The 135,459-nt window shown below is 50.5% G+C and overlaps 1 protein-coding gene and 2 long non-coding RNA genes across 16 annotated transcripts in view; 2 read left to right on the forward strand and 1 right to left on the reverse strand.

The window, feature by feature from the left end:
• Positions 1–3,374, reverse strand: part of LOC133047319 (uncharacterized) — a 15,033-nt gene extending 11,659 nt beyond the window's left edge. Inside the window, exon 1 of the long non-coding RNA XR_009690716.1 lies at positions 3,295–3,374. This is a non-coding gene — a long non-coding RNA (uncharacterized LOC133047319). The remainder of the gene's footprint in view (positions 1–3,294) is intronic.
• A 2,125-nt stretch (positions 3,375–5,499) lies between these two features.
• On the forward strand, positions 5,500–115,768 carry AFDN (afadin, adherens junction formation factor). 14 transcript variants are annotated; one of them, XM_061130507.1, is made up of 34 exons: positions 5,500–5,647; positions 35,526–35,721; positions 39,020–39,135; positions 40,822–40,985; positions 42,977–43,137; positions 47,559–47,716; positions 53,297–53,408; positions 54,745–54,912; positions 57,459–57,503; positions 61,963–62,057; positions 62,819–63,081; positions 67,706–67,775; positions 69,132–69,250; positions 71,753–71,814; positions 71,917–72,122; positions 74,262–74,282; positions 75,009–75,154; positions 77,727–77,821; positions 78,195–78,460; positions 80,292–80,435; positions 81,776–81,974; positions 83,311–83,414; positions 85,891–85,977; positions 95,703–95,768; positions 95,916–95,989; positions 96,343–96,461; positions 97,843–98,037; positions 98,635–98,726; positions 99,026–99,211; positions 100,307–101,206; positions 108,811–108,945; positions 111,079–111,343; positions 113,047–113,131; positions 113,906–115,768. In XM_061130507.1, exons 1-34 carry the CDS (start codon positions 5,543–5,545, stop codon positions 114,057–114,059), a joined length of 5,373 nt encoding a protein of 1,790 aa, XP_060986490.1. In that variant the 5' UTR covers positions 5,500–5,542; the 3' UTR covers positions 114,060–115,768. The 14 variants fall into 14 exon arrangements, with proteins under 14 accessions (XP_060986490.1, XP_060986493.1, XP_060986492.1 ...); XM_061130510.1 differs by having other exon boundaries at positions 108,817–108,945; XM_061130509.1 differs by having other exon boundaries at positions 40,825–40,985.
• On the forward strand, positions 10,846–16,520 carry LOC133047320 (uncharacterized). The gene is made up of 3 exons (XR_009690717.1): positions 10,846–11,371; positions 11,964–12,698; positions 13,599–16,520. It is a non-coding gene; the product is annotated as an uncharacterized LOC133047320 (long non-coding RNA).
• Positions 115,769–135,459: the final 19,691 nt, after the last annotated feature.

Consider the following 135,459-nt stretch of genomic DNA (forward strand, 5'->3'; position numbering starts at 1 on the left):
CGTTGACCCTATGTTCACAGCAGCACTGTCCACAACAGCCAAGACATGGAAACAATATAAATGCCCATCGACACACGGATGGATAAAAACGGGGCAGTACATACATACAACGGACTACTACTCAGACGTGAAAAGAATGAAGCGATGCCATTTGCAGCAACTTGGATGCAACTAGAGACGTCAGACCAAGAGAAGTGAGAAAGAGAAAGAGGAATACCACGCGATCCCACTTACACACAACATCATATCTCGGTGCTTAGTCGCTCAGTCATGTCAGACTCTGTGGACTGCATGGACTGTAGCCCGCCAGGCTCCTCTGTCCATGGGATTCTCCAGGCAAGAATACTGGAGTGGGTCGCCATGCCCTCCTCCAGGAGATCTTCCCCGCTCAAGGATCGAACCTGCATCTCCTGTGCCTCCTCAGTGCAGGCGGATTCTTTACTGCTAAGCCCCTGGGGAAGCCCAGGGAAGCATATCTAGGGATACTTCAATAAAGAATAACAAACAAAATCATGTTTTCCAGCAAAATCATACATATTCCATACCTCAGCATATATTATAAAATTATATATAACATGTAAAAGTTTATATATTTATATCTGTAAGTATTATATGTGTGTGTGTATATATATATATATATGCAATATGCAAATACCCGTTTTCTAGCAGAACATGGTATGAGACACAGAATAACAGTTAACATGTCTGTACCATCTGCCTTCTTAGGTCTATTAAGTCACTGATCTTTTTCCTGACACTATTTTCTGGAGCCTGTGAAAACTGCTGCAGGAGTCAGGTTTATTCCATTTAGCTCATCGTAGAACCTAGTTTCCGTAAGGTCTCCTACATTTTCTTTTGCTTTGTTGTATCAATGACAGTCGGGAGATGGACTCCTACAGAAGCTGCTCAGGAACTCAAGACCTCAGTTTTAGGAATGAGGCACTCTCCTCACCCAGCTCCATTCACGAGAATAGGAAAACGCTGATGGAAAACTCCAGGGATGGAGACCTCCAGGCTGAGGACACTGCCTGCTGCAGACCCCTTGCTCGAGCGCCGGCCCGGGGGCGCTGGCCGGCCGCTGCGGATGCTGTGAGCCGGCGGCCCACCAGGTGCCAGGCTCAGCAGTCGGCGTGAGGGTCCGACACCCACTGCACGCAGACCTCTGTGCTGCCTCGGCGCTGGGAGCGGGGGCGGACTCAGGAACTGCAAGACAGGCCTGGTCACCAGGGGGTGACCGTGTGGCCTCACTCTATGAGCGGTGCTCATGGGGTGAATTCTCCATCTACCACCACACACAGACACACACACACGGACACACAGACACACCCACACACGGACACATACACACACACACACACACAGACACAATCTCACACACACACACACACACAGACACTCACACACACACAGACACACACACACGGACACAATCTAACACACACTCACACACAGACACACACACGGGCCATTTTCTTTACACGCAGTGTAAATACCTTATTTATCTGTTTTAGATAAATCTGTTTTTTTCAGCATTATCTTTAGTTTACAAAATGCTAGAGAACACACACCATGGAAGTTTGAGTTAGTAATATATATATATGCATGTATACATATTTTTAAATAAGTAAGATTAAATTCTCATTTTAAGGGCTTTTTATGGCTCTACTCTTTGAAATCTACATAATCTAAAATTTAACTAAATATCAGGAACATTGGAATATAATGAAGAGAGTATAAAGTATATTTCTTTCAAGTGTAAGTATACATTTCTCCATTTACCCAGTAAAGTAACACATACCCTACTTTTATTTCTTGAGACCTAATCCTCTGGAATTTTTTTTCTTTTTTAAACTGAATTAACCACACTGACCTTCCTAGCCATGGGTTAGGCAAAGGAAGAGTCTGGTTATTTAACTTTTAGATTAGCAAATTAAATTATCTTTTACTTGCTTTAGGCTACTAAGGAAGGTGGTCTACCCTAGAAATTCTCCTATTTGAACCTTTATTATACCCCTTTACTTTTTGCTTAAAGATGATCCTCTGAATTGATATATCCAAGAGAAAGCTTGTATGATGCTTAATATAATTACAGGATGAAATATTTTCAATTTGGTTAATTTACTGAAATATGAAATTTATTGGTGGCTAGAAAATGACCCATAGGTCACTAAATATAGTTGATATAGTTATATATAGTTAATATATTTGTATCATATTTTCCTTCTGACATGGATTAAGCTCCTGATCTTCTCCCTGTCATTTTCTCTTTTCCAGAGCCTGTGAAAACTGGGGCAGGAACAGGTTCATTTCATTTGGTTGGTCTCAGAACATGGTTTTCATGTTTCAAAAAATATTTGTAAATGTTCAGAGCTTAACCAGAATTTTAAAATTATCATTATGTATTAGTCCTTATATATTTATAAGATATGAAACTGCAAGGCTTTATATAGATTTGCTTTACAGATATTTAGAATTATCGGTAGGTCAGTGCTGACTTAAACAGAAGCTCTTAATTTTCTTAAAATGTAGCTAAAAATAATACTTAAAAAGGAAACCAAAAGGTAAATATATAAATTGGAAATTTAATTTTAAAAAAATAGACTCAGATTAAAAAATCTTTTCACCCTCATCCAGTGCAGAGTTGTTTAGCTTCAGTCTGGTCTCTCATTCCATACCTCAGTTCTTATCTACATGGCAGGATTAATCATAAACCCCACACAACTTAATTTTCATATAGCATCTCTTGAATAGCACTTACATATGATTTCCAAAATGTATCAGAACTCAGTAGTGCAATAACAGAAGATGGATGGCATGTCTACTTATTATTCTTATAATGTGGTATCAAAATTAACATATGGCTCAGCACATTTTCTTGGGCCTTGAACAATAACAACTAGTAGAATATGTTATCTTTAAATTTTCACGGCCTAAATAGATAGGCATCTTCATGATTTAAGAACTTCCCTGTAGCTCAAACAGTAAAGAATCTGCCTGCAATGCAGGAGACCAGGGTTCGATCCCTGGTTCAGGAAGATCCTCTGGAGAAGGAAATGACAACCCACTCCAGTATTCTTGCCTGTAAAATCCCAGGGACAGAGGAGACTGACAGGCTATAGTCCATGGGGTTGCAAAGAGTCGGACACGACTGAGCAACTCACACACACACACACACACACACACACACACACACAATTTAAGAATCATAGGTATTCTAAGGGTTTCACCTCGCTTTTAAACCTTTGTCAACAAACTAACATTGGTTGGGACCTTCTGTGAACTGTATGGGCTTACCTGGTGGCTCAGACAGTAAAGAATCCTCCTGCCAAAGCAGAAAACACGGGTTTGATCCCTGGGTCAGGAAGATCCCCTAGAGAAGGAAATGGCAACTCAGTCCAGTATCCTTGCCTGGAGAATCCCATGGACAGAGGAGTTATATGCTCATACACTCATAACACCAATGGGGATTTTTAATGAGTCAAAAAAATAATAATGAGCTTTTGGAGCCTTCTCTGCATCAAACTGTAGGCATTTCATGTATGCTTTATATTTTTATTACAAAAACAACACTACAGGGAGCCCATTTTTATTTTCCAGCAATACTAAATTTTCCACGTGTACTTGTTTCAGACACCAGCAACCTAGCTGCCAGCTTTGCAAACTTTTTTTTTTTTTTTGCTCTAACAGCCAAGTGATCCTTGCTAACAGCATCGTCAGGAATAAAGCTCTTACTGTTAGGATTCAGCTGACAATATAGCTGATGACCCACATGGCAAGCGTGCAACCTAGCTGGACAGTTTTGAGCTGTATGGACACTGTGATGTTCACCACAACAAACAAAAAAACAAAATCTCAAAACAGAAAACGACTTGAGTCTATAAAGAAGCACAGGAACTAACAGGCATAAAGGAACAGAATGTCGGAACAGGGATGTGCTGTTTATACACATATGTTTTTCTGCAAGTCACCACATTTTAATTTTGAGAAAGGAGGCCAGAGATCTATTGAAGAATTCATCCCCCCGTGGCACTGGTTCAACACCGCAGGCTTCTCTGCTGAAAAGCCTCCTTATGAAGCTGAACTATACCAGTGCTGCAGAAAAGAGAGCTGAAGACAAAACCCAGCAGGGATGGTAGAATTCTCCTCTTTCCCAGAAAAGAAGAAATCCAATTGGTGGAGAGGAAAATCGTCTCCACGCTGCAAAAGACAAAGTAATGACACAAATAAAGAGGCTCTGTCAAACGCAGCTCGCTGTTTTCATCACTTGGCGTGGTATTTCAGACAGGAGGGCTTTTTGTTCCCACACATCACAGATAAGGCAGGAGGCTGGTTTTACCTGGCCGAGCGCTGCACGGAGATCTGTCTGCTGGAAGGTGTTCTGCGGCCAATTTTTTTTTTTTTTTTAAAGGGGACGGGGAGGGGGGCACGCGGGAGAGGCAATTAAAAACCCCTAATGAAATAAACATTCCTAAAATGGACAAAACTTGCTACTGAAATGAATGTGGGGTCTGCACGGACACCGGGAGCCTGAGAGGCGCCCGCGCAGTGGACAGGCAGCATCTCCCCGCGGGGGCACCTCGGGGACCCCCCTCCCCCGTGGCTGGAAGCCTGTGCTGGGAGAGGAGGGGTTTCCCGGTCCACACGTGGAGGACACCGCGGGACAAACACGGGCGAGGGGGCCCAGCCCCGGGCGGGGCGGACAGGGTCACCCCGGAGCTGGCCCGGTCGGGCGCTGCGGAGCCCGTGTGGTCAACGCGCACAGGGGCTCCGCGCGTCCTAGCCCTGGGGCCTCGACAGCGCAGCGCGCCAGGCCGAACCCGGCACCGCCTCTCCAGGTGCCATGGACCTGGCACCGTCCATCCGAACTCCACCCACTAGCCCGACCCAAGGCCGGCCGACCCAACACATCAGCATACGGACCCAGCCAGCCCGTCTGAACCCAATACCGTCCGAACCCGGCCTCCCAAGCGGACCTGGTACTGTCCCTCCGAAACCCACCCACCCATCCCCCGGTAGGACCTGCTACCGCCGGTCCAAACCCGGTACCGTCCGAACCCGGTCCGCTCATCTGACGCGGGACCGTCGGTCCGAAGCCGGTACCACCTAAACCCGGCCCGGCCGTCTGAACCCGGTACCCGCCTCCGCATCCAGCACGGTCCGCGCCCGGCGCGGCGGTCGGACCCAGCCGCCCGCCGGGACCAGCCCCGCCCGGCGCGCGCGCAGCAGCAGCACCTCGCGGAGGCCGGCGGCGCGGGCGGGCGGGGCGGCGCGGGCGGGGGCGCGCACGGCGGGCGGGGCGGCGCGGGGCGGGCGCTCGGGGCGCACTCACACCGGCCGGCGGCGGACGCGGGGCCGGCGGACGCGGCCGAGCAGCCCGCGGAGCAGAGAGCCGAGGCGGCCGGGCCGGGGCGCAGGGCGCGCGGGGGGCGCGGAGCCGGGAGCACGGGGCGCCGGCCGGCGGGGCCGAGGCGGACAGGCGGCGAGCCGGGCCCGCCGACCCCGGCGCGCGGCCCCTCGGCCGGGCCGACCCCGCGGCCAGAGGATGTCGGCGGGCGGCCGCGACGAGGAGCGGCGGAAGCTGGCCGACATCATCCAGCACTGGAACGCCAACCGGCTGGACCTGTTCGAGATCAGCCAGCCCACCGAGGTGCGGGCCGCGGGCGCGGGCGGGGCGCGCTCACCTGCGCGGGGCGGGGGGCGCCCGGACCGGGGGACGTGGGGCGCGGGGCGGGGGCGGGGGGCGCGGCGGGGACGCGGTTGGCGGGGTCTCCGCCCGAAGGACCTTTGTCCCCGGGGCGCGCGGGCGTGTGGCCGGCCGCGGGGCTCGGCGCCGGGCTCGGCGGCCGGGCGCGCACAGCGAATGTCGGGGAAGTTGTTCCGACCGTTCGGCCCCGCTGATAACGCGGCCCGGAATTGAACTCCGCGGAGAGGCGGTCCCTCCCATTCGCTGCCGGCGCTCAGGTGGACGGGCGGGCGCCCCTCCCCGCGCCGGCCGTGCGCGCGGCCGCGGGCCGGGTCTGGGGGAGGGGGGGCTGGGCCGGGAGAGGGGCGGGGGGAGGGGGAGGGCGAGGGTCGGGAGGGGGAGGGGAGGGGGGTCGGGGCGATCGGGTGGGGGCGGGGTGGGGGGCTTTAGGGAGGGAGGGGAGGGGCGGGGGGCGCAGGGCGGGGCGCGCACGGTGGCTCCGGGCCTGGCTGGGGGTAGCCCGCCCTGGGCGTGCTCCTGGAAAAGGAGGAAATCTCGCTCGCCTTCGGCCTGGGACAATGGTAGTTGTTTGTGGCAAAGAGGCTGAAAGAATTCCCAGCAGTTTTCTGTTTTTTAAACAGGTCTCCTCCCCGTGCGTTGGTCTGGGAGCGGTGTGGGAGGGCCGTGGAGGGGAGGGCTCACGGAGGGACCCTGAGAGCCCATCCTCCAGCCGCGGGAGAGACACCTTACCCGGGACTCCTGTCCTCTTAGGAAATGGTTTTAGTAGCATCTATTTCTGATTTGTCCCCGTAGGTAATTACAAGTTAATACTGTTTACTGAAATGCCGTCTTTGGCGCCCCAGTCCTGTTGGACGAATTTGAACATTCTCATGAAATTGAATCCCTTATCATTACATCCCAGTTAATAGTTTTGAGCAAACTTGACTTTTAGCGTCTCAGCCTCTTGATTTTGCCCGTGGTGGGGGGGAAGATCCATTTCTTCCGTCTGCACTGGCAGAGCCATTCGTCTTAATCCGTAGTTGAATGCCAGTATGAATTATTAGGTTCAGGTTGCCAATTTGAACACTGATGATAAGTTACTCCTGGTTCACAACTTATCTTCTCTAATGATTTTACGAGTTAGGTGCTAGTAAACAAATTAATAATGCGTAGTTGTGTTCATTCATAGGTTTATTAGCAGGTCTTTGAAAGGTGACGTGCAGTCATTTAGCCTTCAGGATTATGCTGCTTTTCAGAATAATGAGTTCATTCTTCTTTATTCTGATTTTAAAAATTCAGGTGTAAAATATTATTTTGGTACATAGTTGTTTTGTTTTTCTGTTTGAATGCACCTATTTATAATTATTTTTTTCAGAAATTTCCCAAGTCTAGTTGAGAAAAGGAATTTTTTTTCAGTTTAGTGATAGATAATACAGTTTACTCTTTGGGATTCTGAATTGCATTGCCATTTTTAAAAATCCTGACTCAGAAACACAGTTGATTTTATTAAATTCTGTTTTTAAGCACTTGGTTGAGACTTTTTCTCTCCTTTCTAAGATACACTATGTGAGTAGTTTTTAAAGTAGTAACTGGTCTGTCATTCAGAGAACTATGTTTTTTCTGGTTGTTCTGCGGGTGAAAAGTTGCTGTGCAGATGTTGAAGCAAAGCAAAAGTTGAAGGACATTTCAGGCAAATGGTTCTATATTTCATTTAGAAGTGGCAACCCACTCCAGTGTTCTTGCCTGGAGAATCCCATGTAAAGAGGAGCCTGATGGGCTACAAGCTATGGGGTTGCGAAAGTGTCAGGCATGACTTAGCAACTGAACAACAACCTCCCCACTTATGACTGAACATTTCTAGAAATGATCCTCCAGGATTATGTTAGAAGGTGTTTCTTGATGAAATAAATTGGCTTTTTAAAATACTTTTTTGTTAGCTCTTACATTATCTAGTACCTAGTTTCCACTTTCATTTTTTGTTTTCTGGAGAACCTTTGCATACTGTTATGTTTATGTTTATTCTGGTCTTTAGAAGTTTAAGCATCACATTTAGCATGTATTTTTCATTATCATGAAGGTAAACTAAAGTTAATAATTCCCTAAATCAATATTTTAAAGCCAGTGGATTCGAGTTGCTTTATCTAAACTTTTTTGTCTGAACTTTTTTTAATATCTGGGGAATGATGAATTTTCACTCTATTTGTCCATCACAAATCATTTTTCTTGCAAGAATGTAACATCATTCTGGCCTTTATTATGGTCAATAAATGCTGAGCAACTTTATTTCAGAATTTGATTTGTAAAAATAAGATGTAAGCCATGTATTTACATATTTGGAGAATCTTTTTTATGTACATATACAAGTGTAGTTGTTGGTGTGTTTTCTTTTGACAGCGGTTTTGGAGGGGTTACAGTGATCAGGATCTGTTACCAAATTACGTAACTATTGACCGTCTGTAACTGGTGGTTTCAGACAGCATTGCTGACTGCTGATCTGGGATGTTTATGTTTAGGGAGACGATAAGCTTGGCTTTTTGGATTACTCTCACTTTTAAAGAAAATTAGAATATGTTTTAACATCAGCTTCGTTAAGTTTGCTTCATACTCACCTTTGTATGTAGAAGGGCTTCCAAAGAAGAAACAGATTATATTTTATCATTGTGTGTTTTTCATCTCCAATTATATTTAAAATGAAAGTTGATGATCTAAACTTAGAGTCGGTGCTTTATCACCAAGAAATTCATATTAAGCTGAATTAATATCTTGATTACCATGGAGAGCTATAGTGCATGATAATGCTTATAAGAGCTTCTTAGTCCTGCCTTTCCTTGTCTTATTTTTAATGTTAAGCCTTCATTTCTTTTAGGGGTTTCTGATTATTTATCGTGGCAGAGTTCTTGTTGCTAATCTCTGTACTTCCTCAGAAGAGGGCTTCTCTGGCTACCCAAAAGTCTGCGTGTTGTTTTGGGTGTTCCGTTGTTTATCTTATCCTAACTTTGTCCTTATAGCCTTTGGTTTTGTCTGAATCCTTCTCTGATTGCATGAAGGCAAGAGCTTAGAGTTTTATTGTTTGAAATATCACTTTTATGTCTATCACATGGTATGTGCTCAGTAAACACTTTGTGAAAAGAATGCTGAATATGGCTTCCTTTTTGTGAACCTTTATTCTTGACTAAACAGAGATATGTGCGTTTTAAAAACAGTGAAATCGTCTGTTCGGCTGTTAAATATTTGTCGTTTCATGTCTTATTCTTTTGCGTAAACTTTACACCTGAATGCAGAAACCTTGCTAGGTAGCTAGTTGACCACTTCACTTTTGTGAGATATTTGTTTTGTGTATTACTTATTCAGTTCATTGCCTTTTTTTGGCATCCATGGGGAAAAGGTAACCTAGAATTTTTGTGGACACCCCTGTATTCTTTATTGAAGGTAAATGTGTTACACTTTAATACTCTGATTAGTCTGGAGAAGGAATGTGGTGCTTCATACTACCCAGACTACCCAAAGGTGCGTGTGAAAAATAACTTGTGGTTTGTCAGTAGAGGTAGAGTAGGAAGTCTTCAGATGAGGTCGTAGTAATCGCATAATTTGGAACTGAATCTGGGCTTCTCTGGTGGCTCAGATGGTGAAGAATCCGCCTGCAATGTGGGAGACCTGGGTTTGATCCCTGGGTTGGGAAGATCCTCTGGAGGAGGGCATAGCAACCCACTGCAGTGTTCTTTCCTGGAGAATCCCGTGGACAGAGGAGCCTGGCGGGTTATAGTCCCTGGGGTCTCTAAGAGTTGGACATGACTGAGCAAATAAGCACAGAGTTTAATCTATACTTTGGACTAATGCTTAGGTTTTAACTATGCTTTATCATTACAACTTAACTATATTTGAGACTATTTTGGAAATAGCAGTTGTATTATTAAACTTCGGTACTTTGGAAGATCTGGTGACTAGTGTGTAATGAGCTAGGCAGTTGCCAGTGATGTGTTCTTAGTATTTATAGGTATCTCTATTCCTTTAAAAAAGATTTTTTTTCCTTCGGTAGTAATTGGTTGTGGTTTGTGTTTGTGGGTGTGAGGTCAGGGCACCATTGTCTCCTTACCTTGAATTGGAGCTGCATCTCAACCAGCTTCACTTTGCTGTGTTCCTGCCAACGAAGCAGTAATTTTGCTTTATGCGGTTTATGGACTTAATGGAATGTAAATGTTGTAAATACAGGCATTTCTAGAATTGTCAGATTTTGATTGCGGTTAATAGTAGAATACTGAGCTCCAACACTTTGGCCACCTCGTGCGAAGAGCCGATTCACTGGAAAAGACCCTGATGCTGGGAAAGATAGAGGGCAGGAGAAAAAGGGGGTGACAGGGTGAGATGGTTGGATGGCGTCACCAGCTCAGTGGCCATGAGTTTAAGCAAATTCTGGGAGATGGTGAAGGAAAGGGAAGCGTGGCGTGCTGCAGTCCATGGAGTTGCAAAGAGACACCATTTAACAACCGAACAACAGCAATAGTTGAATAGCAGAAGTGGTTCTTTCATATTCATGAAAAAATTTGATTCACAGAATACCAGGATATGATACCAAGTTGGTGGGATGTTTAAGAGAAAAAGGTTTAGGGTTATGTCAATAGGGATTTGATTGAGTAATTGTAGTATATAAAGCATTATTATTAGTGGTTGGTTATTATTCTGGTGGCATAGATTAATTTGTTTATAAACAGTTTTGCCAGACTTTAACTTGAGTGTAATATCAGAAAACACTAATAGATAATCCAGCAGTTATTTTGGTAGAACCTTGCTTTCCTCTTTTATACATAAAATAGATGGGAACAATATTTATGTAACTTAAAACTGAACTGACCTCTTCAGTGAAAATGATTTCCAGGTTAGGTAGAGTCTGTTGGTTTTTGTTCACAATGTTCCTGTTGCCTTTAGTTTCCCGGCTGGTTTTGCTTCAGGCGCACTCAGTTACCCTGATGATGCCTGGGACAGTGGTGGAAATGTGTGTGGCCCGCAGCCCCACATGCTGGGGGAGGACGCGTCACCGTCGAGCCTGTCTCTGCTCCCGACGGTGGTGCAAGCAGCAGGACAGGGGCTTCCACACGGGCTCGGGTCTCTCCTGGCTCCCTGGAAGCCCCCACCCCACCCCAGCCCACCCTGAGAGTGGCGTGGAGGGCCTGGCCGACTACTCACCGCTCAGCCTCACTGTTGTCTGCTCACGAGCAGTCTGGGGAGTTTGCCGTATTCTGAGTCACGGCTTGGTGGTTCTCTTTTGCTCCATTCCACACACGTTCTGTTCAAGGAAAGTCAGGCTCCGGCTCTCCACTAGTTTAAACCATTTGCTCCTTTAAAGAACATACTTTCTCTGTACCCTTGTCGGCTAATAGTGGTACTTTCCATGGTGACTTACTATTGTTTTTATTTCCTGCGTCTTGCAGGAGACCCAGCACAATTTCTAACTTGTCATTTCTTTTCGTGCTGCTGTTACCAGCTTTTAATATGGAGGCTGGAGGTTGCCAGTTTCCCCATTTTGCTTTGAGTTTGGTCTAGTTCTACATGGTTGGTAGAGAAGATGGGCTGGGGGCAACAGTACAATCAAATATTTAAAAACCACCGTGTTCTTAAAAGCGCATGCCTCTTTCCATATACATACTTCATTCTGGACCTTGGGAAGATGTCTTGCAGAGACATTATTTTTAGGTAGGTGTTGATATTATTTTCTGAATAAATTTCTGAGTGCTCCAGATTTACAGAAAAAAGCTTGTAAAATCTACCGTGGTTTTATATAAGTTTATAGTGTACCGTTATTATCCATGAGCTTCTTAATGAGTTCTTAGGTTATCTTACATTTTTCACTGTAATGTGTTTTTGTGTTGGCAAATACTTGAGGGGATTATTGGGGTGATTATTTCTAAGAGACATGGGAAATAAAAGTAAGAGTCAGTTTTATGAAGATTTCTAGTTTGAGCCTAAGTGTTTCCATTTCTGGCACTAATTCTCCTTTGGAAGATTGTCTTAAATCTTTTTCCATATTCTGTTAGGTTAACATCCATTTGTCTGTTTGGCACTTTGAATGGGTCTTGTACCCACGTGTGATTTTGTGCCATCAAGCATTGACCACATGGAAAATACTGGTTCTCTGAGTTATGTGAATTTTTTCCATATGTTGATAAATTTCTTTAAACCATATAAAAATAGCCCATTTGTTAATGTCAGCACTGACTAGAAAAATCTTAAGTATTGGGAAACTTCCCTCGAAGCTCAGTTGGTAAAGAATCTGCCTGCACTGCAGGAGACCCAGGTTCCATCCCTGGGCAGGGAAGATTCCCTGGAGAAGGAACCGGCAACCCCTTCCAGTGTTCTTGCCTGGAGAATCTCATGGACAGGAGTCTGGCGGCCTGCAGTCAACAGGGTGGCAAGAGTTGGACATGACTTAGCCGCTAAACCCCCACCAGCAAGCGCGGCTGTGGAGACCCGTTTTCGGAACACGGAGTCCCTGTCAAAACTCAGGTGTCGTGTTCGCTGGCGGCCCTTCCACAGGCGGCCCTTGAAGGAAGAGGCTCGCTTCCCTGGTTTCTAAGAAAAGGCCCGAGAAGCCGGGGTGCGCCCGCAGCTCTCCGAGGTGGATGTGGTTTTCCGTGAGAAAATGGCTTGTTCGGTCCACAGCGGCGTTCACGCAGCTTTCCGTCAGACGTTCGCTGGACTCCGAGTCCTTCACGCGCGCTTCCTATTTTAGCAAGTAGGGTGCCGGACAGAGGTACTTGAGTCCACGTCTGATAAGATTGATCGTCCCTCCTGTTTCATCAGAGACAGTCTTGGCCGAGATGGGCCCTCTTTAGGCGTGACTGCCGCAGGGACGGGACTGTTGTCAGCGCGGTGTTCCCGCGGGAAGCTCGAACTGCCTGCGTGCCGGCCGCCGCTGCGAGGCTCCAGCGCCTGCGGATCCAGGAGAGCGTCCGACCTCATCGCGGACCTGAGAGGGGCCAGGGCCTCCTGGGTTAGTGTGAGCGGCTGCCTGGAACACTTGGTGATTGCTTTTAAGAGTTTTGGTTTCAGTCATTTTTGTATTCTAAGGCAGATATTAAAGTCTATATTCATGGTTTTTTCGAACTAGGGCTATACAGTTAACAGATATGTATCATTTAAAGTCGAACGTAATACTCCTTCTGATAGAAAGATAGGATTTAACATATATTCACTTATTTTGCATATATTTACTTATTTTTTATAAATACCTGTTTTCATCTGTTGTTGTTCAGTCACTAAGTCGTGTCTGATACTCTTTGTGACCCCATGGACTTCAGCACGCCAGGCTTCCCTGTCCTTCACCATCTCCCAAAGCTTACTCAAACTCATGTCCATCGAGACGGTGAAGCCATCCAACCATCTCATCCTCTGTTGTCCCCTTCTCCTGCCTTCAATCTTTCCCAGCATCAGGGTTTTTTCCAGTGTGTTAATTCCTCGCATCAGGTGGCCAAATTATTGGAGTTTCAGCTTCAGAATCAGTCTATCTAATTCAGGACTGATTTCCTTTAGGATGGACTGGTTGGATCTCCTTGCAGTCCAAGGGACTCTCAAGAGTCTCTCCAACACCCCAGTTCAAAAGCATCAGTTCTTCGCAGTCAGCGTTCTTTATGGTCCAACTCTCATATCCATACATGATTCGTGGAAAAGACAAAGTTTGAGTTTGTAGTTATCAATAATAAGATGTAAGCATGTACATTTTTGCTGTTGAGAGATACTGGCTACAGCCTAACCGAAGGGTGACTGGAGGTTCATTGCTCTGATTCACTCTGGCTGTGGCCTGGCCCACTTCCTCCTGGTCAGTGTCTAGTTCTGAGCGTTGGTGTCTGATATCCCGGGTCACCTGGTTGTAGGTGTGTTGCTGATGTGGGCTCTGTCTTCTGGCGCTTGTCTGTCCTTCCAGGCCTCCCCTTCCAAGAGTGAGCTCGGCATGGGGCCAGCGACTGATCCTCAGAGGGCTTTCTCCTGCTGTTTGGCTGTGCTCCCCCTTAGCGTCACTGTCTCTCCTGAGAGAGACAGACCGCACAGATTAGTGTTTGCATTCTAAGATCCGCCATGCACAACGTGGGATTTTAATACTTACAAATAGTATGTGAGCATACTACTTTTAAAATTGCATATGGCAAAAACAAAATATGAGGATATTGAATATATGTTAAAGATTACCAACACTTAGGATTAATTTATCTACTCAGTGGCAACTTTTTGTAGCAGATATGTTGTGTGGTTCTTTCATGGTGATGTGTAAGTTCATTTGAAGCTTTGGTGACCATTTTCTTTTTATAGGTAGTACTACTAAATTATTTTGATGGAGCACTGTTTTTAACCACATAATGAGACATATTTATTAATAGACATGTTGTTTTAATTTGCCAGAGTAATACAATACAGATTTGAAACCTGAGTTGCTGAATAAGTGAGCCTGTGAACGGTTCCTTTGTAGAGGAGCTGGGCTTGTCTTACTCAGAGGCGGGTTCTGCCCAGAGCACCGTGGACAGTGTCTTCACCATGGTTCATGTTGAGGACCTCAAGTGTTTTGAAATATGTTTTTAATTCTGTTTTGGCAAAGGTGGCCTTGTAGACTTCATAGAATAATTCATGTGCTTTTATGCCAAACTTGACTTCAGTTTTTAAAGATAATTTTTTATAACCTTCATTAAATTGTTATTTTGGAAATGTCAAGAATGGCAAAATTAAGGCCAGTGAATCTGGAAAGGCACTAAAGAAATTTGTGATGTTTTATGGTTTATTTTTGAAGTATATTCTTGAAAATGTTATTAGACATGAAGGAGTTAAGGCATTTGCTTTCTTTGTATTATGAAAATTATATGTTTCTTTTGAATATTTGGGAAGTGTTTGAAGTATACGTACTTAGTTATTAATTACTTGCATTTTTAACCCAGTACTGGATCATTTGTTATTAATCATGTTATTAAGTTAACAGTTTTTGTCAGGAATCCAGTCTTTAAAAGCTTTGTAGGTTATCCTGATGATAGCTGTGATCCTTAGCATTCTGTGGGTGTGTAGTGTCTACACTTGACATGAGTGTGAGTCCATTGCCTGTGTCATCTTCCTTAGTTTTCAGAGCAGTCCCGTAGGTGGGTCGACAGCTGGTAAGCTGGGGGCAGTGATCTGCCCAGGTCGCGTGGTTCTGGAACAGAGCCTTCCTGTAACACAGCACTGTGGACTCTGAAGGTTTAAGATCACTGCAACAAAAACAGTGTTTGCAGGTTTTATAGAAAAATAATTTATAAATAGAACAACTTAGAGCATAATTTTAAGGAATAACCAGAGGCATGATATAATGAAACGTTACATGTATATGTATATATATCTTCTATTAGGTTGGTACAAAAGTAATTGCAATTTTGCATTGAGTTTTAAGTGATTATGATTAGGCTCAAATGCATCTTTATTAACCAAAATAGGAACCATTACAATCAACACATTTTTGCCAGTGAGAAATAAATTTGTTCCTGTAGCATAAAAATCCATGCTTCGGGATTTGCTGAACTCTTGGAAAGCATTTTCTGCCTCCTGCTGGTTGTGGAAGCATTTTCCCTGCAAAACTTTGTTGGGACGCTTGAGGAAGTGGCAGCCGGTTGGTGAGAGGTCAGATGAACGTGGCAGATGGGGCAACACTCGGCAGCCCAGTTTGTTCAGCTCTTGAAGTGTTGGTTGTGCAGCGTATGGTCGAGCGTCGCCCCACGTGGAGGAGAACTGGGCCCTTCTGATGACCAGTGCTGCCTGCAGGCGTTGGCGGTTTTCGCTGCATCTCATCGATTTGCTGAGCATACTTCTCAGATGTAGTGGTTTCGCCAGCGTTCAGAAGGCTGTAGTGGGTCAGACCCTCAAACATGACCATGACTTTTTTGGTAACGTTAGGCTTTGGGAAGTGCTTTGGAGTTTGTTGTCAGTCCAGCCACTGAGCTGGTCGTCGCCAGCTTTTCGTCACATGTCACAATGCGGTCAAGAACCGGTTCATTGTTGTTGCACAGAAGAGAAGACAGCACTTTAAAATGACAGGTTTTTTTGGTCCACTCCCGAGGCACCCACTTATCAAGCTTTTCCACTTTTCCAGTTTGCCTCAAATGCTGAGTGACTGTAGAGTGGTCGACCTTGAGTTCTCCGGCAGCTTCCCTTGTAGTCGTAAGAGGATCCGCTTCGATGGTTGCGGTTAATTAGTCGTTGTCAACTTCCGATGGCTGGCCACTATGCCCCTCGTCTTCAGGGCCCTTGTCGCCTTTGCAAACCTTGAACCCCCACTGCACTGCATGTTCGTTAGCGGTTCCTGCCCAAAAGTGTGGATGCTGCGAGTCGTCTCCGTTGCTTTGCGACTCATTTTGAACTTGAATAAAAAAATCGCTTGAATTTGATTTTTGTCTAACATCATTTCTGTAGTCTAAAATAAATATAAAATAAACAGCAGGTAATAAGTCATTGGCAAAAAAAAAAAAATGTGCGTTGAGATGATGTATAACATAACCACACTTAAGAATGTATTCCAGTCTCAGAAAAGTTCAACAGCGCAACTCCACAGCTCACTTTTGCACCAACCTGAACATAAACATGAGTATATAGACTGGAAGGCCTTGCTGTGTCTTATCTTCAGACGGGTGAGTGTGCTGTGTGGTCAGCGTGGAGTGGCCGCCCTTCTCTTCTCGCTGTCTGCAGATGTGGACAGCTTGTGTCTCGCACGGTCACCAGCAGCTGGAGTGTGAAGCGTGTCCGAGATGGAGCACAGGTGGCCTGCCCTCCCCGAGGCCGGGGTCCTGCCGCGTGGAGACCCTGCTCCGGCCGCAGGGCTCGGCCGGGGTCCAGCGTCTGCTCACCTGGCCCCTTTCCTCCTGCGGGGCCTCCCGCCGCTGGGTCTGGGTGTGGCCCGGCCTGTCCCTGGTCTGAGCCTGAAATGGAGTGACAGGCGAAACCTGTTTGCTCCCGTCACCGCCAGGGCTCCTTCCTCTGCCTTCCCGGGTGCGGTTTACATATTAACCAGCAGTTTCCCCAGGTGACACTGCGGTTTCACCAGAGTCCTCGGGAGCCGTGCCCTGGTTGTTGCTGACAATTCTAACTAACATCTCCTGAGTAAATAGTTGCCCTTCCCGATCTGGAAGGGAGGATTTCAGACCAAACAGCCAGTTCAGGGGGCCTCCCAGATGATCACACTCTTCCTTCTCTGCTCAGGAGCCCGTTTGCTCCCCTGAAGGAGACAGTGAAGCGTGGAGGAGCTTCCTCGGTGGGAGCTGGGTGTGCATTTCTTTTACGAGTCCGGGACTGAAGACTTGGCTTGGGGAGCTGCACGTCCGCGTGCCCGGGTTTGCGAGGACAGCAGCCTCCATGTGCTCCCTGAGCTGGTCTCCCAGGATGGCTGGACGCAGAGCACTTCAGGTTGTCACCCACCGCGGTTGCATTTGCCTCTCGATTCTTGTGGTTCATATTCCAGTGCAAAATGTAATTTAACCTTAAGGTTATTAGTGTTTTTTTACCGAGTGACTCCCAAACTACTGAATACTACGTTTGTGGTTTGTACAACTTCTAAGCAAGTTTCCAGTGCTCAGGAATGTTCCATGGATTAGTCTGATGACATTTTTAGACATCTTGTATGTGTAGTGACAAATGTGCATGATTGGTACCAACAGCTTGATTCTTGAGAAACTATACAGATTTTGCATTAAATAGAGTGATAGTTGCTGTTTGCTTCTATGAACTTCTGAGCAAAAAATTCAGAAATGGTTATGCACTTAGCTGAGGGCCTGAGTGTTGTGAGAAATTGCTTCTGTGGCATATATGTGTTTATTTCTTTTTTTAGTGGCTCAGTGCTGTTAAAATGATGACATTTAAGCCCTTCTCTGTCATCGGCCGGTGCGGTGTTCGTTCATTAAGAGGAATATTTTCCAAGTGCCCCCTGTGCTTTAGGTGCTGTGGGCAGGGCCTGGGCCTTGCGCGCGGCCTGCTCTGCCGTCCGGGGCGAGCGTGAGGGGGCTGCCCGGCGTCACGTGCAGCTCCCTTGGCGCCCACCCCGACGGGCCGGTCCCTGCGAATGCGGGCGCGGAGCCCCATGGACCTCTGGGCTTTCCGCAGCGGCTCCCGTCTGAGCGTGCAAGAACACTGGGAAGCGTGTCTGGAGTGCGGCGCGCGCCCCGTCTGGGTCCCGAGGAGCAGGCGCCCTGTGCAGCCTTTGCCGTGGATCTTCGGATGACAGGGAACCTTCTCTGTGGTTCCGGGGAGGGCGTTCCTGGCCAAGAGCGTGACTCACTCAGCAAGTATGTGCTTACCTGATGCCCGTGGGGCCGGGGTGAGCCGGGAGACGCCTCCAGGGGCGCAGCCTGGTAGGGCGGCGGTGCGCCCAGGTCCGCAAGCCGCGCTGCCTGCCGTGCGGGGCAGGGAAGCGCCTGGGGTGTAGGCACAGCTTCCCACAGTTCACCTCAGGAAATGTTCGCTCTGAATCCTGAGGAGTTTGTAGAAAAGGTGGAAAGCTGACTTAGAACCTGGTGAGTCCGTCTGTGGGCCCGTGCGCACGCAGGCACGCCGTTCCTCGGGACTCTGCGCGCCTCCCTGAACGCGGGCCCCGGGGGCGCGCCTTCTTCACCAGGCCTGACTGCGTGCCTTGCTCTGGCCGGTGAGCGGCCCCCCCCTGAGCAACAGCTCTAGGCCCCAAATCCACGTTCTGTTTCTGCTCGAACCTCTCCCGTGAAGCCGTGTCCCAGGCGGGGCTGGTGTGGAAGCCTGGAACAGAGAGGTGTGTCTTGAGAGAGCAGTGAAACTGGAGCGGGGCGCATGAGCTCTTGGGTTCGTTTGTCTTTGCAGCGCGGCCTAGTGACTGAAAATCGTGTGTGTCTGTGTGTGTCTGGACGTACAATCGTGCAGCTTACTCATTTGAAAAGACCCTGATGCTGGGAAGGATTGAGGGTGGGAGAAGGGGACGACAAGAGGATGAGATGGTTGGATGGCATCACTGACTCAGTGGACATGAGTTTGAGCAAACTCCAGGAGTTGGTGAGGGCAGGGAGGCCTGGCGTGCTGCAGTCCATGGGGTTGCAAAGAGTCAGACATGACTGAGCGACTGGACTGAACTGAACAAGTGTGCCTGCTGGCCCGTCTGGGCCAAGGCGCTGGCTGCTGGCTGGGGAGCTGCACGTGTTAACAGGTGGGTTTCTTACGGGCCTTGTAAGCCAAGGTAAGAACGTTGTAGGTGAAAGAGGGTGATGACGTTTGCAGTTGAGCTCTCCCGCCCTCCTGGGGAAGCAGAGGCCACAGGGCGAAGGGGGAGCAGCCTGGCGGCAGGAGGCTGATCGGGTGCAGGGCCTTCGTCTTGTGAAATGAAGGCCACAGCTCATATGCAAGCAGAGGACGAAATAGAGCCGTTCGGGGTCATCCCAGGTTTGCACTTGGCTATGAGGTAGGTGGTGGTACCCTTGAGTACATGCGTGCGTGCTAACTCACTTCAGTCATGTCAGATTCTTTGCGACCCCATGTACTGTAGGCCACCAGGTTCCTCTGTTCATGGGATTCTCCAGGCATGATACTGGAGTGGGTTGCCTTGCCGTCCTCCAAGGGATCTTCCCCACCCAGGGATCAAACCTGTGTTTCTTTTGTCTACCTACACTGGTAGGAGGGTTCTTTGCCACTAGCACCAACCTGGGAAGCCCTCTTGGTACCCTTCAGTTCAGTTCAGTTGCTCAGTCACGTCCTGAATCTTTGTGACCCCATGGACTGCAGCACGCCAGGCCCCCATGTCCATCACCAACTCCTGGAGCTTGCTCCAACTCATGTCCATCGAGTTGGCGACTCCATCCAAGCATCTCATCCTCTGTTGTCCCCTTCTCCTCCCACCTTCAATCATTCCCAGCATCAGGGTCAGCTCTTTGCATCAGGTAGCTAATGGAGTGGGTAGCCATTCCCTCCTTCAGAGGATCTTCCTGACCCAGGGATTGAGCCCACATCTCCTGCGTTGCAGGAGGATTCTTTACCATCTGAGCCCCCAGGGAAGCCTTGATGTGCTCATCGCCAAACCAGGCGCCCTCACTGGCCTCCCAACTCTTGTGAGGGTGTCTGTGTGTTCCCACCCTTCCCTGGTGTCACGGGTGACTCCATCTGGCTCCTCTTTCTTGGCGCTGTAAGTATTTTCACATTGGAGTCTGTTCTCTGTTTATTTTTTCAATAAAGGCCTGTAATTAAGCGTGGCACCATTATCCTGAGATCAGGGAGGCACATGGGTCAGGGCTGTGCCTGACGGAGCGTGCACACTCAGAACTCGGTGACTGTAAGGTCTGCCTGAGCCCCTCTTGGTGCCGGAGCTCCGTCTCTAGCTGAAACCTCGGTGGATGCTTCTGTGTTAATGTCTGTGTCTGGCTTTAGGAGCAGAACCCCCTGGGGGCAGTGGCTCTTGAAGAATTAACAGTAAGCTTTTTTATGTGAGTGGTACCTAGGTTATTTTTACTTAGAAGGAAGCTATGGAGACTTTTGTAACACATAAAATGCTCTTATTTTTTAATGGCTATGTAATATTCCTTGTACGAGTCATATTATTCACACCTTGTCTCTACAATACAGTGTTTTAGTAATGTTTCTGTGAACATTTTGCATAATTATCTCCCTGTAGTTGTATTTCTATAAAATAGAAATGGATTTCCAAAAGCAATTAGCATTGGAGGGGTGGACACATTGAACATTTTGATAGACTTTGCTGGAGTTCTCATCTTAGAAGGCTCTTCCAGTTCACACCCTGCTGCAGTGGGTGTAACCCTTCACCTAACACTGATGCTGGGAGTTCATCTTTTTTCAGCCTGACAGAAAGTCCTTGGTTTCAAACTTCACATTTCCTCATTCACTGTTGAGGAGCGGCGTCTTTCACAAATTCATTGACCATTATACTTTCTATGTGATGTGTCTTTTTTTCTGTTGGGATGTTTGTTTTAATCTCTTCAATTTGTGCAAATGGTGTTTATAAAACATATTGATGTTTTATCTTGTATTAAAACATAAAATTTTTTTTTCTATTTAGTCATTTTGGTCTTTTAATTTTATATCCATCAGTGGGTGTATTTTACTAGTCATTTGTTTCTTCATTGTTATGTACTTGAAAAGTAAGTAAAAAATCAAGGGAGCACCTATTTTAAAATCGTAACTGTCTTAGCTTGAGTTACGGCTGACAGCATATATTCTTTTGTGTTTAGTAATCGCCCTATTTTTTAAAAGTGTAGGCTGTCTTTTTTTCCTTAAATCAGGCTCAATTCTATTAGACTCTCCACCACCAGAATTTATAGTTATCAGGAGGAGACTCACACAGATAGGTTTGTGTCTTAAGGATTTTCACTGTGGAACTACTTTGGATATGAGGAGTATATTTTTCATTTTTAGCAGTAATTAATGAGCTTCCCTGGTGGCTCAGACGATGAAGAACCTGCCTGCAATGTGGGAGACCTGGGTTCACTCCCTGGGTGGTGAAGATCCCCTGGAGAAGGGAAAGGCTACCCACCCCAGTATTCTTGCCTAGAGAAACCCGGGGACTGAGGAGCCTGGTGGGCTGCACTTCATGGGGTCACAGAGAGTCGGACACGGCTGAGTGACTTAAGCATGTACAGCACATAAATGAACTTAAAACCTTTTCAAAAACCAGAGTATGAGCTTCAGAAGTTCGGAGTTAAGCCATGAGCTTTGGAAAAATCAGCCTTATTGGTAGTTGTGAATAGTTAAGGTTATCTGACTATTTAAAACTTCCTTCTAATTTGTTTGATTTGTTTTAGTGATATGCATTTTTTTTTTTCAACTTATGTCTGCAAACATCCCAGTAGAGAAAAATTAATGGGTTAAAAAATGATTCAGTTCAGTTCAATCTCTCAGTTGTGTCCGACTCTCTGCTACCCCATGGACTGCAGCACGCCAGGCTTCCCTGTCCGTCACCAACTCCCGGAGTTGACTGAAACGCATGCCCATTGAATGGGTGATGCCATCCAACCATCTCATCCTCTGTCGCCCCCTTCTCCCGACTTCAATCTTTCCCAGCATCAGGGTCTTTTCTAATGAGATAAACGTTAAAAAAAAAAAAAGAGGCGGTTTTGTTTCCTGGAGTTATTTTTAGAGTCTTCTCTGTGGTGTGTGGGAGAGCTGGTGTATTGGTTGTGGAGTATGTGGCGTCTTCAGGGCAGTCCTCGTTGTGAATGAGCCCCGTCATTAGAGCTCCGAGGTTGCCTGTGTAGATACCGGAGTTGCTTACCTCTGCTAACCCCTGCAGCTGTGAAGACAGTCCGTGATCATGTGGCTGTTTTGCCAGTTTGGTTATTTGTGGATATGACCAGTGGGGTGCAGCTGCACTCTGCTATCGATGTAAGTTGTCTAATTTTAAAGATGAAAATGAAATTTTAGAACTTTTTCTTTGCTCCTTACCCTAAGGGCCCAACCCTCGAGTTCGCCCAGACGGCTCTTGTCTGAGTCACTAGCACCCTTCGGGCTGCCGGGACCCGGTCATCACCTCGGGCCCTCTGATCCGATCCCCTGGCCTCGTCTCCACTTGGCCCCTGGGTCCGGTCGGTTCTCCTGTACCGAGTGGAGGAGCCCCAGTTTGCGGCCTCCTCTCTGCTCCTCCTTGGGGCACCCAGCGCTGACGACGCCCTGAGCGGACTGTGCCTGCACCCGGCGCGGACACCGCCCCGGATGGACCGTGCCCGCACCCGGCGCCCGCACCGCCCCGGATGGAACGTGCCCGCATCTGGCCCCACACCGCCTCGGATGGACCGCGCCCGCACCCGGCGCCCGCACCGCCCTGGACGGACCACATCCGCATCCAGCGCCGACACCGCCCCGAGCGGACCGCCTCCTCACCCGCGCTCCGCTCAGCGACTCCTGCAGCCTCCCGTCCAGAGGACGGCCTGGCCGCCCCTCGTCTGGGTTGCTGGCGCCCCTTTGCCCCCGTTCCTGACTCCCCGCTTCTCCCGGGCCTCAGCCCTCCCCAGTCCGGCGGCTCTGCCTCCAAAGCGTCGTCGGCATCTTTGGCGTCTCAGCACGTCTTGCTGCTGCCCAGGCCGGGCTGTGCGCGTCTCAGCCTTCAGTTCAGTGATGCGGTTTTCCGTTCAGCCCCTCGGGCGGCTGAGCTGCCACCCGGAGCGCCGCGTGGCCGACGGAGCCGGTTTGGCGCTCTGGCCTGAGAAGCCCCGGTGCCGCCCGCCCCGTCTCCTTCCTCCCGGACCGTCGCGGTCCTGCTGCTTCCAGACGCGCTGCCCGGCGGCCCTCGGGTTTTGTTCAGGTCCCCTCCCTCCGGACCCTGGGACTCTTCAGGCTTCACGGTGTCCGCCTGTCCCTGAGGGCCTCCTGAGAACAGGCTGTTTGCGGCTCTTCCCCTTCGGAGTGAAGATGATTTAGCTGCAGAGAGAAGCAGCTTATCCCCTGGGCTTGTTGTCTGTTCTGAGTCTTTTTTCGTTTCTAAATTACAGTTTTTATTTCTTTTTAAAACATTTATTATAGATTGCTGTTCCATTTTACTGAATGTTTGCATTTAATGCGGCTTAAAAATGTTACACTATGCAGTGAGTGGGCTTTGTCTTTGAGCTGATTTGTGTCCCAGCTTTGGAAATCTGACCCTGGGTGTTGGTTTTTATTGTTTCCTTCCTTCCAGACAATTCTTCCCCTCCTTCCCTGTTTCTTCCTCTCCACCCCGTGAGAATTATTATTGGACAACGCAGGGAGCCTTTGTCCTGCGGCGCCCCGGCCGGGCCCCAACAGACTCGTGGCCCCAGCACGGTCTGCGTCCTGGGGCCTCTGCTGCTATGGGGGCGCACTTGGGGGGCCAGGCCCTCCTGGCCACCTCCTCCGAAAGCCACTGTGGAGCTCACACCCCCGAAGTGTCGCCAGCTGAGCAGTGGTTTAGACGCACAGCCGGCCCCTTGCTCCGTTTAATTCCCAAATCAACAAGGGAGGTGTAGTTGTTATCATCTAGGTATCTTTCAGCTGAAGGAGGCCCGGGAAGCCTCAGGATGTAGAGTTAATAGGTGCAGCCATCCCTCCTGCCTGTCTTCCCCGCTTTCTGCCTCCAGAGAGCACGGCTGCCTGAGGCTGGCAGGTTAGCGCCTCGGGTGTTGCAGCAGGTGCGTGGTCGTCCTCTGTCCCGAATCTCTGCTCCTGCCTCGGGCCGGCCAGGCTGTCCGGCGTCGTCCCTGTTACAGAGCAGGCTTTCCAGGGCCCCCTTGTCTGTGTCCTTCTGTGCCGGGGCGGTGTTAGGAGGACGACTAGATGTGTGCAGATGCAGATTCTGCCACATTGATCTTGAGATGGGTTTGCCAGTTTACATTCCAAACCTCAGAAGTGCCTGCATCCTCAGTATATTCAGATTTTTTTTTTTTTGGTAAGCAAGAATACATGAAATAATAATCATGACTAATACTAACCTGTTTTCAGTGAGTGAACGTGTTTTCTTACATTTATGGTCATTCTGGTTTTCTCTTTGAGTTACCTATTTATACATGTTGTCCATGTTTTTTTCAGTGAGCTGTTTGTCTTTTTCTGCTTGATTTGTAGGAAATCTTTATAAACTCTGAATTCTAATCTTTTACCTGTATGTTGCAAGTGTGTTTCCGTTCGTCTTTTTCTTAAGTCTCTTACAGTATTTTGTCACACAGATTTAAAGACTTAAAATGTAGTGGGGTCCCTCGGTCTTCTCCTTAGACTTTTGCTTTTACACATTTTCTCTCTCATTTGGGGAATATGCTCAGTGCTCCGTTCTGGAGGGTTTACAGTGTGACTTTTCACGCGCCCGTGTTCACTCTACCTGGGGTGCCTTGGCCTGTGGGACCCCCCACCCCCTTTCATGGCCTCGGTGCTGGTTTTCCGGGCCTGCCCTTCTATAAACACCGTGTATGTCAGAGCTCTGACTGTGTTTCCTGTCCAGTCATGGGATGCTGACTGGCTGTGCCGTCTGAGTGTGACTGAGCGTGGGGAGGGTACAGCCTTTCTTCACAACAGGGTAACAGGCCAGCTTCTTGTCTCGGATCCGCCTTCTGACTCGAGGGTGCTACTGTGTGGTCCTGTTGAGGCAGCTTACCGGTCCTGGGCTCGGCTGAGGGTCTGCAGACAGAGGTGCCCGCCCCGTAGGGCCGTGGCTGGAAGTGCCGTGGTCCTGGGCTCAGCTGAGGGTCTGCAGACAGAGGTGCCCGCCCCGTAGGGCCGTGGCTGGAAGTGCCATGGTCCTGGGCTCAGCTGAGGGTCTGCAGACAGGCCTGTGTCTGGAAGCACAGCAGACGGCCTGAGGAACGCGCTCGGCTCCAGGTGGTGCTTCCCTTCTGCACTGGTGATGCTTCTTGAGGATGGGTACCTGCTGCCGTTCCGGTTGTTTTATTGTCCTTGTTAGCTGTGCTTTTTCTCCTTTCCCGTGTTTTGCTTCGCCTGCTCCAGCAGAAGGTCTTCCTTGTCCGTCGCAGGACAGAAGCTCAGATCTGTTTGCTCAGCCTGGTGTCAGATGAGGTCCTTTGTCAGGGAGCACCACGTTCTGGGTTAGTATTGCAAGTTTTAGGTTGATTCTGCTTTGCATATCTTAAGCTGAAAAAAAGTCTTATTTGTTGCTGTTTCTGATTTTGTCTAGAAATGGTAATATCTTCTTTAAAAGATATAGTGTAACTTTACATATAAAAACAAATCAGTGATTTTTGAGGTTTTCATTTTATGGAACCTAACACTTTTTTCTTTCATCATCCTATTTCTGTTTCTTTGTGTTTGAGTTCATGCCTATGACATATTCCATTAGTTATCTAAAGAATTTATTCCAGAATGTACTTTTTTTTTAGCTTATACATGAATGCATTATAGTTAAACACCCCACATATTTGTAATACTTTCTTCAGTATGGAAAATTCTGGAATAGAAGTGTTATTTTGGTGAGCAGAATGACAGTCCACTTCGGTGGCTGCTGCGTTTCCTGAACGTTCTCTCGTGCAGTTACGCTAAGAAAGCTCAGCAGAACAGTGAGTTGTTCTCAGCCGTGTCGCTCTGCCCTCCTGGGTTCCTTTCTGCATCAGTGCTGTTAAACATCCTCCTAAACACTGTGGGCCTTTCCGAAGTCTCTGCTGATGAGAGCAGCTCACCTTTTTGCCTCGCTCTTGCCTGCTACCAGGCGGCATTCTGTCTGCCGTGGTCAGCTGATACCCAGAGTGAGGCAGGAAGTGCAGTCCGCAGGTCCCGCTTAGCACCAGGTACGCGGCCCGGGGGCCCCCATCAAACCAGGCCGAGAACGTCAGGCCCGGTGCCGATTTCTCTGTGAAACCCCAGCCAGAGGCGGTGGTGCTCACCTCACCGCTCATGCAGCCTCTGCCCCTACGGGCGCCGCCCCCAACCCCCTTTCAGGTGTCTCACAGAGGATGTGAAAGGCCTCGAGATATGGAAGAGGGCTCAAAAACCATTTCAAACTGTATTTGGTTACTAATGCAGTGTATACGACGGTGAAGATTTGAAGATAATTTTTTCATTTACATAAATTTGAGTGTTTTTTTTTTTAATAGAACAGGTTGAGTACTGTGAATTCAATTTTTAGTATATTACAGAGATTCAGATGGTAGCATTTCAGCTTTACGAAGCTTCTTTGAATCAGTTGTTGCAGCTGAGTATTTACCTGGAAGTTATATAAATACAGTAAATGATAGCCTACCAACTTCTGTATATAGTTGTATGGTGCATTACCCTTGTTCAGATTTAGAAACTTTTTAATATTTCACATACTTCAGACTCAGTGCAAATACAGGAAACAGGTTTTAAAACAAAATTTCCTCATTTTATTATTGAAGCTGAGTTTAGGGACATGGTTGTCTGAGAGAAGACATTTCATCACTTTCCATCTAAAAATTCTCAAGTTGCTCATACACTTAAACATGAGAAAATAGTTGGAAAAGTATATAATCTTATCTCTAGCAAAAAAAAAAAAAAAGGCAAAACCAACCGAGCATATTAATAGTCTATATGCATGCATATGAAAAGAGCAAAATATAAAGATTCGCAGAATAAAACACTGTGCATTCATGGTCCTATTTCTGAAGTTCACTGTCCAAAACTCCCAATCATTTCCATTGGCGGTGGGGAGTGAGTGTTTCTGCAGCTTCAGAGCCGTGATGGAGCCGAGGTCCACACACACGTCCAGCAGGGCCTCAGGGGTGGCCCCAAGCTGGGGGCGGAGGAGGCGGCCCGGCAGCCCGCCCGCCGCACCGGCAGGGCCAGGCCGAGCGGCCTCTGCCTCCTGGCTGGGGCGGTACCAGTCCTCGCCCGAATCGAGGAAGCGTTAAAAAATATCCTGATTTCCCAGTTCTGTCATTTCTTTCATGCTTACTGGCTGGAATTCTTTAAAAGCCTGGCTTCCTTGTCTGAACTGCAGTAAGACTGTGAATTCCGCGTTCTCTGACTTGAATTGCTTATTTCCCCACCGAGGAGTCGGTGCCCTAGTAGCCTGCGGCGGTGACAGTGACCTTGGCTTTGGCCTTCTCCCTGCTCTTCACTGACGCTCTGCAGTTGGAATTTTTCACGGCTTCTAGGTCTCGTCACTTGCAGTCATTACTGCTGCTGGTAACCACATTGTCCAGATTTGGCCAGGTGCCCCTTTTGGTGGCTAGACGGTTTTTCTTAACTTTTTTTTTTTTTTGAAAACTTATTTGTCGTCTGGTGTAATAAGGTGTCCCAGACTCATCTTGTCCATTTTCTGACCATACCTGGATTAGACCATTTCTCCACGGATCCTTGGTTCCTTTTAGTGGAGAAAAGGATTGAGAGTCAGCAGTCTAGGTGCTAGAGATGCTTAATTTTACATCTTGTCTTTTGCTTTAAGACTTCTTAAGTGACAAGAGCTGTTGTTAGTGAGTTGCTGATTTCTGACTCTTTGCGACCCTTCGGACTGTAGCCCACCAGGCTCCTCTGTCCATGGGATTTCCCAGGCTAGAATACTGGGGTGGGTTGCCATTCCCTTCTCCAGGGGATCTTCCCTATTCAGGAAGCGCTTTAGGGAAGAGCTGTCACGTAAAAGGCGCTGACTGTAATTCACACACTGTTGTGTTCCTGCGGACCTGTGTTCTGTTCCACGTCAGAGTGTGATGGCAGTGTTTCATTCCATCATGTGAAGGGACCAGAGTTTATTCAACCAGCGTACCTCGCCTCATCATTTCCAGACGTTTGCTGTTATCGCCGGTGCTGCAGTGAACGACTCTGCCGGCATGTCTTGGGACAAGAAGGAGGCTCTGCCAGTGTGTCCCAGGACAGGCCCGCGGAAGGGGGATCTGCCGGCACATCCCAGGACAAGAAGGGGCTCTGCCAGCGCGTCCCGGGACAGGCCTGCAGAAGGGGCTGTCTGTGCCAGATGCACAGGGGCGTCCGTTTTGCCCAGCGTCACCCCAGGTCTGCTCCGTGAATGTGCATCTTGTACCCGCCCCACAAATAGAGCGGTTGTTAGACTTTAAGATTTTTACCGCTTTGATTGAGAAATGTGATCTTATTTGGCAGTTTTACAGTTATTTTGTCATTAACGAGGTGGATCGTCCTTTTTCCTATTTGAGTCATACTCACTTTGTGAACATGAGGTTTTTTTAATCCATTTTAAAGTGGGGTTTTTTTTTCTTCTTATATTTTAGGGACTCTTTATATATCTTATATTTCTTTCTTTTACATAAGTTGGGAATGTTTTTCCCCCAGTGTGTCACTTGTCTTTGGACTTTACTTATTGCGTGCTTTTTTTCCCCCCCAAATGAAAGTTTATTTTTATGTAGACAAATTTATTTACATTTCTTAAATTGCCTTATGATGACATCTATAATTTTTAAAGTGTGGGTTTCCGTGAAGATGTTTATTACAGGATGCAGGTTTCGAAAGCAGTGTGTGAACTGACTGTCCATACTAACGCTGTGACGATGAACTCAAACTGATCCTAGAAGTGCTCTCTGGTTATGGAGAGCCTGAAAGGAAGCCCGGCGCGGGGCTGGGAAGGCTGTGCAGTCCCACTCACAGGAATCAGCCCGGCTCAGCGGACGCAGTCACGTCACTGTGTGTGTGCCCGAGAGAGGGGGCTGCCAGCTTCGTAGATGAAGGAAGTGGGTAAGTCACGATGTGTCTGGACGTTATCAAGGGATTCAACCATGTCTTTCATCTGGCTCTTCTGTTTACGGGCTGGATATAAGTACAGTGAGATGAATTAGGAAGAGGTGATTGTGCTGTGCCAAGTCGAATCTTTGTGACCCCCAAGGACCATAGCCCGCCAGGCTCCTCTGTCCACGGGATTTCCCAGGCAAGAATACTGAGTGGGTAGCCATGCTCTCCTCCAGGGCATCTTCCCCACCCAGGGACCGACCTGTGTTTCCTGCTTTACAGGCAGATTCTTTGCCCGTGACTCGTGGGGGAAGCCGGGGAACAGGTGATTAGTTGTACTCAGAGTCTGTGGTTTAACAGGTTAGTGCGAGCTGGAGAAAGGCTGCAGGTGGACTAAGGTGGCAGTGACTCAAGAATTGTCATTTTACTGACACCTGTGGATCAACAATCTTAGGTGGTCACCGTCAAGCGGTGTCACTTTAAATCGTGTTAATTACAGGTGTGGTATTAGATTTAGCAGTTCATTTGCAGCTGGTTAGATGCACGGAGCTCACTGGCCACTTCTGGACACTTCGGCTCGGAGGCTGGAGCAGGAATCTGTTCAGGAGAGAAGTGGGATCACGCCACAGGAAGGAGGGCGCTTGGAGGGCGGGAGCTAGAGCGCCGTGCTGCTGAGGGCCCGGCTCGTCACTGGGAACCCTGGGCAGGTGTCTGGGGACACCCTGGTCTCCCGGCTGGCGGGTGCTGCTGGCCTCCGGTAGGTGGAGGCCAGGGGTGTTCCAGGCACCACACGGCTGTCCCCGGGGAGCCCAGGGGCCCGGCAGTGCACGGTGCCTGGGACGTCAGCGCCGCCCCTCCACCTCACCGGTGGTGTAGGAGGTTGTGCTTAGGCCTTGGTTTGAGCATCAGGCTCAGGGATGCCAGCGGGCAAAGTTCAGCCCGGTTGGCAGAGCGACGTGAGATGAGCTTTGCTTTTGTAAACGGCAGTATTTTGTAGCTGTCAAGCATGTTTGTCGTCTCTGGAGCCGCTCCAGGGATGCCGTCTTACTTGAGGGCTATAGATACTTTCCATGGATGAGAAAATAATGACATCTTAATTTCAGTAAATACATTTTTATTAGCCTGTAATTGAAATTTAGCATTTTCTTCACTTACAAGTTTATACTCGTATCTCCTCCAGATTTGAAGTTGTAAAATTTTAAATGCACAAAAACAAGGTCTAGACCTTATTTAATATGTTAATAAAGATCACTCATGTTACTCTGTCACAGGTTTTAAAAATATTTTAAATATTGTACTTTTTAAAACATTTCTCTATTTATTGGCTGCATCGGGTCTGCATTGCTGCCTGGGCTTTTCTCTGGTTGTGATGAGTGGAGGGTGCTCTGGCTGCGGTTTGCAGGCCTCTCGTCATGGAGGCTTCTCTTAGGATGGAACATGGGCTCCCGGGGCGAGGGCTCAGGAGTGCGGCTCCCGGGCTCCGGAGTGCGGCCTCAGGAGTTGCTGCCCAGGATCTTCCTGGACCAGTGATCTGTCTGGTGTCTTCTGCATTACAAGGCGGGTTCCTCATCACTGCACCACCAGGGAGGCCCTAATAATTGCATTTTGCTGTGATTGTTCACTTTGCAATCCTCTGTGCTTTATGCAGTTAACATTTTTATTCTGAGAGCAGTGGCATAGGCCTCACCAGTCTGCTGAAGGATCCCGGACAAAGTTGGGTAGAACCCCCGGACTAGACAGGTGGCTTTTTGAAGAGTGTTTCCTTTACTTGCCTTGTGGCTCAGCTGGTAAAGAATCCGCCCACAGTGTGGGAGACCTGGGTTCCATCCCTGGGTTGGGAAGATCCCCTGAAGAAGAGAAAGGCTACCCACTCCAGTGTTCTGGCCTGGAGAAGTCCATGGACTATATAGTCCACGGGGTCGCAGAGAGTCGGACATGACTGAGCGACTTTCACTTTTACTTCACCTCTTTACTTCTGTACATTTGCACTTCACTTCTGTACAAGTGCAGTACTTACGAGTCACAGTAGAAATGAAGACGTCATCTTTAACCACAAGTGCGACTTTGCTCTTTTGTTAATTGGGTTTAATTAGTGCCTCCTTTGTTACCGTCTTTCACATCCCCAGTGCATGTAGTGTGGTAGCTACTCAAATATAGAGATTAAAGATTTTCAGAGGACTGTGGGGAGAGCTTCACTGTTCCATCCCCTTGTGATGCTAAAGGTTTCCATAGGTTTCCGCTTCCACTGGCGTCTCCCAGCGAAGCGCACTGGGAACCTGCCTCAGAAGCTGACAGTTGTAAGTAGACTGTGCTGGCGGCCATAACAGGCCTTTGAAAACCATGTTTGTGACTTGTTTTCACAGCAGGCTGTTTTCTGGCATAGAATTGTCTTACTTATAACGCTTACGTGGTCGGATACAGGGTGGTTTGTTTGAGTTCATAAAGCAGTTACCTGCGGCGTGCGTTCTCTGTGGGGTGTGTGTGATGGGGTTGGTTTTTTAGACCAGAGGACCAGAGAACTTGTATGAACTCTGAGATCTTCCCCTGAAAGGTGACTTTTCCCGAGTTCAGTGAGCTTGCTCCAGCTCGGCTCTGGTGATGTCGGGAGAACAGTAGCTGGCTCACACTGAGAAGGCGTGCACTGGGATGTGTTAGAGATGGTGCCTTTGCTTTCAGACAAGGAGCCGTACCAGAATCACTGGAACACGCAGACCCACGTGCAGTGGATCATGCTCCCGGGTGAGGACGCTGGGTCGGAGGTCAGCGCTCAGGACGGCCCAGGCTCGCCCCAGGTGAGCGGATTCGGTCCAAAGCGCCACCGTGAGGCCAGGCTCACCACTTTGTTTGGTTTCTGGTTGCAAATAACAGTCACGTTCACTTAGTCCTATAGTCTGTTAAGTGTGCAGTAGCATTATGTCTGAAAAAAGAGTGTACCTGCCTCCATTGCAAAACACTTCAGTGCTGAGAAATGCCAGCTGTCCGTTGTGTGACCCTCCTGGGGAGCCTCACCCCTTCCATTTTTACAAATCCAGTGCCCGCGGAGCGCTGCACGGCGTGGCGAGGTGCCCTGGGGCAGGTTGTGCCACAGGGAGCCGGGGAGGGGGCGCGAGCCCCGGGAGGGGTGGGCAAAGGTCCGCTCCAGACGGTGCTGAGCCTTCGGGAGTATCTGTCGTACAGAAGTTACAGGTAATGAAACGCATATAGTTTTAAAAAGTATTCTTCAGTACTGGTTTAAAAAATAGTTCAAGAAGTAGTTTATACAAGTTCAAAAAATAGTATTTATATAAGTACGATTCCAAAAAAATCCCATAATCAGGTATTTCGTCCATTCTCTACCCAAATGTTACTGCTGTTTTTAACAGCGTGAGTCAAACGGCCATCATCTGCTGATGGCTTTATGCGCGGTCATGTTTGTGCTTTGGAGGCAGCAGCCTTGGGACTAAGGGGTGTGTATGAGATAAGTCGTGGCCCTGTGAACGAGGGGGTTGGAAAGGTGACTACCTGTTGGCAGGTAGCCTTGACGGGCTGCAGGCTGAGCCCTGGTTTTCCTAGAAATGCTGGAAGTGGTGAGAAGAACATGAACAGAGCCTGGTTCTTAGTCTGTGCAAGCTCTAGAGCAGGTGGTTCTCGGTAGCTTGAACAGAAGGAGATTTGGGGTTGTCTGGGTGAGTTTCTGCTGGTTCGGATAAGAAGGCCAATTGATTATCAATTTCAGAGGTACTGGTAAAATATTGAGACGCAAACCTCCATCTGTACGTCTTTGCTCCTTGTTTTGACTCTGTGTGTGTAATTTGATAACGAGCCTTCTCTCTCTCTCTTTTCATCTTCTTGTATTCGTTCTGGTAAACACAAGAACACTTCTGTTTCAAGAGTGGTAACACAACCCCGCGTGGTATTCATTTCCGTTGTGACCGTCGGTGATGTTTCTCAGGGAAGAATTTATGTGAAGGTGAGGATATACCTTTAGGCAAAAAGAAGGCGGTTTTCCTGTCAGGAGAAGTGACTGTTGAGGAAAGGAACCCAGTACCCACTCTGTTAGGTGGTCCCGCCTTTCTGCGCATTGAGCTGCAGCGCTGGCTGCGTGGCACAGGTGGGGGGTCGCGCCGCTGGCCCCGGACGGGCTGGCGACGAGGAGGCAGCTCTGGGGGGGACGGGGCTCTGCTCTGGGGGGGCGGGGGCAGGGGTGCTGGCCGCCTGGCGGCTGTGTGCTGGCTGCTCACACTTGGCCTCCCTGGACCTGCTTTCTCCCCCTTGCGCAGTGGGTGTGACGGTAGCACCTGCTTCCTGTTTTGGGGAATTAAATGCTGAAGACCGTCCGTATCTGGCACATGGTGGCCGGTCACATATGTTAGTTACAGTTATTATTGTGTGTGAGCTTGGTCACTGCCTACCCAAGTTAATGTTCAGGAACTGGATTTTTTTGTCTTCTCAGTTTTGATAAAATTCTGTAGACTTACACACACCGGCCGAAACTGGCTGAATAATTGAGCAGAAAGCTAATGTGTTCCTTTATCAGGGGACTCGCCCAGTAACGGCTCTGCTCAGGTGTTCCCGTGTGATGTTAAGGAGACCTGGCAAACTGAACTGCTAGGTATTTATTAATGCTTATTTAGTGCAAATCAGATGAAAGGTAGTTTTTAATCGTCTACGTTACTTAGGCTTGATCGAGCCTGGAGAATCGTTTCTTTAAAAGCATCAATAGAGAGGTTTCTTTTAAAATGATTATCAGCCTGATTTTTGGCCCAGGCCAGACACGGACGACTCCTGACTTGCTTTCTCAGCTGCCACCCTGCGCCCGTGCCCGGCTTCCCTGGCGTCTGTGGTTCGGGTAGTCCTACCCACACATCCCTGCGTTCCTACCCCGGGTCGGGGAACACAGCGGGAGCGGCCCACAGCAGAGTCGGGTGGACACAGTAGGAACCCGGGGGTGGAAATGTGCCTGATGGTGTCTTTGTCCCATTTAATTTTCAAATAGACCGTTAAGCCCATGCTAATCCTCCACGTCCCTTACTTTCCTTCAGGTGAAGACTCGTTAGGTGGTGCCTTTCCGTGAGGGCAGGCTGGTGGGTTGGGATGCGGATAGAACTGGCTGTGATGGTCTCCGAGGCCGCAGGGACCTCTGCGAGGAGGAGGGCGAGGGGGGCTCCGCTGCCTGCTCTTAGGGTGGGGGCGGGCTCTGGATGCTCTCGGCGGTGGGAAGACCTGACGCGTCGGGGGGGGAGGGGGGCCTTAAGGACTCCCGCCGAGGCGCTCTTGGTGCCAGGGACTGTGCGGGGAGCCTTGGGGCTGGAAGAGTCCGAGGAGTCTGCGGGGCCGCGCGTTGCCCAGGGAGCCCCGGGGTGCACAGCGTCATCCGGCAAAGTGTGCCCCACCAGGCAGACACGCGTGCTCTGTGATGCAGCAGGCCTCCGCCCTTGGGTGTGAACCCCTGAGTCTTCTTATTGTGGTGCTAGCTAGAGTGTTGCCTAAGAGTGTTGCTATAATTGATTGAAAAAGCAAAGGAGCCCTGGGAAGGAGCCTCCCAAGGTCCTGTGTGTGGGCTTCACCCTCCCGCGAAGTAGTCTTTGGTTGGTATCCGTTGTACTTTTCTCTGGAAGTAAGATTATTTTAAAAAATCAAAAAGATTTTAAGAAAATCTACATTGTGCCTGTTGATCTGGGGCAAGTAGTTCATACTGAAATACTCACAGTTACATTCCGCCAAAGTGGCTTTCCATTCATTCACATTCATGCTGGAGTTGGGGTTAGCGTTTCCCCTTTGAAATCTCGGGACAGATGGGCCCTCAGGGTCGGGACAGACGGGCCCTCAGGGTCGGGACAGACGGGCCTCAGGGTCGGGACAGACGGGCCCTCAGGGTTGGGACAGACGGGCCTCAGGGTCGGGACAGGTGGGCCCTCAGGGTCGGACAGATGGGCCTCAGGGTCGGGACAGATGGGCCCTCAGGGTCGGACAGATGGGCCTCAGGGTCGGGACAGATGGGCCCTCAGGGTCGGGACAGGTGGGCCCTCAGGGTCGGACAGATGGGCCTCAGGGTCGGGACAGGTGGGCCCTCAGGGTCGGGACAGATGGGCCCTCAGGGACGGACAGGTGGGCCCTCAGGGTCGGGACAGGCGGGCCCTCAGGGTCGGGACAGATGGGCCTCAGGGTCAGACAGGTGTGGACCTTGAAGTTCAGTGCTGCTGCTGCTGCTGCTGAGTCACTTCAGTCGTGTCCGACCCTGTGCGGCCCCACAGACGGCAGCCCCCCAGCTCCCCCGTCCCTGGGATTCTCCAGGCAGCAACACTGGAGTGGGCTGCCGTTTCCTTCTCCAGTGCATGAAAGTGAAAAGTGGAAGTGAAGTCGCTCAGTCATGTCCGACTCTTAGCGGCCCCATGCACTGCAGCCTACCAGGCTCCTTCGTCCATGGGATTTTCCAGGCAAGAGTACTGGAGTGCAAAGTTCAGTGCATCCGGGCTTAATTCTGGACTTGGCTTTGATCCTGCTTGAACGGGATACTCAGACTTTGTGAGTTTTAGTGGCCAGATCTTGAGGCTGGGCTTTGATCATAGCGTCTGCTTCACTGGCTGGTTATAAAGACTTGAGCAAGTGGTGCCCGGCCCTAACTGAGGGCCCTGGTCCTAGTGGGCAGCTGCTGACACGGGTGCTCTGCAGCCGGACCTGACGCTTGAGCCACGCAGGGGAGGCAGACTGTAAATAGCTCGTCCCAAGTCACTTGACTAAATTTGAAGACACCTTTTCTTTTATAGGGTATCGTTTTTTTCAAAGATGTATCATTTCATTTTCCTTTCAGGATTTGGAGTTCCACGGAGTGATGAGATTTTATTTTCAAGATAAAGCCGCTGGGAACTTCGCCACAAAATGCATCCGGGTGTCCAGCACCGCCACCACCCAGGACGTGCTGGAGACGCTGGCCGAGAAGTTCCGCCCCGACATGCGGATGTTGTCGTCACCCAAGTACTCACTGTATGAAGTGCACGTCAGCGGAGGTCAGTGCGCAGGAGGGGCCGCGGGCCGTGGTCCTCGCCGTGAGACGCTCACTTTCCTGGGGCCCAGCTTTCCTGCTGCCTCATCCCATTCTGAGGGAGCAGTGAGATAGATGGCAAAGCTCCAGTCTGTCTGCGAGGTCCCAGCCCGGGTCTGTCTGTGAGGTCCCAGCTCGAGTCTGTCTGTGAGGTCCCAGCAGGTGGAGTTTTGGGAGTTGCTTTCTTCTCTAGAGATAAGGAGCGCAGTGTTTCATACTTGAATTCTCCAGGTCTGGCACATACTTTGATGATACATGGGGCTGCTTGATTTTGGAGAAATACATCGTGTAACTATTTGTAGATTACCATGCTACAGCTAGAAGTAGCCCATTGTTTTGTGAGTATGGCCCATAAGTCTTGCTGAAGTATCTTTGTCCTGTGGAACAGGAACCGTGTTCTTGGGAAGAACAGGCATCGTGAGGAAATTCTTTATGTGGTCACTAATTTCTCCTTGTTTTAAGGTTTGAAGTTTCTGAAAATATCCTGTATATCGCGTGGCAATTTAGATTGAGCTGATTAGGAATGTAAAAATGTTTAAAAATTTTTATGAGTGCTTTGGAAATACTGAGTCACCTGCAAAAAAAAAAAAAAAAGCGAAATCCAGTTAATGTTGTAAATAAAGAATTGCAGATAGCACAAACCTTATTTTAATACCTATTTAAGTTGTCACAAAACCTGTTTGAACATTACTTATTTAGTTAGTTTTCTTCCTGAAGTATAGCTTTCTCTGTCTGAAATTGGGCTAAGATTTTTGTAGTGTGTGGAATTCAGGTATCACCACATACTACCAGCCTTGTGTTAGGTGGGCCATATTTGTTCATCATTCTCTCAAGTTCACTGAGGTATCACCTGCATACATCGTACCCAGAGTAAATTTGACAGGAGAGGATGGTCCCAGTTTTGGATGTTTTCTCTGAGGTTGAGTTCTCCTTTCACCTCAGAATCTCTGTACATAGCTTACAAAGAGGAGGGTAATATTTCTCATCTTTAGCACTCTTCTTTCTGCACTGTTGGTCATTTGAACACCACCACGTGAGGTCTTTGGATGACATCTATGGTTGGGATTTGAGATCTAAAAATGGAATGGGCTTAATTTTTTTTTTAAGAATATTTTTTCCTTAAACTTTCTTTGCCAGATTTGGTTTTAATTAAAAAGATATGTTACTTGTACGGGGTGAAGACACCAGGAATGTGTGTAAGGAAGCAAGTGTCCGTTCCCTACCTCCACCCGTGTCCCCTTGTTGACGCTCAGCCAGGCTGGCCCGCCTGTGTCCCGCACCTTCGTGTGGTTCCAGCAGGGCCTCAGAGAGGAGGAGGCCGTGGATGCAAGTCTGCAGAGGAGCGGGCCCTGGTGCAGGGCCTCAGTCTTTTTCGGGTTACAGAGCCCGTAATGTGTCAGGAACTTTTTGTGGCATCCCCAGGCCAAAGGAAATACTTAACACTTTCTTTTATTGCGTAGATCCAGACAAGTTCATAAAGATTTATGTTCTTAACAGCTTGCTGGTTATTTGGGAAAATAGTAGACATAAAAGGAAAACTGGTGATTTCATTCCGTTCCCAGTCACAGTTGCTCCCTGATGGGGGGCATGTCTCCTGGGCGCCCCCTGCCCCAGTCCTGGGTGGAGGCAGCACCCCCATCTCCTGGTTTCCACAGTGCTGTGGCAAACCCACCTGACGCGGATGGGACGCCCACAGGAGAGACAGTGCTCAGCCTTGCAGGCACCAGTGGTTCCTGCTGTGTCTGGCAGGTACAGCTCGTGTTCCCTGGACGGGTGACATGTGTCTAGTGAGCCCCTGGCACCTCAGCTGGTGGGGGGAAAGAGCCATGGAAATGCTACTTGGAGCCCTTTTCCACATTAGAATTTCTTGTGTGAAGTCAGTTGGAAAACTAAAGACTTCGCTGTTTTAACTTGAGCAGAAGATACTGTAGATTGTAGCAGGGCCCTGACTATCTGCATGCAGTTGTCAGGCACACGTGATGTTGACTGTAGACAGTAGTAGGTACCTGATTATTTCTGCATGTGGCATCAGGCACACATGTTGACTATAGACTGTAGCACGGCCCTGACTGTATCCATGTGAAGTTGTCAGGCGCACGTGATGTAGACTGTAGACTGTAGCACAGGGCCCTGACTTACCTTCATGCAGTTGTCTGGCCCATGGGTCTCAGGGCAGCTCCCTCTTTGCTGTTTTACAATTGAGACTTAATTGTCCTGAATATTAGTTCTCTAAAAATGTGCTGTGAGGGATTTCAACCCAGTGCAAATTTTGCCACTTGAGCAACTTGGTAATTTTGGTTTGAAGCAGGAATTTCAAACTTCTTGGCCCAGTCTCTGATGTATCACTCTGTTCTCATATCTTCTGCTGATACAATGATACTTGAGAGTTTGTTTGTCCCGTGTTCTGGGAGTTAACAGCGCTGCTGACCTGTGACGTTTCCTGAGAGCCTCTGTAAATCTTTGGGTCCATCTGGTTGATCCCGCCTGCTTTGCCACAGTGATTGCCCATCTTTGCTGCCCTCCTACCAGCGTAATCTTTGCCAGCTCTCACCTCCTGGTGGTCAGGTGTGGGGGCCCTCAGGGGGCTGCCAGGAGCGTTTCAGATTTCAAATCAGGAAGGACGTAGACTTTTAACTTAGCCCTTTACCTCCACGTGGAGAACAGTGGTGCTTGCTGGTGGGAGGAGCGTGAGGGTGGAGGATGGAGCGTTTGGAGCAGGAGTCAGGACACAGTGGGAGGAGGAGCGCAGGGGTCGCACCAGGAGGAGTGCCAGGAGACCCCCTGGCAGGGGTCACGCCAGGACGGATGCCGGCGGGGCAGGGCCGCGTCTCGTCGGCACTTGACGCTGATGTGAGACGAGTCTCATCTATCAGTGGAACGTCTCGTTTTCCAGTTGTATGTCAGAGAATGTGATTTATAGAAATAAACATATAGCAAGGCCCTACATGTATTTTTTCCTAGCCCATGTGTATTTGTCATATCTTCCTGGTTAGATTCTAAATGTCAGGAAGTTGTGCCTGGTCATCTCTGGCACTGGACCCATGGTAGGTATAGACATAGAGTAGCACCAAAATCCTGAATTAGTCACTGAAATGCTCACTCCACAGTTTGAATTACACTCAGCCTATCAGAAAGTAATGAAGGTTACAAGACATTTTTTTGTCTCTAAAATTTACTGTATATCAGAATGTTGTAATGTTGTATTGATTAGTGCCATTAAATAACCATGGTTTTTTGTTCTTTTTTCTTTTCATGTTGTGAAGAAGAAAGAAGACTGGATATAGATGAGAAACCCCTGGTGGTGCAGCTGAACTGGAATAAAGATGACCGAGAGGGGAGGTTCGTCCTTAAGAACGAGAACGATGCCATTCCTGCGAAGGTGAGAGCCGGGGGCCTCGCTGATGCTGTTCCAGGGCTGCCTCTGATCGGGGGTCACGATCATTCGCTTCTTTGATTCTCTCCCTAAACTGCGCTTTCACCTTCCTCCTGGGAAGTACTGTAAGAGTAGCCCAGCTTCATCCTCTATTTCACGGAATAATCCCAAGTATTATTCTCTCCTTTTCAAAGGATTACGTAAACTGTTGTCACTCAGAGACTTCATGATCAAGGAAGCAGCTTCAGGTTTTTTCCCCTCAAATTATAAAGTCGAAATATGTTTTAATAAGAATCAGAAGGGAAAATAAAACTTGAAAAACCTATTTATATGAACTTTCAGATACAACTTAATAGTAAGGCATGTTTAAGACCTTTTTCTTATTATTATGTGGAAAGTTAAAACTTGGTAAAGTTCCTTGAGTTTCTTTAGGTGCTGTAACAGAGTGAGTCTAAAACTTTCTCGGCCAGTAGGACATCTGGAATTCCTGTGCTGCTGTTCTTTTCATGTGGAATACTGTGAAATACAGATATAGCTTTAAAATGATTATAATTCTATTTCAAGTCAGGTGGCCTCTTACAGACTAGAATTCAGTGTTGACAGGTGACAGCAAAGGCAGAGGTTAAGGGTATTTTGAGAAAAATCTTGCATTTAGTTTTCCCCAGTAGATCTGGGGAAAGGGCCGATGTTTGCCTCTGGCAGCAGTTTTCACGGTGTCTGTGTGACGTCAGCCTCCCACGTGGACGATCCAGACACACAGCTGTGCTCCCGGGGCTTGTCGCCTTTGCAATGAACACGTACGAAATAAGAACAGAGGAGCCTGGCGGGCTATAGTCCATGGGGTCGAAAAGAGTCAGACATGGCTGAGCGACTAAGCACGTGATTTCGGCTGGTGTGCCTCTTGGTGGGGCCCCAGGTCCCACGCGGTGGGTGGTGGAGCCCTTCTTAGGGTCGGGACGACTGGACGGGGCCCAGGCAGCTTGCACAGAGACGGAGGTGCTTGCTGGCACAGCTGAAGGCAGTTTTCTTTCCCCATAAAATAATCTTTTATTTTTTTGATTTTTTTACCAGCCAGCCTGTTAAGTCATATAAAAAATAATTTGTTTCTGTGTCTTCTGCAGGCAGGTCATGTTATAAATTAAGAATAAGCAAAATAAATAAATAAATAAAATCTGGAAAAGAAATTAGAAGTTTTTGTATAAACACAATACAACTTTGCTTCATAAAAGCCAATTTTTTAGAGCTATTCTTGACATTTCTTCTGACTTAAAGCAAACATCTATAAAGTAGATAATGTTTCAAATGGTTATTTCAGTATTTCCATTAGGTTCCATTTATTTGTTACTAATTATTTGGATTTTTATTTATTAAAAATGATAAATAAGCTGGTGTGATTCCCATCCCAGTTTTCTTACTGGGTTTGGGTTTTCTTATGTGCTTGCTTCCTTGGTTATTGGTTTGAATTTAGATGAAATTTTCACTCGGTGAAATGAGATCTTGAGTATGTAAGTGTGCATCAGTACACTCACATACCTGTCGGCACAGTCAGGACAAAGACCATCTCTCATCCCAGGCCTTCCCTGCCCCGGTGGCTGTTTTCGGCTGTAGCGTGTGAGATGTGGTTAGATCTCCATAGATGGCTCTGTGTGATTCTGTGTCATAGCAGTGGAGTGATAATGTTGCTTTTATCAGAAGGCTCAAAGTAACGGACCTGAAAAGCAGGAAAAAGAAGGTGTTATCCAGAACTTCAAGAGAACTCTCTCAAAGAAGGAAAAGAAGGAAAAAAAGAAGAGAGAAAAAGAGGCAGTGAGACAGGCGTCTGATAAAGATGATAGACCTTTCCCTGGGGATGACATGTAAGTTAATCTCAGAAATATTCCTGTTTCTTTGTGTTCTAAGCCAAATGTTTTTAATGCAGCAGGCCTCCTTAAACTCCCAGATAAACGGGGCAGGGGTGACTTCAGCTCAGTGACCGGCGTGCCGAGGGGAGCCGGGCGTCTGCTGAGCAGCACGTGTTGCTGACGCTGCCCGTCTGCGGTGCTTGCTTATCTTAGATTGGGGAACCCGCGAACGGGGCTGCCTTTCCCGGCGAACCACAGGGTCAGATTCTCACCATCCCTGCCTGCCTTCCCTTCCCTTGCTGCTGTTTTGGTCGTTAAGGCAGCAGTGGTTTCTCAGACACCTCGGATACGCTTAACACCCGAACGGAGGTTGGCAAGACTGGTGAGAAAAGCTGGTGTCCCCGGCTCAGGTCAGAGGCACCATCGGGCCCACCCAGCCCCGCTCCTTCCTTAACCGTACGCCGGCCCCAGCACAGGTGTGCTCACCTGTCTGAAGGGAGTTGCGCCTCTGGCCTCGGAGCCGAGGGGGTAACAGAAAGGTGTGAGGAGAACCCGGCCTCTTCTCTTCACGGAGTCTCCTGGCCTTGACGTAGCCTCATCGGTTTTCAGCCCAGTTAGTTCATTCCATCATCAGGTGCTTTTTCCAAGGCCGCCTCCTTGTCTTGGAGCTGACTGCATCCACTCCAGCGAATGTCCTTGTTTCTACAACTTTGAGGACTCGTTTCAATGTTTCCCGAGGAAATAATCCAGAAGAATGGCTCAGAGACACTGTGGCATGCTTGTGTTGCCAGACAAGGGTCTCCAGCCCACGGGCCCCTCATGCCTCCCTCAGAACCGCCGAGTGTAACAGAGCAGTGTCTGATCCCTGCAGTGTGTGTGAGCATCAGTGAATGCAGCTTGCTTTACCATTAACAAGGCCGTTGTCTCTGCATGCTTGTTAACCGTTTATGTGCTTCTGTTGCAGTGACCTCTTCAAGTCTTTTACCATATTTTGATTGATTCTAAGTGTTCCATGTGTCTTGAGGATGTTAACCATTTGTCAGTGAAGGATGTTTACTTTAGAGTGGAGTTGGAGCCTGTTGTGGATTGCATCAGAGTGGATTTAGATCTTATCTGTTAGGCAGAGATGCCTGTGTGATGAGCATGAACTTGAGTATAGTATGTTACATTGTAAGGCTCTCTCAGTGTATTTATCCGAGAGGAAGAACTTGTATACATAGGTTGCCCACATATGAAAAATATCAAGGAAGAGGAGAGTTTAAAACTTAGGCTGTAGTCATTCTGTTAATTTAGTGTAGAGGATGATCAATTACTTGTGTTAAGAAAGTAAGCTACTTAAAATGAGTTAAGTTCAACTTGATTCAGAGCTTGACTGATTTAATGAAATTATTTTATGATTTTTATGACATCTTTAAAGTATATTTATCAAAATTTAGTCAAGTATATTAGTCTTAGCTAAATATTTAGTTATCAACTCATTCTATACAGTTGACTCATTGTAGGAACTTTGGGAGCTATTTCCTTTTTCAGTCTTTTAGTTGTTAAAGAATCATGCCGTGTGAGTTCTTCAAGACTTACTGGGTCACAAAGAGTTGGACATGATTGAGCGACTGAGCATGCATACATAATTTGAAGACAGATTTTTGCTAAAGTATATTCAGTTCTTTATTTCTTGTGGTTGCAATGCTGCATCACTTATTTAATCTCTTTGAGATAGAGAAACCTTGTAGAAATAACTGAAATGTATTTTCTTTTAGTGTTATTAATGAATACTCAATTAAGTTCTGTAAACTCAACTATACAGTTTTAATTAGGAGTTTCTGCCTAGTTCAGCGGTTTAGTTTGTACCGAGAGAAACTTTATCTGTCGTAACTAGACCAGGGCAGGGCAGAGCTGCTCAGGTTCAGGAGCGGCTGGAGGCCGCGCGCCGCGCGAGTCCGGTGGGCGGCGTGCCTGTCTCTAATGTCATACCTGCTGTGTGTTGTTACTCCCCCCTCTCCCCACAGTGAGAATTCTCGCCTCGCCGCCGAGGTCTACAAAGACATGCCTGAGACCAGCTTTACGCGAACCATCTCCAACCCCGAGGTGGTCATGAAGCGGCGGCGGCAGCAGAAGCTGGAGAGGAGGATGCAGGAGTTCCGGAGCTCGGACGGGCGGCCGGACTCGGGTACGGGGCCCGCGCCGCGCCCGCTTATCCCTGACGCGAGTGCTGCCGTCTAGTGACGCGCCTGACGTGCGCCGTCATCTAGTGACGCGCCTGACGTGCGCCGTATTCTAGTGACGCGCCTGACGTGCGCCGTCTTCTAGTGATCTGCCTGATGCGCGCCGTCATCTAGTAAAGCGCCTGATGTGTGCTGTGCCCGCTACTGCGCTTGACGCGAGTGCTGCCGTCTAGTGACGCGCCTGACGTGCGCCGTCATCTAGTGACGCGCCTGACGTGCGCTGTCTTCTAGTGACGCGCCTGACGTGCGCCGTCATCTAGTGATCCGCCTGACGTGCGCTGTCTTCTAGTGATCCGCCTGACGCGCGCTGTCATCTAGTAAAGCGCCTGATGTGTGCTGTGCCCGCTACTGCGCTTGACGCGAGTGCTGCCGTCTAGTGACGCGCCTGACGTGCGCCGTCATCTAGTGACGCGCCTGACGTGCGCTGTCTTCTAGTGACGCGCCTGACGTGCGCCGTCATCTAGTGATCCGCCTGACGTGCGCTGTCTTCTAGTGATCCGCCTGACGCGCGCTGTCATCTAGTAAAGCGCCTGATGTGTGCTGTGCCCGCTACTGCGCTTGACGCGAGTGCTGCCGTCTAGTGACGCGCCTGACGTGCGCCGTCATCTAGTGACGCGCCTGACGTGCGCCGTCATCTAGTGATCCGCCTGACGCGCGCCGTGCCCGCTGCTGTGCTTGACGCTAGTGCTGCCGTCTGGGGACGCGCCTGACCTGGGCCGCTCCCTCTGCTGTGCTTGACTGGCCCCGCGCCGCGCCCGCTTAACCCTGACGCAAGTGCTGCCGTCTAGTGATGTGTCTGACGCGAGTGCTGCCGTCTAGGGACAAGCCTTACCTGCATCGTCGTCTAGGGACGCGCCTGACGCTGCTCATGACGCGAGTGTTGTCTAGTGATGTGCCTGATGTGTTCGAATAAGTGTGGTAAAGTCACAAGTTATTGAGTAGTTTCACTTGTTAGGAAATAGTAGATGATCGTTTGTTTCAGAAAGTCTGTATTAGAAGGCTGTGTCACTGATGCGGCATTTGCTGAAAATGTCCGACCTGGTATGTCGTCACCTCTGGTTCTACAGGGTCACGTTGAGGTGCTTCAGAGTCAGGCGTTGTCAGCCTTTCCTGTGACGATTAGGGCCCTTACGAACTGAGTCTTCATTATGTGTTTTGTGGGAGTTGTAGTGTCGGTGACTCAGAAAACTAGGGACTGAGAGGCTTACTATTCTATGAATAATTTAATAGGTGGCTTTTGAGACCTATCCTGTCTTGTTCCAGCAGGGATTTGAAATGACTTTAAAATTATATGCATTGCAAAAGGAGAAAGAAGAGAGGAACAAAGATGAGGAAGGAAAAATGTAAAAGTTTTAGGAAAAACGTGGGAAAAGTGCAAGCTAGGGGCTTATCAGTAGAAAGCTTCCAGTCTAGCCCAGGCCTCAAATCGGGGCCTTTTCTGTCCCCTGTTGCTCTGAGAGCGGAGTAGAGGGTCCACGTGAGGGGGCTGCGGTTGGAAGCGGGCGCCCGCGTCAGACGCCAGTGCAGTCCTGGAAGGGCTGACTGACTAAGCAGTCATGGACGGCGGCCGTAAGGAGAGAAGGGAGGTGTAAGCGCCAGCAGAGGGAAGGAGGGAGCCAGCACCTGGCGGGCTTTTCTGAGGAGGGGAGCCCTTCAGGATGATACCCTGTTTTCAGCTGGGTGGCTGTGGGTCTGCAGGGTGAAGGGACGTCTGGAGGGGAAGCCGGATTCACTTGTGTGTCTTGGGGGGAGCTGCCAGCTTGGTGACTGAGAACCAGTCAGCGGTGTCACTGGGCATGCAAGAGACTTGGTGCAGGTAATACAGACCTGGAAGGAAGGCCGTTGCTGAGGGGTAGACAGAGGAAACAGGACAGACCTCTGGAGGATGAGAAGGAGAAACAGCAGACATCCAGGAGAAGAGAGCTTGTCTGCTCAAGGGATGGTTGGGGTCCAAGGAACCTGTGCAAACTTCCAGGAAACCCTGAGAAACCAGAGATTGTTGGTAGAACAGCTGTTTGTGTTAATACTAAGATAGACAAATAGAGTAAGTTGAAGTGTTCTGTCAGTCTGTTTCTAATAAGTAACTTAGAGAAACGTATCTCTATAATCTCCGTGTCTGCTGGGTTGGTGTGGTGATGTCATGGCGGGAAGGTCCCTGAGAGGAACGCAGAATCTGTCATTCTCCTGTCTCTTAGCCTCAGGGTGCTCCCTCAGGCTCTCATGAGGAGCTCACACACACTGTCTGACTCCCTTCACAGCAGGTCAGAAGTCATCACTTGTAGCAGGCTCGGGCTCTGCACCTTGGAGAGTATTTTTAGCACTCAGATGTATTTACTCTCTGATGCCTCCCAGGTGTGAGTGACCTCACAATGCCCGTTGGGTTAGCCCTTCCACCTCAGCTTCCTGTGAACAGCCTTGGGAGCCGCATGTGCTACCCTGGATCCTTCCGCTCTGTGGGCCATGCTTTGTACGTCTTCCCAGTGGGGGAATGATCCTTCCTTAGCTTTAGAACTGAAACATGTGTTTACACAGACGGGTTATAGTTGCCAGCAGGAGTTTTAAAATGTTAGCTTCTCTCCTGTCTCTCCCTCCTCAGGGATTAAGGAGGTGTGTGTTTCTGTTGTGCTGATTCTGTGGTATTATGCTTTTACAGTGAAAACCTCTTAAATCAGACTGTACCCCTTTGTCTGTCTGTTGACCTGTCCCTGGATGAGTTGAGTGTTAGGCTCCCTGCTGCTGTTGTGTTCCCGTCAGGCCCCTTCCCTACGCCTGCTCAGATCAGTCAGGGGCTCATGTTCAGGCACGTGCATGTGAATGAGTGCATTAGCATCTTGTATTTGTATCCCTTTATCATTATTGCTGCCCCCACTTTGTTGTCGTTTGTTTGCATGAATTGTCTTTTTCTGTCCCCTCATTTTCTGTCGGTTTGTGTCTTTAGCTCTGAAGGAAGTTTCTTATAAGCAGCATGTGGATGGTTCTTGTTTTTTCCCTAATCAGCCGTCCTGTGTTTTTTTATTGTAACATTTAGTTCATTGCCATTCGAAGTAATTACTGATAGGCATGTACTTACTGCCATGTTATTACTCGGTTTCTGCTCGTGCACGTAGTTTTCCTCTGTTCATTTCTTTGTTTCTTCCCTTGTGTTCTGTGGATTTTCTTTAGTGGTGTTCTTGTGTTTCCTTCTTTGTAGTGTTTGTGTTTATTGTAGGTTTTTGTGGACACATACATCCATATACATTGGTCTGTATCTTCTTGTGTTAAACTAGCAGTCGTTTAAGTTCAGACACATTCTAAAAGATCGACATTTTTTCCTTCCCCTTCTTGTTAGTTTTCCCCCCTTAATTTCTACCCTTTACAACCTGTTGAAAGCCTGTGACAGTGACCGGTCCATGCTGTGTCGTCATTGTTGAGCTGGGCGGGCAGGGTGAGGGGTGGGGGGGGGGGCGGCACGCGGTGCTTCGTCCCTGTGTGTCTGTAGATAGCTTGCCTCCTGGCCCTGTCAGCAGGTCTGCATTCTAATGCTGGCCTGGACTTGCTGATTATCTTAGGAGACCAGCATTGTTTTATTGTTGTCAGGTTGTCATGATGCAGTGTGTGCCAGACTTGTGTGCAAAGGGCATGAGAAGCATTCAGTAGCCAGAATAACTGCGTTAGAATTCAGCAGGTTCAGGGAGTCACAGAAGTTTAGAGTTTGTGTCGAAGTGCACAGATCTTTATTCTCACTCTGTGACTCAGAGGTGGGACAAGAAGCCCAAGGAATCATGCCCCCACCTCCAGGTCCCCTGGCATGGGGGCATGGTGCCTTGCCTGACTTGCACACCTGCCTCAGGAGTCTTTCATCTAGACTAAAATTGTAGGGCTTAAAAATCTTGTAAGTAGAAAGCAATAATACAACATGTAAAAGAGTCCATTAAAGAGAAACATACAAAGAAGAAAACCTCAGGGTATCCAAATTGCTCTGCTCTAGTTCACTATTTTTCCTCCCAAATGAGTTCACAGGTAGAAGGGACAGGTTTCCGATTGTTGGTCAGGAGGTCGAGGAACTGGGAAAGGTCGGTGTCTGACTCGGTGCCAGTGAGGAAGTGGGAGAGCAGGTGAAGAAGGTGTAGCGCTGAGGACGCTCCAGGGTCTCCTCCTTTCCGTCCTTTACTGAGAGCGGGTATGAAAGCCACGTGGGCTCGAGGGGAGGCCACACGCAGCCTTGCCACACAGAATTATTTCTTAGTCACTCTGGCCGAGGGCCCCTGGGCCAGCATGACCCTGCCAGGAGTGTCGTTTAACAGGAAGTGGGGCTGCAATTTGTGTACAGCTTTCTGTTGTGGGAGTAAAATAAAAGTTGTGCTCAAAGATAAACTTTTTTTTTCAGGTGGAACATTGAGAATTTACGCAGATAGTTTAAAACCAAATATTCCCTACAAGACGATCCTGCTGTCCACTACAGACCCTGCGGACTTCGCCGTGGCAGAAGCCTTGGAGAAGTATGGCCTGGAGAAGGAGAACCCCAGGGACTACTGCATCGCCCGTGTGAGTGCTCCCAGGTCACGCGGGCCCAGATTTGGCACTCCTGTGGACAGATGTGCTTTAGATGGAGTTGAATGTAGGCTGACTTTCTCTCTGCTGTATCATTAGAATCTGGTAAACTGAGACTTTGCGTGCATATGTATAAAAGACAACATTTTCCCTCCATTACAAAAGTAGTTTGTGTTTCTGTTTGTTATAAACTAAGTGTAAAAAGACAAATTGAAGAAGGTAAAAATTCTCTGTAGTTCTAGTACCAAAGGATAAGCGCTATTTACATTTTCATACATCCCTTTCCGATTTTTATTTAGCATATATACTAATATACAGGTAACAATTTTAGTAAAATCTGCTTTAGTGATTTTTTTCTTATCGTAACGACTCAACATTTAAATAAATTTTGGTTTGCTGTTTGTTACTAACCAACATTTGGTTGATAGACTTGGTTGCCATCCATAATTTCTTGGAGATAAAGATTGTGTCTTTGACCCTCATTCTCAAGAAATAACAGTGAAATTTTATACCTCAGAATTGATTTGCTCACACTAAGTAAAATCAAGCAGATTTTTTTCTTGTAAAACAAACTTTCTGATAAATCCTTCACCTTTAAGTCAGTCCCAAGTAGGTATTAACTTCTTTGTAACCATTATTTCTGTCAGAATCTCATTGAAAGTAGATTTTAAAAGGTATCCTCCTTTCTTTCCTCTTAGCGATTGTTAAATAATCAAAGGGTGGTAGTCTTAGTTCGTCCTCCCACAGGATTATTTAGGAATAATTAAAGTGCAATATGTTACATGTATTAAAGTTCATAGCACTGTCAGCTTTGGCAAGTCAGCACAGTGACCCCCTCAGAAGCTTCCTTGTGCCTCTATTTCTACTGTGTGTTTCATTATGTGGGTGTGTCATAGTTTGTTCATCCATCACCTGTTGATGGAATTTGCGTTGTTTTCAGTTTTCATTTTTTAACTCCTACAGTAAAACTGCTGTGAGCATCCATTGCAGGTCTTCTCGTAGAAGTACTTCTCTTCTTGAGTAAAGACTCACGAGAGGGCTCAGTCCCACAGGAGGCACATGTATGCTTGTCCAGCATGGTTGTACCACTTAACACCTCCACACACGTAGACGAGAGGTCCCGTTGACGTGTCCAGTGTGGATATACCACTTACACCTCCACACACGTAGACAAGAGATCCCGTTGATGTGTTCAGCATGGTTATACCACTTACACCTCCACACACACATGGACGAGAGACCCCGTTGACGTGTTCAGCATGGATATACCACTTACACCTCCACACACGTAGACAAGAGGTCCTGTTGACGTGTCCAATGTGGATATACCACTTACATCTCCACACACGTAGACGAGAGATCCCATTGACATGTTCAGCATGGATATACCACTTACACCTCCACACACACATAGACGAGAGGTCCCGTTGACGTGTTCAGCATGGCTATACCACTTACACCTACACACACGTAGATGAGAGAGCCCCTTGACGTGTCCAGCATGGGTATACCACTTAAACCTACAGACACATAGACGAGAGATCCTGTTGCCGTCTCTGTACCCATCTTTCATTTGGTTGATCATCTTACCTGTTAGCCATTCTGATGGGTGTGTTTGTATCTCACTGTGGAAAAATCTTACATTTCCCTGATGATCTAAATAGTCCTACATATGATACATAGGCTGTGAATGTTTTTTCCCAGTCTGTGGCTTGGCTTGCCTTTTCATTTTTAAAGTGGTATCTTTCAATGATTAAAATTGTTAAATGCTAATGTTTTAGCATTTATACTTTTTTATTCTATGTGAGAATTTGCTTCCTCCAAGGTTGTGAACACTTTTACCTGTGTTTTATTTTAGGAGTGTCATAGCTTTAGGTCTTACATTGGGGCTGAATGTTCCGTTTCAAGGTAATGTCTGTGTATGGTATGAGGTTAGAGTCGCTTCTGTGCAGACACCCAGATGACCCAGTGCTTTGGCACATGGAAAATCAAAGTATATGTATTTGGCTGTATATATATTTGGTTCTAATTCTGGAATCTGATGTTTTGTTTATATATCTTGTATCTTTTTGCCAATATCAAACTATATTGATTACTGTAGATTATGGTAAGTCTTTTAAAATCATATAAAGTCCCTATTGCACTTTTTCCTTTTGCTTTAATAGATTGCTTTGGTAATTCTAGCTTATTTGCATTTACACATAAGTTTTAGAATCAGCCTACCAATTTCTACATAAAACCAGCTGGAATTGTGGGTGGGTTTGCACTGACTGTAGACGACTCAGAACCCCAGCAGTGTTCAGTCTTTCGAGCTGAGTGCTGTCTGCTCTGAGCTCGCAGCAGTGCTGGTAGTGTTGCTACAGAGGGAGTTAAATAAGAGGCCTTGCTTGAGTTTTATGGCTTTTTTCTTTTTGTTGTAAAGCTGAGAATCTATATTCTGTTGGAAAAATCATTTGCTAGATCTATAACTTTATGAATAAAGCCCAATTTTCAGCTGAAAATAGGCAAGAAGACAGATGTTTTTATCCCATTGAGATGACAGTAAAGGGATAAAAACCCTGTGTAAATGCTGAAGAACAAAGGGAGCGAGAAAAGAGATGGCAGGAGTTGTGAGCGCAGTCCTCCGTCCAACTGCTCACCAGGTCCGACCCTGCTTAGCTTCCGAGACCAGGCGCGTTCAGGGTGGTGTGGCCGTAGACACAAATGCAGTTCTGAAGACCTGAAGGAGGCGTGTCTAACTTGCTGGGCCAGCAGGCACCTGCAGAGGGGCCTGCGTCCCAGCCCAGGGAGACCCAGGAGCGCGGGGCTCCAGCACTTCCCCAGGCAGCATTGAAAACCGTCTGAAGACAGGTTGTCCTGGAAGTTGTTTCAGGGAGTAGCCTCCACCAGCCTGCACCCCCCGTTCTGACTGCCCTGTCAGCTCCCCTTCTGAAGGCCACGATCACACTGCGGGATTAGGGGTCCTGGCACAGCAAGGTCTTCACCACAAGCTGGGGGATGGAGGGAGGCTGTGTCCCGAGTACCGGCAGCCAGAAGATGAGCAATTCCTTCCAGACGGTGCCGGCTCTCAGGGAAGAGCCGGCTGTTTGTACTCTGACCTTTGGACATCCTGGTCACTAGTGGCCACCCTCCCCAGAACCACCCGCTCTCCCTGGACTCACCGTCAGTGTGAGAGGACGACCCAGACTCAACAGATGTTGGAAAATGCCTTTAAAGTGAAAGACAGACCAACCCAAGCAGATGAGAGAACCTGAGATAAAAGAGACAAAGTAGATGGAACAAAGCTGAGGCTTGAGACAGAAGGGCTGGCTGGTGCTTGGGGGATGGACCAGAGTGCTGTGGGAGGAACCTGCAGAGAGGGGCCGGGGGTGAAGTGTTAGCAGGAGGGGCAAGAGGTGGCGTGAAGGACGTCTGCAGAGGACAGAGAGACAGGAGATAGGGAAATTTAGGATCTCCTGACAGAGGGTCAGGTACAAAGAGCAATAGGAAGTGGAGCGAGAGAAACCCAGACCTGAAAGAGTTGGGTTTTTTTTGGTCCTTTTTCCTCATACTTCCAGTTAATAGCTGCTGTGGAAAGTGCCTGAGGATAAAAGCAGTAAAGCAGTTCTGTGAATAGAGTCTACACTGCTGAACAGTGGCCTGACTCTTTTCCACCTGGGCCTGTCAGGCTGTGACCCCGAAGGCTGGAGCTAGCCACCACTGTCTGACTCTTGGGGCTGAGGCTCAGGTGTCTGCCAGGGGAGCGTTTCTAGTGTGTGTAAGTCTGATAAGTGATTCTCAGTTCCATGAAGCTGCATTTGAGAGACTGTGTGGTAGTAGACTTCATGAGGTGTTTTTTCCTTTCCTTAATTTCCGCCTGATTTGATTGATGAAAATGAGAAAATGAAAGAGCACCTTAGTCAGAGTCATGAAGTTATAAAATACTTTCTTTGGGTTTTTTCTGACAGTCTCTTTGAAATCATTTGATGATTTCTTTTGAGGGCCGCATAGTTTGGGGTTTTTGTTCTAAATAGTATGTTCTTGAGCAGCTTTTTCTTTTTTCCCCTGCTAGTTTAGGCAGAATGAGTTAGGGGTTGATGATTGCTTTTAGCCTTGAGTTAGAAATCCTTTGCTCTCTTGCCGTCTCACTGGTCGTGTGATATGAGGCTCTTTCATATTCATTCAGTCATCTGTTGTGTCTCTTCAGTGAGTTACTCAGTGCATATGTAGGTTCCTCTTCCTTGTTAGATGCTGTGCTAACTGTGTTAGAGTCTGTGTCAGGTCAAAGCTAAGACCTGCCTTCAATGAGTTCGTAGTAAAGGGAGACAGGCAGAGAATGAGAAATGTAGGCGATGTGCGCGAGCACGGTGGTCAGGGAAGGCTCCCTGGAGGAGTTGTCCCCGAGCCGAGGGGTAAGAGGGGGGCACTCACTGGACCCCAGAGCTGGGGGGCGCCTTGCAGGTGCAGTGCAGCGTGGGGTCTCATGGCCTGGCGGAGAATCCGGAGAGGTTCCGAGGGACTTGCTCTCTGAGGCCACGTGGCAGAGTGTGAGACCGAAGAGACAAGTGCGAATCAGACCCTGGAAGCAGCGTGCGTTCCAAGCCCGGGATGGTACATCTAGTACAAGACACTATGAAGAAATATCAGTTACCTTAGTGTAAGGGTGTGTTGTATCAGTAATAAACTTGTCTTTTTAGGGTAATTTGTAGCAGTGTAGAGAGAAGTTTTACAGTTCTGTAGACATCCAAGTCACTTGGTATATGCACATATGATGTAAATGGGCATAATGTCTCTTACAACATTATTGAATTAACTTGAGGTTGAAAATAATCTCCAGGTGCCAGTGACTGGCTTTGTTTTCTGTAGTCATGTGTTGGTTGGTGTTGAGAGATGGGCTGGAACTCAGCAGGGCATTGGAGACTGAGCCCTGATCACTGGCTCTTTTCTCTCTGTTATGGGTGGTTTTCTCTAATGATTAAGAAAATTGCTTGCTGTTAAAACAGAATAAAAAGTAATACAGTGCTACAGACGTGTGAGTATCGTGCATGCAGTACCTTAAAGCCCTTGTTGAATGAATGACTGTGTACTGCATCTAAACTATCTGATTATAATTTAATCATAATATGAATTTTGTATAAGAAAAGGAAAGCTGGTCTCTTCTGTGGCTGCTCTGTGATGGTTCTCCTACAGAGGACGTGTTAGATGAAACTGCCTTGTTAACACCAGTGTGATAGTGGAAGGTAGGCTGTGGACCAGCGGGTCTGCGATGATGCAGTCATCTTTGTTTAAGAACCTCCTACAGGTTGAGCTTTGCAGGCAGTCCTGCTGACAGAGCGTGTCAGGGAGCAGACCTGACTAGCGTTTGGGGCGGGACCGAGGGGCAGGCCAGTAACAGCAGTCTGGTCAGCTGGCTGAGGTTTTTATTGGAAACTTTTCCCTCACTTTTGTCCATGTTTTTCAGGATTGTTTATAGTGTTTGAAAAATTCAGTTCTACAGTGATTTTTCTTTTTATTTCCTCAAAAACAAAAAATTCTTCTAAATACCCGCTGATTCACTTTTGGGTGTAGTCACAGTTAATTGTTGTTCCCTCTTAGGTCATGCTTCCTCCTGGAGCCCAGCATTCTGATGAAAAAGGTGCTAAAGAAGTTATCCTTGACGATGATGAGTGTCCTTTACAGATCTTCAGGGAATGGCCAAGTGACAGAGGTAAAGAGAGATTATATTTGTTAAGGAATTAGCTCTGGGATACGTGATAGGTTAGGGTCTAACCTGGCGGAAGAGGCAGGAGGTGTGCGTGGCCATGTCTCTTGAGGACTGTGCGCTGGGCCGTCTTCCACCTCCTCCGGGACTTGCTGGGGGCTCCTAGCTGGGGCCTCCTAGCTGGTCCCCTCTTCCTGAGGCCGCTCTGTGCCAGGTGGGTCTGGCAGGGGCCCGGCACAGACCGTCACGCAGCAGCAGGGCCACTGTGTCCAGCAGAAGCTGGACCAGAGCGCCTTGTCAGGTCGTGAGGGGCTGTCACCTGTTGGCACCTGGCTCCTTCCCTGCTGACCAGACGGACTGGTGATGTGTGGACAGGCTCGTCGTAAAAGGGAAGATAACTTCAACCCTAAATGCTGTCTAATCCTTTAGTCATTTTGTATAAGGAATCCAGACCTTTCCACCACTCAGACAATTTCTCCTGATTATATCGGAGCGGTGAGAGCATAAAGGTGCGTTTTTGATGAGAGAACAGTTTTCTTGCTTTCAGATATGCTTCTTAAGCTGACTGTTGCTCAGTGGAGGGCCTGCGCATTGATGAAGACATGAAAACTTACTGCCAGTTAATCCTGACATATTTGAATGTAGATTGATACTTTTAAACTACACTTGCTTAGTACTTTTTCTTGACAGTATGAAGTTAAACTTTATTAAAGTCAAATTGCTCTTAATTGTGAGTTAATTCAGTTGAATTAAGAATATGTGTATATATATTAATGTTACTACATGAATTAAGAATATGTGTATATATATTAATGTTACTACATGTGTGTATGGATGTATTGATCATAGGGTCGTTTGCCAATAGAAGCATTTATTCTGAAATAGGTTGTTTTTGAAGCATATAACATGTTTGCATAATTGTTAATTTAAAAAGCTTTGGGGAAATTGCTTACTAGAGTTTTCAAGAACACAAAGTTAAATTGTGTGAGCTTTTCTTAATTATGCCTCGGGCAATGGTGTGCAATGCTAAGTCGCTTCAGTTGTGTCCGACTCTTTGCACCCCCATGGACTGTAGTCCTCCAGGCTCCTTTGTCCATGGGATTCTCCAGGCAAGAATACTGGAGTGGGTTGCTGTTTCCTCCTCCAGGGGATCTTCCCAGCCCAGGGATCAAACCAAGCCTCCTGCCTCTCCCGTATCGGCAGGTGGATTCCTCACCGCTAGAGCCACCTTGGGAGATGTGAAATTGCATTTTCTTGATGAACCTTGGGCAGTTGATGGTCGATCAGCTGTCCATCAACATTCACTTGACTTGGTTGATAACTTACAATGTTTCTGTTCTAGGGATTTTAGTCTTTCAGTTGAAGAGGAGGCCGCCAGACCACATCCCAAAGAAAAGTAAGAAGCACGCAGACGGGAAGCCCGTGCAGGGGAAGGAGAGAGCCGACGGGTCGGCCTATGGCTCCGCACTGCCCCCCGAGAAGCTGCCCTACCTCGTGGAGCTGAGCCCGGGTGAGCGGCCACGCTGGGCGTGCTGCGCTTGTGGTGAACGTTGCTCGAATAGCCTGTCTTTTGCTTGACATCCTTTTTTTTTTTTCAGATCGTTTATTTTTTTATGTAGCATCATAAGACGGTATTTATTAAAAAACAAAAACCCTTAAGATCATAGGATATGTATATTCATGCATAAGAATAAACTTCACATGCACAAAAATGGATATTGAAAAACAAAATCTTACATAGTGAATATAGAGAGTTTTTGAGTCGTTTAAATGATCTACTCCCTTAAAAAAATTTTTTTTCCCAAAACAACCTTGTAAAATACTTAAGCTACTAAAAATCAGGAAACTCAGGACATACTCTTCTCAGGACAGATTTTCTCGAGGCAGGTGTGTGTGTATGTGTCACACTTGCTCAGTGTATGAACGTCCTAAAGAATATGTCTGTGAACTTAGCTGTGTTTCTAAGAAGCCCATGTGTAAGAGGAAGGGTATGTGCTTAGTTTTAAATGATAATAGACTAAGTTTATACACGGGTCAGCCTTATAAATGGTGTGTTTGTTGAGCTCTCTCACAAAGTTAAAGCTGTTGTTACAAGTTAGCCACCAGGTAGAGAAATGCATTGACTTTCTTAAAATGTCTTACACACACACGTCGTTATATAATGTACTTAATCTGCTTACATACCTGATACGTGTGTGACACATGTATCATTCAGCTAAACTGCGTCATTTCTATTTATTTGCTTAAAATGGTGCCGTGTGACCTGTACCGTAAAATGCTGTCAAGAACAGAGTTGACCCTCCCACCCAGAGCTTCTTTTAAATGAAGCCTAGTAAGTAATCCTAGAAAAAGTTAGCTAAAAGCAAACTGTTACGTAGATAGCCTGTGGATCCTTGGGCAGGAAGTATGTTTTGCTCTTTGATTCCTGAGTATTTATTTTTGCTTACAAAATTATGGCTCACTAATGATGGGCCGTGGTCCCTGTGGTGTCCGCTGGGTTGTGTGGTGTTGATACAGGGAAAATGGCAGCTATTTTGACTGACAGTGTAGTTTATAGTCTGTGGCCCTGTGCTGCAGGCCGTAGCGTCTACGTCTGAAGGTTTTTAAAAATTGATTAGCTGTTTGTGGGGAAATGTGAGTATTGCTCTGTCTCTGAGTTCTCTGGCTGAAAAGTTCATGGACACTTTGGTTTGGAAACCTGGCATGTCTGGCGTCCAGGTGTGAGGATTGGTTCTCAGATGTGTGCAGCAGTGCACGGGGGCTGGGAGACGGCCATTGGTTTTGGAACTTAGTCTTCAGGGTCTTTGGGCGTTGGGTCTGTCCTTTAAAATTTTGCATTACGTGCTGGAAATTAATGATTATTTTCTCCCAAACCAAAATGTTTGATAATAGTATTAGCCCAGAGAGACTTGATGCACAGCAGCTGACATAGAATGGTTTTGAAATGAAGAACAGCAAGTTGACTTGGGTGTTAGCAGAGGCAGGATGACGAGTGCTTCCCGAGGGCTTCTTAGGTGTCAGACGCTGCTCTGGGCCTCGGAGGTGGAGCAGCAGCAAGTCAGATTAAACCCCTGACCTTGGGACTCACGTTTTGGCGAGAAGTGCTGTTCTGACTGCTTATGTCACGCTTACTGTCTCCCGGGTCATAAAACGCTAGAACTGTTCTGTGGGTGCAGAGGGATGGGCGGTAGGTCCTGCACAGATGGCCGCTGTGTCCCGCTTGCCACCAGACGCTGGCAGCGTGCATCATGCACTTGTTAGTGCCCCGGCCTCTGCCACTTCCAGTTAGGGTCACGGGGCTGCCACCAGTGCCTGGGCAGCGGGCACAGAGGGGCCAGAGGTCTCGCTGCCCTTGTGCAATTCGCTGTCTCAGTCTGAGCGGGTGGGCATCGTGCACCCGGGGGTCTGCCGCCCTGCTAGGCCCAGGGCCACGGGGGAGCCTCTCTGCTCACGGAGGCCACGCTCGGCGGCGGGGGGCCTTCTCACCCCAGAGCCGGTCTCCCCAGAGCTCCCTGACCTGACGCCGCCGCGCACTGACACGGTCTGCGTGTGGAGTGAGAGGGCGTTTGCCACCTGCCGGTGAATGCTGGCAGGTCGGGGGTGAGGACCGCGTCGCCATGTGTCAGCCAGCACGTGTCCTTGGCGGGGGGTCGGGGGCGGGGGAGCTGAGGCCCGCAGGTGTTGTCCAGGCTCCTGAGATGTGGGTGGACGCTTCCACTGTCTTCTGGAGGGACGGGGGTAATGAGTCATGTTCCTCTCTGGGCGGAAGCACCGGCTGCTCCGGGCAGGGTGGGGGCCTCTGTGCTGGACTAACTGCTGCCCGCCTCGGGCACTCACCTGTTGTCTCAGTGTCTCCCTAACAGCGGGCCTCAGTCGCTCACACCCGGCCGCGTGGAGCACGGCCGTCGTGTCCGCGCCCCGGGCTCGGGTGATGTGCTTTTCCCACGGACAGTCGCCCCTGCAGCTCACCCTCTCCTCTCTCTCCCCCATGCCTCCTGCATGGCCTCTGTGCTGCTGCGGCCTTCACCTGGGTGCCGTGCATGTCTCCGACCCCAGGGAGAAGGAACCACTTTGCCTGCTACGGCTATCACACTTCTGAAGGTAACGCTATGCTTCCTACTACTTTCTTAACTAGAGCACTAACCGCCTCACAGGCAGAATAATGTGAACTGACCACATGCGTGATGTGTTCATTTTTCAGTTAATATAAATAACGTTTCCTAAGAGTTTAATGTCCTTTCATTTTATATGTATCTAGTAATTGTTCCATATCCAGAATTCATTTAAAGGAAGCTTGTTTTGCAGAAATTTCCAGTTCCTTTGTTCAGGATAAGTTTTAAGTGAGAATTGGAGTGAGGAAGGGAGAGAGCTGTTTTCTTGACCTTCGACTCCCCTCTCCCCCAAGACAATCAAGAAGAAGGGGCGAGGCGGGGGAGGAGGAGACGGTCGGGGAATAGACAGCCTGAGAACCGGGGCCAGAGAGAAGGGGCCTAGGCAGAGAGGTGGGGCATGGTCCGTGGGGAGGGCTACGTGTGTGATGCCCCAGGAGGCTGCAGAGGAGGAGCCCGCTGGCCAGCGAGTGCCACTCACACCTGGGCCTTGGTGGGGCCCTCAGCGGCGGCCACTCACGCCTGGGCCTTGGAGGGGCCCTCAGTGGGGGCCGGGCCGGATGCAGGGCGTCCTCAGGGCTGTCCTCGTTCTCCCAATTGAAACTCATCTCTTGTCAGCAGAGCTGTGCTTCCTTACTTGGGGTTTGTGTCTCAAATTTTGTGCAGTAGAGTTTATCTTAAATAGAACGTGGAATTATTTTTTTGGTCTGTTTATATATTTTAAATGTCATTTTTTGCATGTCGAATGTAACAGTCAAATACATTCTCATATATAAAGCTTATTCACCTTTTAGCATCTTTGTCACTTTGTCATTGCTTCACTTTGTTCAAACTGTACATACAGGTTTTCATCAGATACCAGCCAAACTTGGAGTTTGGGGGTTTTGTTCTTTTCTTAAAGAAAAACAGAAACAAGCGGTGTTTATTACCTGTGCTGTGTGCTGTGTTTCGTTGTTCAGTCGTGTCCAACTCTGTGGGACCCCGTGGACGGCGCCCTCCCGGCTGCTCTGTCCATGGGCTTCTCCAGGCAAGAACACTGGAGTGGGTTGCCGTGCCCTCCTCCAGAGGATCTTCCCCACCCAGGGATCAAACCCAGTGTTTATCACCTGATTTGATATAATACATAAATAGAGTCTTAGACATGTTTCAGTTGTTATTTTATTCCTGAAAAGGACTCTTTAATATTTTCCTGTGTTTTTTAAGTTCATAATGTAAAATAATGAAACAATGGAGAGACAAATACATTTTTTTTTTTTTAACCTGGCATGTACCAAAAATATGTATGATATAGTCATCAACTTTACTAAAGTGTTCTTAGTTTTTATGCCAATTCTATTTGAGGAGACTTAGTTTTTTGAATTTTTTTTTTTCCAGTAGAGTTAGTGAAAATATTCTCAATAGTCATGTTTCAGTAAGGTTCACATTTCTTTTTTGACGGTTTCTTAACTGTTGTCTTGGTTTGTTGAAGTGTGAGCTCTCTGAGCACATGAACATCATTCGCTTCCTCACGGGGTGTCTCCGGTGTCCAGCACGGCGCCTGGGCTGTGGTCCCGGTCAGCCCACCTCACGTGCACGAGTCCCCCTCCCTCCATCCGCGCGGGGTGGCCGACAGGACCCCAGCCCTTTGTCCAGCCGGCGCCCAGAGGAGGTGGTCGGGGCAGAGGCAGAGCTGGCTCTGTGGGCGTGCCATCAGTGAGAGTGCAGGCGCCCTGGACTGGCCCTCAGGCCGTGTCAGAGTGGGCTCTGCTGGTCGCGCTTACAGCTGGGAATGGCGACGAAAGCTGCAGCAGACCAGCGTGCAGGGCGGAGTGCGCAGTAGCAGAGCTGTGGTGGCAGAGTTGGCAAATGCAGTTCAGGGTGAATTTCAGAGGAAACGCTGGTTAGTCAGGTGCTGGACGTCTGGCCGGGTTTTATGCATCTCGTTGGTAGCCCTGAGTGGGTCTCTAACAGGTGTGTGAGCACCAGAAAAGGAAGAATCTGGGTATCAGGTTGTTCCATCTGCTAAAGGTAGACGCTGCAGGTTTGCTTCTGGGTGGAGGCGAGGATGTTTCACCTGGACTTGTGCCTTTTGAATTTTGAACCATATGATTGTGTTACATACCTATTTGACTCGATGGACATGAGTTTGAGCAAGGCTCCGGGAGATGGTGAAGGACAAGGAAGCCTGGCGTGCCACAGTCCATGGGGTCGCAAAGAGTCAAGCGGGACTGAACAACAACAAAAGTGCAAAATGTAAAAAAAAAAACTGAAAGCTCTGGGAGAAGCACTGGTGTGTGTGGTCAGGTTCCTCAGGAGGACTTACCTCCGCCTTCGGGCCATGCCAGAGCTGCTGTCCTTGAAGGGAGAAGGGTGCTCCCGCCCTCCAGGCAGAAGCAGTGTTTACAGAATCCCTGTTTACAGAAAAACGACAGTTGTAGTGTGTGTCTGGCCCTTGAGATGACTGCTTTTGCCGAGGAGGGGGGCACGGACCAAGGAGGAGAAGTTGGCTCCTTGCACATTCCTTGCCTCCATTTCTGATTCTCCCCATGGCCCCCGGGCTCCATTCTGTCTCCGGCATCTGTGGCCCCTGTTTGGGGTACTCAGGACGCACCTGTGAAGGTGTCTCTCTCGTGTTATTCCTGGGGAGTGGTGAGAAAGGAGGGACTCGGAAAGGTGGCTTCTGCTTGTCTGCTGGCCGGTTTCTGCTACAGGGAAGTGGTGAGAAAGGAGAGGATGGGGAAGTCTGCAGCGCTCGCTTTCTTTCTATGTTTCTAAATTCGTGACTGGAATGTCCGTGTAAAAAAGTTTGTATCGTCAGTTTATTAGCTCACAAGATGCCCTTCAGAAGCATTCAGAATTTAAGAAGAAAGCAACTGTGCATTTTTCTTTCACCGCTAAACACATTTTTCTTGTTCTTCTGTTTTTTTTTTTTTAAGCATTGTAATTGAGACAGTTGTTCTTGATCACTAATTTGCTGCTTTTGCTTTCTTTATGATTCATTAGTGTAATTCTGTGTGGCCATATTGCATTATTCTGTTCTCTTCATTTTTAGTTAGTAGTTACTCAGAGTTAACGCATCCTGTCTTTACGGGATGCTCGCTGTGGCCCATGCTCCGCGCTGAGTGCCAGATGTGAAGAGACTGTTTCAGAGGCTGTCCTTGCGGGAGCTCGGGGGTGGGGGGTCAGGAAGCGGCCGCAGCGGCGGGCAGCGGGGCCGACGGCGCCTCTCAGCCGGGACTGACCCCAGGGCTGCCCGAGGTGTTGAAAGCCAGCAGAGTAACACACCCCTGGCAGGTCTGACGGAACCGGCCGGTCCAGGAAGGCCCCACACACTGGTTGCTTCCTTCTGGGTCAGCACTTGGAGGTGAGACAGAATGGCTCAGAAGAGGCCGCCGCTGCGGGACGCCCTGTGCGGGGTCTGTTTGTGGCGGAGTCTGTGGACCTGGCTTGGTCTCCTCTTCGCCTGATCTCAGGATTGCTGCAGGAGCTCGCAGACAGGAAACCTGTCATCAGCCTGCTACTGTGTGCACTCACAAGTCAGCGACCGTCCTGACGGCTTGTGTGTCCGTGTTCCCGCTGTTGTGGTCTGTGGGAGCTGGGATCATCCTGTGTGTGCTCTGGTGTGGGTCTGAAGTCAGCGAGCCTCTGGTGTGGCGGGGACCCGTGAGGCTGCTGTCCGGCCCAGGACCGCATCCTGGCGCAGCCGTGTCGGGCCTGAGGCCCGTCCCGCCAGTGCGCCGGGGCTGGAGTCAGTGACCTGCGCTAGCCGGGATGTGGGGGCGAGCGGCCTGGCCTCAGTGGGCAGGGGTCTCAGCATGTGTGGTCCCCCTCCCCCTCCTCCCTGCCCCTCAGGCCACCCCATCAGAGAAGTTCATGCACAGCCAGGGGGAACGTCTCCGCGGTTCCGGGAAGTTTAAAATGACACAGAAAGCTCCAGTCTCCATTTGTACTTCTCCCCACTTGCGCTCCACGGAGGTGAGCGCCTCACCGCCGTTCCTACAGGACTCAGCGCGGTGGCGGCCGGGTGGCGTGGGACTGCCTCCCTGAGTCTGCCCCTGGATCCAGGAGAGCCCAGGGCTCGCGTTTCCCCCTTGGGCGGTGTGCTGGGCTCGTGGGGAGATGGCCCAGTCGGGAGGCGCCTGTCTCCTCCCTGGTCTTCATTCAGCACCAGATGGGTCTGGGACCATGTGGCCGGGAAGCATTTTTTACGCAATAAGAAAACTTAGTGGGAACGTTGGTGTTAGTACCTTGTAGTGTAATAAACAGAAACTGCAACATTCATATCTTCATTTGTATTTTGTGTATCCAGTTAGTTAAATTGCATGATGTAAACCTGGGGAGTTCTTTGAAAAGAAACCCTGAGAACTGAGAGCAGGTGTGTCTTTTCAAAGATCGCCTGTTGTTTGCTTGCTTGTTTCAAATCACATGGCGAGAGCCCTCAGCTCGCAGTGAAGCCTATTCTCCTCCCGTAGATGGTTCTGACTCCAGAGACAAGCCAAAGCTCTACCGCCTTCAGCTCAGCGTCACGGAGGTGGGGACCGAGAAGTTCGACGACAGCTCCATCCAGGTGTGCGGGCGGCGGGCGGTCCCGGGGCGGGACTGTGAGAGCGGCTTGACGGTCGGTGTGGATGGCGTGCGTGCTGGACGGCGTGCATGCTCTCGGCTGCGGTGTGAGCGGCCTTCCTCCAGCCGTTCCCGGGCCCTGGCCTGTTTGCTTTTCTCCGGGACACGGGGCTGCTCTTATAGGGTGCTTCAGGATTAAGAAGAGAATACAAGCAAGAGCGCCTCGGGTCCCACACGCAGTGGGAGGCGCCGGGAGGTGGCAGGTGTCACGCCCGCTCAGCGCTGTGCTCGGGCTGGACTGGGCCAGGCCCCGAGTGTCTGTGAGTGAGGACGTTTGGCCCTCGCCTCCTGGGGCCAAGCTCGGCAGGCCGCGCACTCTCTGTGCCCTCATTGCTCAGCTGTGGAGCCACGGGGCTGAGGACCCGTGTCATTTTCCTTCTCCGTCCTTCCCACAGCAGAGCGATCAAGCGATCCATCCGGACGGATCCATTATCATCTCATAAGCACTCGAGATGACCGTATGCTTTCTAATGCAGTTATGGTACACCTTGCATCAGGCTCTTGGAAGCTAAAAATAAAATAGTTCTTCTGACAGTATTTAATTACTGTTTTACTATTTACTCTTGGGGGCAGTTCCCTGAAACCACCAAGAATCCAGAGTTTGTTAGGTTGTGTTTATCATGAAAGGGGGACTCAGAGTCTTAAAATTAAGTTTTAAATGCTCTATGCTTGACGGAAGCTCCTTGGCTTTTCCTTCCTTCCCAGTTGTTTGGTTCAGGCATTCAGCCCCATCACTGTGACCTCACGAACATGGACGGGGTGGTCACGGTCACGCCAAGAAGCATGGACGCTGAGACCTACGTGGATGGGCAGCGCATCTCGGAGACCACGATGCTGCAGAGCGGGATGAAGGTGCAGTTCGGGGCATCCCACGTGTTTAAGTTCGTGGACCCCAGCCAGGACCACACGCTCCCCAAGAGAACCGTGGACGGGGGCCTGACCGTGAAGGGCCCCAGACATAAGTCTGGGTAAGAGCACACGTGCCTTTGAGAACTCTGGAGGGCGTGATCATGCCGGAACAGATGCGAATTAGCCATGGACTGTGTGTTTTGTCATTTAATTTCTAAAAATTCAAAGTTTGTGGTCTGTGGTTCAGGTTCGTGTTGGTTTGGGTTGATTTCAGAGAAGAAAGAAAGGTTTTGACCTCGTCTTGAAATTGGAAGTTGTGGCTGGTTTTTTAAATTCTTTTTAAATTTTGTCTTTTAGCTGATACTCTAAAGCCATACTTTGTTACAATGTTCTGAATCTAGACAACTAAGGGTTTTGTTGAGGCGTATGTACCTTTTCTGTTACTAGCAATAAAAGAAAGGAAAGAAAAGAAAGTGAAGTCGCTTAGTCACGTCCAACTCTTTGTAGCCTACCAGGCTTCTCTGTCCATGGGATTTTCCAGGCAAGAATACTGGAGTGGGTTGCCATTTCCTTCTCCAGTGATAAAAGTCTTTTTAAAGGAATTTAAAGTGTTGTGGCTCCACCTAGTGCCTCTCTGAGGACCTGCGACCCAGGCCTGTGGCAGGAAAGGAAATGCTCATTGTCTGCGGGGCTGGGAGGAAGATGTCCTCTCTGATAGTAACTGTGTGCTGGCCCGTGGCTCTGCTGCTGGCGTTCAGGCCAGCAGCTGCGTAGCCTGCCCCCTGGTGTCGCATGCCCAGGCAACACAGGTCCGCCCTGGTCCCCGCCCGCCCTGGAGCCTCCCGGGGCGCGTGCTTCAAGCCCTGCCTGGGCTTTCAGTCTCCTCCTGTTGCCTCCTACCGGCTCCTCGGCGCGGGGCGTCCGCCTCTGCCTGCCCTCTCTCCTTCCTGCTGGCTCCTCGGCGCGGGGCGTCCGGCCTCTGCCTGCCCTCACTTGTCGCCACGCCTCTTGTCCAGCGGGGCTGGCTACTAGGCTTTGTGCTGTCTCTCTTCCGACGGTGTTCATTGTGGCATCTCTGTCACAAACGCAGTTCTGTAAGCTGCCTGTGTCCCCTGTTACAGTCAGTCTTGCAGTCTTGCTGGGATGTGTGTCTGTCTGGGAACTCGGCCTCCTGCTGCAGAGGGTCCTGCTTCACGGGGCTGCAGTGTCTAGTCTAGTCACGTCTCCAGATGAGCCGAGATTGTGTCAAGGTGGTGCTGCCGTGAAACTCAATCTCTAGTATCTTTTTCCTGCAAAACTAGTGGAAACTGCTTAGTAGTTGATTATACCAGTACTTATATGTACATCCATAAATAGAACAGACTTCTCATTTTTATAAAATTAGTATTACTGTTCTAATGTTAAACCATTACATAAACTTCAAGGTAAGCAACTCATGTAGTCTTTTTTACACATATCTATGTACACTTTTTAAATGAGATATAATTTACATGCTAGTTCAGGTGTGGGATGTACTGATTCAGTATTTGCACATACATGAAATGGTCACAATAAATGTAGGCGCTGTCCCTCGCCGTCAGAGTTACAGGAGTTTATTTCTTATATGAGAACACTCGGCATTGCTCTCTTAATGGCCGCTGAACTCTGGTCACTGCCCTGCACGATGCCCCCTTCCCTCTACTCACAAGCCCTCTGCCTCTGGTAACCACCAGTATGTTTGTGTCTATCACCTTGGTTTTTTGGTTATTATTTTTGATTGAAGGATAATTGCTTTGCAATGCTGTGTTGGTTTCCGCCACACGTCAGCGTGAGTCCGCCGTGGGTGTACATGTCCGCTCCCTCGGAGCCTCCCTCCCCTGTCCAGGTTGTCACAGAGCCGGGTTTGAGCTCCTGTGTCACACGGCAGGTTCCCAGTGGCTGTCTGTCTCTCCTTGGGTGATGTGCATGTTTCTGCGCTGCTCTCAGCGCGCCCCCCCTCTGCTTCCCCTGCTGTGTCCACAGATCTGTCCTCTGCGTCTCCACTGCCGCCCTGCACGTGGGTCCCTCAGCACCATCTTTCTAGATTCGAGATATATGTGTTTTAATACACTGTTTTTCTGCCTTGCACTTCACTCTGTGTAATAGCTTCATCCACCCCGTTAGCACTGACTCAGAATGCACCCCGTTATGGCTGAGTGATGCCCCGCTGTGTGTGTGCCCCAGCTGCTCTGCTCGTCTGTCCGGGACAGCTAGGTTGTCTCCGTGTCCCAGCTGCTGTAGACTGCAGCGATGCACGTTGGGGCACGCGTGTCTTTTTCAGTTTTAATTTCCTCAGGGTAATATGCTCAGTAGTGGGATTGTTGGGTCATATGGTAGTTTTATTCCTAGTTTTTTTTTTTTTTAAGGACTCTCCATCAGTTTACATTCCCACCAACGGGGCAAAGGGTTCTGTTTCCGCCACCCCCTCTCCAGCATTTATTGTTTGTAGATTTTTTGAAGATGGCCATTCTAACCATGTGAGATGATACCTCTTTATAGTTTTGATTTGCATTTCTCTAATAATGAATGAGGTTGAGCATCTTTTCATGTCTCTAATAGCCATCTGTATGTCTTCGTTGGAGAAATGTCTCTCCATCCACTTTTTGATTGGGTGGTTTTTTTTTTTTTCTGGTATAGAGCGGCATGAACAGCTTGTATATTTTGGAGATTAATCCTTGGTCAGCTGTTTGATTTGCTGTTATTTTCTCCCATTCTGAGGGTTATCTTTCCACTTTGTTTATAGTTTCCTTTGCTGTGCAAAAAGCTTTTAAGTTTAATTAGGTCCCACTTGTTTATTTTTGTTTTTATTTCCATTCCTCTAGGACATGGGTCACAGAGGATCTTGCTGTGATTTATGTCAAAGAGTGTCCTGCCTGTGTTTTCCTCTCAGTTTTATAGTTTCTGGCCTCACGTTGGGTAGAATGGACATTTTAGCTATATTAATTCTTCCAGTCCATGAACACAAATATCTAGTATCTTCCATTTATTTGTGTCGTCTTCCATTTCTGTGATGAATGTCTTAAAATTTTCAGTGTGTTTGTTTTTTACTTCCTTGATTAACTTTAGGTGCTTTATTCTTTTTGATGCCATTGTAAATTGGAACTGTTTTCCTGGCCATGCTGGCACCGTTGCCAGTTTGTGGAAGCAGCCTCTGTCTGGCCCTGCGGTCCCGCTGCGGCACTCGGGTTTTCCTGGCTGCGGAGCACGGGCCTCTCTAGTTGGGGCACACGGCTCAGTTGCCCCAAGGCATGTGGGGGTCAGTCTTTCTTCCCCGACCAGGAATTGAACCCATGCCGCGTGCATTGGAAGGCAGCCTCTTCACCACTGGGCCACCACGGGGGTCCCATGCATGGATGTTGAGTTTTAGTGGAATTTTGTTCTGTGTGTGTTGAGATGATCATGATTTTTACCCTTCCTTTTTGTTAACGTGGTGTACCACGTGGATTGACTTGTGAGTGTTGAACCATCTGGCCTTGCTGGGATCTGTCACCGTTATCTTCGTGAATGAGCGTCTCACTGCACTGTTATATTGGGCTGCTGGTGTTCTGTTGAAACGTCCGCGTCTGTGCTCAGCGGGACTGTTGGCCTCAAAGTCTCTTTCCTTGTGGTGTCCCTGCCTTGTTTTTGGCATCAGGGTGATGATGGCTCACAGAGTGAGTGTGAAAGTGTCGCCCCACCCTCTTCTATGTTTTGAAATAGTTTGAGCATTTGTGTTAACTCTTCTTTAAATGTTTGGTAGAACTCACCGGTGAAGCCATCTGGTCCTGGACTTTAGTCTGTTGGGAGGCCTTTGATTACTGATTCACTCTCCTTTCCAGTGATTAATGTGTTCAGATTTTCTATTTCTTCATGCTTTAGTCTTGCAAGATTTTGTTTCTAGAAATTTATCCATTTCTTCCGGGTTGTCCAGTCGGTGCATTGTTGTTCATAGTGGTGTGTTCTGCTGTGTCTCTGTGGTGTTGACTGTAGTGTCTTTTCTCTCATTCCCAGTTGACTTGAGTCCTCTCTGTTCCTCTCAGTCGGTCTAGCTGCAGGTTTGTTTTGCTCACCTTTTAGAAGAGCCGTCTCTTAGGGGCTTTTCCGTTGTCTTTTTAGTCCCTGTCTCATTTATTTACACTCAGTCTTCGTTTGCTGTTCTTACTCTGGTTCTTCAAAGGATGCATGATGTGTGTGTGTTCTTAGCTGCAGACTTGGGGTCTCTGTCTTCAAAGCCTTGGTGGTGGGGTATCCCCAGGACATCACAGTTGGTGTTGATGATCAGTGGGGGGTGATCGGTCTGGTGCTGTGTCAATGGACCCGCGTGTTCATCTCGTCCACATCCCTGAACACCATGTCATCATGAGCTCTGCCATCAAAGTCACGATAGAGTCACTTTGTAATTTTTCACATACCCAGAATGCAGTGCACATGGGTCCATGTTATACTGGAAAATTAAGAAACTCGCACAGTGGAAGAGCTTTTTTCTTTTTTTTTATGCTTCTTTTCAATTTTGTGTTCCTAGTTTTAAAAACTCTGATCTTGAGAGCATTCAGTATATGTTGGAAAAAACAGTTTATAAAGTTAGTATAGTTTTTTTTATTCGTTCGATTCATATTCTGACAGTAAAGTGATTTCTTGAAGATCTTTGAACACTGGGATATTTAACAATTTGTACTATGAAGAAGAGACTGCCTCTGATCATTTGAGAGCTGTTAATTCTGTGCCTTTCTTTTTTTATCTCAACAGAATTGTTCAGGAGACAACTTTTGATTTAGGAGGAGACGTTCACAGTGGAACGGCCTTACCTCCAAGCAAGGTGGGTGCTTGTCCGTCGCCGATGGGACTGTGTGAGCGTAGCAGGCGGCAGTGGCGAACCGCTGACCACCCCGCAGGGAAGCGTGGTGCAGGCCTTGCGGGGCCTGCCTGTGGGCGTTCTGCCTGCTCTTGTCTCTGGTGGTCCGCGGGAACGGCTGCAGAGTCCGGGATCTTCCGCTTCCTCTCCGGGCCGTGCGTCCCAGCCTTGTCCTCTGGGACCAGACTCCTCGCTCAGATCAGGTCACCCCAGAGGTCACGGCTGCTGCTCTTGTGACCTCAGCTTGGTCCCAGCTCCCGGCCGTCCCCTCCTCTCCGCAGTCACCGCGCTTGCCCGGGACCCTCCTCGCCTGCACTGTGCTTGCTGTGGGTAGCAGCCTGCCGCCAGGGAGAGGCCCCCCCCCCAACCTGGGGCCTGAGATAGCAGGTGTTTTCCTTCTCTAGGTATTGGCCCACCGCTGGGGAGAGGGCTCCCCTGCCCCGACCTGGGGCCTGAGACAGCAGGCATTTTGCTTCTCTGTAGTTGCTGTCTTGCTGCTGGTTCCTGGCGTGGGTTGGTTGGTGGCTGGGATATGGGGTAACTGAGTCTTTCCACTTCCCTGTCACTGTTTTGTAATATAAAAATCATACTACACGCTGTTTACAACATGCAGAAAAGTATCTTTTCAAAGCAGGCTGTGTAGCCTCATTTGGGGGTGATGTGAGGAGTAGGGAGATGGGTTCCGCACAGTGTAAATCTCTGCTTGGCGGGCTCAGTGCCTGCGCTCAGCTTCTACAGGGGTGTGGTGAGAAGTCTTGCAGAGATTTTTGCTGTGGTGAACTTTGACCCTAAATGTACTGGTCTGTTCTGATGGTCCTCCGAGCATCGGTTGCCTTCCCCACCGGCTGCAGGCTGCAGGCCACAGGCACTGCTCGGAGGGGCGTCCGTGCCCCCTGTGGGTGGCTGTGTGGGTGTCCTTCCTGTGTCGATGAAGGGCAGCAAGTGAGCTGGTTTCTGCACTCAGCTCTTCACTGGGTTTTGCGCTGTCATGAGTGAGCTTGCACATCCTTTCTTAAAACTCACAAGTGAAACAGACACCTGCATCTTCACACCGTGTGTGTGCCCTCTCCGCTGCATCCTGACCCAGGAAGCGCGTGGGGTCCAGACGCCGCAGGGGCCCTCTCTGCCCACGCCCCAGCAGCGGGTTCCGAGCCGCCGCCTTGCTCTCTGCCCGGGACGTGGGCTCTGTGCTTGGGTGCACGGCTGTGGCCCCTCCCGGTCTGTGCTGTCCCCCGGCCCCGCCCGTGTCCCCTGCGACACCAGGTGTCACGCGCGGTTGGCCGCGTGCTCTGTTTACACGCCTATGTCTCCTCGGCTCAGAGCACCGCCAGGCTGGACAGCGACAGGACGCCGTCCGCCTCCAGCACTGCTGAGCGAGGGATGGTGAAGCCCATGGTCCGCGTGGAGCAGCAGCTGGACTACCGCCGGCAGGACAGCAGGTGGGGCCGAGCCCTGGGTGCCTGAGGGCGGGGGAGAGGGGGGCACGGAGGGGGATGGGTCAGGAGTCCGCTCTCGAGGTCCAGCTGACACCTCTGGGATGTTGGCAGAACCTTACGGTTATTTCCTTTTCATGTCATCAAATTAAAAAAGAAAATGCTTCATCAACAATCGTATCTTTCCCTTTATACCTCGGCCATGTCTAGGTGAAATAGGAAGCAGTCTGAATTAAAATGTTTCTATGTTAAATGTGGTAGCTACTCTGTACAAAGGGAATTTTTAGAGGATTTTAATAATTTGGTAATTTTTATATTTAGATGAGCCTAGTCATTTTACCCATTTCTAGAAGTGCTCAGGCTTAAAATGACATTGAAGTCATGTGTTTGGGAGTCACGGAGTGCCCACCCGCCCTGTCTCCTGCTCCAGTGACTGACAAACGGGATGTCATTTCTTCTGCTGGTGGTGTTTTCGCGTAAATCCTTTGAACAGAGAGCTTGGAGCTTTTGTTACTTTCTTTTCTTAGGATTTTTAAGTATGTGTCACCTTAGTCAGTCGGAGTTCTGTTTCCCTGTGACTCATGGATGTTTTGGTGTGGGAGGGCAGATGGTTCAGTTCCGTGCTGAGATGGAAGCGGCACCATCAGCGGTGGCCCTGAGATTGTTGGCGGAGCCCTTCGGGCCCTCCCAGTACAGATCCTGCAACCAGGGCCTTAGTCAGGGCTCTCGGACCAGTTGAGTGACAAGCGGCCTCTGCAGTTGTGAAGTCTTGGCAGCAGAGGGCACTGTGCCTCCTAAGATTTTAATAGCATTCACCCCAGTAATTAAATATCTAGACTCCAATGGGAGCCTCATGTTTTTACTTCGATTTTATTGTGTGCTTTTGGTTATTATTCAGTATTTTTGGTGAATTTTCTATAATTAAGTATGAATTACATTGCAGTTTTTTAGCTGTAATAACGGGTGGTCTACTTTCTGTGTCCGTGCTTGCTTTTGGTAGCGTGTTCTAGAGTGAGATGTTCAGGATGGTGAGTTGGTGTCCTGTGCCGAGCACCTCCGTCTGGGTATAAGGTGATCGAGATGTATGTATCGTGGTTCTTAGCCCACAGGTATTTAAAGAAGCAAATAACCGAGATGGGGCAGGGGTAGGTTGATTGACATAAAGTCTTCAGGATATGAAAAATTAATAAATATACGCAGTTAATAAGAAAACGTAGTATGATAATATGGCATCAGAATAGCCATGTGATGATTAATTGTATGTCAGAAATTACTTTTTCTGTGAGCATATATTTTAATTAAATTTCTTGCAAGGTCATTTGTTTTGCCAAGACTTACTAAAATTTTACTTGAACTATAAATCTGTGTTACTTTGTTGATATGAAGACAGTAATGGAAATGTGGCTCTTCCTGGTTTCAATCTCTGTTTTTCGCATCTCTAGTTCTCTTCACTGGTTTAGTCATAAAATCTGAGAGGCTTCGGTGAATGATTAAATACTAATTTTAGTCAAGGAAGAAATCTTTCTGAATGATGGGGATAACTTTTAAAGTATCAGTGACACATTTTTTTAAAGTTTTCAGTGAGAATTTAAGTTCCTTATTTTTATTAGATTTGTTGAAGTGTTAAAACATTAAAAAAAATTGGTAAACTTTATCCAGGTTCATGTTGTGGGTATTAAGTTGAAAAATAAGTCCTTTGTCTGCAGTTATAGATGTTTACAAACATGGCAGTGTAAGAAAGATGTATTAAAAATAATTGAGCTTTAGAATTATATTATGTTTCTAAGAGCATTTTTATACCTGAAGTGTGGAGTTAAATCCAAATTAATAAATCATAGACTGGGTAATAACTTCGGAAGCATGTAATTTTGTGAAAAGAAGGTTTTGGTTTTTACTTGTGATGCCTGTAGTGGCTTGGATGGATTCCTGTTGTATCTTCCCCTTGTGTCTTTGGTGCGTGGAGAAGGCGGGCACAGTGGGACGAGGCTGTTGCTGGAGCTGCTGTAGATCTCCGGGCCGGGCCCGTAGCCTGTGGTCAGCTGCCTCAGTCACCCTGAGGTGCCGTCGCCGTGTGCCTGGGCAGATGCTGACGCAGTGCAGCCACGGGCTGGCCCAGTGGGGACCACCCACCTGATTTGACCGGGAGAGGCAGGCAGTGTCCGGCTGTTAGGGCATTTTTCCGTCTCTCGTGTGAGAGCTCAGTTTCAGGCTCAGCGAGGTCTGGACGTTCTCTTTCTCCCGGTGGTGTCTTTCCCTGTCACTTGAACCATCGTTGTCGGGTGCGTTCTCCTGACAGAAGCAGATACCCAGGAGCTGACCCGTGAGCAGCCGGGCTGGGATGACCCCCATTCCCTCACCCGCATGTTGGAATAGGCTCCACGTGAAAATGAGCCAAAGCTCTGTATACAGTATCGACTTTTAAAAATAGTTGCAGAATCTGCACTGTTTGTTGGGGTGCTTTTAGCTAATGTGACCTGGTTTTAAAAGATGGCCACTTTCCTCTTTCAGAACTCAGGATGCTCCCGGGCCTGACCTGATTCTGCCTGCAAGCATTGAATTCAGGGAAAGTTGTGAGTAATTTCACATTCCACTGGTAGTGAATTATCTCTTGTTCCATTTTTCCTCATCTGAGTTTTCATGTTTTTTTTTTCTTTTTTGAAATCTTTTCACAGCTGAAGATTCATTTTTATCTGCCATTATAAATTACACTAATAGCTCTACAGTCCATTTTAAGTTGTCACCTACATACGTATTATACATGGCATGTCGGTATGTATTGTCCAGCCAGTACAGACCTGACGTCAGCCCCGCGGAACGCACGCACAAAGTCATGGCCATCGTCAACAAGATGGTGAGCATGATGGAAGGGGTGATCCAGGTAAGTGCCGACTTGCAGGGCCACACCAGCCCATGACCATGGCGATAACTTTTAAATCAACTAAGTTAGTTTCTTTTTTAACATTTCATATTTGCTTACATGCTTGACTTTATCTGAATAATTTTTTTCTAAAGCAAAAGTTATATAAGCAGGATTTTAAATTGTATAGCTTTTAAAGTTGAAAGGAAATGTAAACCTTTCTTTTGTTTTCTTTTCTACAAAATTTAAGGGAAGAGAAAATTTGTTTGTGGTCACATAGTGGTCATGGAAAAGACCCTTAAAATTACACTAGTTGTGAGAGGGTGTTGAGAATTAAAAAGTAATTCACATATCGTAAAATAGACCGTTATAAAGTGAGTAGCTGGGTCGCATTCAGGGCCCTCAGCACTGTGCAGATGCCTGTGCCTGGCTCTGCAGGGTCCCCGTCCCTCCTGACAGACCCCTCGCCCACCGAGCAGCTCTCTGCATAGCCCGCCCTGTGGGTCCCTGACGACCACCTGCAGAATGTTTTCAGCTGCTGTGAAAAAGGACTCACTCTTTCACGGTGACCCCACCAGGCTGCTGGTGGTTGGCCTCTGGGTTCCCATCATGGGCGTAGGTGTCATGGGCGTGATGACATTTCTCACTCACAGTGAAAATCAGGCTCAACTTCTTTCGTAAATCAGTTTTCAAATTTCAGGAAATTAGCATATTCTCTTTCTAGAATGATTTGTTTCCTTTATTACTGTCTGCCTATGAAAAGTGAAGTCGCTCAGTCATGTCCGACTCTTTGTGACCCCATGGACTGTAGCCTACCAGGCTCCTCCGTCCATGGGATTTTCCAGGCAAGAGTACTGGAGTGGGTTGCCATTTCCTTCTCCAGGAGATCTTCCCGACCCAAGGATTGAACCCAGGTCCCCCGCATTGTAGGCAGATGCTTTACCGTCTGAGCCACCAGGGAAGTCCTATTTGCCTATAGTTGATGAAATTGGCATAACAGGTTTTCACACTTATAGGTAACTTGGAGATTTAATCTTTAAAGTCATTAAAATCTTTAAAATCTTTAAAGTAAATTTACAGACTTGTAAAGAAGTTTTCCTAAACCACTTGTCAGCATTATTCAGCTGTGACACTCTAGGTGCGTGCTCTCAAGCAACACGATTAGGTGGTTTGGCTGCTTTTCTCCTGTCAGGATAGTTGGAGGCAAGCTAACCTTTTCATCCCCTCAGAGCTGTCATAGAAGGCTTTTTTAACATTTTCCAGAAAAGGTTTCTCCTGTGTGAGTGGTTAGCCTGTGACTCTGAGGAGTTTAAGAGTCTTCCCCTGAGGGAGGAAGTAAATGAAAAGGAAGCTCGTTCTGTTTGGGCACCATCGTGTTACTCCTGTTATTTTATACACAAACGTGGATTTCCTTTTCAGCGGTCGTTCAGAGCTGCCGTCTGTCTCCCTCGTGCTTGGATTTCAGATTATGAAACTCCCATCAGCAGATGGAGCAGACTTCTGATGGGCTTTTCTTACTGGAACTGGCAGTGAAATCACATTTTTAAGGCTTTCAGACTTAAGATTTAGGTTCAGCGTGTGATTGAAAGAACCTTGAATTTTTAGGAGGAATTTTGGAATAATTAAAAATCTTTAATTTATAAGAAACCTACTTGCAAAAAAGCAATTTAATCCTTTCTAGTATAGAAATAATGCAAGTTTTTGATACATTTTAGAGTTCTCAACTCTTAGTGTTTTTGTTGGTCTTTCCTGTGTCTTCATCCTTAGGTCCAGGGGATTAGACTCTGAAGTCATGTAACTTTAGGTCATCTGAAACACACAGTGTCGTTCAGAGACGTTAGGAAGCCCATTCTTTGTAAATCTTTTAAAGAAATCAGTGTATTCATTTGTTCATTGCAACATCTTTTATACAGACAAAGTCTAGGAATTCCCTTAGTTTTTGTGCCAACGTTAAGAGTAGGAAGCCCACCCTTTATGCCCCAGATTTCCCGAGCTCCTCACAGCCACAAGGAGTGTGTAATGTGGAATAGCATAACTAAATGTCGTGCCCTCATGTCGTGCCTTCATGTTAGTGTTTTGATTTTTTTTTTAACGATCATGACTGTTTACGAGTTTCTTTCTCTCGTTCTGCTTGGTTTCCCCTCGTCTGTTTTTCTCCAGGAAGTAGACCAGGTTGATCAGGTAGGACATACTGCTGGGAGCCGATCCTAGCTGTGTTGGCTTAGCTGAGTTTCTCATGCTGCTTCCATGTCAAAGTACAAAACAACTGGACTGAGGCTCATAACACTCATTCAGCAGCTGGAACATGCAGTACTAAAATCCTTTTTTGACTGTGCAACCTTTATCAGCATTTCATAACTTTTGCTTAATGCACTTCAGTGTGGATATGAAATGACAAAAGTTCTGTTTCTCCTCTTTGTTGTTTATCCTTGGTTCCTATTCTTTGGATCTCATCTGAGGCTGCCTGGCCTGCTCATGTGGTCGGGAGATGATGCGATAGATCAGTACTTGATACCAAGTTGCTTGGTGTCCACGCCAGTGACTTCGAGTATCAGGGTGGCGGTGGGTAACCATGGATACGTGTGTGCGCGTCACAGATTACCAGATAAAGCGCAGTCTCCAATTTGGTGTTGTAATATTGATGGCTCTGTTCCCCACTGATGCAGTAAATTGTTGCTCACTAGAGCCATGTGTCTGTACCTGAATCCTGAGAAGTTGCAGTGGGGCTTACTGCCCATTGCTGCATCTGCACCCAAATTCCTCTGCAAGTATCTGGTATCTGTGCTCAGTACCCTGGCGAGAATGGGGAGGTACTGGTCTATCTTCGGCAGCTTTTCAGGAGCATTCCTTTCATTTGTGCTGTTTGTTTGTCCTGTGGCTGCTTACGGAGCTGCCTTCTGTCTGCAGAAACAGAAGAACATTGCAGGGGCCCTTGCCTTCTGGATGGCCAACGCATCCGAGCTGCTCAACTTCATCAAGCAGGACCGAGACCTCAGTCGGATCACACTGGACGCACAGGACGTCCTGGCACACTTGGTGCAGATGGCCTTTAAGTAAGAACCACTTCTGTAAAGACTTCAGTCATGCTTTCTCATTAAATTTTCAGAACTAATTTTAAAAATTTTTATTCACCCTAACTAAAGATAGATATCAAGAAGTGTAAATGTTGTTCAGTTGCTAAGTCGTGTCCGACTCTTTGCCACCCTATAGACTGCAGCACGCCAGGACTCCCTGGCCTTCACCATCTCCCGGAGCTTGCTCAAACACCTCATGTCCATTGAGTCAGTGATGCCGTCCAACCATCTCATCCTCTGCCGCCCCTTCTCCTCCTGCCCTCAGTCTTTCCCAGCATCAGGGCCTTTTCCACTGAATTGGCTCTTCGCATCAGGTGGCCAAAGTATTTGAGTTTCAGCTTCAGCATCAGTCCTTCCAATGAATATTCAGGACTAATTTCCTTTAGGTTTGGCTGATTGGATCTCCTTGCAGTCCAAGGGACTCTCAAGAGTCTTCTCCAACACCACAGTTCAAAAGCATCAATTCTTCAGTGCTCAGCTTTCTTTATAGTCCAACTCTCACATCCATACATGACAACTGGTAAAACCATAGCATACAGACCATTGTCAGCAAAGTAATGTCTCTGCTTTTTATTATGCTGTCTAGTTTTGTCATAACTTTGCTTCCAAGGGGAAGTGTCTATTAATTTCATGACTGCAGTAACCTTTCACAGGGATTTTGAAGCCTGAGACTGGATGCCATGATCTTACTTGTTTTTTGCCTTTGTTTTTTATTTTTCACTTTATTTTTAATTGAAGGATAATTGCTTTATAATATGATTTGATTTCTGCCATACATCAGCATTAATTAGCCATAGGTGTACATGTGTCTCCTCCCTCTTGAGATATCTTAGTTTTTTTTTTTGTTTTTTTTTTTTAAGAAAATATTTTATTCAAAAATTTATTCTTCTGCTGTGGTCTTTATGGTATTTTAAGGTATTGATTTTCTTCCTTATAAAACACTGAACTTATAAAACACTATGTGTTCCTTATAAAACACTTTTTTGCTGAGAAAGAATTAGAAAATGAAAGAGAACAAATCCTACAAAAGAGTTGCATTTGAAGATACAATATGTGAGTGTTGTTGTAAGGGTCTTCCTTATAATCAGTGTTTTTACAGATGACTTTTCTTTTTTTTTTTTCCCCAGTGGGTTTTGTCATACATTGATATGAATCAGCCATAGAGTTACACGTATTCCCCATCCCGATCACCCCTCCCACCTCCCTCTCCACCCGGTTCCTCTGGGTCTTCCCAGTGCACCAGGCCCGAGCACTTGTCTCATGCATCCCACCTGGGCTGGTGATCTGTTTCACCATAGATAGTATACATGCTGTCCTTTTGAAACATCCCACCCTCACCTTCTCCCACAGAGTTCAAAAGTCTGTTCTGTACTTCTGTGTCTCTTTTTCTGTTTTGCATATAGGGTTATCGTTACCATCTTTCTAAATTCCATATATATGTGTTAGTATGCTGTAATGTTCTTTATCTTTCTGGCTTACTTCACTCTGTATAATGGGCTCCAGTTTCATCCATCTCATTAGGACTGGTTCAAATGAATTCTTTTTAATGGCTGAGTAATATTCCATGGTGTATATATACCACAGCTTCCTTATCCATTCATCTGCTGATGGGCATCTAGGTTGCTTCCATGTCCTGGCTATTATAAACAGTGCTGCGATGAACATTGGGGTGCACATGTCTCTTTCAGATCTGGTTTCCTCAGTGTGTATGCCCAGAAGTGGGATTGCTGGGTCATATGGCAGTTCTATTTCCGATATCTTAGTTTTTGAAAGTTGATTTTCAAGCCAGCTTTTTCACTCTCCTCTTTCACTCTCATCAAGAGGCTCTTTAGTTCCTTTTCACTTTCTGCCATAAGGGTGGTGTCATCTGTGTATCTGAGGTTATTGATATTCTTCCTGGCAATCTTGATTCCAGCTTGTGCTTCATCTAGTCCAGCATTTCACATGATATACTCTGTGTAGAAGTTAAATAAGCAGAGTGACAGTATACAGCCTTGATGTACTCTTTCCCAATTTGGAACCAGTCTGTTTTTCCATGTCCAGTTCTAACTGTTGCTTCTTGACCCACATACAGGTAAGATAGTCTGATATTCCCATCTCTTTACGAATTTCCCACAGTTCATTGTGTTTCACACAGTCAAAGATTCTCTCCTAGTCAATAAAGCAGAAGTAGATGTTTTTCTGGGATTCTCTTGCTTTCTCTATGATTGAATGGATGTTGGCAATTTGATCTTTGGTTCCTCTGCCTTTTTCTAAACGCAGCTTGTAGATCTGGAAGTTCTCAGTTCACGTACTACTGAAGCCTGGCTGGAAGGATTTTTGAGTGTTACCTTACTAGTGTGTGAGCACAACTGAAGCATAGATAGCTCCATGCAGAGTGTGTTGGTTTAGTAAAGTGAGTTCAGTCAGGTGTGTTTCAGGAATCCTGAGAGGAAAACTATTACATACATGTTGTACATGGAAAATATTTCCAAGCAGTAGAGATTGTTTTCCCTATGTGATAGTAGCAGGGCGTCATGCTGCGGTTATTAAAGCTGTCAGTGTTTTTCAGGTACCTGGTTCACTGTCTTCAGTCAGAGCTGAATAATTACATGCCCGCCTTTCTGGACGACCCTGAAGAGGACAGTCTGCAGAGACCAAAAATAGGTTAGGCCTTTCTCTTTCTGCTTCAGCCCCTCCTTCCCACCTCTGCGTTTACCTTCATTTTAGTATTTGCGGTCTGAGGGGCGCTTATTTCAGTGTCCGCAGTCTGAGGGGTGTGGTCGTTTTAATATCGGCGGTCTGAGGGGCAGTCGCTTCAGCATCCGCGGTCTGAGGGGCGGGTGTGATCAGAGCCCACGGGACAGTCCTGCTGGTGTGGGGAACCCCCTTGTGTTCCATGCAGGAACAGCTCTCACCTTGGGGGCCCCGCTGGGGCTCTCGGTTGGTGTGGTGGACACTGGCGTGAGGCTGGATGGCCAGGTGTCGAGCAGACGGGGACAGGTCCTGGGCGCTGACCACGAGCCCTCTCCCCTCACAGACGACGTGCTGCACACGCTCACGGGCGCCATGTCCCTGCTGCGTCGCTGCCGGGTCAACGCTGCGCTGACCATCCAGCTCTTCTCCCAGCTCTTCCACTTCATCAACATGTGGCTGTTCAACCGCCTGGTGACCGATCCCGAGTCGGGTCTCTGCTCCCACTACTGGGGCGCCATCCTCCGCCAGCAGCTCGGGCACGTGGAGGCCTGGGCCGAGAAGCAGGGCCTGGAGCTGGCGGCTGACTGCCACCTGAGCCGGATCGTGCAGGTGGGTGGGGCCGGCCGTGTGGTCCCCAGCGTCTCTAACTCCCCTGGGGTGTCTCGGCACCTCCCCGGGGTCTTCACGTGCGCTTAGGATAACAGTGGTGTGCTCTTCTGCCTGGGCCGTTCTAACGAGGTACAGCAATTAGGTAGCTTAAACAAAAGAAGCTCATTGTCCTGGAAGCCAGAATTTTGAGACTGAGGGCGGGCGCACTGGTTCCCGGACAGAGAGCATGCCCCGGCTCCTGAGCCTTGCGCTGCCGCCACTGGTCTCCAGCGTCCCGCCTGCGCCTCCGTCTTCAGGAGGCCTCTCTCAGGCCACATCTCTAACCCAGCGTCTGCCTTTCATAGGGACCCCAGACCTACTGACCTCGGTTAACTTGATTCCTTCCCTCAAGATCCTTTCTCCAGATGAGGTCACAATCCAAAGTTTACCCCAGGTTTACCCCCTGAGGCGTGGAGTTTCACAGTGTGAATTTCAGAGGACACAGTACAGCCCATAACAGGTGGTGATCAGCAGAGTAAACACCTAGAACCGTGAGGTGTGTTTCGTAAAGCTATATACACTGAAAGATAAACTCTGATTTAAAAATGGATGATAGCTGGCACTTTAAAGATACAAAGAATAAAATGGATAACCAAAAGGACCTCCTGTATAGCACAGGGAACTCAGTATTCGGTAATAGGCTAAATGGGGAAAGAAATTGAAAAAGAATAGACTCGTGTGTATGTATAACTGAATCATGTTGCTGCCCACCTGAAACTTGAACACCCCACTGTTGGTTGGCGGCACTCTAGTGTGATACGGAGAGTTAGCACCCCGCTGTCGGTCGGCAGCACTCCAGCGTAATACGGAAAGTTAAGACGACAAGCAAGGTAACCCCAAAGCAAAAACCTATAGTAGAAACACAGACAAAAGAGAGAGGACTGTGAACACCCCCTCAGAAACTCATCACATCGGCAGGAGGAGGGCAGGAGCAGCAGAAGGGACACGGGACACACAGGAGCCTGGTCCTCGCGGGTCGCCCGCTCTGGGGGTTGCCTGGTGCTGGGAGACTAGGCCCTGGCCTTGTGCAGTTAAGGAAAGGAGTATCTGTAAAACCTGTTTGGTAATTTTTAGTGTGTAATTTTGTATTTTTTTTCTCAATCTCTTAAAGAGATACAGTGTAGAGATTTCTGCCCTTTTACTTTGTTTGAATCTGCTAGTTATTAGAAAGGTCATTACAATGTTATTACATTACAATGTTTTATTCAGACCTTAGTAATGGTAATCTGAATGGTTATGTAAGTGTTTAAAGTTTCTAAAACTTTTTAAATGGTTTCTGCACATAAATTATTGAGTCTTATTATACATACAATTTTAATAAAAGAAGATCCCTTGAAGAAGGAAATGGCAGCCCACTCCAGTACTCTTGCCTGGGGAAGTCCATGGACAGAGGAGCCTGGCGGGCTACAGTCCATCAGGTCACAAAGAGTCAGACACGACTGAATCTGTGGAGTACACACACAAGACGTCATCCAACACCTTGAAATAGGCGGTGCATTGAGTTCAACTTGACGCACATAGGTAATGTGAATGGAAGTGTGTTTTCTTAAAAACACCTTGCATTTTAAAGTCAAATTAGCAAGTTACTTTAGTTAAGTGCAGTTGCTCAGTCGTGTCCGACTCCTTGTGACCCCATGAATTGCAGCCCGCCAGGCCTCCCTGTCCATCACCAACTCCCGGAGTTTACCCAAACCCATGTCCATCCAGTCGGTGATGCCATCCAAATATTACATAAAGAGGAATATTTATGAAATACTTTTAAATCATGGTAGTTTCTGTCGCTTGTTCACAGGCAACCACTTTGCTTACAATGGATAAGTACGCACCTGATGACATTCCAAATATAAATAGCACCTGCTTCAAGTTGAATTCCCTGCAGCTCCAAGCCTTACTGCAGAATTACCACTGTGCCCCCGACGAGCCCTTTGTCCCTGCGGTAAGTGGGGCGCCAGTCACCACGCACCACGTCTGTGTGGGGAAAAGGAAGAGAGAGCGAGAAAGTTGACTTGATCATCTTACAAGGTCACTTTTGCGGTTGACATCTGTAGGAGTTAAGGTTCCGTGCAAGAAGTAGAAACCACATAAGCATTTTAAGTAGACGGGGATTTAATTCAGGGAACGAGGTTCTTGGAAAGCCAGGGCGGGGAGTGAGGAAGGTGCCGTCACCCTGAGTTCGGGGCTCAGCGCTGAGACCTGAGACCCCAGGGCCCCTCACGTTGGCTGCCAGCAGCAGGACAAGGCCTCCCCCGGGGGCTGCCTCCCAGAGCTGCGTCGAGGCGCCTGCCTGGGGAAGTCAGCTCCTCACACAGAGCAGAGTGTGCTGTCCAGAGATCTCTCCAGAGGGCAGAGAGCACAGAGAACAGTGCGCGATGCAGCCGGCTCTTTATGAAACACTGCCTAAGAACAGCCCCACGTTAACAGCAGCTGGATGCAGGCGTCCTGAGAGTTCAGTGTGCAGGGGACCCGATCCCACAGATGCCGACAGAAGGCAGGGGCTGAATCCGCAAGACCGGAACCCACTAACAGTCCCCAGATAGACTGGGGCACAGTCCTGAAAGGGGGCCTGACGTGGCTGCACGTTGGAAGGGGGCTGTAACCGCACGGAGGGTTAAGCCCCGTGGGAGGGTAAAGCCGCTGTCTACACTCTGGGCTCAGAGACACAGGAGGACCCTGGGAGAAGCCTGATGGCTGTGACTTTGGGGACACAGGACAGGGCAGGGAGGGCAGCTTCTGTGGGGTGTGGTTCTGTCCCCTCCCTGGGGTGAGGAGGGGGTGTTCACTCTGTGAACTGTTCTGTGTGTACATTATCTAGTAAGTGAAAGTTCGTAAACAGAAATCACCTGTAAACCCATCATAAGGCAACAATCTCTACATAACCTGGGACTACATATTTTTTTAATATTTGACATTGTGTGAACTTTTTCCTCTCATTAAGTACAAAAATAAGGTTATTAGCAACTCGATGTTTAAAAAACTGTGCAAGGAAAAAATTATTTTTGAAAAGGAAAAAAACTTATTTTCTTGTGATCAAAATAGTTTCTATTTAGAACTATAGGTGTTCACTTACAAATTAGTATCTTTAGCGCAAACAGTAAGAGTGTGTGCCGTGCCAGTGCTCGGTCGCTCCCCAGGCCGGTCTGAGCTGAGGATGAACTGGCTTTCCATCTGTGAGTCGCCCCGCGTGTGTGTGGCCACACCGCGCATGACCAAGCGCGTCTGGTCATCACTGGTCAGCCGCACCACCCGCCGCGCGTCTCCCGTCTGTTTTCTGAGCAGGACCTGATCGAGAACGTGGTGGCTGTGGCCGAGAACACAGCAGACGAGCTGGCACGCAGCGACGGCCGGGAGGTGCGGCTGGAGGAAGACCCCGACCTGCAGCTGCCCTTCCTCCTGCCCGAGGACGGCTACTCCTGCGACGTCGTCAGGAACGTCCCCAGCGGCCTGCAGGAGTTCCTGGACCCTCTCTGCCAGAGAGGTGGGCTGCCTTCCCAGCCCGGCGTCTGCCCTCCCTGCGTGCCAGCGGCCTGGTGTTGGTTGTGTGTTGATGTGTGTCAGGCCAGCCCCCCTGCGCACACCCGGCGCACTTCTGGGAAGGTCGGGGCCCGGGGCTGGGAGGGACGCGGTCGGTGGTGACGTGGGGTCAGAGCAGGTGTGGCGCAGCTGCCCGGGGCCCCTCTGCTCACCTGGCGTCACGATTGGGTCAGAGCAGACGTGCGGGGCCGCCGGAGTGCCCCTGCTCACCTGGCGGCGCGGTTCCCGCTCACCGGCCCTGGCACTGTCCTCCCTCCGGCTCCGCGTGCACCTGGGGCTCCGTCCGCCCTGTGTGTGGGTGCCACCCGAGCAGAGTGCTCAGCGGCAGGGCCAGATGAGCCCGGAGGCCCCGCCACCCCGACCGTCCACCCGGGCAGTGGGTGGCCGCACCACCCCTGCTCTGGGCTGTCTGTCTCTGACCCAGTCGTGACTCCAGGTGAGCACAGAGGTGCCAGGGCCAGGGGGTGTCTGGAGTACAGTGTGCTCTTCCTCACTGTCAGCTGGTGCTAATGAGGGGCCGCTTGAGAGGAAAGAACTGTGTCCGTGTTTGTGTGTGATACAACTTTGTCACAAAATTTCTGGAAGATCCTGTAAGATCTTACAGATGAGGGATGACACAGGCTTAGTCTTAAAAAGATGTCGGTAGTCCCTGATGAAAATATTGAAGATGTTCTTTAAAACGTCATCACATTTTTGGAAAAAAAGTAAATGTGGCCTCCAAGGAAATGAGGACAGAGAGGAGTGAGGAGGCCCTCCTTCCCTGGGATCACTGTTCCACTAGAGTAAGTCACCGATCTTGGGGGCAAGCCTGCCGGCAGGCTTCTACCACAATTGTTGTCTGGTCCCTCTGTCCTTCCCTCCTATCTGTCAGGGGTTCTCAGTCTGACTGAGGAGCTCCTAGTCGAGCGGAGGAGACAGATCTGCAAGGAAACATTTCAGTGCGATTCTGTAATTTCTCATAGACGTGAGAAGAACGCTGAAATAAAGTAGAGGTGGAAACCAGTTTTGCTTTTCTGGTTGGTGTTGAAATTACATTGGACCAAAGCAAATAGATTTTAATCACAAATAAGGCTGATACAAATACTTGTGTACAGGTTCTGTGTTCAGATAGACACGTGATGGTGAATGTCTGCTAATTCACTTCTCAGAGAGACGGGGGGTGTGGACTGCAAAGGGGGATGCTCCGCGCCTCAGTGCCGCGCGCCACCCCTGCTGGATGGATTCTCAGGGCTCTGACGCCGCGGCCGTTCGTCCTTACTCCTGCCTGTTTTCCTCTCCAGGGTTTTGCAGGTTAATTCCTCACCCACGCTCCCCAGGCACCTGGACGATATATTTTGAAGGTGCAGATTACGAGAGTCACCTTCTGCGGGAGAACACAGAACTGGCAAGTATCGTGAGGTGGCAGACGGACCAGTAGAGGAAACTTGATTCCTTTCGATTTGAAAATACTTCAGGCTACGTCTATACAGTTTCGTCTATAAACAGATGTTGCTTTTAGGAATATGCCTGTTTGGGGACTTACCTGGTCACCCAGTAGCTGAGACTCTGAGCCCCCAACGCAGGGCACAGGTTCATTCTGGTCAGGGAGTTCAGATCCCAGAGGCCACACAGAGAGGCCAGATAGGAACACTGATGCCTGTTGATAAGACAGTTAAACCTCACACGTGTTTTTTAGATACATTACTATGGTAATCTTAACGGGTTTTATTAGAATAATTTTTCTGTGATAAAAGTATTTTCTATTTTCTAGTCAGTCCTACCTTAGTGAAAGTGTTAGTCACTCAGTTGTGTCCAACTCTCTGCGACCCCATGGACTCCAGCCCGCCAGGCTCCTGTCCATGGAACTCTCCAGGCAGGAATCCTGGGGTGGGTAGCCATTCCTTTCTCCAGGACGTCTTCCCAACTCAGGGACTGAGCCCATGTCCCCTGCTTTGCAGGCTGATTCTTTACCGTCTGAGCCACCAAGGATGCCCCTACGCTGCCTTAACTATGTACCAAATCATTTATTGATATTTTGTATCTTAGTGAAAGACTGGCCAGTCCCATTCGTGTTTGCTGGCTTATAGATTTTAGGGGAAACCCTGCCTTGCTTCTTGCAGAGTTTTAAACCAGAAAGGGACCTTCACCATGCCTTAGAAAGGGAGGCCAGATCAGAGTTGTCTTTTCCTACGTATGCTGCACGTCAGTCCAGAGAACACAGACGAGTCAAGTCTTTCCTTTTAGAACTTCATTGTTCCATTTCGTTCACCTTAAGTAACTGACTCCTAAGCCACGCAAGGCTTCGGAGGAGCCCAGTAGGTGTGGCCGCCCGTCTGGCAGGTAACGGTGGACAGGGGCCAGTGTGTTCCGTGGCTGGGCGTGGCCGTTCGGCCCCCTGGGCCAAAGTTGGGGGCTCTCGGCTGTGAAGAACGACCACAAGTCTTCTGGAGCTCTAGAAGCTTCCTGTGGTGACCTCCTGAATTATCCATTGGTCACTCAGAACCACACACCTGGTTCTCACCTAATTTCTAAGAAGACAGATCATGTGAGGAGGCAGTGCTTACACATAAGGCAACGGTGGATGTGTGTTTTGTTTATTAAATCCAGAGTAGTTGTTTTTGCTCAGTAGAAAAACTGAGCGGTTTTATTTTGTATTTGAGCGTCTCCAAAGCGTGCCTTCGCTGGTGATTGCTGTTACACCAGGGAGACCGCGTTTGACGGTCGGCAGAGTGACTGCCACGTGTGCCGGTATCAGCTGCTGTTGCGCTAATAGCAGCAGTTTCTAGCGTCCAGATTTTATAGAAGAACAAGCTCCTTAGAGGGAATCACTGATTTTTTTCCATCTTTCTGGTTTATTTGTGGATCTCAGGCAGTTTTAGGTCCTGATCTTTTGTGGAAGGTTTGTCACCTGATCTTATTTATTTCCCTTAAAATAGTCTCATACAGACTTTGGTTTCAAATAAACAAGCTGTGTGTATAATCACTACTTTTTGGCAGTGTGCCCTCATACTTACATATATAATTAACTGAATTCCTGGTATGTGGGCCTGGTGATGTTCTTCTTTAACTTTGTTAACTTGTTCACGTGAGGCAGGATGTACGTAGACCGTATGGCTTCCGTGGATGGCTTCCCTTTCTCATTGTCTGTGGATCTGCTGGGAACTGGCCTTAATGGGCACGCACTTCATCCCTTCCAGTTGATCCCCCACCACAGGCTTCACAGAGGCACGCTGAGCTTTGGGCCCACTGCCTGAAGGCTGAGGCAGTGTATTTTTGCGGTTGAATTTTCACAAGATAGGTTTGTGGTGGCTCAGAGGGTAAAGAGTCTGCCTGCAGTGCAGGAAACCTGGGTTCGATCCCAGGTTTGGGAAGATCCCCAGAGAAGGAAATGGCGATCCACTCCAGTATTCTTTCTTGCCTGGAAAATCCATGGATGAAGGAGCCTGGCAGGCTACAGTCCATGGGGTCGCAGAAAATCAGACATGACGGAGCGACTTCACTTTTCACAAGATACAGAGATGTGAGAGCATCTTTGTTATGTTATATCTGTCTTCCCCCTGGATAGTATAGAATAAGTTTAAATTTCTTCTTCAAAAAATGTCCAGTGATTTTGTGTTAAAAGATAATAAAGTAAAATTGTAATGTCTTTAAGACCAAGTTTTTCTTACATGGTAGTGCTTCCAGGGTTGTGTTGTGTTGTAAATTAACATCTTTAAACAACTTGTAAATATTTAGCATTGTGATGACTGTCTTGACGGCTCTGGGGTCAAGAAAGAATGCTGGTATTTACTTTACCAGGTTGCCCCATCAAGGGCTGGTTTTTACTGCTTCTGTTTCCTCTTTGGTTTCAGCCCTCAGTAAACTTCTCTTTTCATCCCTAGGCACAGCCTCTGCGTAAAGAACCTGAAATCATCACTGTGACCCTCAAAAAGCAGAACGGAATGGGCCTTAGCATTGTCGCCGCAAAGGTAGGGCGGGGCAGGGGCGCGGCTGCCATCGTCTGTCCTTTAAGCCTGAGTCGGCGGCCTTTCCAGTTCCGCGGCTGGGGGCCGGGCATGGGAATGAAGTGCTGTGCGCGTGGCGCTCTCGGAGTACCTGCTCCAGAGCCCGTGTGTGGAGGGGCGCAGGGGGCCTCTGGCCGCCTGTTCAGATGCGTGGCGTGCTGGGAGCTGCAGCGAGGGAGCGGTGCCCCAGTCGTGTCTGGGGGAGCAGAGGGGGAGAGGGGGCTTCGTCCCTTTTAAAGACACGCGGTTCGCAGGTGGAGCTCGCCCGCAGAAGGACAAGGGTTTGAAACAGCAAGGGGACGGGCGGGAGCCGTGATCTCAGGGCAGGGGCGTGTGGGAGGACTTCCTTGCTAGCACTGGAGCCGGGGGCCGGGGCGTGGCAGCGGGCGTGCTCCAGGGCAGCCCGCCAGCCGGGACTCGAGCTGACCCCTTCTGGTGCAGGTCCTGAGTGTTGTGCTTGGGACAGCCGGAGCGGGTGGGGCGGGCGGGAGCAGGCAGCTGCAGGCCTGGGGATGCTTTCCTGTTTGCTTGTGTTGGATACGAGCATGTGGAACCCAGAGGGTAGGAGGCAGAGATACAGACTTGTTTGGGCTCACAGGTACTGAAAAGGAGGCACCTCAGAGACTGTGCCCTGGTAACTGGGCAGCGTGCAGCTCTCAGGCGTGAAGGCGTCCATTCATGTCTGTTCACCAGTGGGCTGGACTGCTGCAACAAACCCGCTTTTCTCCAGCTCAGCTGTGGTTTCTCCGGGACTTGCAGGGAGAGCAGGCCATGCTGGACACACGTTGCGGAACTGCGCCCTGCTGGTGCACGGTGTAGGTCTGTGCCGATGGCGTGGGTGGGCTCTGCCCGGGGTGCAGGGGCTCAGGCCCGCCCTGCCCCCCTCTTGGCAGCCGTGCAGCCCTGGGCGTGGCCGCAGCTCGAGCCCCGGGAGAGGGCTGGGGGCCTTGGAGCTGGTCCCTGCGGCCGCCCGCGGTCCCCCGTCAGCCTGGGAGCCCTGTCTGACTGCTGTTTTTTCCTCTGAGCTGTCTGGGCCTTTGTGTCAGTGTTTGGCTCCGTCCTCCGCCTTCCCAGTCAGCCTGTGGCTTCGGGGCTGTGCGCCTGGCGGACTCTGATGTCAGCCCGCCAGCGCCCCTCCCGGCTGCAGCCGCTTTATGGAATCCAGATGCCGAGGCTTGTCCGCGCCGTCCACGGTGGGGGCTGGGGGGTCAGGGTGCTGCCTCTCACTCAGCTGAGGGCCGGCATGGCGCTTCCTGTTTAGTTTGGATTTTTAAAATAGAAACTGTTTCCTCCTTTTTATTTTTCTAACTCTTTTTAAAGTTTAATAAAGTACAAAGTAAGCGAGAATCTGAGCTGCCTGGTTACGTAAGAGCCCGAGGTTGCCCAGGCGCTGCTTGGAGTTGCTCAATGCCCGCGGTGGTCACTCTTGAGAGACCAGCTGTGTGTCGGCTGTCGCCAGTGCAGGACCAGGCAGTGGTGTTCCGGCTGAGAGGTCCATGTGCCCGAGAGAGATGTGGTTCTCCGTTGTCGGGAGGGCAGAGCCTGCGGTGAGTCTCCTCGGGGCCCCGGCGGCTGCTGTCCGCCCGCGAGCTGCTGCAGCCTGTCGCTGACGCCCCGCTCCGGGAGCTCGTGCTCACACACCGGGGTGCTTGCTGCCCTGCAGCTCCGTGCCGCGGCTTCTCAGGGCTCGGGAAATAAGAGGCTGTTCTGTGCTCTATACAAGAAAAAGACGAATTGTGGTATGGTGGACGCTGCTTGAAATAGTGGTCGCGACTGCTGTAGAATTGCTGAGCACAGATGCAAGAATGTCCACAGTGCAGGACGTTGGCCGTTGAGGTGGTGGTTACTGCAGGCTTTGTCCTCAGCAGGTCTTTTCTGAAAGCGTAAAAGTGACAGTTCGAAAGGTACTTATTAGGAGGTTTTACTGTTTTACTTAGAAATGAATGGCTAATTGAATCCTGGTTGTGGTCTAACTATATATAGTATTAAGTTTTTAAATCTTTGGTTAGCTTAAAAAAACTGCTGTGCCTTAGAAAGGAGAGGATGAAAGCAGTGTTCACCGATGCGTCACCTCCTCACCAGTGGACCAGTACGTGTGAGCCACGTCCAGTGTGTGAGGCTCCCGGGACCTCCACGTGCATCCTCGCCGGGACCCGGGGGGAGCGACTGCGACAGGAGGACCCGGGAGGCGCTCAGCTCTTTCCCGGAAGCGCAGGGGGCCGTGTGACGCTCCCGCACGGCTGCTGCTGTGAGTTTGGACAGTTTGTGTCTCTGTTCTCACGGTGACGAGTGTGGAGAACGGCGCTCTCACCTCTGTCTGCAGTCGTGGCCTGAGTGCACGTTTCTTTGGTTGCCTGACACTGACTCAGTTGCAGTGTGAAACAGTGTCATTGGAACGGGAATGTTAGTTCTCTGAAGCAGAACCTCCTTTCCCCCGGGGGTTCCCGTGGAAAGAGACGCTGTAGGGCGTCTAGGTGCAGGGCCGTGGTGGGGGGCCCGCCTGGGGATGGTCCAGAGAGCCTGGCCCTGCCCGTGCCCTCAGCCCCGCCCGGGGTCAGGGCTCCCCGCGCTGGCCCGCCTGCCCGGGCGTCCACGTGCAGAGGCTGCGGGGCACTGTCCTCACCTCCCTCTCTGAGGCCCTCGGGAGGCTGCACCTGCACCCTGGAGACCCCTGCTTGCACCCTCTTCTGCGTGCACCCTTCAGGACCCCGCGGTCCCCTGCGGCCCGTCGGGGGCCCCGGCATCAGAGGCTGCGCGTCAGCTCCCTCTATCTCTCGGAGAGTGGGAGGGCAGATAACAGGCTGTTCGTCGATTGTACTGAACATAAACAGGAAACGAGTGCACAGCCCCGGCCTTGCAGGCAGAGGGGCGCTCACCTCACGGGGCGTCCAGGTGGCCAGGGTGGGACGTGTCCTGACCGACTGTCTCAGAACTAAGGTCACTCCTAGCAGAGAGCGCGAGTGCGGCGGTGTTGTTGAACCTCTTGTCTGAACTTCAGTTGTTCATGAATCAGAACTCTTGTCTGACCAGAAGCAGCGGCTCCAGACCCGGAGGAGGAGGTGGCAGAGCATTGTCCTGACGGCCTGATGAGTTTTAAACACGCCCGGCTCTTAGGTCATCCCGGCCCCTGCCTGTTTCCACGCCTGGGAACAATAGGCTGAATTCATGCTCTTTGGCTGGCAGCTCGGTCTTCCTTCTGCTGCTGCCTTTTTTTCCATTTTGGACTGTGTTGTAATGATGTTTTTATGCTGTTAGTCACATCACACTCCCACGCTCAGTCGGAAGTTGCAGCTGGAATGTTGGGAGCGTGGGCCCCTCTGACGGAGTCTCTGAGTGGGAGGTGAGCGCACCTGCACTTCAGTCTTTCCCAAGGTGCCTGAGAAGGTAGAGGGGCAGCCTCCTCCAGACTCGCGGCCATTCCCTCGGACCGCAGGGCAGCTGCCCAAGAGGTGCGTGTGTCTGTCCATGCTGGGAGGCGCGTGTGGCTCTGCCGGTGTCCGGGCGCCTCCGCCAGCCCCGCCAGCCCCGCCGTCCCCGCATACCTGCCCCGGGTAAACTCAGGTGAGGTATTGCCCTCCCCTCTCCTCCCCCTCGCGGACTCCTTCTCCTCGAGCCTCCTTCTCTCCCCTCCGAAGGGAAAGGAAAGCTGCTCCAAGATGTGTTTAGGATGGAATCCTGGGCTCGCACAGGCGTGCCCTCAGGGGTCCACCGTGGCTGCCTGCACAGGGCCGCGGGCTGGCCCCCGGCCTCCTTCTGTGCCCCGGCTGGTGCGAGCGAGCACCCCGAAACCACGGTACTCGGCGTGGAGGCTGGACAGAGGCTGCAGACTGTGCTGCCGTCTCACCCTCAGTAGCGCCTCTGGGAGGGGAGACTTCATTTTGGTTTTTAGAAATGTACTTTTACTATTTAAATGGAATTAAATTACAAAATGGTATCCAGTGGAATTTGCCGTTCCTGATACATGTGGAATATATCACTGCTTTCCAGAAGGTAGTTTTTAAAAAGGTATTTGATTTGCCACATGGGGAGTGGGTAATTCTGAATAGTGTTTCTTTTCATTTTGATTTCATAAATAACAAATATACCGAACAGATAAGAATACAAATAGACCAAAAATGCAGTAATGTTTTTTCAAACGCCAGTTTAGATATCTTTAGGCAAGTAGTTACTGAATTTTTTTACACTGTGCATTTAGTTATTATACTGTGGTTACTCTTCTCACGGTTGGCAATCAAGGTGTATATTGTTAGCATATATGTTGCATTATGGGAAGAGTTTGTTTTTACACAATTATCTGCATAATTACAGACTTATTAGTAGCTGTGGTTACTGATGACATGGGTTTACTATGAAAAGCTTAGTTTTGGGGCAACGTCGTCCAATAACTCAGGCTATGTAGGTAAATCAAAATTTCCCATTAACTGCATTAAAAAAATTAGGGAAACTGAAATCAATAGTGTGTCTCCTTCGATGCAGGTTGTGATTTCAGTGTTGTCACTGTGTGTTGCTGGTGAGACACTGTAGATTCTTCCTACTCAGTCTTTGGAGCTGGGCGGACTTTGCTCTGGACCGCGAGTTTCGGTCGGGACGCGCCCCCCGCCCCAGGCCCTGCGCCCTGGGCCTCTGGCTGCCAGTGCCGGCCCTTACACAGCTTCACCGGCGTCTGGAGGCTCTCTGCGTCCTCTGTTGGCTGTTGGTCGGTGCTTAGGTAGTTCATCCTTACGTTCTTTTAATGACAGGTGGGATGCCTTGATACATAGCAGCAAGAAGGTGTAATTTCTGGACCCTATTTTTATTTGTTAATTTAAAAAGTAGAGTTACCAGAAAGTGAATTGTAATTGTGTGTATTTGAAAATAGAAGAGGAACTTAATGGGATTTGTTCAATACTTTTTTTTTTTAAGTTCAGTCTTAGTGGGCTAGTGTGTACATTATTATATAGAAATAGGACACGAGTGGTTTAATATTTCTGAAACTAATTTTGTTTTGTTGAATTTTTTTATCAGTCTGTAATGTTTTTATTCAGATGAAATGGGACTGGTGGCAGGAGAATGCCGTAGTGTTAAGGAAGTACTGTATCTTGGTTCCTTCCAAGAGCTGACTTGCTCCCAGTTCAGACGGCAGTGGGCAGGGGCCAGGCAGAGCTCACCAACTCTCTGTCCCCCGAGTCCCAGGGTCGGTGCAGCCAAGCCTGCCCTGGCCAGACTGAGGCACTGGATCACCTTAGCCAGGCACTGGATCAAAGGTTGTGGTCTTTGGGGCTGAAAGGATTTAATATAGGTACTGTTGATTTAATATATGTATTTGGGTTGGCTAAAAAGTTCATAGCAACTTACAGAAAAACCTATGATTTATCTGTACACTAGTTGCATTTATGAATTTTTATGGTCAATTTATAGCCGTGAGCTACGCGTGAAATATGTGTAAGACTCAAATCGGCAGCTACCCAGCCAGAGAGGAGGCCGCCCCCTGGGGACAGTCGCTGCAGAATCGAGCAGGTGTGCGGGCATGGCCACACATTGACAGGCGTGTAGGCAGAGCCCTGAGTCACGGAGCGCGCACCAGGGAAACGGTACGGTTGAGGCCACGTTTGGAACGCGCAAATGTCAACCAGAGTTTGGATACCTCTTAGAATATTACCCTACCCCCAGGAATCTTTTTAAGCAATTGTATTTCATGGTGCTTTCTCAGTGACTTTTTATTTATTAAAGTCAATTCTTATGACCAACCTTAAATAGACCTTTTAGATGCTAGTGGTCTTTTGAATTGAGGTCCTTTTTCTCCTCAGATGTAAACCTTTTGTCACAATGACATATACTTAGAAATTGAACTTATTTGGAATTAAAAGAAATGACTGTCACTTAGAGTTTAGATACATTCCCATCATGTAAGAAAGCAGTGTTTCTCATCGCTAGGGTGCTGTCCCTCCGAGGACGGCACATGGTGTCACGGTCAGAAATGCTCAGGGTTCTCAGCTCTGCACCAGGAGTTTGTGATGTCATCAGTATTGTGTATCAGCTCACTGATAGTGGGTAATCGACTGCTCCATAACCTCCTGTGTGTTCACTCAGGTAGCGTCTAGATTGACCACATTGCCGTGGCCTGACTACAGGGGTTCGGGAGCTCCCCTGGAAGGGAGCGGGAGAGGGCCCTCTGTACCGACTTCGGGAGCAAGGGCGGTGCCGTGGGAACACGAGTGAGCCAGGGCGTGCCTGGGCAGGTGCGGTGAGTGGGTGAGCAGGTGAGCCCAGGAGGCAGATGATCAAAGGATCCGGGCTGACCTGTTGCATCAGAAGTTCGTTGTGTGTGGCAGGAACGTGGCTGAGGGGCAGAAGGGGCGCATGGCGATGTGGTGGGCCTGCACTTGATGTGGGTGCCCCATGCAGGAGGCTTCTGCTTGCTTACAGGCAGCTGGCCACCTCTCGGGGCAGGGGCTGTCTTCAGGAAGAATCTCCTAAGGCAGCTTGGATAGAGGAGCCACGCGGGTCAGTCTTAGGAGAGCGTCCATGTCTCGCCAAGACTCTTCTGAAATTTATAGTGTAAACTAATGCTTGTTTACAGATGTGACTTAAGTCAGATTTTTCATAAGGCTGTGAAATATCTATATTACGGGGTCAGTTACTTGCATATTTAAACTGAGATTTATTAAATTTTATATTGCATGTGATGTGTGGTAAATTATCTACTTAAAGACATGCTAGAGTTTCAGGCTGTGTGAGCGCTGTCCGAGGTTCATGCGGAGTCCGCAGGATGGAAGCTTGTGTGTTCTAGAATGGCGTGCGATGGCTGGTCTGAGTGGAGCGGCTGGGGACAGAAGTAGGTGTGGAGTGCGGCCGTGGAAACCGGAAGCTGCGACGCGCAGACACCTCACAGATGGACGTGCAGCCAAAGCAGGCTCACCAGGTCTCAGTTTATTAGAGGACAGGACCGTATTCCCGCTGTTTGCTTGTATCATTCCATTTTGTGACCTTAGAAAGATTAAAGTTTTTCTTATTACAGTTGGCCTAAATAAATGAAATTTTTCCCTTGTTAGTAATAGTCTTATAAAGTATACCAGAAATGGGGGAAGAAGTCTTGATGTGATTGTTTTAAAATATCCATACATATTAAAATAGCCATACATATTGAAAGTATATATTTGATATTTTGTTTACAGCAGCGTTACTAAAAATACTATGTTGCTGGTATTACTGCTAGAGATTCTTTTAGTCATAGATGGTGGTAATTGATTATTTCATTAAAAGTACAGTTTTTATTATTTAAATTACCAGGATAGTATTGTACTTGCCAAGAGTAGTGCTTGTGGAAATGCATTGTGTTCATTTGCACTAAAAACTGGGAATGTGAAGTTTAGAAGTGTTGCTTTTCTCTGTCAGTCAGATGGAGAACAGAAGAAAAAAGTAATTATGTATTAAAAGCCTTTTTAAAAAAAAAAAAATCTGGTTTAGTTATAAGGACATGATGGTGCAGTGCTTGCAGGAAAAGAGGGATTCTCGGTGCCCTGTCGGAAACTGTCTGACAGGCACAGAGAAAGCCGCTGAGTGTAAGCTGCGTTGGAGGCGGGTGGTGTCTGTCTGCGTGTCTTAGGAGGTGGGGTGATGCAGGCACGCCGTGACTGTTTGTGGGATGAGCGAAACTGTTTTTCAGACAACTGGATTAGGTAACAAATCATGTATTCCACAGAAACACAGAACAGCGTTGAAGAAGCCGTTTGATCAGGTTGTGTGGGAAGGGGCCCAGCTAACCAGTGGGGCTGCCCTGGAGGTGGTTCCCCTCAGCCCGTCTGACCCTGACCCCAGCCCGGGTTCAGGGAAGACCGTGCTGGTGTCCTTGAAGGCGGGTGGAAGCTGTGTTTGCTGACTCTTGGCTAAGAGATGGGCTGAAATTCAGAAGGTCACCATCATTGAGTGATCCATTCTTTGTGTGCTCAGTCGTGTCCAACTCTTCATGGCCCCACAGACTGCAGCCCTCCAGGCCCCTCTGTCCACGGGGTTCCCCAGGCAAGGACACTTGGAGTGGGTTGCCATGCCCTCCTCCAGGGGATCTTCCCAACCCAGGGATCAAACTCAGGTCTTCTGCATTGGCAGATAGATTCTTTACTGCTACACCACCTGGGAAACCCATTGAGTGATTATACAAACACATGTCTAAACGTGTGTGTGTGACCTCACATGTACCCCAAAGTGCAGGTTTTCCCAAGTACCCCAGTAACTGCGTGTGTGGCAGAGGGGCCCAGCCCGGAACACAGGGCGGGGACATCGCGTCGTGTGGAAGGACCGCTGTATCCTCCGGGGGGCAGTCGTATGTCTGGACCAGACAGGAGACGAGTGACAAGGTCAGGGCAGACGTACAGACAAGAGACAGGTCTTGAGGGGAAGAGTCGGGAAAGCCGGGCAGGCCTCTGGGGCTGCGTGGAGTGTTTATGGAGTCCGCCTGCCGGTATGTAGGCACAGGGGCCTGGGGTGGAGCTGCGGACCTGGCTCTCGGGTCGGGGGGTGCTGTCAGCCTCACAGCAGGGCCTCTGCTCAGCAGTCCTCCCTGACCAGGAGCTGCCAGACGGTTCTGGACCATCCTGTTGACCAGAGGCGACAGGGAGTGTTGAGGTGGAGATCATGCAGTTCCAGGGCATTGTAGAAAAACGTGTCCGTTAAGTCGTTTATCAAACCATCTTTATAACTTTCTGTGATGCCTTATATTGTTGCTTTTGTGACGCCATAGGTTCACAAACCAAGAAATACACTCAGGTGTAGAATATTAGAAACATCCAGTGACATTTCATGCCTGTGCACGCTTCCCCCAGATGGGGGCGCGTAGCTTCAGGACTTCTTAGCATTACAGCACGCGACCGTTACATTGCAGCAGCGCAGAGTGTCTTCTCCATAATTGTCTCTGCTGAAGTCCCGCTCATCGTTTGCAACAGAAAGGTTTTTCTTGTTTTAAACTTTAAACTGTGTGTGCAGAAAGAATAGGACCTCCCAAATGGCTCAGTGGTCAAGAATCCACCTGCTGTGCAGGAGACTGGGGTTCAGTCCCTGGATCGGGAAGATCCCTTGGAGGAGAGCATGGCAGCCCACTCCAGTGTTCTTGCCTGGGGAGTGAATCCCATGGACAGAGGAGCCTGGCGGGCTGCAGTCCACGGGGTCGCAGAGAGCTGGACACGACTGAGTGAACAACAGCAACGATGAGAGAATAAGGGTGTGAGGGAGGCGGGCAGCTGTTGGAACGCAGAGCCCTCTGGGGAGCTGCTTGTGTACTAAGGTGATTATTGCACAAGTCAGCGCAGCTCACCCACTGGGAGAGAGCGCGTCCCTGCCTTCAGGGTGGCGGGTCTGCTGTGGTCCCTCAGCTGACTGGTAATTGAGTTTTCAGGAGCGAAAGAAAGATGAAAGTGAAGTAACTCAGTCGTGTCCAACTCTGCGACCCCATGGACTGTAGCCTACCAGGGTCCTCTGTCCATGGGATTTCAGGAGTAATTTTTCTTAATCTGAAAACAAAGTAGGTACATTTCCTGTGAGTTTCCTTATATTTACCGAAGTGTTCATTCTATTAATACAGTTTTTGCATTTCTAACTTTCATGTAAAAACAAGAGCTGAGAGTTTTATTGCAGTCACTTATACACGTTTTATTCTTTGCACTGTGTTGTATTTCTAGCTGTGTTTCCAACATGGGGTTTTTCCTTGTCTTGTTTAGGGCGCTGGTCAAGACAAACTTGGGATTTATGTCAAGTCCGTTGTGAAAGGAGGCGCTGCAGACGTGGTGGGTATACAGGCGTTAGGGCGGAAGCCCCAGAGTGTTGTGTGTTTGTCGAAAGCCCAAGTCTGAGTGTGCTCACCGCTGGCCTCCTCCTCCCCTTCTCCCCCGCTGTCGCCCCCTCCTCACCTGCCTGCGCCTTGGGGTGCTCAGGACGGGCGGCTCGCCGCGGGTGACCAGCTGCTCAGCGTGGACGGACGGAGTCTGGTGGGACTCTCTCAAGAAAGGTACCGTTTATTTGTTTAAAGATGAGAGCATGTACTTCCGGGGGTAGTTCACGTTAAAATTTGGAGTTAGAAGACAAAAGCCTCGCTGGAAGCTCTGCCCCTCCTTTCAGAGGAGGAGACTTATCAGAGTGTGTGTATTTTACTCTGAAAGGCGTCCTTGCCTCTAGCGCATGCCGAGATCTCTGCAGGTCGCCTCGCTGGCCTCAAGGCAGCGAAAGGAGCTGTGTGCAGAGTTGTCCTCAGAGGCAGGGCGCCTGAGACCTCGACTCAGACTAGTGGGGGGCCGCGGGGCGCAGCCCGCCCAGGGGATGGGGCACCTGCCCATGTTCCCACCCTGTGACCTCTCTTCCCAGGGCAGCAGAACTGATGACAAGGACAAGCTCCGTGGTGACGCTCGAAGTGGCAAAGCAAGGAGCCATTTACCACGGCCTCGCCACCCTGCTCAACCAGCCTTCCCCTATGATGCAGAGAAGTAAGGGGGGCGGAGGGGCCGTCTCCTCCATGGGCTGCGACTGCCTGTCGTGGGCCGGGCAGCCAGCGTGACCTCTTCCAATACTCATAGACCCTTCGAAGCAGGCACTGTTGTGTTCGTTGTCCTGATTCTAGAGAACAGCGTGGGGATGAGCACCCTCGAGCACGGTGCCTGGGATCCAAGCTCATGGGTTCCCAGGGCCCAGGCTAGGTGTGGCCAGCCGATCTTCGGACATGGTGCTAATTTATTTGGCCCCCAAGAGCCCCTGGCCTCACCTGCACAGGCCTGGTGACTGTGGGGGACCCCAGTGTCCCCCATGCCAGCACTCAGGGGACGCCGTCTGTAGTGAGTAGAGGAATGATTTTTCAGCTCTGACAGGCAGTCACAGGTTGTGAGGTCTTCAGAGAACAAACAAGCAGAGTTCTCTCCTGAAGGACTGTTTACGAACAGTTAGGTCCGGCTCACATGCTCTGAGACAGGACATGATTGTTACAGGGAGAGTCCACTGTAAGTAAAAGGTCAGTTTTGAATAATAATTTGCTGATAGGAATCATGGTTTTGTAGGTACATCAAAAACCTCAGAAAAAAGTCAATATAGACGTCAGGCGTTTTAAAGAATTAGTTCAGAAACCAGGGAAAACTGTTCTGACTCTCATTATCTTAGAAATTGCTGTCTACTATGCACTTCCTTGGCTCACCATAGGTGAGTAGGTCGCTACCCTGGGCAAGCCCAGAGCCTGGCCTCACGCTGGCCTCACCCGGGTCACCCGAGAGCCTGGGCTGCTGTGCATGGAGACGGGCAAAAGGCACGGCCTTCATAGACGGCGCCTTTTTCTTTTTTTTGCTTTTTTCATAGCATAATACTTAATGTATTGGTATTCTGGTCCCCGAGTTTATAGTCATTTAAAAGAAGCAAACTTGATGATGAGTTAGGAATCACTGAGAGAAAGCGTTGGAGCCGGACGTCAGGGCCGTTGGGTAGCAGGACGGCAGGGTAAGGTATAAGGAGTGCGTGACCACAGCCGGTGAGAGCGGCTCGGGAGGAGGACACCCTGAGCGATGGCAGAACTGATGCAGGTTTGCAGGTGCGGGGGGTGTTCACGCCTCAGCTCAGCTAGGATGTCCCAGTGACGGCGGTCTCGTCACCGGAGCAGGCGCGCTCCGAGAGTGCACTGCCCACCCGTGTCGCTCTTTCTGAAGCCCCTTCTGGAGAGTAGTTAGACTCTGCTCTCCTGTAAAAATACCTCATTTCTTCTGATGAAAAACCAGTTCTTACCTGGGGAATTTTAGATGTTGGTAAATCATGTTGCCTTTAAACCAAACAGTATGTAAGATACGGTCGTGAACAAGCGACCAGATCTTGAATGTATTTTGATTTCAGTTTCAGACCGCCGTGGGTCAGGTAAACCCCGACCAAAGAGCGAAGGCTTTGAGCTGTACAACAACTCGGCTCAGAACGGGTCCCCAGAGAGCCCGCAGACGCCCTGGGCTGAGTACAGCGAGCCCAAGAAGCTGCCGGGCGACGACCGGCTGATGAAGCACCGGGCGGACCACCGCTCCAGCCCCAACGTCGCAAGTGAGGAGCCTTGTGGCCCTCCCCGAGGCCTGCCCCATGCATGTCTGCTCACTGCCGGGGTGGGGGCACTCCGGGGTCTGTCGGTCATTAAAGAATGTTCTCGCCTGCATAGATTAGCCAACTGGGGTGTGTTTAAGAGATGTCACAACTAACATTCTAACGGGAGCTAAAAGCTAGTCTGGGGGCCTGGATTCCGGGGGTTCCCTGGGCGGGTGCACTGATGCGGGCAGAGGGTGGCCGGCTCCCCGCGGGTGCAGACAGTCTCTATACTGTAAAGGGTTGTCGGCAGGAAGCGGCAGGCATAGGAGGCTGTGCTCCAGGTGCCAGAGTCGCAAAGCCTGAAGTAGCGTCCCGTCTGGCCCTCTGTCAGACAGTGGAGAGGTCTGCCCGGCCCTGGTCTGCACAGGAAGCTCGGGGCTCCAGGCCCGGTTATTGAAGAGGCCCTACCTCCGCGGGCTTTGGGCTTTAGGTCTGTGCTCTGCTCCTCCCTGGCACTGATGCCAGCCGACACGGGTGCTGCCCATGAACAGCTCCCATGCTGTGACATCAGGGTTGCTTATTTAACACTGAACTCTCTTTCCTGTCTCCCACCAACAGATCAGCCTCCCAGTCCTGGCGGGAAGAGCGCGTATGCCCCGGGAACAGCAGCCAAGATCACGTCTGTCTCCACGGGGAACCTCTGTGCTGAGGTCTGGGCAATGCGCAGGCCGACGTGGGTTTCCCAGAGCGCGTGTGTCCTCCAGGAAAACATCCCAGTGGTGGTGGCTCCTGAGCGTTTGGGTTTTTAAGGTTTTAACACAATGGGTCAATCAGCTTTAAGTTAGCAACTCAGCACAAAAGAAAATGTTTTTATTATTCTCAGTATAGGACTGAACACTTTACATTTTTAACATTTTTAAAAATACACAGATAATATTTTAACACAGATCCCTGAAGGTATGTCAGTCTATGGTTCAGACTGCTAAATGCTGCTCCCCGCAATCCACAGGAGCAGACGCCTCCGCCCCGACCCGAAGCCTACCCCATCCCTACCCAGACGTCCACCAGGGAGTACTTCACCTTCCCGGCCTCCAAGTCCCAGGACCGCGTGGCGCCCCCGCAGAGCCAGTGGCTGGGTTTCGAGGAGAAGCCCCACGTGGTGGCAGACGGGAACCACTCCAGCGCCGCCGTGCAGGTGAGAGGCGCGGGACCAGGGCGTCCCCAGCCCCCAGGAGGCCAGCGCGGGCAGACGGCACAGTCGGCATTCGCTGTAGAGCGGCGCTGGGGCTGCCGCCGCCTCTCTGTCCTGGCCTCTGTGGTCACGAGGGAGGAGGCCTGACCTGATGTGTGCAGGCCTTTCCACATGCTTGGTGAACGTCTGTGGTGTGGTGGTGAGGCTCGTAGACTGTGGGAGGCGGGCTGAGAACCGGGACCGCGTCCGGGCACATGGCTGTTCACGCCTGGGGAGGCAGAGAAAATCCTGGTCCCACCGGTGGGGCTGAAGCTGGGGCGGGAAGCCGGCGGCCGGAGGAGGAACAGGCGGGGCACTGGGCGATGGTGCTGCAGCCCAATCAGAGGTGCTCTGCCCACCGGGGTCGGGCCTCGCGCTGCGGATGGGGCATGTGGCAGGTTCCCGCGGACAGGCTGGGTGATCACAGGGAAGGGATTTCAGGGCCAAACCCAGGGCCTGGAGTTTCATGAAGTTAGCAGATAACTTGGATAACGCGTCCCTGCTTACTGGGAGAGGTCCCAGCCGCCTCTCCGCCGGTGCGGATGCACCCAGCCCTGCCGCCTCGGCCGCGGCCCCCCACCCACCCACCCCTTTCTACCCCTGGGACGTGGATGTGGCCCCGGCAGGTGGAAGTTGAACAGGGTGGGGCTGTCGGGTTCTGCTGGGCCTGGGAGGGGAGGGGGTGTCTGCAGTCCAGTCGCTCACTTCAGGCGATTGGGGGGTGTGGAGGCGGAGGCAGTCGCCCCGCTTGTCCTGGGATCACAGTGGTGGTGAGACTTCAGTTGAGCTGGATCTGGTGGGGCATGGAAGGCGGGGAAGGGGTGTCTGCCGTCTCGGATTCAGGGTCAGTCCAGTCGCTCAGTTCAGGCGCTGACTCCTGCTGCACCCCGTCTGCCCCCGGGGGTGTGGGGCGGAGGCAGTCGCCGCTTGTCTGGGCATGGAAGTGGTGGCGCGGGCCTCGCTGCAGTTTCCCAAACGCGTGCTTCTCCTGGGAGGAACCTCGGGGAATCTCAGGAGCCGCTGTCGGTGGCTGAGGTCCACGTCCCTCTGTCCCTCCAGCGTGTGACCCGCTCCCAGGAGGAGCTCCGTGAAGACGCCTACCACACCGAGCGGCAGCGGGCAGAGGCGGCTGCGGAGCGCAGGTCGGACGGTAGCGACGCCTGGCCAACCCAGGGCTCGTCGCTGGGCTCCAGCGCGTCCAGCCAGGAGCACCTGGGGCCCCCCTCCAAGACGGGCACCCCCGCCTCCACACTCACCAAGAGCGGCCCCGGGCGCTGGAAGACCCCGGCCGCCTCCCCACCCGTGCGGACCGACCCGGCCCTGCCGCCGCCACCGCCCGCCGGATCCTACGCCGGGGAGGCGGACGCGGACTCGCCCCCGCCACCTGCCGCCGCCGCCGCCCAGGCGCAGGCTGCCGCCGAGCGGAAGAAGCGCGAGGAGCAGCAGCGCTGGTACGAGAAGGAGAAGGCGCGCCTGGACGAGGAGCGCGAGCGCCGGCGCAGGGAGCAGGAGCGCCGACTCGGCCAGCTGCGCGCGCCCGCGCCGCCCCCCGCGCCCGCCCGCACGCCCGACACCGTCATCCGCGAGCTGCAGCCGCAGCAGCAGCCGCGCACCATCGAACGCAGGGACCTGCAGTATATCACGGTCAGCAGGGAGGAGCTGGCCTCCGGGGACAGCCTGTCCCCCGACCCCTGGAAGCGCGACGCGCGCGAGAAGCTGGAGAAGCAGCAGCAGCTGCACATCGTGGACCTGCTGAGCCGCGAGATCCAGGAGCTGCAGGGCAAGGCTGAGCGCTCGGCCGAGGAGAGCGACCGGCTGCGCAAGCTGCTGCTGGAGTGGCAGTTCCAGAAGCGGTTGCAGGAGTCCAAGCAGAAGGACGAGGACGACGAGGAGGAGGAGGACGACGACGTGGACACTGTGCTGCTCATGCAGCGCCTGGAGGCCGAGCGCAGAGCGCGGGTAACGGGCTGGGCGGGCGGGGCGCCTTGTGCGGGCTGCTGTCCCCGGGGACCAGGGCACGCTGCTCCCGAGATGCGCGGTTCCTGCGGTGCGCGGGGCACTGAACCGTTTCTTCAGCCCTCTCGCCAGCGCTGGTGGAGACCGGTTATGTAATAGCCAGTGGTCACCATGATGGGGGGTGGTTGCTAAAATGGCCGGAGAGTCAGTTTCTGGCTGGCTGGGTGGGCCAGACTCTTAACTGCCCAGCTCCACTACTGGAGCAGGAAAGCCTCTGGCAGCGCCAGGTCGCGTCCCAGCTGTGCAGAGGGGTGGCCCCTGGTCTCCACCGTCCGCGCCCCCGGGTCCCGGAGGGGGCGGGGTGGGGCTGAGCACAACCGCAGGGTCAAGTTTGCTGTCACCCTCAGAAACAGACTCTGTGTGGTCCTCACACACTGATGAAGTGGATGTTATTGAACCAGCGAGCATTATGCTTCAGTCCTAGCGTATAGGTGCTCAGGACTTAGGACTTTATAGTTTTCCATATGATGGAAGTAACTTCTGTTGCCTTTGTATCACATAAAAGAAGAGAGTAAAATCCATATTAGTTTAGGGCAGTATAGACTGTTAAAATGCCAAGTCTAATATCCTTTGTTGCCCTCTCAGGAGAGCTGTTGACAGAGAAGCACTTATTGGTGGTAATTGCAGCAAGTGCTAGTGACCGTTTTATGTTAACGAATTTTAGTGATGTTCTTTTTTTTTTAGTATAATGCAGTATTGCGAGAAAAGACAGCAAAGGGCATGTCCTTTTTGTCTTTGGATTTTGTTTCTAATTCCCCCTCTGATGCCGTCTGTACTGAAGACCTGAACCAGTGGCTGTGCTGTCAGACCCTCGAATCTTTCCAGCTCAGGATGAAATTCAGCCCTAGACCCTTGACAGAGAGTGCCCTGAGTGGGCAGTGTGGGCCCTTAAGGCCTTGGACATCACCGAATACATTTCTTGTTAGATACATGTTAGCAGACAGACATGCATATGACTTAGTTCAAAACTCAGTTAGAATCTCTCTTGAGAAACTTGTTTGATAAACAAAGGTCTAAATGTTAACTATTACAGTGTGTTATTAGGTAAGTCATCAGGAGTACACCTCCTCAAGAATGACTGTTTCCTTTGACAGAGCAGCTGTTTGATGAATAATACCTGGAGCATAAGACTCCTTTGAGCTGTCCCCACCTTCTGCCCAGCGCCCTGGCCCCGTCCGTAGGCGGCGAGCAGCGTGCCCGGCACGGCTGCCGTGGCCCTGGCCCTGGGCTCTGCCCCACACGAGGAAAGAAGGCTTAACTCTGAGCCTAGAGCTGAGGTTCATGGTAAACAAGTGGGCATGATTAAATTTATTGCTTAGGGAAAAGTTAGAAACCACGTCATAATATTTCTACAGTTATTCTTTTCTCTGAAGACTAAATTTTTATTGAAGGTCTATCAGTTTTTCCAAGTGATTGAAACACTGACTATTTCAAAGCCTTTTAGTATGAATCATGCTATTTAGAAAGTTCTTTATGATAGTTTAATTAAAAATGTTTATCATTAATTATGTTAAGATTAATATGCTAGTCTCCAAGTAAGAGTGCCGAGGGAAATTTTACTTTTTTTAGTTTCTGTGTGTCTTACTAATGAAGCTCAAGCATTTAATACCATGTGGGCACTTCTCTGTTTCTGAGGACTAGAAGTTAGTCTAGTCTTGACTTCTCTCCTGGGTTGTCCTCAAGCACAGATGAAGCATGAGAGCCGCAGAGGTGCTGATGGCGGATCCAGGTCCTAACCGAGCCTTTTTTTCACACTTCATCTTTCTTTTTTTTCCTTCTCTGTTACCTGCAGCAGACTGCTATGCCAGCAATCTCTGTTCTAGATTTGGTATGTTCCTGTTTCTTTCCCTTGGGTACCTTTTTCCTGTCTGATTTCCTCTTTTCCTTTAGTGGTGGTGGTTATATGTTTTCCGTAGATCTGGTCCTAGGGGTGTCCTAGATCAGGACCTGTGTGTAGTTCCCTGACTCTGGACGCATGCCTTTCAATGTGTTTAGATGTAGCTATCCTTTGCTCTTCTCTGTTAATTTTAAGTGTTACTTTCTGTTTGTTTTTGGTTTTGACCTTTACTCAGTTTTAGTCTTAAAGTTCATACTATATATTCCTGTGTACTCATGAACACAGCAAACTTTGCAGTGAGTAATGACTCATTCTTGTTACATTAGAAGTACATTTTAAGTGTCATTAGAAGCTCAGTTCAACTGGTTCTGACACTGTTTGCCAATTAGGATGTAACTGTCTATTGGTAGAGAAAGAGGAATTTCTAGTAAACATTACTCTGTTTTAATATCACATGATTTTCGTGTAACTTACCAGCCATACCAGTTCGTTGCTGAATAACACTCGTTGTGAAAAATAGTTGCATTGTGCAGTAATGGTGGTGTGTCTCACGTCCACACTGGGGAGATTGAGTGGGTTGTAATAGCGTCCACTGTGCTTGAGAATTGGATGTCTGTCACTGACGTTCTTGCCAAGGTGTCGATACTTACTCTTAAGTAGCCTTTATTGCTGGTCAACTTTTAAACGATGCAAGGCCAGAGCTAACCATCCTTTGAGAAAAATCTGAATCCAGGCTTGACTTTAATGGCCTTTTTTTGTTCTGTTTTCCTTTTTGAATTTAAATATCATGGTGGCAGTGTCACTGCAGAGGGGACCGCCTCCTTTCCTTGGTGACTGAAAGGCGTATCTTCTGAGCTTGACTTTTTCTTCCACATGAGACAGAGATAGGAAGCGTGCTTTTCTCTCTGCCTCTGTGTGTTGAGGTGTCTGTGGGGGGAGGAAGCGAGGGAGCACCAGTCACTCCAGTTGTTTCTCTACTTACCATGTCCTTATCACACGTGTGGGGGCCAGGACAGCCTGGGGCCCCAAGAGAGCCCCATGTCTGTGTCTGTGGGGTGTGTGACAGGTGAGTCACAGTCTGTTAGGATGGGGTGTACTGAGACTTGTTTCAGGGTTTTTGTTTCTTCAAAGATAATTATTTCTAGTGTTAATATTGACTGTGGGCACCAGGTTTCTTAGCCCTATTGCCCCGAAGATGTTAGTGTTATCGCTGAGTTCTTGCCGTGTCCCCAGGGGTGGCTTTGCTGCCAGAACCCGTGTGTCAGGCCCTGGCTTCCCAGAGACGCTGGGGACCGCAGGGAGACGCGTGGCCGCTGGTTTAGGATCTTCCCCGCACGGGTTGCTCTGGTGACAAGAGAAGTGGAAGGGCTGCCCTGTCTCCGGTCTCCCGGTGTCCGTCATTCCCTCCATCCATGCCTGCTGCCTCCAGGCCCATGGCCCACGCACCCTGCCTGCACTCCATCCTGCACTCCACCTTCAACTCCTGTGTGCACGCGCCCACCTGACCGCTTTGCACCTGTTCTGAGCTGACTCGCCCCCTCCCCCAACTCTGCCCGGGGTGCTGCCTCCCGCCACGGGAGTCTGCGTGGGGCGTGCGGAGCCCCGCCTCAGGCTTTCTCCGCGGCCAGTGTCTCGGCAGCTGTAGGCTTGCCTTGGAGCTCTGAGTCCACGTATCTTCCTTCTGCTGAAGAGAAGGGGAAGGGAGCCCTGCAGGCTGAGGGCTAGGGCTGCGTCCCCGAGTGAGGGGGCCGCCCCCGACCCCAAGCAGATTCCTCTGGGAGACGCGGCAGGACTGGGATGGGACCCAACGTCCTGTCCGAATAATTGGCTAATCAGGATGATTCATCTTTATTGGAGCCCTTGAAATTCTTTAGGGTGAATATTTTTAATGGGTAGGAGCATGAGCAGAAAATGCGGGTGGGGAGAGAGGTTTCTTACAGGTTGTGTGCTTAATAGACTTGTAATTGCTTTTCAGAGAAAATGTCAAAAAGCAGGGGGTATTTTGACCCTCTTTCCTACTCAGATATTTCAGTGATTGTCTGCCTTAATGGAATTTCTGTTGTAAAGATGTAATAAATTAGTATATTTTTGTGGTACAAAATTATAAACATAGAGATCTCAGCATACTGTTTTTTTTTTTAACCCCTGAAAATACCTTTCTGGGAAATGTGGGCTGCACCAGTGTTGTAAGAAGTTGGTTCAGGCTTGCATCCTGCTTTTAAATCCCAGCACGATAGTTGGTTTCAGTGACTGTGGTCTGGGCTGGGCTGACTAAGAATTACTGTTTGATCTGTTCAGTGTGTTTCCCCAAATACAGCTTCCTGCCAGCCTGTTTTGGTAGCATGCGATTTCTCCATCCTTCAGTGTAAAACCACGAGCTTGTCCTCTCTCCATTTAGCTACAGTCTTCATACACGCGGTTTGTTGTTGGCGCTCAGAGCCATTAGCTTCCTAACTTGATTTGAGGTGTTCTCTGTTGTGAAACGTGACTGAACTGTTCAGTTCAGTGTAGCATCTGGATCTGTTGTTCGGGGCAAATTCAGAGATTCTGTTCTCATTTATGTGTTGGGGTTTTTTGTTTGTTGTTTGCTTGTTTTTGAGTAAAGCAGAATATTGGTGAGAAACAAAACAGTTTGTTTTGACAATGAAAATACCCGAAACAGCTCACCAGATAGTGGAAAGAAGCTGCCTCAGTTATAATAGCGCTGGTTCACTCACGGCTTTAAAAGAGAAACCGGTGGACTGGGCACAGGGAGAAGGATCCTTGCTTACACCATCAGGATTTAGAAGAGGAAGGTTTTTAAGAGAAAAATGCTTGTTTTTAGATTTAGTAGTTGTGAGAATTGAAATTATTCTGACTTCTTAAAACTATACTTTTATTTAACATAAAAGAACTCATTGGTGAGTTCAGTGTATATAGTTTTTCTTGCTCAGAACTTGTTTTTAATTAGATCTAGGAAAGGTAAGACATAATGAAGTTAGTTTGTATTTTGTTGGGTAACAGAAGAGTCTCTATTGCATTCTTGCAGTTTTGCCTTCTTCCATAGGTTATCTTTCTGGAGATACTTAGTGTGATCAGTTGCTGTTTTATTTCGTCACTCTTACTTGGGAGCTGTTTCCCATATCTGTGCTGACGCCTCCTCCACTGCTGCTGCAGACCCTCCAGCGAGCTGATCCCAGCTAGGGGCTGCCTCTGCACCTCCACGGAGCAGGCACTTCTGCTGGCTTCCTTGTTGAAGTAGGGAGGTACAGGGCTGTGGGTGTTAGCCCAGCCCAGGTCTGTGATGGAGAAGGGAAAGTCTGTCTCCTCCTAGGCTATGACAGCAGAAATCACTGTGTCCTGTGGGCATGATGGAAAGACTGTCTGTTCTCTGCCAGTCACACGTGCTTTTCTGGGTCCCTTGAGGCATTTTCATCCTGTAGCATGTAGGAGGTGTGACCAGGAGACTGAAGGAGCTGAAAGCCAGGTACGACACATCTTAGGACCTTGAAGTTGTCCTTAGGAACTTGAATGGTATGAAGGAGAGAGATTAAATCTGTATTGTTTGAAAAAGACAGACCCTGAAAAACAAAAAAATGGAAGCAGTCAGGTGGTGAGTTTCAGAAGAGCAGACGTGCTTTTTGACAAGTAGTTACCTGAAAATGGCAGGCACTGTGGTGGGAGGTGGACTCTAGTTCCCCAGACCCTGGAGGTGTTCAGACACAGTGGACGTTACTTGGCAGAGGTGTAGCAGGAGAGAGTGAGAAGAAGGTTTGTCCTAAATTTCAGGCTCAGATGCTGTAAATCAGCGTTTAGGGGACCCCCGAGCTGGGGAGGGATTCTTAAGTCCAGGATGGGATGCGGAGGGAGTGGATGGCAAAGGGCCAGGACAGAAGGAGAGCTGGAAACCTGGTCCCCATGACTAGGCAGGTGGCCCGCCCCCCTGAGCCCCCAGCCCACCCCACCGAGAGGCTGGGGTTCACCTGCCACAGGCCAGGAGTTGCAGGCACGCTTGACCTTCTTGGTGGCAGTTGGAACGGGGCACACGCAGGAGGCGGTCCAGGGTTTCGTGGTTCCGACTGCTGACGGCCACGAGCTGGTTCGTGGATTTGTTCTAGAAGAGTCACGCCGGTCTGCTGTGTGAGTGTGTAGGACATACCTCCTCCTCTGAGGTGGTTCTGAAGGGTGGGAACAGCTGTGAGGTGGCACTGCGTGGCCTGGCCTGGTGTCTGTGCTCACCTGTGCGTGTGTGGCGTGTGCGCTATGTCTGCTGGCTGGGCATGTGTCGTGTGCGCGTGTCTGTCAGCCGTGTGTGTGTCCTGTTGTGTGCACATGTCCGTCAGCTGTGTGCCGTGTCTGGGCCGTGTGTCGTGCATGTGTGTCGTGCATGTGTCTCTCAGCTGTGCGTGTGTCGTGTTGTATGTTGGCCATGCCGTGTGTGTGGCGTGTACGCGTGTTTGTCAGCCGGGCATGTGTTGTGTGCTTGCACGTGTCATGTACACGTGTGTTGTGTGCACTGTCTGTTGGCTGTGCACATGTCGAGTGTCGTGTACGCGTGTCTGTCAGCCGTGTGTGTGTCCTGTGTGCACACGTCTGTCGGCTGTGTGCCGGGTCTGGGCTGTGCTGTGTGTGTCGTGTGCACGTGTTGTGTGCGCGTGTCTGTCAGCCGTGTGTGTGTGTCCTGTTGTGTGCACACATCTGTGGGCTGTGTGCCGGGTCTGGGCCATGCTGTGTGTGTCGTGTGCACATGACTCGGCTGTGCGTGTGTCATGTTGTGTGTATGTCGGCCATGCCGTGTGTGTGATGTACGCGTGTCGTGTGTGCGTGTCTGTCAGCCGTGCGTGTTGAATGTCATGCGTGCAGCTGTGGGCTGTGTCATGTGCGTGTGTCGTCTCACATGCACGTGTCGACCATTCGAGTGTCGTGTGTGCATGTGTTGTGTGTCTGTCGGCCATGGGCATGTGTGTTGGGCGTGTGCGTGTGTCGTGTGTGCATGTCTGTCGGCCGTGCGTGTCGTGTGTCTATTGGCCACACGTGTGCATGTGTGTGTTGGTCCTGCACATGTGTCGTGTGTGCGTGTCCATCAGCCATGCGTGTGTCGTGTGTGTGTGTGTCCATTGGCCATGTGCGTGCATCTCGGCCTTGAGCGTGCACCTCGGCCTTGCGCATGTCTGTCGGCTGCGAGTGTGTTGGCCGTGCAAGTGCACGTGTATACATCGGTCGTGTGCGTGCACATGTCGGCTGGCTGCACATGTACGTGCCTTGGCCGTGCGCTTGTTGGTGTGCGTGTGTCAGCTGTGTGCCGTGTCTGGGCCGTGCCGTGTTGAGTGTCGTGTGCACGTGTGTTGAGTGTCATGTGCGTGTGTGTTGTGTGTGCGTGTCAAGTGTCGTCTGCGTGTGCATCTGTCAGCTGTGCTGTGCTGTTGTCTGCCCGTCAGCCTTTCGAGTGTCGTGTGCACTGTCTCTGTCGGCCGCGCGCATGCACGTGTCTGAGCGCCGTGCACGTGTCCGTCGGCCGTGCGTGTGTCGTGTGTGCATATTCGTCAGTCGTGCATGTGTGCCATGTGCATATGTCCATCGGCCGTGCGCGTGTGTTGTGTCTTGGCTGTGCGTGTCGTGTGCACGTGTCCGGCCGTGCGTGGGCGTCTGTAGGCCGCGTGCGTGCGTGTGTGTGCCGGCCGCGCGGCGCGTCCTCGGGTCGGGGCGCAGGCTGACGGGCCCCTGTCGTCAGTTGCAGGATGAGGAGCGGCGGCGGCAGCAGCAGCTGGAGGAGATCCGGACGCGGGAGGCGGAGGAGCGCGCGCGGCAGGAGGAGCAGCGGCGCCGGCAGGAGGACGAGAGGGTCAGGCGCGAGGCCGAAGACAAGGTCCTGGTCCTCTGAGGGCTGCGGCCCGAGCGCGGGCGGGGCTGGGCGGCGGGCAGGGCCGCCCCTGCACCGGCCTCCCGCCCGGCCTGCCGACCGGCTCCCACTGCCAGCCTCGGGGCTCGTCCCTCCGGCCTGCGGACGTGGGGCCTGTGCGGCCACGCTGGGTGGCGTCCGGCCAGTCCCTGGGAAGTGGTCACGTTAGGGTCAGGCCTGGGAAGGACAGGAGCTTAGGAGGGCAAACAGGATCTAGAGTCGATTTTTTATGAAAGTGACCTGATTCTGGCCAGTGGTGTACAGAAAACGCAGCACAAGGGGGTTTTCATTTCACTTAGTGTGTCCACGGGTAGATACTTGAGTAGTTATTTGGCTCTAAGGGTCAGGGAACCCTTTTAATCGGTCTTAACGTGACCACACGTGACCTAATCTGAGAAGCGAGTGCAGAACCCCGCCTCTGGGCGCACCGCTGGCCCTGGGCTTGCTGCCGGACCTCAGGATCCAGGGACAGGGTAGGAGCGGTGCTGGCCGTCCCCGTGGGCCATTTTCTGCAGGCGGGAGCGCCCGGCCACGTGGGCTCCGCGGGTGACAGCAAGCAGGGCGGGCCCTCCACCTCCCCGACCCCGACCGCTTGGTGGGGCCCGGGCAGTCGCGGTCTGGGCTTCGGGGAGACCCCGTGCGCTTCAGTGAGCCCTCGGAAGGAGGTGGGCTTCCACAGTCGGAGCCCCCAGCCCTGGGTCTGCGATGTCCACTTCCCCTGCGCCTCCGGCCACCTGGAAGCAGCGCCGTGGGGAGACGGCCAGGCCTGTTCTCCACCTGGGGAAACTCTCCCTCATTGGGTTTTTTTGCAGTGCGCATTCTCACAGCTTGTGGTTATGTCAGATGCACTTGTGTTTGGGTACCTGCCTCCATGACTGAGTGCTCCATGCAAAAAGAAGCCAGATAAGCTGTTTTTTTATATATAGAATGTCCAAAGTGGCTGGGCTTGTTCTGTCATGGAAGGACCACGCACCTGTCGGGCAGAACGCTGTCACATGGCTGTCTGTTCTTAATGTAACTGAAGGATGAGCCGTGGTCTCTCCCTGAAATGTCACCACATGAGTGGTATTCGTGGAGCGCTAGGCCGCCCGCCAGCTCTGCTCCGAGTCCGCGGAGCTCGTTCAGGTTGGAGCTCCTCTGTAAGGGACCGCTCGTTCTGTGTGGAGATGAGATGAAAATGCTTTTCCTTCCGGATGGCTCAGCATAGGGTGAGAAGTGGTCAGGGCTGCGACAAGGCTGGCGTGTGTGCTGGTGCTTCCCTGCCCCGGAAGGCTCTGGCTGTGTGTGCTCACTCTGTGTGTGTGTACGCGTGCACGTGCGTGTGGAGTGGGGGGGGAGCCAAAGCGTGAAAGCATGCACGGTGACGCAGGGACTGGAAGCGCTGCCTCTGGCTGCCCTGGGTGCGTGGGTTTAAAGTCTGCAGCCCAGAGCCCACCTCAGCTTAAGGCAGATCGTTCGTTTGGTCTTTCCACTCCTTTCTTCGCTTTTATTCTTGTGTTCTGAAACCATTGTCAATCTTTAACAAAACTGTGCTGTTACCTTTTTCAATGTTAAATTAACGCTGTCAACTGTAGTTTGCGCAACTAGATGTATATCAGAAGAAATGTACAGTATGTGTCAAAATACACTGGACTGTCCGCTGCTGTTGCTGTCGTGCCTGGCTCTCCAATTTCCTCTCTGGCAGGGAGATACAAACTAAGGCCTGGGGGACGCCTGTTTGCTGGTGGTCACCTTGGGAAGAGACAGTGTGGGTTTCCTGTTAATTTCCCTTTGCGTCACTGGAAACGAGCCAGGCGACTTAGGCCTGCCCTTCTTCCACGCGCTGCGGGGCGGGGCGGGGGCTGGTCCTCCGCAGGTGCCAGTCAGAGCCTAGTTACCCTTCAGTTTTGTCCTTAAACTCGGGAGCACCAGGTAAGTGGAAACCCCACTGAAGGCAGGAGAGGCGCCCCGGGTTCGTTCCTGCGTCCGCCTGGTTCTGTGTCAGCGGCTCCGTGTCCAGGCCCAGCTGCCCGCTACTGTGGCAGTCTCTGGAGCTTGGGGGGACCCTGGGGCGGACCCCCCCTGCTGCCCGCTGACCCGCCCTTTGTCTCCCGGCCACAGAGGCGGCAGGAGGATGGTTACTACAGCCGCCTGGAGGCCGAGCGCCGCCGCCAGCACGAGGAGGCCGAGCGCCGGCTGCTGGAGCCCGAGGAGCCGGGCCTGGGCCGCCCGCCGCTCCCGCGCGGGTACGAACCCGCTGGCCCACCGCCGCCGCCTCAGCGCACCGCCTCCTACCTGCAGACGCAGGCCCTCTCCCCGGATGCCCTCTACACCGCCAAGTTCGTGGCCTACAACGAAGAGGAGGACGAGGATGAGGAGCCGGCAGGTCAGGACAGGCCCTCTGGGCGGAGGGCGCGCCCAGCCTCCGACGGCATCTTCCTCTCCGGCCCATTCCGGCCTCCCCCGCCCGGCGCCAGCAGGACCGGGCCCAGGGCCGGCCCACCCCCGCCCCCTCCCTCCAAACCCAGCCCTGCCCGGCCCGGCCACTCCAGAGGTCGAGGTAAAGCCGGGGCACCCCAGCCCCCCACTGCCCGACCCCGGGCGCCCACACGCAGCGCGGCCCCTCTGATCAGAGCACTGGCTTTGGAATCTGGTTCCCGATCACGGCGTGGGGAGTGATCTGCTCCACCTGCGACCCTCCTGTCTGCTCCTCCAACTCCCGTTTCTCTGCTCTGCGGGGCCACTCAGCCCAGATTGTCTGATTTGCTGATTAAAAATTCTGAAAATTTTCAACAATTGATTTTTACCAGGGGGAACAAGCAAGTATTCCTCAATTAAAACTCAAAAGATGAAACACGTTTTTAAGGCAAATTGAAGAAAAAATGTAGAATCAAAATGGAAAGTTTTTCACTCTGCCAGTAATTTATCTAAAGATCTAGAGCAGGTTACATTAGAGACGTCTTTCTGTTTCATCTTTTGAGTCTTGGTAGAGGACCACTCCTGTGCCCTGGTTGTGGGTACCCCAGCCGACTCATGAGCAAGACGCAGTGCTGGGAGGGGTGCCAGGCATGGCCGGGCTCCTCGGATGCTCCCACATGGCCGTGGAAAAGATACCTCTTTATAAAGTGAGCAGAGCAGCATAGACTCATCCTGCAGCCTGTGGAGAAGGGTCCTTTAGCCCTGAGATCCTGTGGTCGTTTCCTGGCCGTTGAGTCCAGCGTGCAGCACTCTCAGTGTTTGCTGAGTATTTTGAGTGTGCATCACCCTGGCCTTGGTTATAAGCAAAAGATTCTTCGAAGTGGAAGATCTTCTTGCTGACATTGCAGTTAACAAGCCACTGGTCCTGGTTTCCTGCACTGTGGTCTTGGCTGTCGCACCGCTCGTGCGCTCTCGCTGTATGTTTGGCCGCGTTAGAGCTTCTCCAGGCGTCAGCTTTTCTGATCTTCGGCAGCACTCTTCAGTATGTGGGCAGTTGGTCTCACTCGCCCAGTTACTGGCCACTGACCTGCAGCGCTGGGCCCCAGGCCGGGTGTCTGACAGTCACCCCGTGCTGCCTCGGGTCTCCTTTTTGGTCAGTGATGTTGTGTCTACGGCATTAGTATCAGACCTTTCGGGACCTCTTCTTTTTCCTTTTTTCCCAAATGTTTTAAGAATTATAGCCATTTATTTTGTGGGGAAAATTCAATAACTGCTCTGAAAAGAGGACCATTTGCCCCCCGTAATCGTGTAAGAAAGTTCTTAGTGTCAGGGGTGTCTGAAAAATTTCGCCATCTGTTGATTTTTATTGTGAATTTGTATTAGTCACACATTTTACCTGATTTGAACTTTCTAGCTATACCCCCTTAGACTTACGTTTCCCCTGATCGTAAGGCCGCAGGCCAGGTTCCCAGCACCTGCAAGGGCTGTGACGGGGTTGCTCAGGCCACCCAGGGGTGTGGTTTCCACTGAGTGTCTTCCACTGACTCGAAGAGCCTTTTGCTGCTGCCTTTTCAGGACGTAAGAGGCCCTGAGCACTGCATCTTCATCCTGAGTGTGGTTTTGGAAATAACGCAGGTGCTTTAACCGTGACTTTTTCTTTTTACGGAAAAGGAGCAAACTCTTACGTGGGATCTGCTGGAACAGTGTTTGGAGCCCATGATGTTTATCGGGATCCGAGAGAGAAGCCGTCTAAGAGGTACTCACTGAAGCTGTGCCATGCGGGTGTCTCGTCACTGAGGGCGCTTTTCTTTTCTCACACTACCTTTTGTGAGGCTGGGATGGAATTTCAGAGGCTTGGTTGTCAGCTCAGGCGTTGAGTTGTGTGAGCACAGAGGCTTTGTTTACTTCGTGTTGCTGATACGGTTCTGCCTCCAATGGTGCACAGGCCCCAGGGTTTCTGGCTGGGACTGTGGAAGGAGCTGGATGCGCTGCCCTCTGCGTCCACCACCGAGGAGCAAGACACCCAGGGTAGAGGCCTGGTGTCCTGCTGGACCGTGCAAGGTCCCCCCCCACCCCCCCGAGTTCAACAGACATTCTCCGCTAGGTGTAGTCAGAACTACTGATGCCCAAAGCGTTCTTACATCTTTAACATCTTGGTAACTTGTTATTACTGTCCGTGAGTATGTTGATAGAGGCTTCTCAGATGCAGGTAGGCTTCATTAAAGTGCCAGATTTTTAAAGGGAACTCTTCAGTTAAACTTAATTGCTCAGGATTGTGTGCTTGCTAACACTGATGTTACTAGCTTTTTGAGAGTCGGGTGGGACTGGAGAAAGTGAACATTAACTGAAGCGAACACTGCCCTTTCCCACGTGGGTTTGAATACAGCCCCGGCAGGGTTATGAGGGAATTAAACAAAGAATGAGCCTCTCCCTTAGAAAGTCTGACTTACCCGCCCTCACGTGAGCCGGGCTACCTGCTGATGGGTCGTTTTCACTCTGAAAGGTAACCCTGTACCTGTTCCTCCTGCAGCCACGAAGCAGACGTCCCCGGGGGGCCCGGAGCCCCTGAAAACCTGACGTTCAGGGAGCGCCAGCGCCTTTTCTCCCAAGGCCACGACGTCTCCAATAAAGTCAAGGCCTCTCGCAAGCTAACAGAGCTGGAGAACGAGCTGAACACGAAGTGAGGACGGCCCCGCGTCCAGCACGGTCCCTTGGGGTGCTGGTGACGGCACGGCCTGAGGACCCCGGTCCCCAGGGAGCCTGCTTCTAGAAGGCTTGGCATGTGGACGAGTTCCACCGCTAAGAAATTCCGCTTTACCTTACCAAGAGACTGTCATTTCTACAATCTAGACACTGTCCTCTTAATGACCTGACTCCCAGGAAGGTAGCTTTCTGGTCAGTCTCTTTAGGGTCTGGGCTTGGAAAGGGGCAGAAGATCCTGAGATGTGTCTTTGCCCCCGTCTTCCCCCAAGGAGCACAAAGAAGTCCTGTTGCTGTTCTTTTTCTAAAGCTCGCTGTTCACTAATCAGAGTAGCTTGAACTCCCCAGACTCGTTTGCACTCCTTAGCGGCAGCTGCAGCCTGCTGCGGGAGATGACTCTGGGGAGACCGCGCGGACGCGCCTGCGTGCCAAGGAGTGCGGCCGGCCTGCCGTGCCCGCGGCTGGGAGGCGGGCGGACCTGAGCGGGACCGCCTGCAGCGCCATCCCCACGGGCAGCCCTCCGAATCAGCTCTAGTGTTTGATTGAAACAAGTTTCTCCAAGAAGAAAATTTTGAGCTTAGGAAATTTTATTTTTTTAAATACCAGATGATTATTATGCCAGTAAGTCATTAGTGATTTTGAAGATGGTGCTGAAGTTAGAAGGTTAACTAAATGTTTCAGATATTCCAAGGGAATCTGTAAAGGAGGATGTCTACTAAACAGTGTTGACATGAATAGGAACAAAAGTACCGAAGAAGGGCGAGCGTGCAGTAGGCGACGCTCAGGAGAGAGCTGAGTCCACACCCATCTGCTGTCAGGGAAGGCAGGGAACATTGCGTGTGGCGTCCGTGACTGAGTGCTGTGGGAGAGACTGGTGGCAGTTCAGGCTATTTTTTTACATTTGAACAGAGTTATTTAATTTTCATGCATTGAATTATTAGTTATCACTGTCACTTCTTCAGCTGTGAATATGAGGCTGGTGTTGGGGAGACGGGCCTCACTTTGTTTTATATTATGTGATGTCAAAACAGTCAATGATTTTGTGATCATGAGCAGATTTTCTATTTGACAAGCCCTGCTGCGCGGCTCTAGATGACTTTACCGTATTGTTCTCTTAACAATAGGTGTGTTAGGAAGATACGCACACTTTCCAGGAGAGGGGGGTGCTGTCTGCCTTAGAAATCACTTTCCTCAGAGCTGTAAGATAAATCATTACAACGCGACTGTAAATATTTTCTGCGTCCGTCAGGGTTCGTATCTGGAAGTGTGCTGCTCTGATTTCCCTCGTTAAGTAAGAGAGTAAGTGGTTCCAAGTGTTCATGAAGGACCTGCATGCTTGTGCCTCCCGACGTCTCGAGGACACTGGCAGCCTTAGGGGACTGAGTCCACCGCTTCTTTAAAGACAAAGATGCAGGTGAACTGTTATCCTGTTAGTATATAGAAAAACAACAGACACACATGAGAACATGCAAATACATGTAAATATTTACATGCAGGGATATTTCTATGTGTGATTGTAAACCCGTTCCTGTGGATTTGGCGGTCCTTGGACGATTAGGTCAAATGTGAATATGTGTAAAGTGCTTTTCATGACTGTGCGTTACTATGGAGAAGACATCAGACCTGCTGTAGTTTGCCATTTCTACTGTACTTCATTTGCAGCCTATTTTTAATAAACTTTGTATGTATTTAAGGGTATTCGCTATTACACTCACTAGTGTTCACAGACTCATTGGCAACAGAACCCCCCTTCCCATCTCCCCTTCCCGTCCACTAATCAGTCAGCCCACCGAGCATCATTGCTGTGACAGGCAGCGTCCCCGGATCCTGGGGATGCTCCCCCTCCCGATCGCACAGACACACGAGCGGAGGGTTTGAGTCCCTTTGGCCGCTGCTTGAACGGTCAGCCTCCAGGTGTCTTAAGTGTCCCGTCCTCTGATCACCCCTTGTGTGAAGAGGGTGCCCGTGTGACGTGCCTGAGGGCAGGGATCGCCATTTGGGTGCCTGCGTGTCCAGCTGGGCCGGTGAGCCCCTGCCCCAACAGATTTCAAGAAAGACCTTGATGAAGGAATAGGGGCCTCGGGGTTGTAGAAGCTGGAGATCACTCAGCGCCGGGTGTTAGCACACTGGAGCTGTGAGCACCCATGTTCGGCATACTGTAATGCCCAGAAAGGAGGGCAGACTTAGAGACTGTGTTGGCATTGGTTCGGTCTCACCCAAGGCCGCACAGCTCTTGTTGCTTTTGTGGCAGGAATGACTGCCCGTGGGGTCTGTGCTGGGCACCCTTCCGGGGCAGCCACGGGGAAGGGGCTCCTCTCTGCTTTGTGCACGGAAGGCTGGTCTCAGGGTTTTACACATTTAAGGAAATGCTGGGCCCCAGCAAAGCTGAGGTGGCATGACTTGCTGGAGGGAACTATGTACAAAAAGTGACCAGTTTTCATGCCCGTGTTCATGTAGTTCCTCTAAAGCCACGTCACCCCGAAAGATACATGTGCTTACTCGATCAGGTGTGTCCAACTCTCTGCAACCCCGTGGACTGCAGCCCGCCAGGCTCCTCTCTCCATGGGGATTCTCCAGGCAAGAACACTGGAGTGGGTTGCCATGCCCTCCTCCAGGGGGTCTTCCTGACCCAGGAATTGAACCACAGTCTTCTCCATTGCGGGCAGATTCTTTCACCAGGTGAGCTACCCAGTGACATATCTGACATGAAACTGGGATGTCAAAGCCAGCTCCTTGCACAGTTTAGTCAACAAAGACACCTTATGAATGCCTACTCTGAATCCTGTCCACCAGCTACTCCAAAGCAGACTGGGAGACAGGTGCGCGGTTCATAAATAAACCTAGTAACTGGATCTGGGTGAGCAGCATGTCCTGGGCACTTGGCAGGTTGACTACGAGTGCCCGCTGCAATCATGGAGCTGGCAGATAAGAAAACCGTCCTCCCTTTGGGAGAAAGGGCTGCAGCAGGCAGAGGAGGACCAAGGCAAGGCTGCTGCCCTCCGAGCAGTGGGTCAGGGCGCCCCAACCCCGGTGGGGACCTCGGGGTACAGGGGGGACACAGCTTCCTGATGGCTCTGGCCACCGCGGGGGAAGGGGGAGTAGACAGTGTCCACCAGGCGTTTGCCCGCAGCGGCTCTCCAGCGTGACCCACCAAGTGGGCCGCGGGCTGATGATGGAGACGGGGGCACAGCTGAGGTCGGGGGGAGCAGGGTGTCGGCGGGGGACCCGGCTGGGGGACTGTGAAAGCAAGGACCAGAGTGTCTCCAGTGTCCACGCGTCTTCCTTAGGTTAGGCCTCTTTTTCTACTCTTGTCGAGCTTGTGTCTTATTCTTTATGGAGAATACAGGTAAAAATGGCCAAAATCTAAAATGGCAACAATGGTTCCAGTGTTAAATTGGATTTTTATTTTACTTTTTAATTAGTTTAAATTTTTTTTATATATATTGGAGTAGAGTTGATGATATCACTTTAATAGCAGAAAGCAAAGAGGAGCTAAAAGAGCCTCTTGATGAAGGTGAAAGAGGTGAGTGAGAAAGCCTAAAACAATATTAAAAAAACTAAGATCTTGGCATCTGGTCCCATCACTTCATGGCAAATAGAGAAACGCTGGAAGCAGTGACAGATTTCTACTTGGGCTCTAAAATCCCTTTGAGGGTGACTGCAGCCATGAAATTAAAAGATGCTTCTTGGCAGGAAAGCGATGACAAACCTAGACAATGTATTAAAAATAGCAAAGACATCACTTTGACACCCAAGATCTGTATAGTCAAGGCTATAGTCTTTCCAGCAGTCATGCAGGGATATGAGAGCTGGACCATAAAGAAGGCAGAGCACTGAAGAATTGATGTTTTCAGACTGGTGTTGAAGAAGACTCTTGAGACTCCCTTGGACAGCAAGATCAAACCAGAATTTAACTTTTTAATTCAGAAATTAATTCTGAATATTCATTGGAAGGACTGATGCTGAAGCTGAAGTTCCAGTACTTTGGCCACTGATGTGAAGAACTGACTCGTTAAAGACTGGGAAAGACTGAAGGCCGGAGATGAAGGGGACGACAGGGTGAGAGGGTTGGATGGCATCACCGACTCGATGGACAGGAGTTATAAGTTTGAGCAAATTCTCTGGGAGAGTGAAGGGCAGGGAAGCCTGGCGAGGCACAGTTCCTGGGGTCGCAAAGCGTCGGGCACGACCTGGTGAACATGCAAGCGTTGTGTTAGTTCCAGGTGTGCCCCAGTGTGACAGTCACACAGACACAGGGACCTGTTCTTTTTCAGATTCCTTTCTCATTCTAGAGTGCTGAGCAGAGTTCCCTGTGTTATCAGTAGGTGGTAGGTCCTTGTTAATGATCTGTTTTAAATATAGCCGGGTGGACACTGGGAATTTTTTTTTTTAACAGTATAAAACATTAACAAAAAGAGAAAAACACTAGCTTAACTGTGCGGCCAAAAGAATAGCCTGCACCACCCCCACCCGCAAAGGTTTCTCTGCAGGAGGCTGGCTCCAAACACAAGGGCAGCCTCGGGGGCAGAGTGTCGACCAGGCTCCACCAGGCGCGCCAGATCTGGGAGGTGAGGCCTAGCTGCTGTTGGGCCATCGCGGTCGTGCTGATTCCCGTTGTTTAAGGACCGTCACTTGGGTAACAGGATAACTAAAGCAAAGTGAAAGTCGCTCAGTCGTGCCTGACTCTCTGTGACCCCATGGACTACACAGTCCATGGAATTCTCCAGGCCAGAATACTGGAGTGGGTAGCCTTTCCCTTCTCCAGGGGATCTTCCCAACCCAGGGATTGAACCCAGGTCTCCCGCATTGCGGGCGGATTCTTTACCAGCTGAGCCATGAGGGAAGCCTAAGAATACTGGAGTGGGTAGCTTTTCCCTTCTCCAGGGGACCATCCCGACCCAGGGATTGAACCGGGGTCTCCTGCATTGCAGGCGGATTCTTTACCAGCTGAGCCATCACAGACCATGAAAACTGTCCCCAAACCCCCCAGACTGGATACACTGTGATGTGTTTCTCTCCTGGAAGTGACAGCAGCTTAATTTGATCTTTGAAAACTCCCGCCGCGGCAGTTTCACCTCCTCCATCCCGGCCTCCTCTCAGGAAGGAGCCCTATCTCCTGCGGCAGCCGAAGGAACCATGGACCCCGTCCCCACCCATCAGAGATTCAGAGCTGGGAGAGGGGCCTGTGGGTGGGGCCGGCCGGCGGCCTCGGGCAGGGCCTCCGTCTCGAGGTCACGCTCCCGGGGGCAGCCGGCGTGGAGGGCGCAGATCCCAGCGGTGGCCAGCTCATCTCGGTCATGCGTGGAGACGCCCCTCGGGCCGGGACGCCCCCAAGCCGCGGGGGCAGCACTTTGCTCAGGAGCTGCCGCAGCCGCGGTGCGCAGGGCGCAGGCCTGGAGGCAGCTCACCGCGCGGAAGGTGAGGGGCTGGGGGCCTTGTCCCCGCCGGCCCGGCTCGGAGCCTCTAGAGCGGTGTCCACCGGGCCCTGGGGCCGGAAGAGAGACCTCCGCGCTCCGTCCATGCGGCCGCGCGCCCGGCGGTCACTGCTTCCGGGCAGGTGTGGGCCGCGCGCCACGGAGCCCGAACCCCTCCTGCCCGGACCCCGCCCCCCGCCCCCCACACGTGCACCTGCGCGCCCCTCCCCCACCCGCCCCCGCCCCGCATCCCCTTGGCGACCAGCCAAGGCTCACAGACCAGGGCAATGCCAGTGCGGGGCGGCCGTTGGGGAAGCTTCTGGGAGCTGCGGGCGAGGCAGCTGCAGCGTCAACTGCAGGTGAGGGACCCGGGACCCCAGGCCACCTGCACCCCACCGCCCCTCAACTCAAGAGGCCGCGCAGCCCGGGGGGGGTGGGGAGTCGGCGGATCCGTGAGCTGGAAATGGCGGGCCCCGCCGTGCCACCGGAGCTCCACGCCCGCCCAGTGCCAGCGCTGGGCATCCCTGCCTTCCCCATCCCCACCCGCTCCGGGGCCTCACCGCACCCCGAAGGGTCTTCGTGTCCTCCCTCCAGGGACGCCTGTCTCCCTCCACGCCCCATGCCCCACTTACTGTCTTCTGTGCCCTGGGCTAAATGTCAGAAGTCAGGCAAGAGGAGTAGGCTGTCTCACCTGCCCTCGGGGGATACGAAGTTGAGGACGAGGAATATCGTTGTTGTTCAGTCGCTCAGTCGTGTCCGACTCTTTGAGACCCCATGGACTACAGCACACCAGGCCTCCCTGTCCATCACCAACTCCCAGAGCTTGCTCAAACTCATCCATTGAGTCAGTGATGCCATCCAACCATCTCATCCTCTGTCGTCCCCTTCTCCTCCTGCCTTCAATCTTTCCCAGCATCAGGGTCTTTTCAAAATGAGTCAGTTCTTCGCATCAGGTGGCCAAAGTAGTAGAATGTCAGCTTCAGCATCAGTCCTTCCAGTGAATATTCAGGACTGATCTCCTTTAGGATCGACTGTTTGGATCTCCTTGCAGTCCAAGGAACTCTGAAGAGTCTTCTCCAACACCACAGTTCACAAGCATCAATTCTTCCATACTCAGCTTTCTTTATGGTCCAACTCTCACATCCATACATGGCTACTGGAAAAATCATAGCTTTGACTAGATAGATTACTTTGCTGACGTCAGCAAAGTAATGTCTCTGCTTTTTAATATGCTGTCCCTTTTCTAAATCCAGCTTGAACATCTGGAAGTTCTCCTTTCACGTACTGTTGAAGCCTGGCTTGGAGAATTTTGAGCATTATTTTGCTAGCATGTGAGATGAGTGCAACTGTGCGGTATTTTGAACATTCTCTGGCATTGCCTTTCTTTGGGATTGGAATGAAAACTGACCTTTTCCAGTCTTGAGGCCACTGCTGAGTTTTCCAAATTTGCTGACATTTTGGGTGCAGCATTTTCACAGCATCATCATTTAGTATTTGAAATAGCTCAACTGGAATTCCATCACCTCTACTAGCTTTGTTTGTAGTGATGCTTCCTAAGGCCTTCTTGACTTCACATTCCAGGATGTCTGATTCTAGGTGAGTGATCACACCATCATGGTTACCTGGGTCACTGAGATCTTTTTTATAGAGCTCTTCTGTGTATTCTTGCCACCTCTTCTTAATATCTTGTGCTTCTGTTAGGTCCTTACCATTTCTGTCCTTTACTGAGCACATCTTTGCATGAAATGTTCCCTTGGTATCTCTGATTTTCTTGAAAAGATCTCTAGTCTTTCCCATTCTATTGTTTTCTTTTATTTCTTTGCATTGTTCACTTAGGAAGGCTTTCTTATCTTTCCTTGCTATTCTTTGGAACTCTGCATTCAAATGGGTATATCTTCCTTTTCTCCTCTGCTTTTCACTTCTCTTCTTTTCTCAGCTATTTGTAAGGCCTTCTCAGACAAGCATTTTGCCTTTTTGCATTTCTTTTTCTTGGGGATGGTCTTGATCACTGCCTCCTGTGCAATGACACGAACCTCCGTCTATATTTCCTCAGGCACTCTGTCTATCAGATCTAATCCCTTGAATCTATTTCTCACTTCCACTGTATAATCATAAGGGATTTGATTTAGGTCATACCTGAATGGCCTAGTGGTTTTCCCTACTTTCTTCAATTTAAGTCTAAATTTTGCAGTAAGGAGTTCATGATCTGAGCCACAATCAGCTCTTGGTCTTATTTTTGCTGACTGTATAGAGCTTCTCCATCTTCGACTACAAAGAATATAATCAATCTGATTTTGGTGTTGACCACCTGGTGATGTCCACGTATAGAGTTGTCTCTTGTGTTGTTGGAAGCAGGTGTTTGCTCTGACCAGCGCATTCTCTCGGCAAAACTCTGTTAGTCTTTGCCCTGCTTCGTTTGTCCTCCAAGGCCAAACTTGTCTGTTACTCCAGGTATCTCTTCACTTCCTATTTTTGCATTTCAGTCCCCTATAATAAAGAGAATGTCTTTTTGGGGTGTTAGTTCTAGAAGGTCTTGTAGGTCTTCAGAGAACCGTTCAACTTCAGCTTTCTCAGTGTTACTGGTTGGGGCATAGACTTGGATTACCGTGATATTGAATGGTTTGCCTTGGAAACAAACAGAGATCATTCTGTTGTTTTTGAGATTGCATCCAAGTACTGCATTTTGGACTCTTTTGTTGACCATGATGGCTACTCCATTTCCTCTAAGGGATTCCTGCCCACAGTAGTAGATCTAATGGTCATCTGAGTTAAATTCATCCTCACAAAGTAAATGTCAGCTCAGAAAGGAACTGACGGGGCTCCCGGGTGTGGTCTGCCATTCTGGTCCAGCCCCCGTGGGCCTCACCTGGGTCTGGGAGTGTCTCCTCAGAGCAGGTGGAGCTGAGTCCTGGGGAAATGTGAGTGGGGTCAGGGGTTGAGGAGTGACCTGCCCCAGGGGTGACCTGAGCGGGGCTGCGTGGTGGGCAGGGTGGGCCCGGGGCTGGCGGCAGGCAAGGCTGTGAAACAAACCTCAATAAATTGAAACAGGCAGAAATCAGATGCAATACATTATCTTATTGCAACAGAGGGAAGTCAGGAATTTATGACAGAAAGGACTTTGATAAATTCACAAATATGTAAAAATTAAATAACACACTTCTAAATAACCAACAAATTAAAGAAGAAATCCAAAGGGAAATTGGGAAATATTTTGAGATGAATGAAAATCAAGGTTCTACACACCAAAGTTTATGGGATGCAGCCAAAGCAGTGCTTAAAAGGAAATTTATTTAAGAACCTATATTTTAAAAAAGGTAGATTTCGTGCCAATGACCTAACCTTACCTCAGGACACACTGGATAAAGAAAATGAGACCCACCCGAGCAGAAGGATGGAAACACTAGAGATCAGAACAGAAATAAGAGGAACAGACAAAAGGACAGCTCTAGAGAAAGTCAGCAAAACCAGAAGCTGGCTCCTTGAAAAGATGAACAAAACTGACAAGTCTTTAGCTTGATGGAGAGAAGACTCAAGTTAATAAAATCAAGAATAAAAGAGGGCTTGACTGCCAACCTTGCAGAGATAAAAAGGATTATTCGAGAATACTGTGAGCAACACTGCGGACTGATTCGATACCTGGGATGAAATGATCAAATGCTTTAAAGACAAAACTACCAAAGCTGATTCAAGAACTAGAGAATGTCAACAGAGCTGGAAGAAGTAAAGAAATTAATAAATGAAAAAAACCCTCACAGAGTAAAACCCAGGCCCAGGTGGCTTCACTGGCAAATTTTACCACACATTTACAGAGGAACTCACTCCAGTCTTTCACAAACTTCCAAAAAATAAAAGAGGAAGGGACACTTCCCGCTCCGTGAGGACAAAATCACTCTGACACCAAAGCCACACAAAAGTACCTCAAGGAATCTACAGAGCAGGATCTCTTATGAATGTAGATTCAAAAAATTTTAACAAGGATTGGCAAGCTGAATCCAGCACTATATATAAAGGGTTATACATCATCACTAAATTGCGATTGGATTTATCCCCAAAATGCGAAGTTGGTCTAGCAACAAGAATCAGGTAATGTAATAAACCACATCACTAGAATAAAGGCCTAAACCTCCATCCTTATTTCAACCGACCCAGAAAAAAAGCATTCGACAATATTCAACTCCCCTTTGTGAAAAAGCACTCGGCCATCTAGGAACAGAGAGGAATCCATCAACCTGATAAAGGGCACCTGTGCAAACCCACAGCAAACGCCAGGCCTTGTCCTTAATGATGAACAAGAGGCAGGTGCTCATTGTCCCCGCTTGTGTCCAATATCATCCTGGCAGTGTTAGTCATGAGGATTAGATAAGATAATGTGGGAGGGGGGACGGCATGTGTATCAGGAAAGGAGACTATTTGTACATGACACGATCTCATACACAGAAAACCCTAAGGAATTCACCCCCCACCAAACCACCTAAAAAACTATTACCTCTAAAAAGTGAGGTCAGCTATGGTTTTTCCAGTAGTCATTTAGGGATGTGAGAGTTGGACCGTAAAGAAAACTAAGAGCCAAAGAATAGATGCTTTCAAATTGTCGTGCTGGAGAAAACTCTTAAGAGTCCCTTGGACTGCAAGGAGAGCCAACCGGTCCATCCTGAGGAAATCATACCTGAATATTCATTGGAAGGACTGATGCTGAAGCTGAAACGCCAATAGTTTGGCCACCTGATGCGAAGAGCTGACTCAGTGGAAAAGACCCTGATGCTGGGAAAGATTGAAGGCGGGAGGAGAAGGGGACGACAGAGGATGAGATGGTAGGATGGCATCACTGACTCGATGTTTATGAGTTTAAGCAAGCTCTGGGAGATAGTGAAGGACAGGGAAGCCTGGCGTGCTGCTGTCCATGGGGTCACAAAGAGTCAGACGTGACTTTGCAACTGAACAAGATGAGCTCAGCAAGGTGGTGGGATACATGGTCAATACACTGAAGCCAGTGATGTTTCTACTCCATAGCAACGAGTGGTATCAGCAAAGGTAACCAGATGCTTTGGAGGAAATTTACCCCCAGAGGGTGGGTAAGGCTTGCCCTCTGAAGCGATGGTTGGGGCCACCAGCCCCCAGGCACATCCAGACCAGACCCCAGCGAGGTGCCGCTGCGCACTCCCTGGAGGGCTGTCGTCAGAAGGACGAGGGGAGCTGGGGGGCCGGAGGAGCCGGAGTTCGCACAGGCTGCGGTGGGGGGGTGAAATGGATGCAGCCTGGCGTTTCCTCCACTGTCTGCAGACGGGTCCTGCACGCCATGCCAATCCTAGGGCACGCTCAAGCGTGAGGAGAGTGTCCTCTTCAAAGGGAGGGACTCTCAGAGCAGCCCCGTTCCCCACAGCCCAAGAGGGGAGGCCACCCTGCGGGCCCTCAGCTGATGAGTGGACAGGTGTGGCCCCTCCGAACAATGCAATCATCAGGCAGTAAAGAAACGAGAAGCTGAAACATGCCGCGATGCAGTTATGCCTTAAAACCGTGGTGCTGAGGGGAGGAGGCTGTCACAGAGGCCCCCTTGTCCTGTGATTCCATCTACTTACAGTGTCCGGAACTGGCCGGAATGCAGGAGCTGGAAGTGAGTTAGTGGTTTCCCGGCGCTGAGTGTGGGGAGTCAGGGGTGATGCTGTGGGTCTCTTGGGGGTGATGAACGTATTCTAAAGTTAGTTTTGGCAATGGTCGACAACTATGAATGTACTTAGAGCCTCTGAATCGTCCACTCAGCTGGGCGAGTGGTGTGTGAGCTGTTGCTCAGGATGGCTGTGGTTGGGGGCGGGCGCTGACCATGGCACCTGTCGAAGTAAGAGCTGGTGGGATCTTAGGATTAAGCGAACTCTCACGGAAATATTTGAGGCGTTATATTTTACGAGGTAAAACTGACTGCATTTGATAACAGAAATCTAGCTGGCTCCAGGTTTCGGGTTTTCTCAGCAGTCACAAAGAGCATGTCCTGAACTCACCGGGTTCCTTGTGAGCCGCTCGTCAAAGCCTGGGGAAAGGAGGGCTCCCCAGCGGGAGGGCCCCGCCTGAGCCCGCCTTCCCGGGGACTGGCGCTGTCCTCTCCCTCAGGCCCCCAGGAGCTGGCCCGCTCAGCATCCGTGCGTGGCTGATACCGAGACTCCTCCGCCCAGAACTCTGCAGCTCCCTGCTGCCTGCTCACGCCTCCCTCTCGGGCTCAGGGAAGCCTCAGGCTGGCCTGCCTTCCCTCTGCGCCTCCGCTTGCTGAGCCCGCTCCTGCCGCAGGGCCTGTGCACGGGCTCCCCGCTCTCCGCCCCGCCCCCCAGGGAGTGGCCTGTCCAAGCCCACATTGCCTGTCTCAGTTCTAGCGGAGCTGCTGCTGTCTCCACTCACTGGCTCCATCCATGGGCGCGTGAGTTACCCCACGAGGATGCTGACTCCACAGCACCTGCAAGGCCCCCTGGCACACAATAGGTTTCTAACAAGTGTATTTTGAATAAGTGAATTAAAGGACAGAAGCAGTGGGTTTTGATGAGCAGGGTCCGTGGAGCCCTGCCTTCCCAACTTGAATGTGCCCACCGTGACCTGGAGAACTTACTGAAATGCAGACTTGGGTCCATTTGGGTTGGGAGGGTCCCAGATTCTGGGTTTCTAGCAAGCCCCTAGCTGCTGGTCTGGGGCTCGAACCTGGGGCCCGGGGTCACAGATAAGGGCTTGGGGGTCCATCGGGTCCCCAGGTGTCCCTCCAGCCCACCGCCGCCTGCCCCCTCCCTTGCCGGCCGGGAGCTTGCACCCTTGTGCATAAGCCATCATTCTGGGGGTGGCGGCAGCTGCTGGTGAATTTCACTGATGCTGGTCATTTTGCTGTCTGGATCTTTGGTTGCAGGCCAAAGAGGAGAGAATAGTTGAGCTGGAAATGGAGAATGCTCTTCTTCACCTGAAACTGGCGGAGGTAATACTTTTACATGTCTTGGGGTTGAGTTGAATTACATCCGGATTTTTTTCAGGCTCTACAGAAGAAAGTTTTGAGATGCTCTTCTTCATTCAGCAAGGACCCTTTAAGACACCTTCTTATGCTGAACCATCTGTAGGTCTGATTTCTTATTATCTCTGTGCTCATGAGTATTTAGGGAGTAATAAGTTAGCAAGGTGCCTGTGCTTTTAAAGCCAGCTTTATTGAGGAATCACTCAGGTACCAGACATTCACTCGGGTGAAACATATGGTCTGGTGTTCAGTAAGCTCACGGCTACAATCCCACCACTGCAGTCAGCTGTGGACCTCTCCCTTCGGCCCCAAAGATGAACCTTTGTATGATTCTACCCACATCATCTGCCTCCCTCCCCAAAGCCAGGAAAAAAGGAGATAGGGCTCAAAGCAGCTCTGCCCAGCTTCTCTTGCAGATTTGTCCTTCACTTTGACAAAGAGGGAACACAAATGGGGAATGCTGGGGGATCCTGCTTTGTCTTATCCCTACATGACTTGCCATGGCCGCCTGTGGTCAGCTGCAAAGTGGCCCCCGGAGATGTCAGTTCCCTCCCGATTCCAGATGCTGTGGACGTGACCTTGACCAGGGATAAGATCTCTGCAGACAGGATTGAATTTGAGGTGGGGCCGACCCTGGGTTATCTGGGGAGCCTTGGTGCCTTCCCATGAGTCTGTGTAGGACGGAGGCAGCAGTGATGGAAGACAAAGAAGGGAGATGTTTAAGACACTGATTCGAGGACGGGGACCCGGCCACATCAGGACCAGACGGAGGGGGAAGGGCTCCCTGGGCCAGAGGGCGGGCGGCTCTGCCCTTGCCTGGGTCTCGGAAGTCTGGCCTCGGGACGGGAGAGAAAACACTGGCGTGGTCGGGCCCCCCAGCTTGTGATGCGTTGTTACGGCGGCAACAGAAAACCGGCACATCCGCGTTAAATAACTCCCGCTCCCTGGAGGCTCTCCTGAGCATCCCCAGGGGAGGCAAGCTTCAGACTTGGCTCCCCACAGATAACCCTGTCGTTTCATAGTCACACTGAAACTGCCTGGTAATTTAGGGTGAGTCACACTAGCTTTAAACAAAGTGCTTGTTAATTTATTAGCGCACCTTCAAGCCTGTGGTCTTCTGGTGCTTCTGAGCACACCTGTGGTATGGCTTGTCTTGGCCACCAGCTGGCCTGAACTGCTGGAACGTGACACCCTGAACCCCATCTGCGGCATTTCCCCAGCCTCAGCGTCCTGGGCTTGGGCCGCCCCCGGCAGGTCACTCTACCTGGAATCCCTTGTGGCCGGGGCTGCTCACCCCGGAGAATAAGCTTGAGCTCATGTTTGGGGTTTTCACGAGTGTCTGCACTGTCACCGCATATTGTTCTTCGGCCGCTCAGTCGTGTCCGACTCTTTGCGACCCCATGGACTGCAGCCCGCCAGGCCTCCCCATCCATCACCAGCTCCCGGAGCTTGCTCAAACTCATGTCCATCGAGTCAGTGATGCCATCCATCCATCTCATCCTCTGTCCTCCCCTTCTCCTCCCGCCTTCAATCTTGCCCAGCATCAGGGTCTTTTCAAATGAGTCAGTTCTTTGCATCAGGTAGACAAAGTATTGGAGCTTCAACTTCAGCATCAGTCCTTGCAGTGAATATTCAGGACTGATTTCCTTTAGGATTGACTGGTTTAATCTCCTTGCGGGCCAAGGGACTCTCAAGAGTCTTCTCCAACACCACAGTACAAAAGCATCAATTCTTCTATTTGGATCAGATGTTCTCCCAGTGGGGGAGCTTCAGAATGCCAACCGTTTTTCCAGTTTCTCTTTGAGACTTTTTTTTGGCTTGTTTTACATGTAAGATCATTAGATATAGAATGTCAGATAGAGCTGTAAAATTTCAAGCATGTATAAGTCCCTATATTCTTTTCTGAAAATTGACAGAGAAATCTCAGTCTCCGTGGCCACCATCCCCTGTGCCCTCACAGCACCCGACACCGTTGGCCCAGCCCCTCCGGCCTTGGTGGGAGCAGACTGTGTGTCCAGCACTCAAGGACTCTGCCCCGAAATGGCGCCCTCGTTTCACCCCCTGCCGTGCAGGCCCGGCTGTCGTCCCGATGGCCAGATCGAGTCTCCGGTTCCCGCGGGCCTCCCGGGATTGACCCTCCTGGGTTCAGGCTCACAGTCGCCCATGAGCCCCGTGTCCTTTGCCTGGGTGGGCCTGTGTGTTCGTGTTGATCTTCACCCAGCCTGACTCCTGCCTCTTTCCGTCTCCCTGGGGTTCGCCCTCCCTGAGAAAGATCCGAAGCCGCCTACCCTCTTCCCCAGCCTCTACTCCCCCAGCCGCTGCCACACGGCCCCTCGTGCCGGCAGGGCGCTGGCCTCCTGCTTCAGCGGGGGGCTTGCTGCCCTCCAGGGTCTGTCACCCGTGTCAGCTGCGTCCCCTGGCGCTCAGGCAGGGCTGCCCTTCCTGCGAGCCCAGCTGCTCAGCTGCTGATCCCTGTCCCCTGGGCGGTGGGCCTCTGACGAGGGCTCAGCGTCTGGTCCCGTCTTTGCTCAATCCTGCCTGCCTCCTGGCTACATGTGCCCTGTTCCAAGCACACGCCTCGGGGCCTCTGTCGGGGCCTCACCTGCAGATGGCATTACCTCCCGTGTCCCCTGGGCCCCCACCCGGGGGCCGGTGTCCCACCAGCCCGGTGCGGGCCCCCAGCACACGGTCTCCGGACTGGACGGGCCTGTGTCCACACCGGGATGTCCCACCGGACCCCCGGCCGTCGCCTCTGCCCTCTGCCCGCCCCCCAGAAGATGAGCAGCAGTTCCCGCTAATGAAGTGAGCACGCACCCACCTCTCGTGTGGCTTCTGAGCTGTGTGTATCCATCCCGGGCGCGTGGAAAAGCGGGGTCATGGGTGGTTTAACCACATGTTCTCACTACATGGGGACGTGTGCTTGCTGTTCTGGGGAGAAACTGCAGAGTTCGCTGGCTCGTGAGGACGTGGTGTGAGAGCGCAAACACCTAGTTAAACCCCATGGGAGTCAAACGGATCGAAGGAAAACCCAAGCTGTCTGTGCCCAGGACCTCACCGCACCTCCCCGCCAGCGGCTCAGGCCGGGTCCGTGTTTCCGTCCCATCCTGAGCCTTTGACCCATTGCTGTTCCCACGGTGATGCTCTGCCGCCCAGACCACGAGGGCCCGCCGGCTGCAGTCGGAGCGCCTTGCCCCCTCCCGCCGTCCTCCCCACAGGTGCCGGCGTGAGCTTTTGGAACCTGCACCTCGGCTGCAAGTTGCCCTGCGGGCCTCTCCCCCGCTGTCCCCCCAGACGCGGGCTGACCCCCTCACCTCAGGCCTTTCCAAGCGCTGCTCCCGCCGCACCTGCCCTGCCCCTGGGCCCTGCTCGCCCAGCCTGGTCCCTGAAGCTTGTTTTGGTGGCTGGTGCCCTGCAGTCCCATCACTTCATGACAAATCAACGGGGGAACAGGGGAAACAGTGACAGACTTTGTTTTCTTGGGCTCCAAAATCACTGTTTGCAGCTGCAAAGTGACTGCAGCCTTGAAATTAAAAGACACTTGCTCCTTGAAGAAAAGCAATGACAAACCTCAACAGCATATTAAAAAGCCGAGATATTACTTTGCCTACAAAGGTCTGTATAGTTAAAGCTATGGTTTTTCCAGTGGTCATGCATGGGTGTGAGACTTGTACTATAAAGAAAGCTGAGCACCGAAGAATTGATGCTTTTGAACTGTGGTGTTGGAGAACTCTTGAGAGTCCCTTGGACTGCAAGGAGATCCAACCAGTCCATCCTAAAGGAAATCAATTCTGGGTGTTCATTGGAAGGACTGATGCTGAAGCTGAAACACCAATACTTTGATACAAAGAGTTGACTCATTGGAAAAGACCCTGATGCTGGGAAAGATTGAAGGCGGGAGGAGAAGGGGACAACAGAGGATGAGATGGTTGGATGGCATCACCGACTCGATGGACATGAGTTTGGGTGAACTCCGGGAGGTGGTGATGGACAGGGAGGCCTGGCGTGCTGTAGTCCATGTGGTCGCAAAGAGTCAGACACGACTGAGTGACTGAGCTGATGCCCTGTGGCCCCTGACCTTGCCCTCAGCCTGGGCAGCGGCTCCTTGTGGGCAGATGGGCGCCCTGTGGACAATCCAGAAGTGTCTCCCTCAGAGAAAAGGCCCCTGTGTTTGTCCCGACGCTCTAAGTTGTCTTTTCCTCTTTTCTGGGCCACAGTCCCGGGAAGTGACTGGAAGGGCTCACAGGGCAGAGACGCCCCAGCGAGGACACTCAAGCTCCGCCCTGACCCGGCTCTGCCGCGCCGCCCAGGTGAGGACTCCCAGGGTCCGTCTTCACTCGCGGGAGGGGCGTTCGTGTTCAGTCGGGAGAGTGGTTGTTTTCTGGGGAATTGTGTGAGTCGTGCCTGTCAAAACAGATGTGCTCAGCATTCATCTTATGAGAGTTTAGTTGACTGACAATGTCATGTTAGTCTCTGCTGCACCAAGAAGTGATTCACTTACATATGGACGTTCGGGTTTCTAAATATTGTTTTCCCTTGTGATTTATCATGGTGGATCTGCTCTTTTTAAAATAACTTTGTCTATTTTCGTCGGTGCTGGGTTTTCGTTGCTGTCCGGCCTCTTCTCCAGCTGTGGCAGGCGGGCCCCTCCCCCGCTAGAGACTGTGGGAGCCTCTGGGTCTCCCCAGCGACAGCTCGAGCCGGGATCTGCGTGGCAGCAGACGCAGGACGCAGTGCCCGGGCTCCGCATTGCAGAGGCTTCTCTTGCTGTGGACGGCGCACAAGCCTCAGTAGCCGCGGCTCCTGGGCTCAGCAGTCGCGGTTCCCAGGCTCTGCCGCCCGGGCTCAGCAGTCTCGGCTCACGGACCTTGCTGCCCTGTCGCATGTGGGATCCTCCCTTGTCTCCTGCACGGGCGGGTGGCTGCTCTCCCACTGAGCCACCGGGGAAGCCTGATGATCTGCTCTCGTGGAACTACAAGACGCCTTAGTTTTAGGAAGCGAAGCCCCTCAGCGTGTTATATGTAGATTTTCCATTACTGGCGACTGGCTTGGTCTTGTTTATTAAACTACGCAGTGATTACCGTTTTTATCATCAGTAGTGGAGACAGCTCACTCTGGGCCTTCTGCTTTCCGGAAATGAATAGAAGGCAAAGCCTCGGAGCAGGATTGAGACCTCGTGCAGAGATAGGAGGGAGACAGGTTTTGGCCACGAGGTGAAGTGCTGCGTTTACCTGCTTGTGGAATTTCACACATCACACTTGCTCTCCCTTATGCTTTGCGTCAAATGTTAGAAAACTGGCTTGTACATATCTGATTAAATGCCGTTAGTACAGCAGATTATCCAAGAGAGCACCTCCTTTAAAACCACCGCGTCTCCTGACAGGAGCTGGGAAGCATAGACACAGTCCACTGGCAATTCTCCAAGGTGGACGCCTTTGGAGCGTTGTTCACCTTTTGTTATAAACAGTGTGACCGGGTAAAGATTAGAAGGAAAAAAGATCATCATTACAACAATAGAAACACCATCTGTAAATAGGATTAATTTGCCCTTAGGGTGGTTTTTTTTCCACCCGCCCCCCACCCCGGCATGAACTGCATTAGTTTATTTAGAGAGGGTTTGTATGGAATTAATTCTTCATTCTCTTCCAACTGGGTAAAATTAAGCCATCCTTCAATGAAGTATATAACTTTATGTGCATTCCATAAAGTAAAAATAATTTAATCCAATTTAGTTTAGATGCTTTATGAAAATGATTCCTAAACACACTGAAACGGTCTCCACTTGATAGCCAGAAAAGACTTAACGAAAGGGACAAAGAACATGTATTTCAGTTCAGTTAGGGTTTCATGAGTTAAGTGTTTGGTATTAAAGAGTAGCACCTCCGCTCTTTCATTCCATGGACTGGTTTTCAAGCCAACACACCTTCAAGTCACTTCAGGAAGAAAGACCGCACCTTCTGTGGAGGACGCTGTCTAGTCGGGCTGTTGCATTGTTCCCGGGGCTCTGGAATCCAGTGTTTGTGTGCCTGGAATTCCGCTGCGCACATTTATAACCCAGGCGGGCATTGTTCCCCCGCCTGGGGAGTAGATTAGAGCTTTGTTCCCGGGAGGGGAGCCCCGCGTCGCAGGAAGTAAACAGCAGGCGGAAAAACGTCCCAGGCGAGCTCTCCACCGGGCTGCGGGCTGTGCTTCCTACGGAAGCTGGCGAAAGACCTGATTTTCTTAAGTGCTTCAACTGTGTAAGTGTGTAAAGTCACGCGGGCTGCTTTGCGAAGTGCAGACCCCAGGTCTGGGCTCAGAGTGTCTGGGAGTGAGCCGGGCGTGTCTGTCACTGAATCTCGCGGCTGGCGAGCCTGCCTGGGTCTGGGGTTGAGGGCGTCGGCTTGAACAGATTTGGGTCGTGATCGTGATCGACCTGCGTGTGGTCGTGTTGGTGTGGGCTGTGTCCTCACCCTGGGGAAGTCCTGTGAGTGCGCTGTGACGAGCAGCAGTCATGCCCATCACCTTAGTCATGCGGGTCCTTGTTTTGCAGAAGCTGAAACGAGAGATGAAGGCGCTTCAGTCCTCTTCTCGGGGGCTCCTCCAGAGTTACCGGGAGGAGCATCGGGACTGTCTTTCTGAGATAGTGCGGGCCGTCCAGACGGCCCAGCTCCACCATGAGGCTCTGCTGGGTAAGATGGACCCCGAGGGAAGATGCACTGGTCCACGTGGAGGCAGGGGCCCTGCAGGCAGCGAGCAGCCCGCCTGGGGCCTGGGCGTCCAGCCCCCTCAGTGCTGGGGGCCTGCAAGCTTGTGGGCAGGGCTGAGTCTCTGTTCTCTGGGTGACCGCTTGACCTCTTGACCTTAACCTCTGGCTGAACAGGGCCCTCTGTGTAAGGACCCCCACCATGGCGCCCCAGGAACCCACCCTGTGCCCCCCACCCCTGTCCACACCACGGAGTGGGCCGCCAGGATGGAGACGAGCGTCCACGGCCACTGTCCTGAGACCCAGGGCCTTTCCCGAGGCTGGCACAGGCTATATTTTGGGTGCCCTGGGTGCCGAGGGCCCAGCCTGCAGCACGCTGGGCGCAGGGCTGGTGGAAGGGGCCGGGCCCTCCCCTCCGAAGCCACTCCGATGGGGTGACCTTGCCTGCAGTGGCCTGGCCGGCGGAGGCGGGGCATCTGGAGCGGTCCCTGCGGGACGTGACCGAGCGCTGGCAGCGGGAGCAGCAGGAGCGGCGGCGGCTGCAGGAGGCCCTGGCGGTGGGTGACCATCCGCCCGACCCCGACCACGGGGTAGCGTGGGCGGGGTCCCTGTCCCCTCGGGCCGCCACCTCCCGGGTCCTCCGGCCACTCTGTGGGGGCTGGGCTGGGCCCCCCAGGCCAGGCTGGGCGGCGTGGGACCAGGAAGTGACCGCCCTGCACCTGGGGGGCCTTCGGGCGGGGCAGCGGGCGTAGGTGGGGGTGCGGTTTGCAGAGGTGGAGACCCCCCAAGCAGGACTGGAGCCCGGTAAAGCCTGAGCCACCTCTGGGGCGCTCATGGGCACAGGGGGCGGGCCCTGCCTCCTCGCCAGCTCTTGTCCACCCAGCCAGGGTCTGCGCAGAGGTGACAGCCGGACGTGGCCCTGGGGGCATGCTCTGGCCTCCGCCCAGACCCGGACTCTTTGGGCCCTAATTACATGTGACTTGATAGAAATAAGCAGGCAGGTTGATGACGTTTGAAGATACGAGTTTGGAAGGAATTGATCGCAGACAGGTTGAACAGCAAAATATATCAGCAGGCTGCACCTGGCCTGTCCCCAGAATACCGGGCACTTGGAGCGGGGACTGGGTGTGGTCCCCTGTACTGACAGCGCCGCCTCGCTGGGCTGAGGTCCGATTCCAGGCAGACCAGCACATTAGGGCCCATGTCTCCCCGCACCCCCCCCCCCCCCGCCAAGCCGCCGTTACTGTTGTTACTAGGGGACTCTCTGGCTGACCTGCAGTGCAAGCTCAGGTGACAAGTCCCCCGGGGTTGCTGCCCCTTGGCCTCCAGGCCCCTCTGACCTGCCCCTGGCTGCCCAGCTGTCCTGGGAGGTCACACCTGTCACTAACAGGTGTGAGAAGCCCTGGGTCACTGGTGGTCACCCTTCAGCCGCCGCCTCCCGGCGTCCCCCGCCTCATCCAGCGGCCACCTCTCCCCAAGCCTCTTGTGTCCCACGGGTCTGCACAGCTCCCTGAGAAGGCGCGGCTTCTCCCCCACATCCAGATTTCTGCCCTGGGGTGTTTGTGGGCGTCTGGCAAGTCTGCAGCCATTTTTCCTGCACTCCGGGACTGTCTCCAAAGGCTGAGGGGCTGGGGAGGAGCGGACGGCTCCAGAGTCCCCGGGGCACCAAGGCATGGGGTGTCCGTGGAGTCCTGGTGGGAGCTGGCCGTTCATGTCCATGGCTGCCAAGGAAGCTAGTGGTTTGCCTGGCAGTGTAGACAGAAGAGCCTCCGAGTGTAGAGAAGGAGGGGGCTCCCTCTGCCTAGAGACGTGCTTCTCGTCCCCAACATGACACTTCAGGAAGGACACAGACGGGCTGGGTTGATCTCAGCCGTGTCAGGAGGATGGTGGACGTGCCCTGGAGCAGTGAGGGCTGGCAGGGTGAGCAGGCAGGGAGGTTTCCGGGGGACGCAGGAGCAGGGCTTCCGACAAGCTGGTACGTGGGAGAGGAAGGGCCCCTTCGGTGTGACCCCTGAGTTATCAAAGGGCTGCGGGTCAAAGGCTCCAGCAGAACCATGTAGCAGTGACTCAGAGCTCACCCAGGAGACAGGACCTCCCCGTTGGAGGGATCCAGGCACAGCCCGGCAGAAGCGTGGCCATGTCCGTGGGGCTAAACTCAACACGATCTTGCCATGAATTCCTAAGATAGCGAGTGCATCAGCTCTGTGGGCCCCCGGTGTGCGGGAAGGTGTGGCTTCCGCGCTGTGCTAGGCAGAGGTTCAGGGGCTTATTCTTCGTCTCTGTTTCTGCATTGTCTCTTCACACCTACCCCC

This window comes from Dama dama, chromosome 26, assembly GCF_033118175.1.
Source record: "Dama dama isolate Ldn47 chromosome 26, ASM3311817v1, whole genome shotgun sequence".
NCBI lineage: Eukaryota > Metazoa > Chordata > Mammalia > Artiodactyla > Cervidae > Dama > Dama dama.

What these genes read in the sequence shown, in the direction of transcription:
- AFDN (XM_061130507.1), top strand. Translation starts at nt 5,543, where the DNA reads ATGTCGGCGGGCGGCCGCGACGAGGAGCGGCGGAAGCTGGCCGACATC. An exon ending in TACCGCCGGCAGGACAGCAG is followed by an intron (nt 69,251 to 71,752) that starts GTGGGGCCGAGC and finishes TTCCTCTTTCAG; the next exon opens with AACTCAGGATGCTCCCGGGC. An exon ending in AGAGAGAAGCCGTCTAAGAG is followed by an intron (nt 113,132 to 113,905) that starts GTACTCACTGAA and finishes TTCCTCCTGCAG; the next exon opens with CCACGAAGCAGACGTCCCCG.